Consider the following 142,672-nt stretch of genomic DNA (forward strand, 5'->3'; position numbering starts at 1 on the left):
GAGTTGAAACTTGAAACAAGTTTTTTATATATGTTTTAACAAAAAATAAGTGAGGATCTATGATCTCACTGGATCTCAAGCAAAAAATGAGACTCGGATCTGTGATCCCCATGGATCTCTCGATAAATTACAGAGCTGGATCAGCTATGGTCCCGACGGATCCGAGATCAGTATTCGGGGGATCAGATCCCAGATCCATTTTCTCGGATCCATGCACATGTCTGGCAGCAAATAGGTATCATTATAATTCATTGAAGTGAAGTTACCTGACCTTGCCTAGCAAATCTGAGTAAGCTCAGCCTAATCCAACCTAACCTAACTTAACCAAACTTACCTTGACCAAGCCTGACAACCCAACCCTACACCCACCCAAAACCTAACACCTCACCTACCTTTGCATAAGCCCAGGATGGGTTGGGTCTGATGAGTTAGGGCTGGGTGACCTCCCCTCAATGGATTATCATGATACTCCTTGCACTAATGAGTATCATTCTTGGATTCAGGATATTGAAAAACATCAGATCAGATCAGATTTTTCTCGGGGTGTTGGCTTTGCAACGCCACCCCTTCCGTATTATCTTCGTCTGATATTCTATCGATTCTTGTGATCTTCCTCTTTGGCGTTCATTTGCTATTTCTATATCTCCATAATTGATATAAGTTGTTCTTTTTTTCCTCCATTGACTGGTAGCAGTCATTTTCAAAAATGACTGCCTGGAAAGCTTCATGAAAGAAACATGGAAAGCTTCAAAGCAGCGATATTTACCCTTTGAAAACCATGTGGACATCAGCTTCAGTCATACAAAAATAACCTTAAATTAATCCGCGCCGGGCCGGGGGTTGGGTGTTACCCTCTTGCGGTTTTTCGCAGATATATCGAAAACGGCGGCGCTGCGCCGCCATTTTTGGTACACCTGTTCATGCATCTTTTCCGCACATGTGAAAATTTCAGACCCAGGTAACTCAAGCACCTCAGAAAAGTTAGAATCCTCGTCATATCTGTAACGACCAAACGATCACCTTGAAACTTTCAGCGATTGATAATAGTAACAGTGTATACAAAATGCATATCTCGGAATTTTGATATTGGTGACCTAAGGTCAGGCCAATTTTGCGACCTCTCCATTTCAGGTAAGTTAATGAGAGATAATTGAAAGGCGCCTTTTTTGGACGAACGTCATTCCAAACATTCTCAAACATCGTGTTACCGGTAAACTCGACAAGCTGAACCGAAAAATGGCACCTGTGACCCCTCCTTTTGACCCAGAGGTCATATCAGGTCATATCAGGCCCCCAGGAGTTTTCTCTGACAATAACTTTTGATAGAGACAGCTAGAGCGATGAGAACACCTCAGATGTGTTAAGCTCGACGATACGGATCGACTGATATGCAACATGACCTTTTCCGGTCAGGCCATGACTTTGACCTGAGGTCACATTTTCAAAATGACCTTACAAGGTTAAATTATAATTCTTTCGACGCGTCTCGACGAGGGGAACACGATGCGCTGGCAAATTAAATGTCGTCTTTTCCCTGAGTCAAAAGTTATTGCAGAAAAATGTTTTTCATAAAACCGCCATTTTTGGAGTTCTTGCCCTCTGGAGGCTAAACCGTTGACCTGAGGTCAAATCTGAGGACATTATTGCGAAATCGCGTTAAAAGAGCTATGGAATGCGCTTTTCCGAGGTCAAATCTGGGGACATTATGGCAAAATAGCATTAAAAGAGCTATCGAATGCGCTTTTCCGCGCCGCTGTAGCTCTATCGGTTCCCAAGTTAGCCGCTGGCAGTTTCCAAAATTGTTGAAATGGACAAAATGTTACCTTTGATGGCCTCTGGCGACCTGGGCCCTGTTTCGCCGGTGACGTAATGGTTTCGCGCGAGCTGACGTAATGTGATGAGGTCACACTACTGACGTTTCGTGTAATCCGTGAGCTGCGTTTGGAACAGAGTTGCTGTCTCGTTGAATGCGTTTGATAACATTTGTCTGATCGCACGGCCGTAAAGATGTTAGCAGCAATATTTGATGACATCACACAGATTGACGGCGTCATGGTTTGTTGATGTTTCCATGGAAACCCAATTTGACACGTGTGATAGCAGCGTGCTGCTATCACCGGTGAAACAGGGCCCCGAGCTTTGACCTGATCTAAAAATGACCGAAGTGTTATTTTTGGCGTTCTTTCGAATGCCGCTTACTGCGTCTCGCTACGTGGCCCAGGAGCCGAGTTAGACGGGGGGGAGGGGGGGTTCAGAGTTCAGACCCCCCCCCCTCCCGGCCCGGCGTGGAAGTCGCGGAGCACCGGCCCGGCGCGGGTTAATTGACAGAATATGAAAGCTACCCATGCCGTGCTGCAGCTACTTTGCACCATTAATTGTATTGCTTAGGATAAATGCGTTGGGTATACAGTGGAATCCGACAAAATCGACGGCGCCCGGGCTTCGAGCGAATGGCCGCTGCCTTAAGTGAGTTTGCCTGCCGTGTTCTGCGACCGTGGAAGCTGTCCGAAGTCGCTGTTAGCTGCACTGTCGCATAATCTAACTAGCATTCAACGCACCCACCCGCGCACGAATGTGTGATACCTACCTGGAAGACACACAGGTCAAGTTTTTGGCATGCCTGAATAGCGTGAACCTTAGGTGCGAGGACGAAGGGACTACGATGCCTCACCCGGACGAAGTACGCCTGCATTATACGCTGGTATATTTAATGTTTAACGACCAAACAAACAAACGAAGGAAGGGAATCGTAAACCTAAGTATCAAAGGAACAAGCAAACATTCACGAACAAAAACGCCAAACCCTGAAACAGTGTCAGGCGGTTTTAACTCGCTATTATCGTCGTTGTTCTACGCCACACAAACACCATGACGGCATCCGAAGTCAGATCTGGTTTATTTTTCTCCCCACCGACGGCGGCGGGGCGCCGAAAGGTGGCGCCAGCGGCGATCATGGGGGGGGGGGGGGCGCAGCGCCTGAGCTGCGGCCGGAGAGAGCGGCCCTGAAGCAGTTCCGCCGGTGTCTGGCGTTGGACTTGCCAGGCATACAGGACACAAAACATAGACAAGACATACATACATAGGTACAAGACATACTCCTCACTTGAACTTTGCCAACCACTGATCGTATGTTAGATCAGGGTTGGCAACGGGACAGAAAACCTTGTTTCGGCTTGGGCCGCCCTTCCCCCGTCTGTGCCCCGTGTCCGCCGTCAGAGCGCCTTTGCACTGGCCGCAGGTGTTGGTGGGCTGCCGGCGCGTGTAGGGCCTCTTGGCGGCGGTGTCGTGGCCGGTGTCCTCGGCCGGGCGACGGCGGGTCTGCGCCTGTCCGACCGTGTCGGCAGGCAGGACGAAGTGGTGCGGTGGGCGGCGGCAGTCCACCCGCACCACCTGCACCTGCATCAGCCGCGGCGCCGGTGCTGGCAGGGCGACTGCGGCGATCGGACGGGCTGGCGGCAGCTGCACGCCCTGGAGAAGAGCTCTCCGCTCCGTCTCCTTCTGGTGCTCGTTGAACCTGGCGGCGAACAAAAACAAAAATTGAGGGGTTTACTTTATACTGTTGATTGAAATGTTCGTTGGGGTCCTTGTATTCCAGAGCTCCTCTTTTGACGCTCCGATCTCTCAGGATGTCGACTTGCATCCCACCGCCTCATCCCAACTCGGTTCAGCGCATTTAGGGACAGAGTCTGGATGTATCCCGTCAGCATTGGCGTCCTCAGTAGGAAGACCATGCGGTAGATGCGCGCCGGTTTCCCAGTGCGAACAATTTTAATTTTCTGATACTCAGAAGTATTGTGAAACGTAATTGTTACAACACTGAATGCGTGTATTGTTCTGGCTTTAACACTCGCTGATAAATTTAGCAAAATCAGGTAATGAACGGGTCCGTATTGTTCTGGCTTTAACACTCGCTGATAAATTTAGCAAAATCAGGTAATGAACGTAAGCAGTAAAGCCGCACACGGGCGAATATGATGGTAGTATTTTTATAACATATCTTACACCATTATTGATGAGAGGATGGACACTGGACATTCTATCAAGTCTCTGCATCTGCAGGATCGAGCGAACATATAACTCACCAGGACGTGAGCGTGTGCTGGTTCAGAGCCGCCAGGTTGACTCCAGTCCGCTGGGTGATTGCGGGACATTTGAGGAGAATGTCCCGCAGGCTGGAGTGGTGGGCCAGGATCTGCGCCCAGCGCGACTGGACCGACCCTCCGCTGCGCCTGGGGTTTCGGTACCGCTCGCAGAGCAGGCGGACGACCGTCTCAGCGAGCCGGTTCAAGTCGGGTCGTTGCGCGGGAACCGCTCCTCGCTTGAGTGAGACTCTGTCAAATAGAAATCCATCATTAAGTTCACTTTCACATGTGTTCTACGAAATTCTACGGAGCACACGTTGGACATACCTTCCAAATTGAAGGTCCCTGGCAAGCAGTATGCAAGTTGTGTTTCGTGAAAATCAATAATTAGATTATGTGATGACGTGGACGCGTTTCGTATTTCTTTTTCATCACATCAGCATGTCCAGGTTGTGACTAACATGCGTACAAAATCCTACCAGCATGGACAATATCTCACTTTTATTGCCTTTTAATAAATATGACATAATTTAATAGTTCCAATAATATGCGTGCAAACCCCAATTATTCTGCCCGATGGTGTTTCATTTGAGAACAACGCTTACAATGATAGTCCTATTTTAAAATGCGGGATCCTTACCTCCGTGCGCTGTCCACGCCCGGCACGACACCAGACAGCCGACTGGTCTTCGGCTGTTTAAACCGGCCAGTCGTCAGCCGGTGCTGGTACCGCTGGGAGGCCGCCACCTTGGCTCTGTCGCCGGCGGAGAGCTGGTGCCACAGGTGGACGATGGACTCGGCCTCTTCGTCGGCGACATACCCCCGCGAGCAGTCTAGGCCGACGAGCACCTGCGCCAGGCGGTGGCACTCGGCGTACCCCGGCTGGTGGTCGGGGCCGGTCACGTCCTTAAAACATGCATGGAAAACGAGGGTGTCTGACAAGAGCATGTCACCTTCATGAACACATCAGAACATGCATTTTGTGCACTTACAGTTAAAGCAATTTGATTGTGAGACAAGTTACAACATACCTGGCGAGCCGGGTCGCGGTTCCCGAAACTTGAGGTGGTGGCGGAGCCAGCGACGGTGGGTGGCGCGGTGGCTGTGCCCGGGACGCCGGCAGGGACCGGGCCAGGGGCTCCGGCGGTAGTCGGAGGAGCCGACAGCAGCTGAACGCCGTGCTGAGAACAGACGATTTATCCTTTTATAGCAGACTGGTGTGACCGGGCCGGGGTGCATTTACACTCGTGTCAGCCGAGATACCTAATTTCATAATTAAGAAGAAAAAAAGATCCCGAGTGAAACAGAAAGGTCGAAGCAACTCGAAGCAGCCGCACCTCCGGAAGACCCTCGGCTGCCCAGTCTGGCGTCAGTGGGATGGCGGGCGACTGAGCGGCGGCCACTACTGCACCAGGGCCGGGTGAGCTGCGTCCCTCCAGGTCCGGCTGTGCGTCAGCTGGTGACCAGCTGGCAGCGTCGACGGCAGGAGGAGCCGGTGGAGGCTGGTTACCATGCTGAAAGTAGAACGGGCGAATTTAGCGCTCAGGGTGATTGGCATGATTAATATGTGCTTGCGCCCGGTGTATAGCTAACTGATGGACCATTCATCCGTTTGAGGTGGAACACACGGGACTATGTAAGCGAGCAATTAGCTGTCTGAATTAACGCTGATTTGCATATCGCTACTGGAAGTGTAACTATGGAAACTTTTGAGGTCGCAGGTGATCACTTCCAATCCTGGGGAGCTTAATGGTTTTATTTGATTGGACTCAAAACGGTCTGAATGACTGAGAAGTCCCGTCCTTAGATCAAACGAGGCTGACTACCTACCCGTGAGAGGTTGTGAGCTCTAGCGGCGGCGGGCCACGAGGCTACAGCTGCGGCGGCGGCGGCTGCAGCGGGCCCCGGAGCAGCAGCTGTGGCGGCTGCAGCAGCAGCGGGCCCCGGAGCTGCAGCGGCGGCCGGGCCCGGAGCTCCAGCGACGGTGGCTGCGGCTGCAGCGGCGGCGGAGCCCGGAGCTGCAGCGGCGGCGGGACTCTGAGGTCCGGCGGCGGGATTCTGAGGCCCAGCGTCGGCGGGACTCTGAGGCCCAGCGTCGGCGGAGCTGGGGACTCGGGCGGTAGCGGGGCCCTGAGGTCCGGCGGCGGCGAGGCTGGGGACTCCGACGGGAGCGGCCGGGAGAGGCGTCTGAAGCTGAAACACAAGCGATGTAGTCATGAGCTCAGTATGTTTCGCGATCCTAAGTTACCTGTACACCTATGAAATAAGTTATATGCTTGCTTCATTTGGGATGCAGAAAGTAATAGGGTAAATAACATCCATCAAAGGGTGCAGTATATCGCAAAATTGAAGTAGTTGCATTTAGCTTTAATTTTTAATCGTATTGTTATATTTTGGGTAGTGGGTGTGTCGATAGTCGCAGATTCGCGTTAGACAAAGATAAAAAGTGGCGCGAGCATGCCAAAACACTAGCCCTGCAGTTGGTTTTGCGTAAAAATGCGATTTGACGAGGCTCGGGCAGGTCGAAGTTACAGCGAAAAAGTCGCAGTGGACGGTGCTGCCACCTACATTGCCAATAACGGGCACTATCATATCGTGATAATTGGGGTAGTTTCAAATGAGAAATGACTTCTATTTTTGTTCAAACTGCTTGAGAAGAAATAAAACAATTCGGAAACATACATTTTTCCCAAATATCGCGTTCCATTTTTTCCTGTTGAGTTGTTAGGAAAGTGGTAAATTTCAAGGTTGACGGCTAAAAAACGAAACAGGAGGAACAGAGCAGGAATCACCAAGACGTGTGCCGCGCCGATGTTGTAGCCTGTAGATACGGGGTGAGCAACAGAACCAGCATACCTAACGATTTTGATTAGTGAGAGATTTTTTTTCTCTAAATGAAAGACTATTAGTAACTCAGGCAAGCCTTCTAATATAGGTATCAACAGGGTTGCGGTAAAAGGTACAATCGATGGCACAATACAATTATTCTGAGTTGGGAAACAACACTCTTCAGATACCTACCATCAACAACCTCACTATCTCCTATATGGGAGCTATATCATCTGATTCCAGCGCCCTGAAAACAAACAGGTTATCACCAAAAATCTCTGTATTAGCGCCTACCGACATATGCTGAATGACGCTATCAATACCCGACATTTGTAAAAGGTGATTCGCCACACAGACCGCCGGCGTCTGAGGGGTTGAATCAGTGAGCCAGATTGCCAGCGACTCACCGCTGAACTACCGGGCATAACAAAACGGACGATGCGACATGACTCAGAGATCATCACAGACGCAACGACAAATGTAACCGAAGGCCATCTGATCTCGTGCGGAACCCTCGTTCAGATACGTAATATCGCTATCTGCCACCTCGCGGTTCCCTTGTCAAGCCGAACTCATAGGCGACGGAACGGGGAGGGCACCGCGGCACCGTGCCCCCTTTGATTTTGGCATTTTAACATTAGCCCTATGGGCGTTGCATAGAAAGAATATGGGACCAAAAGTCGGCAGTGCCCCCCTTAATTGAAGGTATTCCGCCGCTACTGGCCGAACTGATGACACGCAATGGCCAGTCAGTCACAGCTCAGCTTCCTGCGGAACAGGAAGACACATTCAGTGAGAGTCGGTGGTCATTCACTGTGTCAATATTATTGACACGGTGACTAAAGAACGGTTATATTGCGCCAATAATGTTGCCAGTAGCAGCACCACCAATCTTTTGAACTAAAATCACTTGCTATCGGTGAAAAGAAACCTTCTAGCTATTTTCAAGCAATACGCGAAATAGAGGGAATTAGAAAACCGAAAACCCAAATATTAGCACTAGATTACATCGATCTTAAATTTTGGCCAACATTTTTAAAGCATACATCAGAGGAGCTGTTGGCGGCTTACCGTCGCGTCTGTGATGATCTCTGGACTCTGAGTCATGTCGCATCGTCCGTTTTGTTATGCCCGGTAGTTCAGCGGTGAGTCGCTGGCAATCTGGCTCACTGATTCAACCCCTCAGACGCCGGCGGTCTGTGTGGCGAATCACCTTTTACAAATGTCGGGTATTGATAGCGTCATTCAGCATATATCGGTAGGCGCTAATACAGAGATATTTGGTGATAACCTGTTTGTTTTCAGGGCGCTGGAATCAGATGATATAGCTCCCATATAGGAGATAGTGAGGTTGTTGATGGTAGGTATCTGAAGAGTGTTGTTTCCCAACTCAGAATAATTGTAATGTGCCATCGATTGTACCTTTTACCGCAACCCTGTCGATACCTATATTAGAGGGCTTGCCTGAGTTACTAATAGTCTTTCATTTAGAGAAAAATATCTATCACTAATCAAAATCGTTAGGTATGCTGGTTCTGTTGCTCACCCCTTATCTACAGGCTACAGCATCGGCGCGGCACACGTCTTCGTGATTCCTGCTCTGTTCCTCCTGTTTCGTTTTTTAGCCGTCAACCTTGAAATTGACCACTTTCCTAACAACTCAACAGGAAAAAATGGAACGCGATATTTGGGAAAAATGTACGTTTCCGAATTGTTTCATTTCTTCTCAAGCAATTTGAACAAAAATAGAAGTCATTTCTCATTTGAAACTACCCCAATTATCACGATATGATAGTGTCCGTTATTGGCAATGTAGGTGGCAGCACCGTCGACTGCGACTTTTTCGCTGTAACTTCGACCCGCACGAGCCTCGTCAAATCGCACTATTACGCAAAACCAACTGCAGGGCTAGTGTTTTGGCATGCTCGCGCCACTTTATATCTTTGTCTAACGCGAATCTGTGAGAAAAACACCTCTGTCGACACACCCTCCGGTACTCTTTAATTAACTTACTGGCATTTCGAGACCATCGTACGCGTCGGTCACGAAGATGTCCTCGACGTCCTCGAATCCCTCGTCGAGGTCATCGCCAACATCGTCATCCTCGCCGTGCTGCGTGTCGGGGTCACCCACCCTGTACTCGTCGAGCCTACCGCGCCGCTGTCCGTACAGGTAGGCGACCCCGACGAGCTCACCTGAATGTAAACAGAAGCATGTGTGAAACATTATGTTTCACGACTTGTGACAACTTGACACGTCTTGGTACGTAAGCAGTGGCGGATCCAGGATTTTCACTGGGGAGGGGCTGCAGGTCATAATTGGGCGCCACGCCCCGGATGGGCGCCATAGTCGCATCGTATTGGCGCTGAAATATTGGCGCCCAGTGGCCCTGACAAGAGGCGCCCAGGATCAGTATGTACAGTGACACCACACGATTGGAAATATCGGTGCGGAGCGTACTGAAACGACGTTATTCGACTGATTTTTGCATCCTAGTCCTAGTATGCCGCACTCCGATGAGTTGCGAATTGAAAATTGGCGCCACTGCGCGGCGCAGTGGCGCCAGTTTTCCTTGGGTGGGGGCTGCCAGCCCCCGCAGCCCCCCCCCTGGATCCGCCACTGTACGTAAGTTCGTTTTATGTATATAGGTATTAGGTAGTAAATAATTTTAGCTGATCGGTTGTCGCGGCAGCGGCAACCTTTTCATAAGTTCAAATTCAATGGAGGCTAGCGGACTTAACTGCATTCGATCATTGGCATTAGTTGGCAGTTTTTGTACTGTATAATTTGTGTGACTGTAGCATGCGACTTTTTACCCGTGTATCGAAGAGGCTCGCTTCTGGTGACTAGGTCCCTCTTGAGCACCCTCTGCGACAGGTCGTTGACGGCTGCCCGTATCCGGCCGTCGTAGCACCCTGTACTCGTCCGTAGCACCGGACCTCGCGGGCGCTGTCCTGTCCGATCGCCGCAAGGTGACGATCCGCGTTCCATCTAACCAGACCCTCGATCAGGAAGGCATGGAAGTGGAGGTCGCTGGCTGTAGTCCCTGGAAAAGAATAGAATTAAGTATTAATGAGATACAGGATAAAGTGCTTAGCTTAACCCTATTCCAGAAGGCTTTCGACCACCCTTCAGGTTTCTATTGTGTCATTGCCAAGCGATATTAGATAACCAGTATAACGCCTTTTGGGGCGACTAACGGAGCGAGCGAGAGGGTGAGCCTTGCACGTGCGAAATTGCGAGGGGGTACCTCCAACTGAGTTGTGCACGGCACCCTACTAACCGGTCTCTAGCGATGTGCCAAATTTGAGCACAATCGGCCCAGCCGCTCTCGAGATCTGGAAGCGGCACCCTGCACGTGCGCACGTGCAAAATGGGTCCCAACTGACTTTTGCACGGCACCCTACTAACCGGTCCCTAACCACGTACCAAATTTGAGCGCCATCGGTCCAGCCGTTCTCGAGATCTGGAATCGACCCCTGCACGTGCGCACGTGCAGCAGCACCCCAACTCTGGCACATGGATATGCATTGCATAGTGGGTGCCTACCTACATGCCAACTTTTAGCGCAATCAGCCGAGTAGTTACCGAGATACCGTAGTTTGTGCAACTTTGGCCACCAAGGGCAACTTTGGCCCATGCCTGGAAAAGGGGTGACCTCTATCCAGACCATGTTGCTTAACATTGTACATAAAAGATGACTTAATTATTGAGGCTCAACGAAAAAAGTGGGCCAAAGTTGCACGAAGCTACGGTATTGCAACTATTACAAAACTGACACCTCTTCTTTTTGCACGTGGCACCTACATAAGGGATCATCCACATGCATCTAATGACCATCTCGATTTTCGTGATTGGTTGTCTGGGATCCATGCCCATGTCTGCTTGGAAGAAGGAATGAAGCTACCCTACAAAAATTACCGCAGGTAAATCGGTCAAGTGGTTGCTGAGATATAAGCCTCGCAAAAGCGTCCGCACGGCCGGCCGGCCGGCCGCTCATACCCAGAAATTTCCGTTAATCTACGAAAGACTCCGCTCGCTTCGCTCGCTCCGTAATCATGTTTTGGCAGCAAAGAACAAGAAATGCCCACACAATGAGGTACTCTAAGAGCAAACAACACAAGTGAACAGCCAGTTTGGGTGGCAATGACATATTATGTTTATAATTACCTGGCCTGCAGCATGCCGCTCAAGCTGCAGATTGGGCTGGATGTTGGGGCGCTGCCTCAGCTCCGCCAGACGGCCGGATTCAACATATTGCCGGATCCGCTGGATCCCAGCCCTGTCATGGGGGTCCTAGAGCATGGGTTGGATGCAGCTCAGCGTACTGAATTCAGCCACCATCATGACCATCATGCTCTAAGTATGCAGCCCAAGCAAAGCATTTGCAAAACCAAGGAAAGAAAAATGTCATGAAAAGCAGTGAGGTTAACAATAAATGGGATAAAACAAACTTGTGAACATAAGTTAACCAGCCACCACACCATTGCACTGTTGTGTTAGCTCGCAAGCACCAGCACTAAGCCTGGGGACCTGTGCAACAACACAGCACACCTTTACAAGTAATAGGTACAACTCTCAGCCCAGGACACCACAGATGTACTCAAAATACTATACTGTGCTATTGTCCAAGCCATCCACCACCCCCCCCCCCCCCCAAAAAAAAACAGCAAAACAGCAAAACAGCAACATGTCCAACACCAAGCAAATAAATTAGTCAGAAATAGTGATTAGAAGCATCAAATAGGACCACCCAGTCACAGCTGACATTCTAGTGAGGATGCAAGAATGGTGCATGATGACTGGGGCTCTGAAAAAGAATGAGACCTAGTTACTCACTGAAAAATGGTGCACTGTTATGGTATGCGTATTGAGCAGGATTCTCTTAAAAAAAATAATTTAATCAAACACATGTGAACATGAGTTCATAAGGGCTTTCTCATACTCTATGGTGTATGTTTGCATCCCTGTACCAAAAAGAAGTCATTTAAAACCACAAGTATATGGGAACTAGGCATCAAGAAGTTCTCCATGAATTGTCTGCTCTTACACTGTGCAGTCCACAGTTACAGCCTCTTTGCAGCGCAGCCACCCCCCGGAAGGTCAGCGGCTGCTGGCTGCCGCACTGCCGTGGGCATCTTTGGACCTGAAACACAAATACAATCATATATTATGTTAATGATAATACATACCAATTACCATAGACCTCTGTATACCACTGACTAAGAAGACTAAGATAAGAGACTAAGAAAATGTAGATTTTTCGGAAAGTTAACAATTGATGGTAGGCGATCTAAGCTCAATATGTCTCCAACTCACCTTGTTATACAGGTCAAGGACAGCTCTTGGCTGTCTCGGACCGGGCCTGCTGCCCATGTCCGGCGTCCAGCATTTTTGTTGTGCGAATTTTTTCAGGCGCTGGGCCCAGATGGCTTGTCCAAAGGCTTTATGACTTTTCCCCATTGTTTTCTGTCAACAGTAGTACGGTGCTTCAGAGGGCCTTCATATAAAATTTCCATGTTTTAGGCGTCTACTGTTTTAAGCTTAAACAGTGTAATTATTTCAAAAATGCTTGCTCTCAATAAAATTAAATCATACTTAATAAACCTATGAACAATGCATTTATTTTGACTAAAATGTAATGTCCTTTTATTTGACATCCTCCATGCAAACCTTATCATTATGACAACTCCGGTGATACCAATCAAATACGTTGGAACCTCTAACAATGTCGATGCAAAACTGAAACAGAAATCGATACTGACAAGGTACCTTCTTCTCTACCCACTTTCAAGACTTTCAACATAAATATATTCAGCATAACACTGCCCATGCATGCCATTAATGTAAAAAAATAATGACCTACACTTGGCGCTGTATGTTCGCCAGACTCACGTGCTTTGTCCAACGTTTGTTTACATTTGCTGGCTCCGGGATGCATTCTACCGATACGACTGAATCTTGCTTCAGTAGAGCATACGCATCTCCGGCATCTCCAGCACCTTTTGCTAAAGCTCATAAGAGGTCCACTGCTCCACCAGACTCGGAACCGGTAGATCATCGATCGGTTCCGCCCTCTGATTGGTCGAGGGAGAGACTGCAACGCCCATTCCCCAGCATAGGAAACTATCATCAAAGACTTCAATTGATACCTCCCGATCACAAGAAAGGAACCATAGCTTTCGCGTGGAATATCTCCCGACGGAATTAAGGGAGGGCGACGATATTGACTCAGTGAGCTCTTGGATGCTCGTAGTTGAGAATGAGTGCCTTACATTGGGCCGAAATGTATTACAAAATCTTTTCTTTCTCCTTCCCTCTTCCCGTTTGGAGTTCCCCCGCTGGCAACACTAATGTTCCCCAGCTTTGGCGCAGCGCCGCGCTGGTTGGCTTTGCCGCGGACTCGGGGCGGTCACGTGATGCCCGGCGGCTGGCTGCCGGCTGGGCCGCCCGGTCGGGGAGCGGAGCCAAATACACGGCAGTGTGCTGAACCGAGGTCAGCGACTTAAGCTGACCTCACCAGAACAAACAGCATACCATTCGACGCGCCGGAGCTAGGCAAACACAAAGATGCTAAAATCGCGGCTCTGCGACCATTTGTTGCGAAGTTATCTATCAAAAACCGGACCCGTAATTTGGGTCACTTGAAATGACCTCAGGGGTCACCAATGAACCCGAGACCTTAAAATGTGGCATCATTCAATGCATCTTGTAACGGCGCACATGCTCGTTTTTTCCGCAGGGTTCTAGCTCCATTAGAGGCGAAACGGCGAGCTGGGGTCGTACCGAGCCCCCGGAAACCCATTTGGTATACATTTAAATGAGGAACTTATAGAAAGAACACCTTTCTAATTTTTTGCATGTCGATTTTAAAGGACCTGAGGTTTATTTTGAAGAAATAAAAATGGCAAAAATTTTGGTCCCAAGGGCCATTATAGACAATTTAAAAAATACTACGACTTTTTTCAATATGTAAAGCTTTTCTTTCCAATTTCAAAAATACTGTATTAATCTTTGATTCATCGTTAGTTCAAAGCTGTTTACCGTTTGTTGCTTGCTTAGCTCGTTTTTGAGTTATAGCTCATCAAACTCACCCTTACAATCTGAAGTTTAGAAAATATTATGCAATGTAACTCAAAAGTTTTCGTCTGAGAAGTCTGATATTTTGGCAGGTGTTTTTGGAGCCTATGATTACCCCTTGTACCAATTTTCATTCAAATCTGAGAGATGAGGGTGACGGGCCTGGCACGATCTATCGTGGAATGCCCCAGGTAGGTAAGCTAATGTAAGCATGAACCTGTAATGAAAAAGGATGGATGGCGGGAAGCATGCCTTCAAGCAAGCACTTGCTACCTTTGAAAGTTGTGATGATTGGAATAGTCTAGGAGTAGGTAAAGGGCTCAGAGATGTTGGGAGGCCTCGACCAAGATTCGGCCTCGACCACTGAGAGATAGGTACCTACTGGACTCAATAGTCAATCGGAATTCGGAGCCCGTTTTCTTTCTATCAACATTCAACATAGGATGCATCTGTTGTGGTTTTGTCCTCGCGAGCATGCAACTCTATTTGTTACTTACAAGTTATAGGTACGGCACCACGATTTTCCATCTACAGCAGCATTGCAATACAACAACGGTCCACGCTGCGCCGTTCCTTGCCTGCAAAACCCTTTCGGACCTTTGCTATATCCTGGAATCAGACTGATACCCCGTGCCGTGCTGGTGGCCTGAGTTTTCCGTGTCGTGCTGGGAGGGGCGTTTTCACGCCCCCCGCCCCCCCCCCCCCGTCTAGCTCGGCTCCTGGGCCACGTAGCGACGCGTGGTAAGCAGCAATCGAAAGAGCGTAAAAAAATGGCGATTATACTTCGGACATTTTTAAGATCAGGTCAAAGCCCTCAAAGGTGAGATTACCAAAGGTCATCAAAGATCAAATTTTGTCTACCTATTTTAACAATTTTTGAAACACCCGACGGCTAACTCGGGAAGCCATGGAGCTACGGCGCCACAGAAACGTGCATTCGATATAGCTCTTTCAAAGGGCTTCTTTCTGAGTAGGTAGGTAGGCTGTTCTCAGACTTGACCTCAGGTCAACGGTTCAACCTCCAGTTCTAAAAATAGCCGTTTTATGAAACATGCTTTTTCGGTAATAGCTTTTGACTCAAGAGAGCCACGACACTTATTTAGCCAGCATCGTGTTTCTCTCGTCGAGACGCGTCGAATGAGCTATTATTTGACCTTGAAAGGTCATTTGGAAAATTTGACCACAGGTCAAGGTCATGACCTGACCGGTAAGGGTCATGTTGTATATCAATTTCGATCCGTATCGTCGAGCTGAACACATCTAACGTGCTTTCACCGCTCTGGCACGTCTCAATCAAAAGTTATAGTAAACAAAAACTGCTGGCGGCCTTTCGTTGATCTGAGACGACCTCAGGGGCACACAAAGGGGTCACAGGTGCAATTTTCCGATTCCAGTGTCATGTTTATCTATGCATCGATGTTTGAGAGGGTTTAGAACGACTGTTGTTGCGGCAACAGCATCGATTTATTGCTTATTTTGGAGTGAGGGATCCCCCGAAAGTTCGAAACACAAGATAAAATCACTCAAATCAGGCTGCAAGAGGTTACTGAGCTTCACGAGATGCATCTTAACCCTCGCCGGCACAGGTTGATGCAACCCCGCCCCCTAAGGTTTTTCATAAATAACTCGCGTAAAAAGCGGCCGATCGCGATGAAACTTGAAGTAGGTACCTTCGCATTGATCAATTTTACACCTACCCTGAAAATTTCATGACCCTGACCCAAATGACCTTTGACCTGTGACCTCTTTTCCGAGACCATGTTTGGCCGGAATCGCGATTCGACGTATGTCGGCTCGAATTAGCCGCGCGTTTGCAAGCTTTTCGTGGTTTCAAACGTTCAACCATGTGATTTGATGTTGCTCCCATGCATTAGGGTGGGTGTCAAGGTCACCTGAAGGTCAGGTCAGGTCATTAACCTTTGGTGACCTCGGGTCACTTTTTTTAGCTTTACATGTTCCTAGGCTATTTTTTTAAGCTGAATTCGAATTTAGCAACCATTTGAACATTTAAGAAGTAGTTTTGGTGCCTTCGTAACATGTTACGAAGCTGTCTGTCAGAGGCGGATGACAGGTACCTACTACGAATACCCGTCACGACCCCTACTGGTTGACCTGACCTGACCTGACCTGACGTGGTCTAAATGCTTAAAGACATCATCTGTGATCAAAACTAACATGATATTCGTGATCAGCACCCCGAAAACCCCCTAGTAGTAGCCACACTTTACGACTTTCTAACAGGTCCCGATATTCCCGATTTTTGGGTCATTGACCTGACCTGGAAGGTCAACCGATGACCTAGGACCTTTAAATTGTGTATCATTGGCTTCCTCTCGTGACGGGCAACACGCTCGTTTTTTTCCGCGAAGCTCTAGCTCCATCAGGGGCCAAACGCGAGGGGGGTCGTACCAACCCTCCCCCCCCCCTTGTGCCGTCGAAGGACTCAAAATGGCCTGTGCCGGCGAGGATTAAAATCAACAAAAATTCAAAATATAAAGAAAGAAAGAAAAACAAGAAGGAGGAAACAAACGAAAATGGCGTAGGCAAACTTCGAAACAATTGAACACGAAACTATGAAATTTAAGTGCGAAAACGATCGAACGATAACAAAACGAAACGAAAACGATCGAAGGAAGCAAAAGAAATTCGAATTAACTGTGACGCCGATTCAAGCGATTGTTTATAGAAAGTAAATTGGCTGATCAGACTTCAGAGGGATTCTATGTATATTTTGTGAGATGATCCGGCCAGTATCAATTTAGAGTTAAAATGTGTTTGGTGTTTGATTCGTATCGAACGCAACGCCATTTAGATCCTGTATGGCAATAACAACGACATTTATCCAAAAGAGGCGCATATAAATTTTCTCCCATTGACTTATAGAGGTCGCAATATTGACCTGACAATTGGTCAGAGATATAAAAATCCGAGATGGGTATACATTTTATATATACTGTTACTCTTATCGCTCCCCAATAGATATTTTCATTGCGATTCCAAATGGGCTAAGCCGCGTTTTCAATAAGCGTACTGCATAAGCACACCCAAAATAAACGAGGCATGTTGGCTGAATAATGTATTATGCCACGATATCAAATGATTTGCATCAATAAAGCGGCTATGGGAAAATGGTGATATCTACAGACTAGGCAAGGTATGTCAAACCAATTTGCACTGTTCATTATTCAATATTCACATTCCTTCCTTGATATGGGTGGTATACCAGTTTGCGATGACCACAAATTTTCCACATGGAATGGTGTGAATGACAAACATTCCCGGTAGGTAAGACATGTTCCTGGGTACACGGGAATGGTGAGCGCGGGCCTCCATTCTTTCCTTCGCCGTTCACAGTCGTCGCGTCGCGGCTGTCATCACTGTGGCCATGTATTTTTCAGTGGTCGATGCTGCCGTCTGCGCCATTAGTTTGCTAATGAAACGGTGACGGCCGGTTGCGGTCCGCGGGGGCCATTCGACGGCGGCTGCATCTGGAGAGGAGCCCACGACTATTAGTGCCATTGAGCGACAGTGGGCCACAGAGCGGACGACAGACGGCCACACGGGCCAATAGAGCCATGGGTGCGGCGCGGGGTATAGGTCGGCATACACACATCGACAGCGCTGCGCGCTGCGAGGGTTCCACGCTGCCGAGACGGCATGGAAAGGGCTAGACAGGTGTCGTGGTTTCTACTGAGTATTGTGGCTGGTTGACGGTTGGGGGATGCCACAAGGAACGAATCACGAGTGATGAATGACCAGCAGCTGCAGAGATATGAGCCTCTCAAAACGTTACAGGCCGTGCCGCTCAATGCCTACTGATATTTTCCGTTGTACTAAAAAGACCCCGTTAGCGCTTCGTGCTCGCTTGTAATAAGCGGTAATACGCAAGGCAGTTGAGAACGCGTTGGCACCCATCGATACGGAATACTTTCGCAAGAGCATATGGACATATCATATTTGTATTTTGTAGGCATTCAGCTGAGATATACTGCGTCTGCAGCGTTCAGCGATCAGCATCACGCAGGCGAAGTCTACCGGCCAGCCCAGCAGGCGCCGGCTCCTGGAACCGTAGACTAGCCCGCAATACTCCGGTGCCTTGCGGAACGCCGCACGTAAGACGAGGAAACCAAGCGCCGAGGCATGCTTGCTTATACCCGCATACCCATTAAATTCGGGAAACTTTTAGCTTTAGATAGATAAAAAATGAATTGTGTATTTTCTCATTCCTTTATGTTGCATGTTGCAAATAAATAAGTATCAATAAACTCCCTACTGAATACTCATTATTCTTGACAGACAGCACCTACTACCTACCTCCATAAATTTTCATGGCGTCCACAATCTCATTTATCTATTCGTTCACCCATAATTTCATAGGTCAACTTCTAGCCACAAACTTCCCGGGTCCATTTATTCTCTGCATGAAACCCGCAGATGAAGTGCTGGAGTTAGTGAGTGGCCATCACGTTAACTCAAATGAAACAATAGCATACGACCGCGTCACCGCGTTTGCATAACCCTGGAAGCAATATGTAATCCGGCTGACACCGAAACAAGGTGCCAGAGACTTCCGTCGCATCATTTAAGTTGCCGCATGTCACGACCATGGCATCGGAGTGGGATGGCTGCCATTCGGTGCACCTGCAGGGTCCGGCCGCTGCCTGCCTGCTCGGGGTAGCATCCACAGAAAACGGCGGTGATTGGGGAGGGTGGTTGGTAGTGGGCCGCGGGCGGCAGGCGGTGGATAGTGGGCGGCGGGCGGTGGAAGTTGCCTGTGGGCGGAGGGCGGAGGGCGGTGGGCGGTGGGTGGTGGATGGTGGGCGGCGGGCGGTGGATGGAGGGCGGAGGGCGGTGGAAGTTACTGGTGGGCGGAGGGCGGTGGGCGGTGGGCGGCGGGCGGTGGATAGTGGGCGGAGGGCGTTCCCCAGACCACCGGCCGGCAGCTGATGCCGCAGAGCCGACGCTCGGTAAGTCTCGACTCGCGTGATGACACCACATTGATTGCTGAGCCCCGCAGCGATCTGGCTCGTTTGGCGGCGGCCCGAGGGGCAGTGGGTGAGTGGGGAACTGGAGACCTAAGGGCGGGCGGCCAGCGCTGTGAAGGAGGAGCGGCCGGCGATGGGTCTGACTGCTGAGGAATGCTAGCGTTTGTGGAAGGCTATAGATCTGAAGGTGTCGATCCGACATTGTATGGCCAACTTGCTGTGCGTTTCGCTCTACATTTTTTAGCCTCACTTGTTTAGATAGCTCAATTCAAAATATGAAAGGCTGTAATAAATTACCAGGTGTACTCGTATGTCAGTTCATTCAGCGCTCGGCTCTCATGCGGCCCAGTCGGTGCTCTGCTTTTCGAACGGACCGTCCCGCTGAGACGGTCCCGCTAAGACGGTCTACCGAGAGACAGTCCCGGTGCCTCGCAGCTGATTGATCGGTCACCGGGTCGGTCTGTACCGTTGTCATATCACACCGGTGGGCGGGGCGCGCAGACAAAGGTCGACAACACGTCATACCAGCGGCGGACCGCGACCCCACCCGACCGCGCCTCGGTTGGACGACTTCATCAGCCAGTCGGAGGCGCAGTGCTGACTGACGCCACCGCGCGCTCTTGCGTGCGCCAGCCGACAAAAGTGATTTATGCAGGTTATCATTAAACGGGACTAATCTGCGATTACCACTGCATATTGCATGACCCACTTAATGGGGTCCTCCTACTGATTGCTGGCCGGAAAACAATTTCGTCGATTGGCGGGCCGGCCTGTCGCCTCCGTTGGGTCACAGGGGCGACCTCCCTGCCCCTCCCCGTCCGTCGGTATCACGGGGGCCCTCTGTGCACCGGTTCTGTATAAACGGCTCGTTCGGTCCGGCTCACTGCCTCCGGTCTAAACAGACGCTGATGTCCGCTGCCCAGAAGTCAGCCCGTTCGGGCCCGGCGGGACAATCAGACAACCAAGTTACGCAGCACGATGGACCTAGCTCTGCACATGAGTCCCCTCGGGTTCGATCAGTGCTCAGTGCTGCGACGCTGCACAACAGTGTCCAACCTATCGGCGCCACCGAACGGCATAAAAAACACACATCCGCCTATGCCGATAAAGGAAATGGTGACCTCCTATTCCTTCCTCCTGACGAAAATAAGGACAACAATTGTAATCACGGTGTTCTGAAGTGAGTCTGTGAGTCCTCGTATATCTGCATATTTCAGGAGCAGTTCAGTATTCTCCAACCAGTATGGGTGAAGCTTAGCTTTTCCAGGAAATTTGGTGGGGTAAAAAGTCGTCAAACCTACAATGTCCAATCGATAAGTTAGATTAAGTGCAACACCTAATCAATGCTTTTCATTACAGGGATAATATTTTGTTTTACACAGACATTTCAAAGCTCCTCAATGCGAATAAGATTGGTTTGCTTAGAAACAAAGTCCTACAAATGAGCTAAACTAGGTGAGCTAAACGCTAATTGGAGGGGCAAAATGGCAAGTTAGTGGGACAGCCGCCCCACTAACTGAATAGGAAGCTCCGTCCCTGCCGGGCGGACTAGATGAGTAGCTTGAGGACCTTGGTAACGTGGATTCAAGAAATAAGGATTGTACGAGCAATTGTAGCAATTGTCCACCGCTCGTATAAACAGCGGTGGACAATTGTGCCAGATGGGAAAGGCACGAGCTTTCCCAATTCCACGCCGGCTTGGCTTTGAAGCCGCAACAGACGACGGAGGTCAAGGTCACCGCTAGGGCGGCGGCGCATTTGCTGCGCCCGTGCAATCCCAACTCAGCACAGCTGTCTACCCCTGTGCATACAATAGTTGAAGGGTAAGGCCCAAGAAATAATGAATATTCTTGTCTGATGAATATTCTATCAGAATGTAAGCAATAACAAATTTCAGGGGTTGGTTAAATCGTAGTGCAGAGGTTGAAGTGATAGTCCTTGTACCCTCGAAACTGCACGGGGAGTCCACCGCCAACATAAAGAGTAAAGACGTTCAACTACTTCTAACTACTTCCCGCTGTTAACACGCCCTTAGTGGGGGCCGGCACTGTCGTTAACAATGCCACACGCTCCTGGCGTGACAAGACTCACTTGAAAGGCGGCTGGGCGGCGCTAACATCAGGGATTAGCCCAGGCTCAGCCCAGATTTGTGACGGAAACCATACGGACGAGTGCCTCTTTGTTTCGGTTCTCTGTCATTTGATAGGAAGGTGGACTATGCCTACCTTCTATGGAAACAGACGGTTGCCTCCACTTTTGGCACGTTCCTACGTATTTATCAATGATCTCTTAATTTTCCGTATTTGCACTAAAGATTTGCCACACATAACCCGACTTGAACCCGACGTCCAAGCCCAAATGCGCGACTGATATGTGAAAGATCGTTTAGATGGGCTTTTCTCCATTTTTTTTTTATTTGTAGGTGCGTTCTTACTCTTGATGTTTTATCTCTCCCTGCCATATTACAAGAAAAATATGAATTTGATAGCAAAAGTCACATCATCCACCGCTGTTGATCTAACCTGGAGCAAATGGCAATTAGCAACTTCAAATCACGAGCTGTCTGTGAAACGTAAGCGGTGAACGCGATTACTGAAAAACATGTAGGGTGACTCGTGAGATCTGCATAATTGCCAGATCGTGAGATTTGCTGGTGAGATTTGCCTGCCGGTTTGCTTGTGACTTGCTCTAATCGTTGGCCTGCTGTCTGCCTGTTACAAGTATGTATTTACCTACACAGTTGTGGCTGTAAGTACTCGAGCACCGGACCGTCCCCTGGTGCCGCGGAGCGCCGCCACCGCGGTCCACGGCAGACGTCCCGCGCAGGCGACTCTGCTCCCGTCAGACCTTGTGCCGCTCCCTGGTGAACCGTTATAGCTGGCCGACCACGGGTCCAGGCCTGTCGGTCAGCTATCGGTGCTACAATAACACAGGGCCCCGGTGCCACCTAACCGTCACTGCCAGAGCCGCCGGGACCCGGGAGCGGCCGCCGCCTCCGCGGGCGCAGCTCCGTCACCGCGCTGCGACAGTAGTTAGTCCTGCGGCCGCCAGAGGCGCTGCAGGTCTGCGGCGCTCGCGGCCCGGCCGTCCGCGCGAGGAGCAGCGCCTGCCAGTGCCGCCGGCGAATCGTGTAGCGCGTGACCGCCGCGGGGCAGAGCCGCCGCAGCCCGAGGGCCGACTGTGAGAGGTGTGAGCTGACGGAGCATGAGCTGTGGCCCTCGCTGAGTGAACCAGGTGAGTCCTCACACGAACCAGCCATAGCACGGGAGCAGTGAAATCGAAAACGTCTCGCGAAATGGAATAAGGCGCTGAAGCGGTACTTGGTGTTTATAGCCGGCAATAATCCCGGTCGTGGTCGAGATGTGATCTGACGATTTTTCAGCCCTTCCCTGACGGTGACATTTTCCGCCCGTCTCTGCCGTAGCTGTCTCCACCGTCGCCGTTTCCGCCGCAGTGCTGTCTCCGCCGTACCCTTTCCGCATTACCCTGGTGAAGTATGATCATGGCCGCGGTCTTATCGCTGTCCTGCCACTGTCACCACCGTATTTCGTCCCGTCCAACTGTCGGCGGAGCGGTGACAGATGAATTATAAATCGCCGACGGCTGGCGGTCAGTGTTTAGTGTCTGCGCGCACGCTGCTCGCAGTTCGTAGTCAGACACCCGGCGGATTCGGACGGCGTTCAGCCTAATAACTACCTCTGTGAACGCTGAACACTGCGTACCGGCAGCAAAACAGACCCTCAGCGGCGCCTGGACCGCAGCCTGGTATAATTTGTTACCGTTTCCACAGCGCTGCCTGCTGACATACCTATTGTGCATGATTCTTCGGTAAACGTAGATTTCTACAACTCATTGGATGTTATTCAAACAATTCTGCTGGATGATTTTAAGTACGAGAAAAGGCATCAATTACTGCTTAAGTGTATTTAGATCATTTTGCTGGGAATGCCTTGATCAGATGCCACTCCCAAGAGATGGAGTAAGAAAGGGAGGTAAGCTTTCTTGCAAGGAAAGAAAATGAGAGAGAAGGGAGAGGAGGGCGCAGAGAAGAGAGGGACCGAGAGCGGAAAAGATAGATAAAGGAATAGAAAAGAATTAAACATTCAATCCTGTTAAAAAATGCATTGGGAACCTGCTTACCAATTCACCTTTCCGAACCGCGCAATAAACGGCTCGATCGGTTCCGATGTCATAATTGACGTCTAACCAACATCTTGGCCGTCAGCACCAGTTAACACTTTCTCAACCAAAACAATGTATCTCTTTGGATAACCTTCAAAAGACACCTGAAACATTGCGGCTTGGAATGTGTGTCGGCGTGATGTCTTACCCTACTTATCGTATCTTTAAATGTGAAATCATTAACTCATTCATTATCATTAAATGTGAAAGCTGGACTGGACATAACGCGTTTAAAAAGGCCTTCACTTAACGTATTTTTCTGCCACTAGGCACTAGGTACAGGTTCGTTACTATATAAAAAGTCAAAGTCAGTATACAGGGCTCACTAAACAGTGAACACAGAGCTTACCGCTGGGTCATCGCAAGTGAGATCTGCATTTCATGTTATCACGCTGAGTAATTGAAAAGGCCCGAGACTGTTATATCTCATGAAACATCCCCGACAAGACCCAGCAGAACTAACAGTCGAAATCTGACGCAATATGCGGCCAAAGCTCGGCGTGGCCGTGCCATGTAAACGAATGGGATGTTCGACTGATAGAAACAAAGTCAGAGATGTATTGATGATTGCCTACTGTCTATGTAGACATCAGACTACCAAATGACTCGAGTCGACCGGTAAATGTGGCTCTATGAGCTAAACGCGAGGCAGCCTTCACTGAATGTCGGGCGGATGTTTTCATGGCTGATCATTATAATTTAAAGCTTAAATGTCTTCACTAATTTCCTCGGACATTAGGCATTTCGCAAAGCTATTAACCTCATGGCGACACCATCAGAAACAATTCAGAAATTTATTGAGTCATGGACGTTTCATGCTAAATTTAAACTGATTGCCCTCTCCCAGCTGTCATCAGCGGTTTATCTATATTACTATTTGAGGAAGGCGTAGTTTCTGTCTATTACGAAGGTCGCGACATGGTGCTACGTAGCGCGGGTTACAGGTCACACCGTTGCACCTACCGCGCTGAAATTTGCGCAAGTTATAGAACAAGGATGGACAACGTGCCTTTGAGCGGTCTCGGCTCGATCGGATCGATAGCGAGCGCGTGGCGCGTGCCCAAAAAGTGCAAATTCGCGTCATAGACTTTACATGTATAAATCGGCTGGCAAAAACGGGCAAAAATGGCTAAATTTGCCCGACACGGGTCCGTTCCCCGTGCAATATCTCGGTAGCCGTGCGCCCGATCGGCACGGGGAAAACAGCATCGTGTAGAGAATCGAACGGGCAATCGAATAGTGTGCGGTGCAGGGGTGGCACGTGCCACGTGCACATGTGAGGGCAATTTCATTTCAAAAAGTGCCGCTTTAAATGGATTTTGGATTCTATTTCATTTTCACGCGACCGCCAGACTGAGAGAGTTGAAACAACTCCTATTGGGAAGAGAAATGTACCGCCTCTAATGGAAAAATTGTGAAAAGCTAACTAATCAAAAACAAGGTGGAACAAATTGCTGGAGAAAATGGTATTTGTCCATAATGTGCCACTAAATAATTACACGGGATTTGCTGCTTAACCTGATACGCTTGACAATTGAAAATGCTATCATTAGAAAGAGCATTCAATTCTCTCCAAGATCCAATCATCACGTTTGCATGACAAGTAACAGTATTCTTAAAAATATAAATGTTTCGAACCTCTGCAAAACGATTTTTAGCGAAAATTATCTACGCCTTTCATTTGTCATAAAACTACGCACCAAAATTATAAAACACATTTGACAGATTCTGAAGTGGAAAGCATGCTTATCAGACACGGGCACCTCGATGCGGTGGATATTTTTTTCCAAACCAAAACGTTTAGCCGTCAAAAGGCAATCGACCGAAATAGATAGATAACCCAACCGACACAAGAACAACTAAACACCCGCCGATCGTAAATACCCCTTTTCGCGTTGCGGAGCACGCGGGCCACCCTAGTAGCTTGGCTATTACAAATCGATGAATTAGCAGGCGTTTCAAATACTCAAAGAACGTGCACCTCTGCATCTTCATTTCCTGTCCCGGTGGTCCAGTCTCATTTGATCTTACGTGTATTTATCTATGCGTGAAAGAAAAATAGTCATGTTCTATTATATACTGCCGCGCCGGCACTATAAAAGACCACCTGCCTGTAGGACCAACTGATGCGTGCTATCAATCACGCTGGCACTCTGTGTTTGACTGTGACCCGCTGTATATTGTTGCAGTCTGCTCTCTGTGCCCTCCACGCGCACACCCAGATTCTGCTCGCTCGGTCCGGTCCCGGTCCCGGTCCCGGTCCAAGGTCCACTCAGCTCGCTGGGGGCCGGAGCGAGGTGGGGGACTGACCGCCGTTCGAACACCCACGCGGCTCGGACGTCCGTTTATGCAGTGAGGCACTATACTGGGGCCCTATGCCACCGACGGAGCGGCCGCCAGTCATGTCACGAATTACGCCAAACCAATTCGGGGTCGTTCCTCTGCAAATAAACTCGAATTTTCCCCAATTCATTGTGTCGACTGAGCTAATCGCTATGTACACGGCCATCGGGACGCGGCGGAGGTTAATAATGTCCCTACCAGCCTCACAATAACGGCCTATTTATCGATCTGTCTCAAACGTTATGCTCCGATGCGCTGCAAGGACGGCAAGTGGTCGATGAGAGCCAAATGAAGGGTGACTCTCGGTGCCTGCGAAGTCACCCGTAGAAATAACCGAGCCGGAGTCGTTAGACTGGTTTTGTTCTTGAGTCGATAGTGCGATGCACAGCCGGTAGTATTGTTAGTGCTGGTTTTTACGAGCGTTTATATGTCCCGGCATAAGATATCGGGGCTGTCCCCGCACATGATTTTCCATAGAACTGGCGGTAGTCGCTGATCCTTCCCTTCCGCTCGAATCCTGTTTGGTATCCTGTCCAGTTCGTGCCTCGCTCACTGCTGGCTGGTCGGGGCTGCCTCCCGTTCCTCCTGCCTGACATCTGTCCTGGTCCCATACCTACTCATGTCCGCTGCACTGTTTGTCCCATGGTCCCACACTCCTGTCCGCTGCTGTCTGAAGCCATGCCCCACTCCTGCCCCCTGCTGTCTGTCATGCCCCCCCCCCCCCGCTCCTGTCCGCTGCTGCCTCTCCCCACCCCTTGTCCGATGACCTCGCACCGGGGTGACAGCCGTTGACAGCCTGGCTCGGCACATGATACGCATGGCTCAGGGGAGACTCTGCGTCATCCAGGTCCACACCGGCCAGCACAGAGCCTTGCCTTGGAGCCGTGGCGCGATAGTTCGCTGTTCATAACTAGTGATCAATTGAAAAATTCCGTTACGTGCTAATGTAGCGACTCATCGCATTTCTAAGTGATACAGAGCTCACCTCACAGAAAAGAAAAAGGTATTTTTAAGTACCTGTCCACCGCTTCTTCTTTACCATATTGTTTAAGAAATTTGTGATAAATTGATATCGCTTCGAATTCTCTTGCAGTCATATTTCATACAAACTCCCCTACCCGCTACCGCGTAGGTATAAATGTCATCAAGTTCCCTTTTGACCAGCATTTCGCCTTCATCGTTCTGAACTGAGACACCCGTCACCACTGCACCGTCCCGTCACATACCGTTACACCGTCACTCTGCACGGACAGCTCCGTCTGCCATCGACTGCCGCGGCCGGCGTCTCTGTCCATCGCATCACGCGGCCGCGGGCTTCATTACCGACCCTCCCTTCCGCCTCCTGCTCCGGTCCTCTCTTCAGTCGCCTGTCGCGTCGCGGCGTCATCACCGCCGGGCCGATGACGTGTGCGGTTGCCGGGCTGACCTCAGGGTGTGGAGGGACGCCTCCCAGCCGCGGCCTGCAGCGCTCCTGGCCCAGATAGGAACGCAGCCCGTCCACTGGCGGTCGCAGCCGCTAGCAAAAGGGGGGGCCAAAGTCACACTCGCGGGACATAACATTTATCCGTCACCGGGAGGGGGGGGGGGTGATCGGCTAATTTTTTACGTCCACGAGGCGCCGCACAGTTGGCATTACTTATGCTTCATCCATCTCATTCTTGCGTGAAATCTTTGAGCTCAATTTAAGGCAAAATCACCAGTTCCATTTACCGTCTCACGGTGTGCCCACCGGTCGGGCCGCTGCACCATGACGACGGATCGGTGTAGCATAGGTATACTGGAAGGTCAGGCACGCGGATTCATGACCTTACCACCATAAAACAATAAGGCCACCAGAGACCGGTGTGAGACCCTCAGACGCCGGTTGGGACCCCTGAGGCCGGTTAGGGGCCCTCATAGGCCAGATGTGGGGCCTCAGAGGTTGATGTAGGCTCTTAGCGGTCAACGTGGGCGCTTGACCGCCACTGAAGTTCCCTCAGAGGTCAGTGTAGGACGCTCAAAGACCGGTGTGGGAGCTATATTAACCCGCGCGGGGCTGGGGGAGGGTAAATTTTACCCCCCCTCGCGAATTTTTGCAATATCTTAAAAACGGCGGCGCGCAGCGCCGCCAAACTTTCAGTACCTTTTCGTACATCAATTTGACACGTTCCCTGAAAATTTGAGCGAAATCCGTCGGAAAATTTTTGAGAAATTGACGTTTTAGTGACGTCATGTTCGCCATTTTCGCCTCAAAAACGGCAAAGCTTCAAACGCCGCTAACATCTTCATTTTTAAGGGAATCAAGACGTAACAAAAAAGGTTATACGTCATTCTACTTTGTCTATCAAATGGCTATCTCGGTTTTTTGAAAATTTTGGATTTTGGCCCAAATTTTTTCAAAAAACTGACTTTTTTGGGAAAATTGTTATAAAATCTAAAATTTTGAGTGTATCGAAAAAACCGGAATATATGTCAGAGAAGTGGTCTATGTGCACCTACATACCAATTTTTAGAAGAATCGGTTCAAAAATGTGGGAGTTATTCAAAATTGTATGACGTCACGACACACAAAAATTTTGAAAAATGATTTTTTTGGAAGTTCTAGACCTGGTACGGAAACAAAAATAGCACCATTCGATTCGCCGTGAAAAACTGCATCAGATAGACACCTTTTTAGGCCTTAAGAACCAACTTCAAAATTTGACCTCACTTGACCTGACCTCGACCTGAAATTCATCCAGAGGTGGTCCATATCACTTATTGAGTGTGCCTATTGAATTCTATGAGTAAAATGACCCATAAAACATGTGTCGCACATGCCCTTTTCTATATTTTGTTTTTGGTGACCTGACCTGACCTGACCTGACCTTGACCTTGACCTCTGAATGACATGGTATGCAACGCATATTGTCTTGGTAGTCTAAGAACACGTTTTGGGCAATCAGTCTCAGTCGATGACTCCATTCTTCGGCAACTACGGTGCAAAACCGATACTGTAGAAACTTGCAATTTGTACCCTTGACCTGACCTTGACCTTGACCTCAAACTTTAAATTAAGTGCATGTTTTTAGTTGTTCGTGATGAGATCTTTCGATTGGCGTTTGAATTTTCCAAATCGGACCATTAGTTCGGGAGATAACAGGGGGGGGGGGTAAAATTTACCCCCCCCCCAGCCCCGCGCGTTCGGCTGGAGACCCCAGCCCCGCGCGGGTTAATAGCTTGGCGTGGCTTTTTTTTAGCCTCGTGACGATCGAATAATTGCCAGGGCCCCATACACCTATATGGGGGCCCATTGGTTGTTTGAGGGGGTTTGAGGGGGGTCAAATGATATGATGATTGATGGCCCCCTTTATTGACCTTTGGGGCATGGCCCTGATGCCCCCCGGCCCCCCGCGACCGCCACTGTGTACACATTACACACATGCCTCTGAGATTACATACTAGCTCATGCAAACTCTATGCAGGCCCCGAAGGTACCACGCTAATCCTTAAGAAACCAAGCCGGCATACGGCATCACCACCGGGCTTCTGAGGTGCACAGCACCAACCCTTGAGGTCTTACTTTAGTGTCTTGGAGCCAATCTCCTTTAGCAGGAGATTGGCCGCCACTGCCGAAGAGGGTCTCATGCCAGCCATTGCTGAATGCTGGGCCTACGAGAGCCTTAACCCGCGCCCTGATGGGGGGGGGGCCATTTTGGCCCCCCCCCTGTGGTTTTTCTTAAATAGCGAGAAAACGGCGGCGCCGCCAAATTTTGGGTACCTTACTGGGCATCAATTTGACACCTTCACACAAAATTTCAAGTCACAGGTCACCTCAGGTCAGGAGTTATTGAGGTCAAACTGAGGTCATGTTCGAGCAAAAATGAGCAAAAAACATGACATCTTGAAACGCTCACCAATTCTACAGTTAACAAGAAATTTTAAAGTTCTTTATGTGGTTGTGTAGAGAAAAAACGGCGCTACAAAACTGCTATCTCGGATTTTCGAAATTTTGGGATTTTGACCCCCAAAAATCAAAAAAATTGATTTTTTTAGAAAAACTAAAAAAATTTCCAAAAAATTTTCGAATTTCGAAAAACCGGAATATATGTGATAGTCCCTGCGCTCTTCGATATACATACCAAATTTTAGATCGATACCTCTTTTTTTGGCCAAGTTATAGGGAAAAAAACTGTTAAAAATTGATGACGTCAAATTTTTGAACTCAATTTTTAGCAGTTCTAGACCTCGTAGCGCAAAACGGAGACCACCATTGAACTCCCCGTGACGAGCTGCATCGAATCGATACCCATTTTATGCAAAAATATCAACTTTGAAATTTGACCTAATTTGACCTGACCTTGACCTGACCTTGACCTGACCTTGACCAAAACGTGACCTAAGCTGGCCCTAAAGTCTGTCTGACCCACATAATCGCATTTGTCATGTAAAATGGACCATAAAACATGTATCACACGACACTTTCATATTGTGACCCCCCCCCCCCCCAGTGACCTGACCTCTGTGACCTGACCTGGTATCAGTGACCTCAAATAGCAAAATATGTGTTTGAAGAACATTTCTCCATCGATGATTTTCAATGAAATGCATTTTACTCGATTTTACAATGCATTTCTTGAAATGCCTGTAAACGGTGAAAATTCGACCTTTGACCTGACCTGTGACGTCATCGGTTTGACCGAGGTCAATGAAATTGGGTCACAAGGTAGTTCCCCGCTGGGGCTATCCAACACCGTTTACCGCTTGTCGCTATGTTGCGTGGTTCTCGAGATCTGAGGGGGGGGCCAAAATGGCCCCCCCCCCCCATCAGACCGCGTTGCTCGGCAGACCCCATCTGGGCGCGGGTTAAGTAAACCCACGCTGATATTCCATATAAGATCCGGCCATACTCGTGAACCGGTGCCAGCGACGCTGACCGCCAAATTGACAGAATGCGAAACTGAGCCCACTCATGAGTGAAATTTACGTCCTTTAATGGCGCAAGAAAGAAAATGAAACATACGAAAAGCTTTTCTAGGACTTTTGTTCGATCTGGAAGGTGGGGCCAAAAGATAGTATGGCCCCACCTTTCAGCACCAAAGGGGGGGCCATGGCCCCCGTGCCCCCCCCCCTGCGACCGCCAGTGAGCCCGTCCGAGGCCTCGCGCCAAACAGTTCGTGTCGCAGATGACAGCTAACCGCCGGAGATGGTCTGGTTGCGGGCCGTAGGCTCAACGAGTTGTCTAAATTTCTAACGTGGTTTCGTGTAATGATCCACCGAGGGATGGGCATTGACTTGAAGCGTTTCAGTTTAGTACCCTCAAGCAATGCCTCTATCGCAGATGTCTCGTCATCCGCTGAAGGGAGGTGCGTGTTGTGACGTAATTTCATCACCGTGCTCATTGCGCTTTATGTTATATCGCTTCGTCAAAGTTTTATGCATCGTATTTTGTAATAAGATGCCAAGTAGCTGAGGCTGCTGGAAGGTGGTTCGCATTTGGCCTCTCGTTCACGTCATAGATTATTTGGGTAATGATGTGAGCCACCTGCCTGCAATCTCTCTTCCCGTTCATTAGGATGAAGCTATCAGCATAGCAATTGCTGGACAGCCTAAAGAGCATTTGCGCAGCAGCTCCATCAGTTTGGCCTCGAGCAAACTGTGAATATGTCAATCCGCGATCAATTTATATTGAATTGAAGCAATCAACTTCATCCGTCGTCTTTACTTGACCTAGATCAGCCAATCTTGACCAGCGTCGTTCACTTCCGTTAGTCCAGTGTCCGCACATTGTGGAGTTGTCTTGCCTCTGCTGCACGTGCTCCCTTCAATTCCTTGTCCATTCAACACCCATCGCCGCCCGTTCATCTGCTGGCGGGGCCACTCGGTTCCTCCCGCACCAGTTTGGAGCGGCCGCGAACAAGCTATCCGCCTCTCCCCAGAGCCGTTTGTTTGGCGACCTGTCGACAGCGGTTGCGTGCGGCAGCATTGGTCACGTGACCGCTTACGGCGCTGATCGGCTGGCGGCGGCGACTGCGGCGCTTCAGAGCCAATTGTGCGGTGGGCCCCGTGCCGGCTGCCGGGAGCCAGAATGGAGATGGACGAGTGGGAAGGGTGGGAAGAAGGAACGTGAGGCGATTGAGTGGGGACGCATTCTTTGAGAAAGATTCCGGTGTGAAATATGGAAATTTGTGCCGTGAAAGTTTGTTTTGAGATCGCTGTCGCTTGTATTCATATCACTGTCTGTGCATTTCTTCGTGTCATCTTTCCTGGCCCTTAGCATCGAGGAGAAGCTAATGGTGCTCTCGGTTACTCCTAACAAGTGTCGCAGCTAGCGTTGGGTGCATTTTCGCCTAGTCCGTCGGTCGACCGAATCGTTAGCACTCGACGTTATCCTCACGGGTAGTTACACACCTACGCGTGGCGCTGGCTCTGAGCCGCACTCGCCGTATTTCTGTGTTGTCGACACCGTTGCCGCGGTGACCGGTCTTCACCGCTCCCGTCTATCATTGTCGGCAGCGGAACCACTGTTTGGTACAGCTGTGCGCCCGGGACCTCGGAGGACGCACCGCGGCGCCACCGCGTCCAACTTGGGCGCCCGTCGGCACAATTAATCCGTCCAAATTGCAGTGTCAACAGCGGCGTGCGACAGTGACGGCGGCGGCGCCGACTCTGTGCCGGCCGTGACAGTACCGTCTCTGTAAACAGCCGGGACGGGTTCTCACGGTGTTCAGCACGGCAGCTGATGGGAAGAGTGCCTTTGATGCCAGCAGTCAACAGAGCGGAGATGTACGCTCTGAAATAGCGCGGAAAATGACTTGGGAAAGTCTCGGTGGGTTGTGGAAACGGTGTCGATGGTATGGGTCGCTATGGTTTAGGGAGACTATATAACACTATTTTTTTCCTAAATGATGCGTCCACATTTACCGGACTTGCCATGGTTTCAGATTAGTAGAGCGAGTGTAGCCATGTACCTACTTCTGCCGGTCACCGCTAGGCCCATGTACTTCTGCCGGTCGCCGCTAGATGCTGTGAACCGCGAGTTACAGTTTTGTTAATAGGTGTCGCTTTTACCAGTCTCTAAATTGCTAAAGCCTTCGATTAAGTTGTGCGTCCCCCTTTTAACGTTCCGTTCGCTTAAACTGCTGTATTGTTTGGACAACTGCATTGGCTATGTGTATATTAAAAACCATATGTATTCGTTTATTACATTCGATGTTCTCGCCAACATGTGTGCAATACTAGATAAGTAAGTTCGTATGTAAAACTATATATGTCTCGATTTTGTGGCGAAATACAGAGATATCTGTATCTTACAGTGTTTCTACTGGCTACACCAGCCAGATTGGTGACCCCGCGTTCTACGCACCATGGGATCGCTATCCCCTCGTGTTCCCTGGCACACCGACACTGGCCTGCACCCTGAGCTATCTCCTCCAGCTCTCTTTGTGTAGGAAGGAAGTGGCGGATGGTGTGTCTCCACGAGGATTCTTCTTTTGTGCTGTGTGGAACTGGATAACGCCGACTACTACTGCTGCACTACGATCCAGCTACTTCATCGGCTCACCTTACCGTCCGGCTACCTCTGCAGCTGCACCGCAGCACCTGCCGATCGCCGTGTCGCCGTCGCCGCCACCGATCTTCCCGACCATTGCTCTCGGCAGCCATGGACCAGAAGACCCAGCCTGCCGGCGCCGGTGCAGCCGCCGGCACCGGTGCAGCCGCCGGCGCCGGTGCAGCCGCCGCCGCCGCCTCGCATGCCGCTGCTGCTGCTGCTGCCGCTGCCGCCCAACCGGACTACCTCCGCGTGGCGACCGCGCCACGCAGCCACGTCGCGCCGCCGCGCTTCTTCGAGGAGGACCCCGTGATCTGGCTCGTCCAGCTCGACCTCTTCTTCTCTCAGGCAGCTGTGGACGATGAGCTCAGCCGCTTCCGGATCGCCGCTACTCTCCTTCCTGGCCACCTCCTGCGCGACTTCACCGACATCCTCCGCAACCCTCCTCTAGACCGACCTTACACCATCCTTTCCGACGCCATCCGTCAGCGGTTCGGCAAATCAGTCGAACAGCGTCTTCGCTGCCTGCTCTCTGGCCAACAACTCGGCGACAGGCGTCCTTCCCAATTCCTCCGGCATCTCCTGGACCTTGCTGAAGCTGAAGGCTCACAAGATTCCCCGCTCATCCGCCAGATCTTCCTCAATGCTCTTCCGCCTCGGACTCAGCCCTTCCTCCAGTGCCTGCCGCTTGGGACGGACCTTGCGACCATCGCTAGCACTGCCGACCGACTCCTGGAGCTTCCGCAGCAGTCGGACGTCGCTGCACCTACCTCAGGCCTTCTCGCCGCGGTATCGACTTCTGCGCCTGCTGCAGCCTCACCTGCTGCTCCTGCAGGACCCTTCCACCTCCAAGACCTGATGAGCCAGCTGCTGACTGGTATCACGGCCCTCACAACATCAGTCGCCACCCTGGTGGACGAGACGCGCCGCCGAGAGAGGTCTGCATCCCGTGCCCCCGGCCGCGCTCGCCACCGTCCACCACGCGACCTGTCTGCTGCTGCCCGGTCACCCAGCCCTGCAACCAACACATCTACCGGCGCTGGTGCTTCCTTCTGCTGGTACCACCACAAGTTCGGTACCAACGCGCGCTCATGTCAGTCACCGTGCTCGTGGTCTGCAACCGCAACTCAGACCTCGGGAAACCAGCAGTAGGACAGGTGACACAGACGTCTGCACCTGCCCTGCTCAACCCTGACGTCCCTCCAGCCAGCGGCCTTCTGAGACTCAAGGACAACAACACTGGTATCACCTTCCTCATCGACACTGGAGCCGAGTACAGTGTTCTTCCAGCGACACCCACCGATCGTGCTCGCGGAACCAACGGTCTGGATCTGCAAGCAGCCAACAACAGCAGCATCCAGACCTATGGTCAGCGCATGCTCACGCTTTCTCTCGGCCTCAGAAGAGATTTCAACTGGATCTTCATCATCGCGGACGTCTCCCATCCTCTCCTAGGAGCCGACTTCCTCTCCTCGTATGATCTCCTCGTCGACACCAAGAGAGGCCGTCTCATCGACCACCTAACTGAGTTGTCCTCACCTGCTTCCCACTCCTCAGTGCCATCCACCGGACTGACAGCCGTCGTCGGAACCGACAACCCAGCATTCCTTAACCTCCTTCGAGAATTCCCCAGCCTCACCCAGCCGTCACATCATCCGGAGCCACAGCACTCAGTCCGACATCACATCGAGACTACCGGCCCTCCAGTCTTCTGCCGCCCACGCCGTCTGGATCCAGCTCGACTCGCCACTGCCAAGGCAGAGTTCCAGCGCCTCCTCAGTCTCGGAGTCATCCGACCCAGCAGCAGTCGGTATGCATCACCGCTGCACATGGTGCCCAAGTCGTCTGGAGATTGGAGACCCTGTGGTGATTACCGTGCACTGAACCGCATCACAGTGCCTGACCGGTACCCACTACCACATCTCCACGACTTCACTGCCTGCCTCGCTGGGACATCGATCTACTCTCGGCTCGACCTCGTCAGGGCCTTCAACCAGATACCGATGGCCCCAGAAGACATCGCCAAGACAGCGATCACAACGCCCTTCGGCGCCTTCGAGTTCCTCCGTATGCCGTACGGTCTCCGGAACTGCGCTCAGACCTTCCAAAGGTTCATGGATCACATCCTCCGTGGCCTGGACTTCGCCTTCGTCTATGTAGACGACATCCTCATCGCCAGCAGCAGCATCTCGGAACACCTGTCACACCTCCGAGAGGTCTTCAGCCGTCTTTCCCGCAACGGTGTGCTCCTCAACCCATCGAAGTGCGCCTTCGGCATGGAGAGCATCTCCTACCTCGGCCACCAGATCTCCAGCGGAGGCATCACTCCTCTCGACGATCGAGTCAGTGCGATCAAGAACTTCGACCGTCCAGAGTCAAAGAAGAGCCTCAAGAAGTTCCTGGGGATGATCAACTTCTATCACCGCTTCATCCCACACGCTGCTGCTCTTCTGGCACCTCTCCACGGCCTGACTGCCTCAGACGACCGAGCTTCTTCAGTCACGTGGACCCCAGAGGCAGACGCCGCCTTCTCTGCAGCCAAAGCCGCCCTCGCTGACGTCACCCAGCTCGCTCATCCCGTCAAAGATGCAGCTCTGAGCCTCAGCACTGACGCCAGCAGCACGGCAGCCGGCGCCGTGCTCCACCAGCGAGTTGGTGGTTCTCTCCAGCCTCTCGCCTTCTTCTCGCGCAAGTTCACGCCCACCCAACGCCGCTACAGCACCTTTGGACGGGAATTGCTCGCGATGTACCTCGCCGTGCGACATTTCCTGCCCTATCTGGAAGGACGCGACTTCGAGATCCTCACGGACCACAAGCCGCTCGTCTTTGCTCTCAAGGCCAACGGCAACGCCAACCATTCTCTCCGTGAACAACGTCACATGGACCTGATTCTGCAGCACACCAGCAAGATCGGACATGTTCCTGGACACCTCAACCCGGTAGCTGACGCCATCTCACGGATCAGCTCAGTGTCTGCGCCAGCTTCTGCCGCAGCTACACCTTCACCCGGCCTTCTGAGCCTGGCCGACATCGCCCTACACCAAGCCAACGATCCTGACCTGCCGAAGCTGCAACAATCCTCATCTCTGGTCATCCGTGACTTCCCAGTCCCTGATCATCCGCATCTACGTCTCTGGTGCGACACCTCAACGGCCACACCTAGACCTGTAGTCCCAGCCAGACTCCGCCCTTCCATCATCAAGAGCTTCCACGACTTGTCTCATCCTGGCATCAACGCTACGCGTCATCTCATCTCATCGAGGTTCATCTGGCCCCACATCAACGCGGACATCCGTGCCTTCGTCCGGAGCTGCCAGCACTGTCAGCGTGCCAAGATCCAGCGCCACACGAAGCCACCCATGGGCAGTTTCCAGCCACCTGACTCTCGCTTCCTGCACATCCACATCGACCTTGTCGGACCACTTCCTCCGTCCCATGGCAACTCCTACCTCCTGACTGTCGTCGACCGCTTCACCCGATGGCCCGAGGCAATTCCTCTGCCCACCATGGACGCCGTCACGGTGGCTCGGCATCTCGTCAGCGGCTGGATCGCCCGCTTCGGAGTACCCGAACTCATCACCACCGACAGAGGATCCCAGTTCGAGTCCCGCCTCTGGACAGAAGTCTCCAAGCTTCTCGGCACCTCTCGGATCCGGACCTGCGCCTACCACCCAGAAGCAAACGGGATGGTAGAGCGCTTCCACCGCCAACTGAAGTCAGCTCTGCGGACCGATGACGACGCCGTCTCCTGGTCGGACCGACTTCCTCTGGTGCTACTCGGAGTGCGCACGACCCTCAAGGAGGATCTCGGATGCACCGCTGCAGACCTAGTCTATGGTTGCAGTCTCCGACTTCCTGGTGACTTCCTCTCCCCCATGTCGTCGGACACTTCTTCTGATCCGGCTTCCCTAGCCTCTCGTCTCCGTGCCGCCATGTCGGAGCTCCGTCCAACTCCTCCTCGTCCTGGTTCCCGCCAAATCTTCATCTCTCAAGACATGCAAACCTGCTCCCACGTCTTCATCCGACGCGATTCGCATCGCTCTCCTTTCCAATACGTCTATGACGGTCCTTATCGTGTCCTATCCCGCGACCAGCACACCGTCACCATCGACCGTCTCGGGCGACGCGACACCGTCACCCTGGCTCGGTGTAAACCGGCCTTCACGGACAACATGCCTGCCGCAACGCCGCCTGCAGCACCGGACGTCCTGGTGAACGACACGCCTACTACAGCGACAGACAGCTCGGTGGACCGCCCGCCTGCTGCATCGCCTGCACCCAGCCGCTCAGGTGCCCCCGGCGGCTCTCGCCCGGCTCGCCGCGTGCCGCCGGGCCCGCCGCCTGCTTCGCCGCCCCCTCTCCGCCGTTCGTCGCGTACTCGCCGCCAAACTTCTTTTTATGGTGTTTAACTAGGGCGGGGGAGTGATGTAGCCATGTACCTACTTCTGCCGGTCACCGCTAGGCCCATGTACTTCTGCCGGTCGCCGCTAGATGCTGTGAACCGCGAGTTACAGTTTTGTTAATAGGTGTCGCTTTTACCAGTCTCTAAATTGCTAAAGCCTTCGATTAAGTTGTGCGTCCCCCTTTTAACGTTCCGTTCGCTTAAACTGCTGTATTGTTTGGACAACTGCATTGGCTATGTGTATATTAAAAACCATATGTATTCGTTTATTACATTCGATGTTCTCGCCAACATGTGTGCAATACTAGATAAGTAAGTTCGTATGTAAAACTATATATGTCTCGATTTTGTGGCGAAATACAGAGATATCTGTATCTTACAGTGTTTCTACTGGCTACACCAGCCAGACGAGTTCCTGAATAACATAGCCGCATCCTTGATCGAGTATAGCTTAATTTATGTTCAATACCAATGCATCTCCTGAACGGTTGACTAGGCATTTAGGCAACCACATGGAATCCCCTTTTACCTAAAAGGTTGTAGACCTCTAGGGATGTAGACCTCGGTAATTTCAGTCTTGCCTGGGGCGTGGTTGTGTTGCTTTCTTGCTTGTTTTTAAACAATTAACACAGCTTCAATTCCACACTGCTTTATGTACCTAAGTCAGTGATTAGGCAGCTCCCACAACCCTAGGTCGGAGGTCCAGCCCAAAATGGCAACGTCTTGATCATACTGATGGATGTCTGATGAAGGGACGCTATCCTCATCATGGCGCTCTCGTATTTTGACGGCAATAATCATTAACACCCATGGACACGACTACATTCCCCCGACAAATGAGCTGGCTGAAAGCTGTTTGTCGAATAAACAGTGAGCGCGTGAGATCGACTGGCGGCGTGAGCGCGAGGTGCGTGCCGTTTCCGCAGCCCCGTCCCAGCTGAACAAGCAGGCCCCTGTGGCGGCCGTCCGGTATGCGAGATCAGCCCAGAGCTCTGTCTTGGTCTTCGCGACTGCGCACAACTCACCGTCAGTGCTCCGATGATGTCAACTGAGCTGATCTGTTAGCTTCGTCAGTGACATGTGCCAGTTTTTATTGCTCTTCTGAGGTTTCGACGGCGACGCGTTGATGATGTAACGTCAGTTGGACCACATTAGTGACTGATTTTGCTGCAAGACTAAGCGGTCTCTGGGGAGGCGAGGGATCATGACAGAGGCTTCAGTATGCATTGGGTACCTAAGCTTTAAACCCATCAACCAGTGAACGAACGAATATTCGGGAGAGCTTCCGGTTGTAATTAATGTGAAACCCCGGACGGTGTCTGCTCAGTCACTCAGTGGCACAAAGAGAGTCGCAGACTGAGGACCAGCTCTGTCGCTCGTTGGGGCAGGGGCAGCACCGTCGCTCGGTCGCTCGGGGACAAGAGCTCTGTGACTTTGTGTACAAAGCCCAACGGGGCAGAGCCCTGCACAAAGCCCCGCCCCATGGGGCGGGGACAGGTCCGTACCTCGTTGGGACACAGGGGACAGCTTGTGGGACAGCTCTCCGGGACAGGGGCATCCCGGTAGCTCTGTGGGATAGCTACGTCCCGAGCTCGGCTGCACAGGGGCAGATTGCTGACTCTCTGGTTTAGGGGCAGCTCGGTAGCTCTGTGGCACAGGGCCGGACCGGTGCGCTGCCGACGCTCGGACCGGGTGACGGTCGGACGGCCCGACCGCTGGACGCGCTATGTAAACATGACGCCACAGTGGCGAGCATGTGTGCCCATCGGCTGCCCTCGGACTGGGTGTTTGCCCGCGCCCGCGGCCACCTCGGTGTGTCGCAGACGGTGTCAATAACCGACACACTCCGACCCGCCCCCTCCCGCACCACTCCTAGGCAGTATCGACAACTGTCAGAGAAGGGGGAGGCAAACCGGTAGGTGCAGTGCCACTGGTACTTACCTAACGGTGCATCAGTTATGCCCAGCGGGATATTGATTATTGATGGTTCTGTATGTAGCGATGTAGTTTGTATGTAATTTGTATGCATTTGTATAAATGTAATTCGCATAGAGATATAACGGTACCGATGCAAACTCAACGAAAGCAAACATGTAATGGTTATCGCATACATTATCGAATATGCGAGATATCGGCGCGGCTTTCATCTTTAGTTCTGTGTAGCATTTACTTATTAGGCAACAAGCTGCTTAAATTTAAATATTTGTTCACAGGAATGTCGTAGGTAACCGTTTGTACCAGTGTATAGGCTAGTTTAGGCAGGAAGCGGTGTATAGAGTAACGTCACATAACGGAACGCTAACTGAGCCCGAGGCCTGTCTGATAATTTTATGTAATTATGATTAGTGAGCTGAAATTGACCTAAAAATTGGGATCACTTGGCAGTAGAAGATGGACGTGAGCATCGGGCATTTATCGGGTGCTTCCAATCAAGATGTTTAACGTCGATAATGGGACAGCTTGATGATAGGCACTTACTTAGAAACATTCAAAGCGCTGTCGTAGAAAACTGTGGTCTTGTTGATAAATGCAGAAATGTTGCGGTCACGGGCTGCCTCTGGATCACCTGGGATCACCGGTATGCCGAGGTCGTGGACCGCCCCCGGATCGTGAACCTCAAAACACCGCCCCCCCCCCCTGACCACCGTGGACCCTAGCGCTGTACTCGTGGACAGCATTAGTTCTCTCCGCCGAGTGCTATAGTCGTCACCGCTGAGCTCCGACGCACCGACCGAGTGGTGACCGAGTGGTCCAATAGACCCCCGAGGGGCGCCGCGTGCTCGAGAGGCCGTCTCACCACTCCCCCGAGCTCCGACACTCCGGTGCGGGGACTCGGCCCTGAGCTGGAGAGGTGTCCGTCCCATTTCACTCGCCGACGTCGAGCACACTTTGTAATGCATTTGATGGCCGTTTATAGCCCGACAATGGACATTGCTGGAGTGGGATGGAATTATCTCTAGTAGCCGAGAGGACTCTATGGTACGTCGGTGGAATTTCTGATGACATACCGTGGTGGAGCGGCTGCAACTGTGACGAGCCACGCGCGATACGAGTCATGAGCTCATGAGTGCTCGGACGGCGGCGACCGCGAGCGTCGACCGGGAGGCCGTACAACTGAGACCGGCGCCATAGGGATTCGGCTGTCCCGCTGAAGGTCGGACAGGTACCACAACAGCTGACTGCACGGTGACCGATGACGTCAGAGACGAGGGACGATGCTGTCGAACTGTGGACATTACGGGCCAAAACGGGACCAATGTCATAATGGTCTGGGTTTGGGGTAGCAATAGGTAAGGCGTGGCTGACATGGAGGCTAATATTTTTTTTTTTGTCTTGCTCTTGCTTAGTTCTTGGCTCTTGCTTGAACTTTTTATCTGCCCTCCTCTTCAAAGGTGCTCTATCTGCAGCGAATAGGTCTGGTGGCGTTTGGGAATTGAATATCACTGTCACAGGCTATCCCGGATCTGACGTCTTGTTATTAAGTCAGTACGTCCGCCCACCCAGATCCCTTCCATGACCTTCGGCTCTCTGAGACCCATATTATAGCTGACTCAGGGAGGTAACCGAACTCGAGAACTCTTAAAAAGCCACTGTTCTGCTTAACCAGTACTGTTTCTGTGTTTAGACTGAAGAGTCCAGTGTCCAGCAAGGTCTTTTTGCAGTCAGGCCGAAGAGATCATGCAACCGTCGCATGACTGCACGTTTGCTGATTTTCGATCGGATTCTGTTTGGTGTGGATTTGCTGCAGGTTTGTTTAGAAAAGATATCGAGCAGCAGATTACGAGGAGCTCTGTGCCACCGATACCCATATACGGCATATTTCGTTACCATGTCTCGATACCTGGTAGCTCTGTCCAGCAGCTGCACAATTCCTTATAAGGTTAGGTGTGCGTTTCATGTTGGAAGAAAATTCCGCAGTCGGCACTTTTGTACCCGCACTCATTACGGGTGTTATGTTCTGGATTGCAATGATAGCTAAGACACATATAACTACTGATGAAGTATAATTCTTGTAAAGAGGAATTAGTTTCACCGGGCTTATTTTAGAATGTCTGCTATGCATCAGCTCTCACAAGTTTTTAGTTGCCATGCCATACTTGTACATTTCGTGGGATAGGGACCCAGACAGAGTGCTTCTCCCAATTACGAGTGCCTGGACTCTCCTTTCACGAAATACCATGACCGGAATGTGTCATCCCGGGTCGTTCTGTTTCATCTCACCCCTGACGAGCCTCAGCCTGCCTATGACTGAACCGTTGACAGGCCTCGGTAAGTCCCAGGCCGCTCCCTCCAGCCCGCGCTGTTCGTCCGTTGGCCCGATCGCCTCCACCCGTACGTCTGATCAGGAGCACCAGATCGGGGGCAGTCCGGTCGGCCGGTCTCGTCGGGGGCAGCCAGCCCCTCCGGTCCACCCCGACAGGATAGCGGCTGGACGCCGGACAGCGCCGTACCAGCTCTGTTTACGACAGGAGGTCGGTTTATTTTCACAGCGGTACATCTCGCCAGCCGCTGTCCGGGAGAGGCTCGAGGTCAGCGCTGGCCACCGCGCTGAAGTGGCCGGGCTAGACGCTCCCGTGGATACAGAAGGTTGCTGAAATTCAACCCGAAGCTGAATGTCCGTGTTCGCATTCATAAGATTCAGTAGGCAAGCTACTAAGCGCATATGGTAATGACCGAACATTGAGGGTTGGTTGTAAATGTATGCATGCGAGTATTTTTCGGGTGGTGTCCGTAACCACAAAATGTGATCGTCGTTTTTGACAGAAAGAAAAAAAAATATCACGCGAACATTCTCAAACGCCCGCATTTTTTAATTCGCATAATTTGCTTATGACTTGAGCAGAGGACGCGGTTAAAGCTAAAAAGCGAAAGCAGAGTCTTACCGTAGAGACTGGTGCACTGCTGCACTCCAGGTCGCGCCGCTGAGTCAGCCACCTATCGGGGCGTCACGCGCCACGTGCAGCTGACCGTGTTGGCGGTCTGGTCTGACGGTGTCAGCCGCCGCCGAGTGATACCGGCCGATTGGGGGTGCGTAACTCGACCCCGCACCAATCGGCAGACGGTTACGCCCACTGCAGCAATGTTTCCAAGTCGCAAATACTCCCGTATACCGGCGTTCCAGAGACGGGTGTTTATATCTCGGCGGCGGTCGGGGTCCCGAGTGGATTGCGCTGTTTGCTGGCATTCCTCCGTTGGAGGTCGGAGCTATCAGCGGGAGGGAAGATAATTATGCATGTGACGATTGCAGAGCTTTTTAACACGGCCGCGGCCCGAGTGAAGAGAGCGCAGCGTACACCTTACACGTTGCCAATTCATGATTCATGATTCATGATTCATGACTCCGATTGCTGCGCCCTCTCTAGCGAGCGATTCAGGCAGACGACTTACGCCTTCGTCATTTCCTGCAGCAGGCATCCACAATCCTATCGACCGACTAGCAAGCACGGTGTCTCGGCTGAAAGATCACTGCATCATGGTACCCGAGGACACGGCGCCATGGCACTCATCCATCCCCATCACGCTCAGGTCACGTCGTCAGGACACCGCGGAGAGGTGCCGTCATACGACAGTCCAACTCCGGTCTGGTTACCCTTGATGGACCGATTAGCCTCCAGTGCACTGGAGACCCAGTTTTGACCGCGGTGGGTGGCCCGAATGCGGTGCTACATCTCCGAGTCGGTGGTCATTTTCGACCCTCCGCAGCGGTCCGAGGAGGGTGGCCTCGACTGACCTGAGGCCGTCTGTCGCTCCGTCCGGTCGACTGCCACTCGCGGTGTCCCGTTTTTGGGGGTAAACAGAGCGGAGCTTGGAGAGGAGCTGCTGCGCCATGACAGCGCCCGGCGCCACCCTCCGTGGTATTGGTCAGCGGAACGAGTCTCCTCTGCCTCCAGTTTCGATGATTTAGAAACGACCATCGGTCTGCGACGCCGCACGACTTTGTCCCTGTTTGCCAGGGAGGCACTGAGTCTTTCGGATATGTGCATGCTGGGCAATTCAGCGGCGGGATAAGGAGCAACTGAATTATTCCGAGGGAAACTTTGTCGCCGAGTTTGCACTGGTCGAATTCACACGGGGTGGCCGAGCGAGCGAGACGCTCTTCCTTGGCTCTTCCCAACCAAATACGAGGTTGAGCGCGGCGCATATCACGTGCCTGGAGCTGACACTGACAGCTAGTATTTGTCATATCTGCTGTCACACTGTCACACTCTTGGTCACACTGGCCAGCGACTGTCAGACGTCGGTCAGCAGTCATTCGTCCCGTGCGTCCAAGATGTCCGCGAGACGAGCAAGTAAAGCAACGCGCGTGCAGCGTACCGGGCCTGCGTTTCGTCTCAGTAACCGCGAGGGACTGGCGATGATACAGACGGATAGGCGTCAGCTGAAGGCAGGCAGAGTGATCCTATTGGATAACCCACCCGGCATTGGGAGTATACCTACAGATCAGCCAGATTGATATCCTTGTTTGCATTTGGATTTCTGTAAAAGTAGTCGCCAATAATTGAAGCACATAAGAGTTTGTTAAAATTGATAATGCGGTAGTCACTTCTAACTTGGTCTGTAACACCCTTCGTTTTTTTTAAGGTTGACTGATGAATGTGACTTGTGACTATAACCCTCGCCCGCACATGCCATTTTCTCATCCTAGAACGCACATGGGGGGGGGGGGTTGCCACCCCCGCGCCATTTCGTTCCTGTTGGAGATAGAGCTTCGCGGTAAAGACCAAAAAGATTCTTTGGGAAGAGACGAATCCAATGATACCCAGTTTTGCCTTCTCAGGTCAGCCATTGACCTTCCAGGTCAGGTCAAACTAAAAAATGTTGCTGTTTTTGGTCACCGTTGGATATCAAGTGCGCTGCTTAGCATATACCGATGACGATGCCGTTTTCTGGTGCCAAGCCAGCTAGAACCTCTTTGCAACACTACCCGACCAGATTTGTGCTGCTGAGGTCATTTCAGGTCAAGTTAGGTCATGGTCAATTATATGTGTTTGTATGTCTGTGTGTGTCTGTGTGTATACTGATGTGTGCACCGAGTGTTTATGTGTCCATATTACATGAAATCATGATCTGAGAAGCTTTTACCAAAAATGCAGTCAAAAAACTTCACAAAAAGTAAATTACGCTTGCCTAAAACGCAATTATTTTAGATGACCTAGGTTGACCTTGACCCTGACCTTGACATCTGTGCATCTTCGAACAACATGTTCCATGATAGGTGGGAGGTAAGACTGGCAAAAAAGGCCGAAATCAAGGTGTCAAAAGCTCACAAGGCCCATAGCCAACGCAAGATGTTGAGAATTGGTCATTTGGGTCATGACATGACCTGAAAAACAAGGTCATACCTCCGAAACCAAAAACCTCAGAAACTTGAAATTTTCAGTGGACATCAAGAAAGGATAGAAGAGCAGCTATACCAACAATCAGGTTTCTAGCTCTAAAAATGTTGAGTGCAGAGCAGAAAGACTACCTGGGGGGGGGGGGGGTGGCAACTACCCCCCCCCCCCATGTGCGGGCGAGGGTTAATGAAGGAAGCTGATTAGAAAATGCTCAGAATAACATTAGTATAAACATTGAACACCTACTTAAACAAAAGTCATTTGTTGCACCGACCGACACCCTTAGATTACCGATTCAACTAGAAAAGTTAATGACATAAAAAGTGGTCGTCCCCAAAATTCCCTGGCGTGCCGTCTCATTACGTCGCCTCGCCCGGCCTTCGGCGTGGGTACCAGATTGAGTCATTCGTTGCCTTTGCGAGTCGCCAATTAAAGTGTCAAACAATTGTCGTACCCCTGGGACACGGCAGCGTGAATTGGGCCCAGCCGATGCGGCGGAGCGGGCGCCTGAACCGGCTGCAGCTCCCCCGCCCCCAGGCATACCGACTCGCCAGTCGGTAATACTGAGCATCGGCTCTGCATTTCCGGTCGAATGTTTGCGAGAATTGGTCAAATACAAGTACGACGCCAAAGTACAGGTCTCCAAGTTCGGGTTTAATTTTGCCTCGGGGTCTACCAGTCGAAAGCCTTATAAATAAGACCAGAAGATTTAAAAACGTAAAGCTCTGATAGAATCCCGAATCTGTTGTGACTTAAATATTCATTCGCAGCCAGATTTCTCGAAACACATCGAAAGCATTTAATATTGATGGCGCGAAATACGAATGTTTTCATTTTATGGCACTAATGCAAAACATGTCTGGATCTCATATATTATGTGTGACGGATAATTATTAATTCATACATGGCAGTCCGCAAATAGATGTGTTGATTTGGAGGGCATAAAACGAACCTTATTTTTGTCGCTGCTGAGCAATGAGCTGCTTAGACTTATGTTGGCTGGAAGGATGTAACTCCTCTTAGCATATTTGTCTATTTCTTTGGATAGCTGTTCCATGTCGGTCCTTTTAGATCACAATAAATCACTGTAAGTCAAGCCACGTGTTAAGAATATTGCACCAGCTTGTTAAAGGAAGACTGCCACCTTCAAAAAGTTTTCTCAGATCGGCCTATGATTTATTTCCTGGACAAAACAAAATTTTATAATTCACCTGACAAAGTATCATCACGTGAATCGCGAAAAAAATTGTCGATTATCATACAATTATCAATCGGTTAATGTCTAGCGACAATGTTTACACATCACTAGACTTCAAGGTCATAAGATTATTACATTTTATTTGAAAAAGTAAGGTATTTTATGATTTACTAATATATGATTTCATAAGAAATTGGCCATGTTTAATTTATTTTGCATTTAAGTTCGTAAAACATTTAAAAATCATGGCTCATTTGGAATGGGTCTGGCCCATGTTAAAGCCCATTTCCCACACTTTTTTGGAAAAAATGAGCTACTGAATATATAAGTTTAACTTTTATTTTGACACTCCAAAATTCTTCTCTGATCTCGAAACAATCAAAGTTTTGACATATATTTACCAAAAGATAAGAAAATTCATGTTTCAAAGTTATCGATAAACAGTAGAGATGTCGGTTTTCTTGGACTAAAAAAATGGCATCAAACTGAACTTTGGTCTCCGATTTCTCGCAAACGGGTTCGAATTTCAGAAAACCGACTTCAGTCTGGGACATAGGTGGCTCAGCTCTAGTGAAAACCGTTTTGTGAAAAAAAGGTGGCAGTCTACCTTTAAGTCTTGTCTTTATTCCCTTAGTTACCCGTTATCCAAGCAAACCCACATCCAGATATTACTGCCACTAGCACACAACCGACTGTACAGCGGCTAATTCGGCGCGTCACGTCCCTTCCGGCGCACTGTCGTCCATCCCGCCGCAGGAGATGCCGCGCCACTTCACGTCTCATAAATCGGCGGCCGCGCCGGCACCGCCGCCGATTCCGCGAGGCCGCGCTGCTGTTTGCCGCGGCGCCTCTCGTAATGAAACCGTTTATCAGGCCGACGCCCGACAGCAAACATGGCGACAATTATTCGCGGCGGACGCCAACTGCCCGATTCGTCAGCTGCTGCAGCACCAAGTACGGTATTAGCGCAACTCGTGCATGTGCTCAGCAAGACTACGGTTTCCTCAGAACTAGCGGACGCTCCTGAAGTCTGAAGATGTGGTTCCGCAAAGTGGCTTTGAACGTAATGCGACGCGACGAGAGATAAGCATCGGAAGGAATGAAGATCAGATTTTGCTATCGTGCGGGAGGGCGACAGATGATTGGTGACTCAGACTGATCGCTGCAGATACCTTAATCACTCTGCGAAGACCTGTTTGTGCTCGTCCGTTGCATTTGCTGCAGACACTGCCAGCGTGGGTTTTCGATCCCGCTTCAATAAACCGAACCTGATAGCGGGACATATTGAAGGAATAAGATTACAACTTCTATTGATTCTAGTTTGTTCACTCCGATAGATTAATTTGCCTTAGGAGTGCATAGTGAGACTAATAAGTGAATAATTTACATACCTATCCTCTCCAACAGCACAAGGTACACGTTTGATGATCTTTGAAGTTTCGAATTACAATACCGAGACTATTCCCCTGTCAGTCAGCCCAAACCACCGGCCTTCCCTCTTGCATGATCACCAGTGCAGTATCCGGGAGACGGCTGTAGACCGATTGGCGCCCGTCACGGTGTCTGTCACGGAGTACGTCACGGCTTCACGGCGACGTCACGGCGACGTCACGGCGTCCGTCACGGCGCCCGTCACGGCGGCGGCTGACGGTTAGCGGGGCTGGGAAAGGTGAAGGTCACCGATCGATGTTCACCGGTGCACAGAACAGGCGGCAGCTCTGAGAGACTGACGAGGACCGACACAATGGGGCTCGACAGAGGATGAGGGCCGGCCTCGACCGCCACCCGGGAGACTGTTCAGCGCAGTGCGCTCAGTGAGCAGCTGTTCTGAGCCGGTTTTTCTGTGGCTGGAGTGATTCAAAGGAGGTGTGGTGGCTGCAACACTGGCTGAAACGTGCTATAATTAAATCCCGCTGCCCTTTGTTGCTGATGTTCCTTTTTCCAGGATTTTAATTGACCGCAGGCTTTATATGACATTTGGTATTGGTTTCAAGATACCTAAATACGGCTAAAATCAAATGTTGTCATTCATCATTAGTCAAAGGTAATTATACCGTCCGCTTGTCATCCTAATGCTTGCGCCCCCCCCCCCCAAAAAAAAAAATTGTCCACTTGTCACTAACCACCACTCTGTCGGCTGATCGGCCTCCACCTTTCCAGTTTCCCATCCCTCTTAGTCAGTCTAGCAGCGTCCACTCGCCCACACTACTCGTATCGGCCGGCCGGAGAGCGCATTCTCTGCTCTAGCATTAGCGGACGCCCTCTCTCCACGGTTTATGAGCGCTCCAAACGGGTGTCCGCTGACGCGCTGTGCGGCCGCCGCGCCGGCCGGCCGGTCTGCGGGCCACCACACGCCGTGGAGGGTGCCCAGTTCCGACAGGCTCCTCCTGTCACCACCGGCCGCCGTGCTGCGCCGTGCGGCTCCGTTCAGCCGGCCCCTGAGCGGCTGATAACACTGTTAGGACTGTGCTGCAAACGCAGTACATTTCTGTGAACGTCGCGCCGCCACGGGAGCTGCCGGCTGACCGCTGTGTCAAATGTGGCGTGCACCGAACGAGAGCGAGATGAGGCGCCTCTGGGGGACTGGTGCCGCTGGGGCCGCTCAGAGGCTGATAGACTGGTGGTGTGAGTTGTGGAGAGCGACTCCAAATCTACTAAATTTGTCATGTTCAACAGACAAATAAATAGTGCAATGTCACGTTTCCATGCCGGTGGGTGGTTGAATGTATTAGGCACGCAATGGTGTAAAGACGTCAGTATGCAGGGGCGTCGCCGACGGGGGGGTCGGGGGGGTCGTGACCCCCCCACTCTTGAAAACTGGGGGTGTCGACCCCCCACTTTTTGCGATGCTGAGTATGCTTTTTTAGCTTTTATGTCAGTGAAGCAGGCGTCAGCAACACCAACAAATACATCAGATTCAGAATCGCTTCAAGAGCTCCCTAAAGCCAATTAGCTAATTACCTAAAGTTCAATTAGCTGTGGGCGGGGAACACCAGCACAACAATATTTTTAAGTAGCCACCATTCTAGTACCTTTTTATCCCTCAAAGGATTGGACGCGCCAAAACTGCCCCGAGCGTTCGTCTGATCGTTTAAAAAAAAAAAATGGTCGCAGTCGATTCGTCGGATCAGTACCTAACTACAACTACAAACTAGCCTCAGCCCCATGGCTATCGTCACAACTAGCTGTACAGTGCACATGTAGGGGAAAGGGAGTCAGATGAAACCGTCTCGGGCTTTCGCAAAGAAGTCGCGCAAAAGGAGCCGATTGCAACGAAACTTCCGGTGCGCTCGTGTTAATCACCTACTTAAAAATAAATTGATATCCCTGATTCAAATAAAGATGACCTTGGTTCACTTTTTCATAACATGCTTTTAATTCAGGTATAGGATAGTTTTTGGAGCTGATTTTGAACTTAGCGCCCATCTGAACATTTAAGAAGTAGTTGTGTTGCTTATACATATGTATAACATGTTAGGAAGCAATCGGTGGTGGTCATCCACTATTAGGTACTGGTCGATCTGACCTGACCTGATCTACCCCAAATGCATGGAGTCATCATCTTCGTTCAAAACTAAGATAACATTCGTAATCAGAACCTCGAAAAACCATCACAACTTACATTCGCAAAGTTCTAGCAGGTCCCGATTTTCCCTACGTATTGGCGATGACCTGAGTCCTGAGATGACCCGAAACCTTGTAAATGGGTATCATCGGCTTTCTCTCGTCACGGGCAGCATGCTCTTTTTTCCGCAAACCTGTAGATCGATCAGGGGTCGAAAGCATACATCAGCGTTACTTTAGTAGGTATACGTTATAAGTTAGCGACTGGGAGCCCACCAATAGAAGGGCTACAGTGAAGCAGAAAACATATTTGATAGCTGGGGCATTCCACGATAGATCGTACCAGGCCCGTCACCCTCATCTCTCAGATTTTAATGAAAATCGGTCCTAGGGGTAATCATAGGCCCCAAAGACGCCTGGCAAAATATCAGACTTCTCAGATCAAAACTTTTTGAGTTATATTGCATTACATTTTTTTAACTTCGGTATGTAACGGTGAGTTTGATGGCCTATAACTCAAAAACGGGTTAAGCAAACAACAAAAAGTAAACAACACTAAGCTTGCGATGAATCAAAAATTAATATTACTATTTAAAAATTCCAAAGAAAAAATTTCATTGTTGAGCAAAAACCTTAATCTTTTTTCATTTGCCTCTAATGACTTTTGGGACCAAAATTTTTCGCATTTTTATTTTTTCAAAATAAGCTTCATGTCATTGCAAATCGACATGCAAAAAATTAGAAAGGTGTTCTTTCTATAAGTTCCTCATTTTCCCGCAAACAAAATGGGTTTCGGAGGGGTTGATACGACCCCAGCACGCCGTTTCGCTTCTAATAGAGCTAGAGCCTCGCGGAAAAAACGAGCGTGTGTGCCGTTACAAGTCGCAGCGATTGGTACCCGATTTTAAGGTCTCAGATTAACCGGTAGCGTCTGAGGTCAGGTCACGTGACTGAAGTTACGGGTTTGGTTTTTAGTAAATAACTTCGCAAAAAATGGCCGCAGAGCCGCGATTTTGGCATCATTGTGTTCGCCTAGCTCAGGTGCATCGAATGGTATACTTTTTGCTAGGGTGAGGTCAACTTAAGTAGTTGACCTCGGGTCAAGGTCAGGTCAGAGCCCCTCAGGTCACGAAGCTGGGCAAAGGGTATCATATGGCATATCATTCGATTCGGAAGGTCTTCCCGAGTCCATTGGTGGCTTTCCCGACTCCCTAGCTCCATTTGATCGGGAGTTATTGACGAAAAACTCGTACGACCCTAGTGACGTCATAAATGACGTCACGCAAGGTTAACAATGCAAAAGTAAAGCATTGGACTTTGCGAGGAGTGCATGAAATCACGATACCATGTACGTGGAATAGTTTTAGATCATTCTCGGCACCAAAATAACAGTTTATATATTTCCCCATTGATTTATAACAGTGATGTCACGTGACCGACCTGAACTCATGTAACCTTGAAAAATTCCCAGATATACGAGTTGTGAGCCCTCTGGAGGACACAATGTATGCGTCCTGTAACTTTCATCTCGGACAGCTATGGTCATTGGCGTCCAAAACAATGTCAGAACCAAACAGCCTTTTTCACCCTCGTGCTTATAGGAAAGAGGGTTGGATGAACCCTCTTTTCACTTTTTTCAGATGACTCAGACTTAAATTGAAATTACAGTAACCGGTGATGTCACTAGGCAGCTTTACCACGCCATTTGTAAGCTCCCCTCCCGAAATCACTATTCGAAACCGTTATCGTGACGTAAAATAAATACATTTATAGAAAGAACACCTTCCTAATTTTTTGCATACTTCTTAACAATGAGCCAAATATTTTTTAAAGAAATAAAAATTCAAAAAAAAATTTGGTCCCAAAGTCCAAAAAATACAAATGATAGAAAACTCGATATGTCATATATCAAAAATAGCGTATTTTTCGAAATTTCAAAAATACATATTAATCTCTGTTTCATTGCAAGTTCAATGTTATATAACATTTGGCATTTGAATAATCCGTCTTAGAGTTACAGCCCGCCAAACTTAGCGCTGCAAAGCAAGATCCAAAAAATGTTATATACCATAACTCAAAAAATACTTATCTGATAAGCCTGAAATTATTACAGATGGATTCAGAGCCCCTGATTACCCCTGAGGCCATTTCTCGTCAAATTCCGAGAGATGAGGGTGTCAAATTGGAAAAAAGTGGTACGATCTATCGTGGAATGCCCCAGCTCTTTCAACGCTCTTTCGCTAGCTTCGGGTCAGATTTCATCCCAGGTCTATGTTTTGCCCATAGAAGGCAAACAGCTATCTGGACAGATTCTGCCGAAACATTTGCTTTGCAATAACTTTAGATTCCGTGAGTTTGTATGGTATTTACATATGTTGTCTTGTCACCACTGTGTTTATCTCTTTGAGACGCGTCACATGAGTTAAAATTTGACCATTCAGAATTAACGTTAAAACGACCTCAGGTCAACGTTATGTCCAGATCGAAAAAGGACCTCCTGCTGCATATGAATGGATCCGTGTTGTTGAGCTGAACTATGAACACCTTCCAGGTGCTGTCATCGCTCTACCGCGTCTTCGTCAAAAGTTGTAGGAAAAAAATGCTGGTGGCCATCGATGGACATTTCCACTAATGACCTTTCGAGTCATCACTCGCCATAAGTTGCACCCTGTCCCTGGCAATGATGAGCTGATTTGTCATGGCTCCAAAGATATTTTGCGTTTCTGACGAACTTTTTCAAAGCAGGAGGCATTCGTGCTTTTTATAATTTCTCATTATTTTCTAATGATGAGGTCACGTATTTGACCTGCCTCCAGATCATAGATGTAAATCCTCAGAATCATGAATTGCTGACACGTATGTATAACCCCATACATTAGGTATACAGTGTACCAAATTTCGAAGTTATGGGAGAATAGCTACAAGAATGGCGAGAGGGGAAAGTTTGATAGAGGTATACCGTATAACTGAACTTGACATAGCGACCTGACCTTAAGTGACCAGTGATAATTTTTACGCAAGTGATGTAGGTAGGTATACCTACCTAATAGGTTATACCAAATTTCGCGGCGCTGCACGCCGCTTTGTTACACGCGCACACATGCACATACGCACGCACAAAACTGGCAAGCGTGGCAAAAAAAAAACACCCCTACCCATCGGGTGAAGACTAGAAACCCGACCCCCCCCCCCCCCCACTCAAAAATCCGTGGCGACGCCCCTGTCAGTATGCTACTGGAGGCTAGTTGACCTCACTGTCTATACCTGCGTCCGGCGTCGGTGATGACTCGGTGACCTAACCGATTCGCCATTTTCGCGAGGCTTCTCATTTTATACACGTGAGCGCAGATAGCAAGGCTAAATGCCGAAATGTCGCGTCCCAAACTACCACCTCATGACATGACATTAGCCTTCCTCTTTGTGATGGTGCATTTTCGCTCGGGCGGCGGCTAATTATCCAGTAATATCGAGTTTATGTATTGTAATGCATGTAATGCATGTAATGCATGCATGACCATTGACCATCGAAATATGATAGTGATACATATCTAACACATAACATAAGATATTTACGTGGCGTTTATTCTACGAGATATTTAGGTGTTGCTTATCCGACAAACATTGAAATGGTGCATCCAACAGCGACATCATCACCGGGTTCACCATGGGGAGACGGCGATCCGACCGACGACGGCCGTTCTTTTCGCGGTGAGGATACCTGAGTGGCATATCCGCCAAGCCCCGTTCCATTTCCGTCGCTGTGTTGTCATGTTTACTGCTCGCTGTTTGTCGTCCTCGCGCGGTCCTACTATTGTCTTTGCTCCTCCTCCTCCTCCTCCCACATCCGGATCAGTGGGTGCGGCACCCTACCTCCTCCTTCGGCGACCCTTCTCCCCGGCGCACCTGCAACAACACGCTCGGGCTGACATTTGGCCCGCCCCACCCCCTCCTCGCCCCCCCTCCTGTGACGGAGACGACAGACGTGTGACGGATACGGCCGCCAGCTCTGACCCGCCACCTCCTCGTTTCAGCCGCCGCCGCCGCCATGCCGCCCCAGCCACCCGTCCGGCTCGCCGGCCTGCTGCTGGTGACGTCACTGGTCCCCGGTGAGTGATGACGTCAGTGGGTACAGCGGCGTTAGCTGTTTGTTGTCGGAGCCGCCTCGGAGCGGTCCTCGGCGCCGCAGAGGATGGACCTGTCAGCACGGCACGGAGCCGTGCAAACGGCACCGGCGCCGCCGGGATCGGCCGCCACTCGGTGTGTCTGTCAGACCGGTCCGACATGTCCGCCAGCTCCTGTATAGTGGTGACAAACTGTGGAGCGGAGCGCTCCCGCAGCAGCCCTCCTCTCGCCCCCCCCCCCCCTCACTCCCGGTAGACCTCACCTGTGCTGAGTATGTATGCCGGCACCGTCTAAACCCCAGGGGCACGTTTCTACGATCGATGTTCCGCTCATTAAAACAGACGTAAGTTACGCGCGACCCGAGCCCCTCGGCGGACCACCAGTGGATCGGAGGTGTGCAGCATTTCCATTGCAAGTTCGAGAGGCTCGCCTGGCACGTGAATGCTATGTTAGATGTTATCAATCTAATCAATCTATACCGGAATGTTTTGCATCGATTGTGTTTGATCTGATGATTTGGAAGGATCGCTCGCAAATAGGAGCATTGTTTTATTACTGAATTAGATAGTTCTTGCCTGTTACTGAAGTTGCCACTGACTTGTTCGGTAGAACTCGGCCAAAGTATTATTCTCGAAGTTTGAAAACTAGCATTTCGCAAGCCTAGCACAGGAGTACGATCCAGTTTTTCTTTCATCTCACCGGTCCCACTGTGTCGCTGTCACGTGTCCGCAAGCACCAGTCAGCTGATGGCCGTTTTGTGACGTCACGCCCCACGGGGACCGGGCCACGTGGTCCTGCGGTCTCCCCCCCCCCCCCCAGCTCTCCGTCGCCATTTGTCCGTGACCCCCCCCCCCCCCCCCCGCCGCATGGCTCGCCGCTGCCGACACGCCGACAGCGGCGGCGGCAGCGACTGCAGTGCGCCACAAGTCGAATGCCCTGCCATCGTCGCCCGGTCGACCGCTCCGGCGCCATCGCCCACCCCCCTCCTCTCTCCTCCCCCTCCGCAGAGCACCGCCGGGGGTGCCGCTGTCTGCCCACCACACGTCAAAGGTATTAATTGGGCGCCATTACGTGCTGGCCGTCCCGGGGCGCCGTGACGCGCCCCAGTGAGCCCCGGGCGCCCCGCCGAGCGCCGCGGGCGCCGACTGATGGGTCGGATGACACAGCGCTTCCTAGAGACAGAATCTCTGCACTAGCTCGTCTGTGGAGGTTGGCAGATGGAGAAGGGTGCGCTGTGGTACCTAGGACGTGGTAGTATGACGGGGTTTTCCAGTGAGGCCACTCAAGGCTTCCACTGACGTTTTTCAGTCGATATCGATGCGTGCACGTCATCGGTCGAAAGTCATAGGCCAGAAGACTCGAAATGAGGCTGAAAAGTGGAGCTGTGACTAAGACAGAGATAAAGACTGAGACTGAGAATGACTGAAAACTGAAACCAAGATGAAGACTACAAAACTGAGACTGAGGTGGAAACGGATACTGCCTTCTGAGCTTTGAGCGGCCTTCCTCAGAGTCCGCAGCGAACAGCACCCATTAGTCACCAATCATTCGTTTCCGGCTTACGTCTGGAGAGCGATATCCGTGTCACAACACACGGTCGTCAAGTGCAGTGCAGACTGAGAGTGCACCAAAGATCAGCGCGAGGCAGTTATCGCTGACGGCACCACCCGTCACGCGGAGGCGGTATAAGACAGGTCCGATTGATGTCTGCCCACGCTGTGTGATTTATTTTCTGTAAATACCACCTCGGGTGAGTTGTATCGCGTGGCGCCCTCGCAGCGCTGATTCAGTTTCCTTCCGGGGTCAGCTGAGTTGTGGTAGGGTTAATTAGGTCGCTCTCGCTGCCGGCTAAATTAGCCGCCGAATTACGGGTGTGGAGAGCTCGGCCGTATGTGTTCCTTTCATTACGGAGAGTCATTGCGATGACCTGTCGCAGAGAGGGGTGATAACGCTGCCAACAGCGCCACCGAGGAGCAGAGCGCGAGTAAAATTAGACGGGATTGGTGGTGCTGAGCTTTTCAGCTACTTGCGAATCAATTTATTTTGCATTTACCAGACCAAACGTCTGCTGAGTTCCCTCCCTGACGTCTTTATTTCTGTCATACTGAAAATGCATCAGTTACCACATTCTTTTGGTTACCGTCATTTCATGGATGCACTGTTCTTCAATGAGACACACTGAACTCAAATCTATTTATGTTCATTAAATCAAGGCTGCCTAATGCAACTACGCAGGTGGCTACATTCGTCGTAATAGGACATTACATGTATTCATGAGTTAGTATATTATCATTGGCGAATGACAGATACTGTTTCAGCCAGGCATGCGTGAGTTTATCTGTTAAATGCACGATCGGTGTGAATTTCTTTGTTGGCTCCAGTGATTAGTACTTATGTCAAGACAACACTAGCCAGAGCCCGCATAAAGCGTCATGTTTCTGAGCTATGTTTATGGTCATATGGTCTAATCAATGAAATCACTTCAGTCATGTTACAGTGAACCAATTAGGTACATACAAACCCTTACTAGCACATTGACATGGTGCGGCAACAACATCATTTATGACGCAAAATGTCTGGAAATGATCTTAGAAAATGATCTGCAGATCACTCGCACATATCAACAAACGATAACTCACTTTAACACAAAGCATCCGGTTATAATCACATTGCATTTTCCTTTATTTGTGTTTCCCTCGGCACCGTTATAACTAAAAAAGAACATTTTCCTCAATATGGCTCATTTAATTTCGATGGAGACCACTTCAAGGAAGCAGGAGGCGCGGACAATGGCCGGACAGCTGGCCGTGTTTAACGTCAGTCACCATTACGTGAACAAACGACCGCCAACTGCCTGCAAATTCGTTCCTGCAACCGCGCTTCCTCAAGCCTCAGTGGCTGGCAAGCGCATCGTGCTGCACCACTGCTGCTTTGTGACCTCCGGCTCGCCGCTCTGAAATTAATGGCCGCGATCCATTGGCGCTGTTTTTCCTGTAAATATGCCACTCCTCTGGCCTCTTTTCCGACTTGAGATCTCCAGAAAAACCGGCCGGCGTCATATCACGGGCTCGTTTTACGTGTCGCGTCCCTCGCGACACGGGCGAGCGGAGTCGAGCGGCATTGTCCCCGTGTCGCTCTCCCCCCCCCCCGCTCCCTCCGTGGGGACAGGCAACAGACGGCGGTGGGGAGTGAGAACCCCACCCCTCTGTTCCACGCGTGCGTGTGTGACACTGTAGACCGCCGCTCTGTGCCGGCGTCACTACCTCTCACCACGCGCAGTTAGACTCCCAGGGCAGCCGCAATGCCGCCAGACCGGTCACGTGACCGCACAGTCACCCTCCCGGGGAGCCGCTGGTCCGGGTCACGTGACCACCTGACGCCACGCAGACGGCCACTGACGAAGATTCATCGCTGGAAAACAGAGTCGTCTGTGCGGGGCTGGCAGTGACGCTGAGCCCCGGGGACGGCCCGGCTCGGCCACCCTGTGGGGAGGAGGCCTGTGGGCGGGTGAACGAATGGCCGGCTGATGTCACCGTCAAAGGCTGTCAATGAAAACGGGAGCTCTGTCGCGTGCCCGTGCAGATTGCGAAACCGGTTGCGACATGGTGGTGGACTGGGCGTTCTGGGAGACGTGGCTTCATCCATCTGCGAGCGGCGGCGTCATTAGGCAGGCCTGCTGACTGTGGATACACACGCTCCTGGGAACCCTGGCCGCGGTCTGCGACCTCGGTGGTTGACTGGTGCTTCACAGAATAGGAGTATTTGTGAGCTCACCATTGAACTTTTTCCGCGTAATGTGCAGCTTAGATTTCGATTTTCACTCAAAGGTATAACGTCGTAATTGAAAGTAATTATGCCTAACTTGTTAACCGAAGTGTGACTTGAACATTGAACACAGCTATGTTCCGAATAAATAAGTCAAGATGAAGCCGCATTTTCTGCTGCAAGAACATAAAGAAAGGGCCCGAGTGTCTGCCGCACCGACTGCGCAGGCTGTGTGGAACAGTATCCTCTAAGCGCAGACAGCGGCCGCCGGTCCGTCTCTCCGTCTCAGAGCAGCCGGCCAGCCCGCCCGCGCGGCGGTCCGGCCGGCTCAGGTGCCGCTGCCGCCTGCCGTCCATCCGATGCTGTGCCGCAAAACAACACTGTGCTGCGGCACAGCCTACCCACTGCGCGGCTGCCCAGAATGAACGGCAGAAGAGGACGCGACATAGAATGATGAGCAGGGATAATTGTGATTTGATCGGATCCGATGAGTTTGGTATTTTTTTTTTGCGTTCGGAAGTTCAAAAAGGTTATCTTCCAGATGGAATCATAACAAAATATAATTTATTTCGTTACATTGTGGATTACTTCACGAGAAACTGCTGCTGCAGAAGGACGCCAGAGTTCAAATTGAAACCACAGCGTCTGGGCGGGGTTTATTGAAACCACAGCGTCTGGGCGTCGTATGCTCGCGGTCGGACGCACATTCTGCTGGCTCGTCTCTGCGCCTGAGGCGGCGCGAGGTTTGTTTATCTAAGCGCGGAGGCTGCCACGCATGTAGTGGTGCTTCACTCCCGCCTGAGGACGCACTACGCGGGTACCACTGTTTAACTGTAGGCGACTACGTGCAACACCCAACTGAATTACTATTTTTTCTGAATGAAAAATATAACTTAATTGTCAGAGAGAATAAATAAAATAAGCAGAAGCTAACTGCTCAAAGAAATGAAGAAATGTGATAAATGTTGATGATGCATGGCGCCGTCATTTCACATGGTGAGGCAGCAGAGCCGAAAGGTACCTAATAAACTCCAATGAGGTTTTCACGTCACCTTTATTCCAGCGATGTTTTTTTTTCCAATTTCGATTCGCCGCGTTGATTGTGGAATTGGTGGGTAGTGGATGTGACAGTGAAATATTCGTTTACATATCAACTTTCGCGCCCCTCAATGCACTCCTGACGCCACAGCCCTTCACAGCCGTCCTGTGCCCCCCCCCCTCCGATCAGTCACGTGACCGGCTGTCAGCGTCGGTCGCCGTCCGTCGTGGGCGTCGTGCCGTCGAGCCACCGATGACAGGTGCCAGATGGTGAGCACCGGCCGAGCAATAAGGCCGTAAATCGCACCACTCAGTACCCAAACATAACTCTTCGTGTCCGCCGGCGCACAGTGCGCGCCCCGCCGTGTTTTATGCTTCCTGCCGGCCGGCGAAATATATGAGTAGTGCTCAGTCGTATGAAGAGCTCCGGATGGACGGTTCGACCCTGCCCGACCCACCCGACCCGGCCGGCTGCCTGGCCTCGTCCCTGTTTACTGGTGTTCTTCGACGAAGTTCGCCGGAGTGTGTCTGCTGTAGGGTGTCTGGAACGTTCCCAGTGTTGACCTTACTCATATGTTTATTTCGGAGAGGCGCTGGGGCTATCGGCGCTGCTGGCCAGTCCAGAGCGGTAAACAGTTCACTGGACTGGACTGGACTGGTGTTACAGGACTGAACGGGACTGGACGGGATGGGACGGAGGGACGGAGGGAGACTGAAGGGTCTAGATGGATGGGTGTGGACCGGACAGGCCACAGAAGACCCCGGACAAGACGGAACGATACTGGATGGGCTGGACGGGTGGACGCTGGACTGATACTACCTGCCAGTGATGTCAGAGTCGGACTGGTTGGTCAGTAGTGACTTGGCAGGCATCAAGGCTTCCTTGGTCTCACGAGCCAAATCATAAAGACCGGAGACCAGAGCTGTGGTTTGCGCATTTTCTTCGTTTTCCCGCACTATTTCAATCAATCGTAAGACGTAAAACGTGTTTTCGAAAATTGTAGCACATAGGTGGCAAATCATCGAATTATATCATTGAACCATTGCAGCCTGGCTGTGGCGTCTCGCAATCCGTTTCATTTCGTCTATCGCATCGTCGACACGCTCTCAATCGCCAGTATTCAGTCGGGCGCTGGGCACTGCCGTCCGCGGCGCCCCCCCCCCCCCCCCCGACATCCTCTGTTTATTCAGAGCCTAATTTTGTGAACCCTCGGCGAACCGCGGCTGCAGCGCTGTCGTCGGACAGAAGGCATGTCTGGAGCCCTAATGATTCCACTGGGAGGCGGCGTTTAACGATTATTAAAAATATGCTTCAAGCTCGACCGGTGGGCATCGCAGCGGAAGCTTGAACATTCGACTGATATTGCGTGCGACGGCCGCGCGGGGTCTGTTTCTTAATTGGCCCTGAGTTGATGTGTGACGTCACACTAACAATTGGTGACGTCAGATTGCGGTTGGCGTCCGCTCTATTGTGCCGAAATCGCCGACTTTTTGCGGGGTTGGCAACAGTAACTTGTCAGTGAAAACGGCTGCCCTGAAATATCACCCGGCCGCACCTGACGACAGTTAGCGGCTTCCCGAAACTGGCTGTTCAACAGACCATTGGTCGGCGGCTGCACGAGTATTATCGAATATATGGGCTGTACTGGCGTGTTTCGCCGCCATCTTCACCCGTCTACGATATGTCGGCTTCTGAGCCTCAGATTCCCAGCCGAAATTCTTGAATTTTAGATTGGCATATTTGGACACAGTTTGATATCTGAAAACCCAGCGGCTGCGCTTCTTTATACTAATTTAATTCAATCATTACACTAATTATAACGCAATAGATATTGGATTGCATCTAAAACTTTTTATGTAAAAAAAAACGCAAAAAAATACTGAACGCTCCTTAGAAAGAAGCTATGAAGACTCAATGCTGTCTTGAGTTGGTAAGGAATAAGTTTCGCGTCGATGGCTCGGGGGCGCCCCTCAGGCGTCGCCGTCAGAGTCACGTGCTCACCGGTCTCACCCAGGTCAGAGCGGGCCCCGGGGTGCGCCGGCGGCGCCCGGTCGCTGCCAGAGAGTGCCGGTGTAGAGTGCCGGTGTCTGGAGAGTCGCAGGCCGCCTCCGTGGCGTGCCCGGCCCCGTTAATGAGGCTCCGCGGCTGCACGGCGGACCACGGGGCGCGGCCGAGCGTCACTGACGAGAGCTGACGGCACGGTGCCGCTGGCACGAACCGCAGTGCCGCCGGCAGCAGACGACAAAATAAAACCGGCCGCGCCACCGGCCCTAGGTAAACAGGGAACGGAAACGAGCTGGTGAAATACCGACCTGACTCAGAGCCATGATTTTCCGGAATAAAATACTTTCTAGCTCCTTTTAACGCACTTCTGTGAATTGCAATGATTTAGGGATAACCAAATGAATCACTTATCTGGAAAGTGTGTGATATTTGTAAAAGTAGCGTGCCTCCTGCTAAAATCGATCATACCAAAGCCCACGATTCGTGGGCCACGAATCACGATACCTGCTACCCGATCTCGTTGGCGTTCTGGTAGTAATCTCTGAAATGCTGGAATCGTCGGCGGCCCGTGCTCACCCCTCCTGAATTACACCCCAGTCGGTCTGGGCTCCGTCAGAGACCACCGCCGTGTATCTGGAGAGACTTGAACTGACGGCCGTCACTCGGCACCGCGGCCATTTTTGTTCGCTCCGATCCCCGAGTGGGCAGGTCGACGGGGCGTTTTTACGCCAGCAGCGTCTACCCCCTCGACCGGCCTGTGTGTCTGTGCGCCGTTTTTGTCACGAGGTGGGACAGACATGAGCGGAGTGGGGCATGGGTGAACAGGGGTGAATGCGCAGTGAACAGTGATGAACAGAAACGCGCAGGGGTGAGCAATGAGCATGCAGAAGAACAGGAACGAACAAAAATGGATAACTATGTTTGGTGAAATCAAACTCATCTGACGCAAGCGGTCATATTTGATATCTGATGAAACAGCCCTCTTGTCATTAATCCCGCGGCAAACCGCAAAATCTTGCGCAGTGTTTCCTCCTACCGAATGGGACTAGCTGAGGTCAGCCGAACTGAGCCGCTCGCCCCGCTCGTGCCGTTCAGATCTCACCCGGCAGTTTTTTACGGCTGTCCGGCAGCCCCTCCGGCGCGGGATCACCCAGGGACCATCACCGGCCGGGTCAGGTCAACACGGCCGTTCGGGTCGACCGTCTGCGTGTGGGAGTGTGAGTGGGACAGACTGGAGCGGCTGTGTCAGCACGTCTGTCGCCTCGGGCGCACCGGAGAGAGATGGATCGGGGGTGGCGCCGACAGGAGGGTAGGGAGGTGGAGAGGGGTAGCGCGTCCCGCAGAGGATAGTAGGCCGGTGGGTGCCACTGTCATGCCAAAAGGACAGAGGGGTAAGTGTGTGGTGACCTTTTTAGCAGGCCGGTTGCCAATCACGTGTCACGCTGTATCAGAGAGATTCATTTGGATGTGATGCAGCTGGTGATATTTTGTGAGAAGGTTAGAACAGCTGGGCAGCAGCCGCGGTTGTGCAATCTCTGGCTTACGTCTATATCTCCAGTCAAAGCCGCAATCAATCATCGAAGATTTAACTAAGGCATCGAGGAGGTGAAATGTTTTGACTTGGTCTGCTCGTTCGGGCGACCACGATTAGAAGCATGTGCATTAGCGATGACTAGCCACATGTCTTCCCACTTCTCAAACTCCCATCCCCTGCCGCATTCAGCCCGATCTGCGTGCCTCACTCGGCACGTGGAGCGCTCCGACTTGGCGAGCTTCGAGCGTCTCGCTCGCCGCCACAGCAGTGACAACTAACAAGCACTGATTGTGAATCACAAGCACTCATTGCGTTATAACCGGAAATGGTGGTCTGCGCCCGGCGCCTGGTTGTTCGAACTCACTGTCCCTCGCTTGCTGGAGCATTGGTTGTATGTAAGGCAGGTATATGTAAGGCATAGGAAAGGCATAATGTATATTTAAGGCATAGGCATATGTAAGGTATAGGCAAAGTATATTTTGTCAAACTACTCACTGTTCCTCCGCATAGGCGGCAGAACGGGGTGGGGTTCCGCTTGATTTGATTTTGCCATTTTAAAGGAAGACTGCCACCTTCAAAAAGTTTTCTCAGATCGGCCTATGATTTATTCCCTGGATAAAACAAAATTTTAGAATTCACCTGACAAAGTATCATCACGTGAATCGCGAAAAAATATCGATTATCATACAATTATCAATCGGTTAATGTCTAGCGACAATGTTTACACATCACTAGACTTCAAGGTCATAAGATTATTACATTTTATTTGAAAAAGTAAGGTATTTTATGATTTACTAATATATGATTTCATAAGAAATTGGCCATGTTTACTTTATTTTGCATTTAACTTCGTAAAACATTTAAAAATCATGGCTCATTTGGAATGGGTCTGGCCCATGTTAAACCCCATTTCCCACACTTTTTTAGAAAAAATGAACTACTGAATATATAAGTTTAACTTTTATTTTGACACTCCAAAATTCTTCTCTGATCTCGAAACAATCAAAGTTTTGACATATATTTGCCAAAAGATAAGAAAATTCATGTTTCAAAGTTATCGATAAACAGTAGAGATGTCGGTTTTCTTGGACTAAAAAAATGGCATCAAACTGAACTTTGGTCTCCGATTTCTCGCAAACGGGTTCGAATTTCGGAAAACCGACTTCAGTCTGGGACATAGGTGGCTCAGCTCATAGTGAAAACCGTTTTGTGAAAAAAAGGTGGCAGTCTACCTTTAAGATTAGCCCTATGGGCGTTGCATGGAAGGAATGGGACCAAAAGTCGGCAGTATCCCCCCCCCTCCCCCTTTATTGAAGGAGTTCCGCCGTTACTGTTTCTCCATTGTTGTAGGAGAGGGTATCTCCACGTCATCTGATGCCATCACAGTGAAGCAAGATATGTTAGTTCCAGCTTGACGCTGCACTACCTGTGTGCCATAGAGCAGGCGTTCTCCATGGTGCTCCCACTCCTCTGGCAGTGGGTGCACGAGTTGGCCTTCCGGTCCTGTGCACAGCTCTTGGTACTTACAGCACCGCGAGCGCCCAGCCCGTTCTGTGAACTCTCCGGACCTGACTCAGACAGCGTGGCCATCCCATCCCTCCCCTGACCAGTGCGTGGCATCATGGGACTCGTTACGAGCTGACCAGACCCCGTCAGCGCAGTGTCCCCGGCAGTAAAAACGGCCCATCGCGACGGCACTAACTGTGCCGGTTACTGCAGAGGAAAACACCGGCCGTGTGTACTCTGTCATGTAACGGCCAGTCGTCGCCCCGTCTTCTGAGGTCATCGCCTCACAGGGCAGACGCAGAGCCGCGACGCAGTCGTCCGCGCGGGTCTCATTGAGCAATGTGCTGACCTCATCAAAATTCCAGGTCTCGTCATCGCCGCGATTTAGCATCGACGGATATCCGTTCCTTATATTTGGGTGTCATTTATTTCCAGCTAATCTGACTTCCATATGGCATGCGAGGTGACATGTATAGCGTATACCTAATTGATACGGCGGAACCTAAATTAGGTATCTTTAACACAGAAATGACAGGCACATTGACATGCTTAGAATACTTAACATGTCAGTTTAGGATGTGGGTATAACCAATATAGTTCCTAGATGTGTGTGTGTGTGTGTGTGTGTGTGTGTGTGCGGCGATGACGAGACCTATCTGTGTGTGTTTTAATGACGTCACTCTGTGTCTGTTGCAGCCTGCGTGGCGCTGGTGATGAATGACGTCATCGTTCCGCCGTACGTCGTGCGAGGTCACACGGGCCACCTGCGCTGTGACTACAGCGCCCAGGACGAGCAGATCTACTCGGTCAAATGGTACAAAAACTCGCGCGAGTTTTACCGATACAAGCCGGGCTCGCTGCAGCCAATCATCACATTCCCCGTGGACGGATTCGTCGTCAATGTGAGTTCGAACTGATTTTTTTGTCTATATAGGTATGGTAGTCTTTTGAACCATATATGCAGTTCATTGAACTGATGTCGCTCAACTCACGTGGCGCGCAATTAGTCGCCTGGCGCAAATTTCGCCACGATGAGGTCATACCGATCGACCGTCACCCCATCGCCTGTCACGACAGCACGCCAGTGCGCAGCAGCCTCCGTACGCATGGCGTACACGTCTGTCAGCTCGGCGCATACGTCTGTCAGCTGAGGTGGCCGCAGAGGTGGCGACTTCAACTCAGCGCTGCCACGGCCAGCGCTGATGGGTGCCCGCACACACAGAAATATTGAGCGGAAAAAACGGTGTAATTGAAAGTACCAAAAGGAACATTTTTTTGGTGTAAAATTACTCTGTTTTCTGGGTAAAAGAACACTTATATGTGTGTTTTGCTAGCTTCAGAGTGCTTCACTGTTGTGTAGGAGAACCGCTTTCAGTGTAACTTTACCGCGGATCTCGCGTTACATTTACGCACAAATATGTGTTTTTGGTAAAAAGTACCAAAAGGAACACTCGCGTGGTAATCGTACACAAATTCATGACGGTAAATTTACACAAATATGACGGTTATTATAACGATTTTTTCTGGTAAAGCTAATGTTGGGCCCGCAAAATTTGTAACGCAAGCGACACGCGGCGGGACGTTGTCGCCAGCCGCGAGCCTAGCTAAATGCAACGAAACATTGTGATGCTCAATGCCTACCCCATGCTGCAAACACGTTTGTTTGTTTGTCGTTTATTGTTAAGAATCGACATCACATCTGACGGAAATAAAAGTTAGATTAGCGTATATACCTTATCATGTATATAAGCTGATATTTCACAACGCATGGGCGCCGCTACAGGTCGCAGCCACCGCCCGTCTCCCGTCAACTGCCCGTAATTAATTAATAAATAAAACATATATCATCTGTACGCACTACTTCACTGTGCCAAAATTATCGTTCATTTAATTAGCCATCGGCTCTCTGTTGCCTATCTGGCAAAATATTAGCATACCTATACCTAATTAACCCTAGAAAAGCATGAAAGTGCATCCATTATTTTCATAACACGACAGCAGCTCAGTTGAAAAATTACAAGCCCACCTTAGCACTCCGACAAAGCTGGATAATTTCCAGCAGCTCCTCCAATGTCGCTCCGCTTCAGATTTCAGACTCGGTCTTGATTGCAGTTATCGGACGATGACCACAATGCAGTATTTCACTTATTATTCACTTAGTCACTCATTACTCAGCTTATTATCGAACTAGATAAACACCACAGCACTGTTTTATCTCACTGATCGCACAAGAATGGGCAAACCCACTCTGCGCACTGCAGCCACAACACTCCCCCGCCGGCCCCCGCGGTCCCCGGCGCACAACTGACGGATTGCGAAAATGGCGCCGCCGCCGTCAGCATGTAGCTCAAAATTTCGCTAAATTTACACTGGTTGGCGTAAACGAACGGTGCTCTGGATGTGTACCGTAATTACCAGTGCGACACAACACTCATTCGCGTATGGATACACTTGCTTTGCATGGAAACATATCAGTTAGGTATTTGAACATCTGTTATGCTGTTACATTATTCTGTTTTGCGTAAAGATGCTTGTGTGGTGTAATAAAACTGCCGATGTTTGTTAGATAACCAATAAACGTCGTATAAAAACAAACTTATTCTTGATGCCTTTACTTATTATGGCGTTGTGCGACGGATACCTTGCTTATTTATCACGAAAATACTTAAACTAAAGATATTTTACTAAGTGAAGCAGAACTTTGAAGCTAATTGAACTATTTACGAGTATATTGAACTTGACATCGCTCAATATTTCTGTGTGTGCGCGGGGATGGAGGCTGAAGGGGGGGGGGGGCGGATGGTTCATGTCAGTTTCCGAGGTCGGCAGACGGGGAGGGGTGGGTGGAGGAGGAGGTGATGTCATTCTAGGCCTCCTGAGGTGCTGAAGGCCCATGGTAGCTCATGAACTGTCTTCTTTTGTAGTTCGCAGAATGATGGGTGGTATTCTGCATATTGAATGTTCGAAATTGATTTATTTCGCATCACGATCACACGGGTAGTGTGAGATACATTTAACCATAAAACAGGTTTGTCAATAGACCAAATGAAGAGGAATTTTCGGACGACTAATGTCAATGAGGGCGTTAGATGCGGATCTATTCATGTTTGATCTTACTTACCTCGAGTTGTAGCTCAAAGCTAATTACGGCATACTTGGGTGCTACTTGGATAGGTACTAGGATGAAGATCTATCATACTTGGACGGCATACTTGGATGAAGATCTATTTATTTACTTTCCGTATTTACTGCGATTGTTACGTTGCATGACCGTTGATTGGTAATTCTGATCCTTCCCTATATATTGAAATTGGAACTACTTATTTGCGGCTTTATCCATCTGTAAGAATGCAACTGTTCACTGAGTCTTGTGGCTGCGTTAGCGGTCACTGCGACACGAACAGATGCATTCTGTAAGCTCTGCGCCGGATCCGCCGCAGCTGATGATGACTGCGGCGAAACTGGCGCGGCTAATGAGGGATCAGAGCTGTAATGGACCTTGTTACCGACAGGTAATCTGGCATCGTTAGCTCCACACGTAGCTCTTACGTGCTCAGGTGTTGGCTGTCGGAAAGAGCGGCAAAAACGGCGGTCTCTGAGGATCGGTTACCATGGCTACTTATCGGGACGCGTCCAATTGGCCATTAGTTGGTAGTTATTGTAATAATTGCTCGTAAGAGCTGAGACATCGGACATCGGATATGGGACAGTTTTTGCGAGTCGACAATTTTTCCATGGTAATGATTGAAAATAATCAAAATAGCCCTCTCCACCAGCACAGCATCTTTTCAAAGGCATATAAATTCTTTATTTTGTCCAAAAATATATTGCCTCACTTTTGTCATCGCTAGCATGCTGTTTTATGTTACCACCTCCAGACTGAAAGGGTCTGACACCTTCCTCTTCTGCACCCGCTTTCAAAGAGAGAGAAAAAGAGAGACGCCTTCCTCTTTTGGTCCCTTCTCTCTTTCTCCCTCTCCCCCACTCACTCTTGTCTCGTGTCCCCGGCAGACGGCGCAGTCCAACGAGCACGACCTCTACCTGAACCAGGTGGACCTGGACGCGGCCGGATCGTACCGCTGCGAGGTCACCTCCGGTGCGCCCTTCTTCTGGACCGTGCAGAAGGCCAAGGACGTGCAGGTGGTCGGTAAGTGACACATATGAGTTTCCTCTGCGCTATATTGCTTTGGTTGGTCAGTGGATGTCTGCCGAAGTTGGAAAAAAAATCATTAAACGTTTCTTACCTTGATCTCTTTTGATGTAAGTAAACACATTACTTTTTTGTCTGAACCATTGTGACCTAATCTGTCCTATGCAGTTTGAGAAAAGGAGCAGACCAGTTTCCAATAAACCTTATCTCATATTTAAATGTGCCAGTAGTCCAAAAGAGCGGCTTGTTTTGTATGGTATTTCGACTCCAACAGCGATATTAAATGTTTCGTCTTGCTTGGTGGGACCTTTGGAATAGCTGAGCACTGATGAGCCCGCTCCCAAGTGCAGCTCTTCTTTGTGGTGACCGACGTGAGCAGGTGTTATATTCCACTCCATAAGAATTCCCCGGTGCTGTTTTATTTCAAAGTCAGCCGCGGCAGCAGCGCATGACAGGACTGCCTTCAAGTAATGTGAGTCGTCAGGTATGAGAAATGAACACGGAGCTAACACCTCCGCCGGGAGTGTTCAGCGAACTGCGGCGCGGCCGGCGCATGCAGACGGGGGCGGGCCGGCCGGCCAGACGGATGGCCCGCTCTGAGCCGGCCCAGCAGCTGTGTCCCGGTCCGCAGGCCCCGGTGGATGCGGCGCTAACCGCACTCGCGGGAGGCGCCCGTTCGCGGAAGGCTCTCCACTGCGCCGCGGCCCGTGCGGCTCGGTCGCGGTCGGCCGGCCGCCGCCCTCGGCCGTGACCGGCTGAGTTACGTGTCCCGTCCACTTCAAAGGAGTGGCGTGCGTCTCTGCCGGCCGCACGTGTGTGGCCGGACGGCCGCTATTTTTGCTCTTGATGTTGCTCGTGCCGTGCGCTATATTTATACCTGAGTTGAGACTGAAGGAACGACGACGCCTCGTTGACGATTTAGCCTCCGTTTTCTGAGGGTCGGCTCGCTGCCGGCGATTTCTTTTCAGTGAGCCGATGTGTCGCCTGTCGTGATCGCCTCCCCTCCTCCGCTCAGCGCACGTACGTCCACCCATCTGGTGATACCATCTGGTGCCGGACGACGGTCGACGGCAGCCCGCATTAGTCGCCACACAAAGCCGGGCGCAGTTTAGGAGCGCCGTCGGACGTCGGCCCGTCGGCCCGTCCCGCCGTCTCTCCGTCGGCGGCGACGAGAGACGGCGATCGGCGGCGGCGCGTTATTGCGGATTAGCGATTTGTGACGGTTGTGGCGCACCGCCGCCGAGTGGACGATCAGTGGCGCGCCTTTGACTCAGAAGTGATCGGCGCCGGCGGGCGGCCGTCTGATGTCGTCTTATGAGCCGGCCGCGGCGGGGCTGCTACTGGCTGTTACACGACCCTCTCCACGGAGGAGGGTGCTGACCGCCGCTGATTCTCAGAAGGCTGAGGGGATGGAGCCCTATCTATCGCTGGTTCTTGTCAGCCCGAACGACGGGTTGTGAAGAAAGGGCTGATTTGCAGATCTGCAGAGTTGTCATCAACAAAGGCGTGACTATAAACGCCTCACAGACGCTCAAAGTGTGCGATAATGAGTCAGTTGTCTTCCCAGTTTCAGCTGACGAATATGCTTGATGACGGCATAAGATTCATCTACGTTAGTCATAATTTTGCGAATGAGACTTGTTTTCTGCTCTGCGCTGATGAAGCTGCATAATCTATCTCACACTGACGAATCATTTTCCCGACATTGCAACTTCACTCCCGATCTACGACAGCTATCGCCCCCAACCCATTTGACCCTCACACGGTGACTGACTATTGACCTCTGACCCTTGATAAAAACTAACCTCCCCTCTGTTTCACGTCACAGACCTGCCGGACGCGGTGCCGTCGATCCGCGGCCACCTGCCCAGCTACCGTGTGGGCGAGGTGATGAAGCTCAACTGCTCCTCGTACCGGTCGTACCCGCCGGTCAAGCTGCACTGGTACGTCAACGAGGAGCCCGTAAGTAGGGTACGTGACGCGACACGCACGGTTTCGTTCCGCTCTGGTTTGGTTCGCGTTGTGAGACGCCTCCAAGATCAGGCGAACGACTCCGGCTACCGGGACAGCTTGAAGTTACGGGAGCAGGGGATTAACTGGATTGTAATATTTCAGTAGTGGGAGGCTAACGATGTAACTGCTGAATGGATTTATATTTACCAACTAATAGAGGCACTAAACCTACTAAATGGATTTATATTTACCAACTAATAAAGGCACTAAACCTACTAACTCTTCTAATTGGTGTTATTCTAAGAATCTTGCGGCTCTTTATTGCATTGAAGTTTTTGAACTTTCCATTGAATCTTCGAACGAAAAACGCTTGAGCGCAGATTTATAAATGCCTATCTACCTGTCGATAGAAATGATGATAGGATAACAACGATAAATCCAATGCTATCCGAAAACGTTCAATAAAAGTGAGTAATAATATGTCAGGTAACTGTGCAGAATACAACCATATGGGTACAACCCTTGGTGGTCAAATTCGACGCAATCCTGAAGGGTCTCACAACGCTTTTAGCATGCCGAATGTTGGTCATAATGTTGAGGTATCATGCATTCTCGTGACGTACAAGATGTTTCAAGTTTATGTTTGTGTTTTGAATTGGTTTCAGGGCCTTTACCCGTTTTATTTTTCGTCTCATAGATCATGCACGTTTCGTTCGATTGTCATGGTGTGTTTCCATCGCTCACAAACGTTCAGATGAAGATAAACTAGAACGTGGCTAACAATCCTAAAACAGGGTAGGTTGGTAACATAATAATCAACATTTAATCAGATTGCGTTTACCTTTGTATCTAGTTCAGAATGTACTGACTTATTAACTTCCAGTATAGTTTCCGATAATTATGGGAATTCAGTCTGAAAAGGTAAGTCAACGACCGCCCTTAGCTCCTAAACCAGCGCTTCAGCGGGCTTCGGGGAATGTTGACAGTTAACCCTCGCACGACCAGGCCATTTCTCATAACACGAACGACCAGGGGGGGGGGGGTTGTTACGACCCCCCCTGGCGTTTCGAAACGGAAGGTCGTAGAGCTTAGCGGAAAAAAACAACGGATTGCTCTCAACGAGATCTCGCGATTGGTGGTATATTTTTTGGTCCTATGTCAACATTTGACCTACTTATGACCGGTCAAAGGTCAAATTTTCCGAAAAAATCAAACTTTTTCAACTTTCCGCGGCGATTGCGGCAAAACGGTGGGAGATATCGACTTGAAACCCTCACTATCGTGTTCCTTGATTAATTCTCTATCGTTTGGTATGTATTTCGTTTCCCTAGCTCTAAAAATGGCGCGTTGTGAGCGCCGGAAGTCGGCAAGGTCACAGTCGGCGGCAGAAATTCGAAAAATCAAAATTTAAATTTTTGAAATCTGATTGTATTTTTGGATTTGGGAGGTCCATTTGCTCCCTATAGAAGCTAATATTGCTGCATATTCCCATTGAGGTGACAAGAATTAGCAAAATAGTGGTTCGGGCGCTTTTCAAAAATAGTACCGGACGCTGTTCCTCTTGTGACGTCATAGCTCCGTGACCTGACCTGACTTGGTCAATTTTCTTGCACCACACGATAGCCAATGCTTGCCCCAACATGCATGGGAAGTTTCATCATGATCCATCAAACAATGTGGGTATCACCGGTAGAAAACCTAGGGATTCGACGCACACGTTTGGTAACTGTCGGCCGGAGGCTGTACCTCTTATGACGTCATAACTCCGTGACCTGACATGACCCGATCAATTTTTTTCGGCAAAAGATGCGCAAAGGTTGCCCCAGAGGGTATTGAAAATTTCAGCCCGCTACGACAAGCCGTTTAGCGTGCACTTCGAAAAAACCTCAGGGGGGGTTGATACAACCCCCCCCCCCCCTAGGCGTTCTAGGGTTAAATTACGCACACCAAAGAAGACAGATGCAGAGATATGCTATAAAGTCATGTAGGCTTACGCCTACAAATATCACAAACATTGCACTACAAACTGAGTATGTGTGGGACAAAGGAGCAGCCTTTACAGGAAAGCAAACTTGAACAGAGAAGGAAAATAAGAACGGAGATAAACAAAAGAACGCCTCTGATGTAAATATGTATGCAATGTCATGACTCATGTGCCTTGTGCACTGTGTAGTGGCCCTAGTGGCTAAATTGTTTCGTGTTGACATCACTTTGACTTAACTTTCTTATGCTTGAAGCGTTCATATCTTTTGATAGATGCCACTTAACTGTTTGAAACGCAAATGGCTGCTGTTTTCCATCTTTAGATCGAATAAAAAGCAAACCTTTTACAATTTGCAGAAAGGTATGCAACGTGAATTTTGTAGACCGATAATCTTTCAGGCGTTCATTAGGTGCATAAAACTGTTCATCGCTGTCGACATAAAATTGTGGGCTCCAGTCGACAGAGAATGTCAATGCATAACATGTTTTCGTCCCGGAAATGTAACATTTAGCCCACCACAGTATCTATTCCAAAGCTAGCAAAGCTCAACATTTATGTGATGATAAAATGAAACAAAATGATAATACCGTAGAGGAACTTGCATTTTCATGATACCTTAAATTGCTAAAAATACATGTACCTACAATACAGGAAAGCACATATGCTGCTAGATAAACACGAATGCAAAAGTGCGGAGTGTTGAGTGCATCAGGGTTTTCTAAGCAGAGAGTCTTTCGCCTTTCTGATACTTCTGCAGCAGTGGGAGTGAACGGTCGTGGTATACAGGGATGGACAGTGGACACTGGTCAGCAGTGTCAGGCAGCCCGCGGCACGGACCGCTGCCAGTCCCACCGCTCGGGTCGCGTCTGTCGGCGGGCAGCCGATGGCCTGAGGTCACCGTGTTTGACAGTGTGGGGTCGCCGGAGCCCTCGCCGCCGGCCATCAATTCACTGGCAGAGACGCTCCGGAGCTGCATTTTTACAAATGGTAATGATGGCCCCCTGCCGCCAGAGACGAGCGGCCGTTTATACATATGTGGTCGCCCGGCTGAGTGAGGGTGCCGGGACGCGAGCCGCGCTCTGTTAGAACACCCCTGGTCTAGTGAATGGACTATTTAGCTCCTGACGGGGCTCATTCGTCAGCTCGATTGAATACACGTTCAGTGCCACCCGCAACGGCTAGATCTTGCCCTTCTGGTGGCATTTAAAATGTGTGAATGATCCCTTTGTGTTCGTGTCGCTGCTCTTTGCGAATCCCTACGCAATTCACATGCATTTAGTAAAATATCATATAAGCGTACATTTAATTTATCTTACCCAAAGCTTGTCTTGGTGTCTAGTCCAACCGTGCTGTAACAATTCCCGGTGCTCGGTTTCTCGCTGCCCTGATTGCGCCCCAAATCGGGCCGCTGGGGCGCTACCCGGGCCGACTCTCCTCCGGGGCCAAATTATGATAGCGGCCGTGTGCGTCGCGTCGCGCTGTGATATTCCCCAAACAGTAAACACAGCGGCCGGGCGCCAGCAAAACACGGTGCAAGGCTGCAGCGCGAGCCGACAGACGGAGCTCCGCCGCCAGCCAATCACGGACGCCAAATGCCGCTGTCTCGTCCCAGTTGGTTTTTGTCGTTAGCCTGTGCATACAAATCCGAGTCGATGTTTGCTTACAACGCCCCGGGCGGCTCGAAAATGTGAACGGAAGCGAAGTTGTGCGCTCAAATGAAGTTTGATTTGGTGGAGAATGATTATGTAAACGTTGGAAAACCAAGAAAGAACTATTCGGTTGATAGAAACATCGACGTTTAAGGAATAATCCGATTGGAAAATAAATGTCAAATGGTTTTACATCATTCTCAGATGTGGAGGAGGACTAAAATAGAAGCAGGCGCCATTCGTATCCACTTTATGCCATTACTTTCCTATCACGCTAAGCTGTTCAATTTCCCATAAACGACTCTTTGCGTCTGTCTGCCTGTTGAGGTTGTATCTGCGCCGGTTGAGGAGTGGCGCTATGGAGGCCTTCAGCCACTGGCCCTGGTCTCTGACTGGTTAGCTTCTGACCGTCAGCCCGCGGGTGGACGGCCAGTTTCTGACCGTCAGCCGGCAGGTGGACGGCCAGTTTCTGACCGTCAGCCGGCGGGTGTACGGCCAGTTTCTGACCGGCCGGTTTCTGACCGGCTGGTTTCTGACCATCAGCCGGCGGGTGGAGGGCAGCAACGCGATGGCCGCGGCCTCGGTCGGCCAGTCTGTTTACACGGGCAGAAGCGTGCTGGCGACCGCGCCGCGTCTAACGGCGCCCTCTGAACGCTGCAGGCTCCTGCAGGCCGGCCCATGTCCACTGTATGGCCGGCGGGAGAGGGGAAGGGTGGGCGACCAGCCCCGCTCTGAACACATCACCAAGAGTCTGTTCCGAACACCGGTCCGGACCGGGCGCCGAGCCAGGAGAGCAGTCAGCCCTACGGAGAAGCAAACAACATGACGCACATATGCTAACATTAGCCCATTAATATTGAATATAATGTATTGATCATCCAGCCAATGTGATTCAATTCGCTAAAGTCATCACCTTATTGACAAATTGCCATCTTGGTAGTGATTCTCTGTATCATGTCAATTCACTCGGAAATCGCGTATCGCTTACCAAATAATCGAATACCAGCTTATAACCCACCACGGCCCCGGCCCCATGTTCAAAATACGAGCCACCTGCGGCGTCCCATCCCGACCCTCACCGGCACGTTCTGCCCCTCTAGGTGTCGTGGACGTCAGTGGAAAGCTGGACGAACCCGGAGCCGTTCAGCATGACGACCACCTTCTCCCGAATGACGCACACCGTGTCACCGGAGGACTTCAACGACGGCGTCATGAGAGTCCGGTGGGTGGATGGGAGGGGGAGAAGGAAAGAAGGGAGGAAGGGAGAGAGGGAGGAAGGGAGAGAGAGAGAGGGAAGGGAGAGAGAGAGAGAGAGAGAGAGAGAGAGAGAGAGAGAGATAGAGAGAGAGAGAGAGAGAGAGAGAGAGAGAGAGAGAGAGAGAGAGAGAGAGAGAGAGAGAGAGAGAGAGAGAGAGAGAGAGAGAGAGAGAGAGAGAGAGAGAGAGAGACGTGAATAGAGTCCAGTGGGTGGACGGGGTGAGAAACGGCAGGAGAGATGGTACCTACGTGGTGAGATGAAAGTTCGGTTTGAGCGTGGTGAGACTGATTGGGAAGAATTCGGCTATCTGATCGTCTGGTCAGAGGTGACATAAAAAACAATATCGTACCAGTTTTAACGTGAAACTTCCAGCACTGCTAATCGCTGCTAAATCACCTGAAGATGATGAAACAGGTGCCAACACCACTAACCAACCCTTCCCTACGCTAGCGGTCACATCCAACCGCCCCGTTGGCCGTCCGAGCGGCCTCCGCCTCCGTCCTGGGTCCGCGGGGCTCGCCAGCGGGTAACGACGTACCGACACCGCGTCGGTGGCCGTCTCATCAATGCGCCACCGTTCGTCACACGGTGCGCCACCGCTCGTCACACGGTGCGCCACCGCTCGTCACACGGTGCGCCACCGCTCGTCACACCCGGTACCGCTCGTTTTCTGCGGCGTTTTCCGACAGAACCCCGTGCCGATGTGAATGGCGCCATGTATTGATTGGCATTGTGCGTGGCGCCGGCGGTATAAGGGGCCAGGTAGCAGGGCCGAGCTGACGAGCCCATTGCAGATAACGGCCACTGTTGACCGCCGTTAATACCAGCTGGATCGGGGACTGAATTCGGACTGATCACCGCCCTCCGTGCGGAGAGACCGCCGGACAGTGTTGTTTCCCCGGCAGGGCACCGGTGTCCCGTGTCGGTACCTGATGATTCAGCTGGGGCTGTTGTGTGCCAGATATCTACTTACCAGTAAAACGCCTTTTGGGCGAAGAACGAGCGAGCGAGATAGTGAGCCCTGCACGTGCAGAAGGGCGAGAGGGTACTTCCAACGGGCTTGTGCAAAGCACCCTTCTAACCGGTCGTTAGCGGTGTACCAAATTTGAACGCAATCGGCCCAGCCGTTCCTGAGATCTGGAAGCGGCATTCTGCACGTGCGTACGTGCAAACGGGGTCCAAAATGACTTTTGCACGGCACCCTACTAACCGGTCCCCAACCGTGTACCAAATTTGAGCGCAATCGGCCCAGCCGTTCTCGAGATCTGGAAACGCCCCCTGCACGTGCGCACGTGCAGTAGCACCCTAACTGCAACACATGGGAATGCATTGCCTGGTGGGTGCCTACCTGTATGCCAAGTTTCAGCGAAATCGCCCCAGTAATTACCGAGTTACTGAAATGGGAACAAATTTGGCACCTCTTATTGTTGTATTTTGCACGTGCAGTGGGGGTCACTCACATAGATGAAGAGTATCCGACCTTTGGTAGAAGGGATGCAGCTACCCTATAAAAATGACCGCAAGACAATCGCTCAAGCCGCTGCTGAGATATGGGCCTCTAAAAATCATTACTTTTGCAAAACTGCTTGAACACCCTTGACTTTTCACGTGGCACGTGCCACGGCGGTCACTGAGATGTATCAAAAGTAGTCAATTACGGGGTAGAAGGGATGGGGCTACCCAGCAAAAAAGACCGCAGGCCATTCGGTCCAGCGGTTGCTGAGATATACGCCTCTCAAAAGCGTTACAGGCCGGGCCGGGCCGGGCCGGGCCGGGCCGCTCATACTGAGATTTTTCCGTTATATTGAAAAGACTTCGCTTCGCTCGCTGCGCTCGCTCGCTCGTAATCATTTAGGATAGGCCCGGGCAGCGCTTGTCGAACAGCACTGCGGATCCGAAGGTTGGGACTTTAATTGTGAAAAACCGCCCGCCCGCCGCCAAACGCAAACACCGCAAAACGCGCAAAACGCACGCCTAAAACGCCAACGCAAACTTCGCAAAAAAAAAAAAAACAATCGCCCGCCCGCCGAAAACCGCAGAAAAAAACGCACAAAATGCCGCAAAAAACGCGCTTCCGCCGCAAAACACAAACACCGCAAAAAATGCAAACACCGCCGCCGCAAAAAAAACGCCCGCATCGCCCGCCGCCATCCGCAAAACGCCCCAAAAAAACGGCCGCACGCGGTGTGATTTGTATAGGTCCTGTTTGTTTCTTGCAGCAGAATAGTTTTTGACAATGTTACGGCGCAATGACAAGTGGTCACAAAGTTTATAATGTAAGAACAAATTATAATTTAGTGCACGTAATAGTGCAACTTATGCAGCAGCAGCCCGCACGAGGGATGTTCCTTATCATGAGGTAGGTTAAGGTATCTACTACCGACAGTAATGTCGCCAAATTATCATCACTAAGACTGAACCAGCACAAAGAGCTCAGTGTGTCCTGCGGCGATGAATTCTGTTCTCTGTCCCCGGTGACGTGTTGAACTATCCTATTGTGCTCGGCGACGGCTCAGTGGCTGTCAGCCAGGCGTGCCGCGACTGTCGCTCTGCCTCCAGTGACGTCACAATGACGTCACCAGTGTGTGTGTTCACAGGTGTACGGCTAGTATGAACGGCACCGACTACTGGGAGTCACAGGAGATCTCCGCCAGTCGCATCGGCAACGTGCTGCCCAAGAGCGAGCGCAGCCAGATCTCCAACGCCTCGGCGAGAACGCGTAAGGCCTGAGTGATGGCAGTGACGTCAGTGTTATCACTGTGATGCGCACTGACAGTGTATATCGCACGACATAACACGTCACAGTGCAGCCAGAACATCACGAAACGCGACAGCACAGTGCACTGGACACGGACGGCGGGCGACAGCACACTGCACTAGACAAACAAAGACAGTGGGAGGGAGGACGCATATTTTCATTTAATTATTATAGCATTTGTACATCGGACACCTACAGGTTTACGGCCTGCAAAATGATGTCCAATTACCCAGGTTTATAACATACAAACAACAGAGTGCAGTTGAAATAAGCCTACAGCCATCAATAATAAAATTAAATAAAGGTATGAAAGCACGCTTTACCAACATGTGTCATTATCATTACCGTGGTTATTGTATTATGCGACTTTTCAAATCAGGGACACCGATTTCTGAGTGTTTCACTTTCGAAAGGTTTCAAATTTCTTCGAAAGGTTGAAGCTGCGCTGAATAATCCTGGTCCTGACCCGCACCGCCGCCTGTCCAATTCCGACAGGTTCATAAAGACAACTCTCGGGCTGCAGCAACCAGCCAGCATTGAGCTATTTTGCCCGGCCGACTGCGACAGCGCAGTCGGACTACAATTATTCCATCGATTCGAGTTTAATTTTGCTGATTGGATTGGCGAGTCAAGTCGGCGCCAATGCCTTGTAACAGTCATAATTGATTGTGACACGCGTTCCGCCGCGGCATCTGTTGTGAGCGGCAGGCGGGGGCGGGGGCGGGGGCGGCTCGTCCGTCCCAAAACACGGACACATCATAACTTACACCATCGGCGCCGCGCCTCGCCTAATTCCGATCTACTTAGCGGGCTTATTCTCGGGCCACGCTAACGTACGATCGGCCGGCAGGGAAATATTCTACATTTTCAATGAGCCCGTGTGCCACCGGCCCCTTTTCGTTATGCAAAACGCGACACTTTGAATTTATGAGATGGGCCCAGGTGGTATTAGAGCGCTCATAGGCTGGCAAGCGCGGTGCCCGTTATCATGACATTAAACGACAACGTGAAAGTTGCAGGCCGAATGGCGGATGTCTACTCCGCGGCTGGCCGATTATGTTGGACGTTATTCTCCGCGGGCTGCCGTCGGTCGGCCTTGGCCGGCGGCGGCGGGCCCTTCGATGGGCACCGTCCACCGGGCCCGGGCCATTACCCAATGTGGCGGCCCGCCCCCCAGCCCAATCACGCCCGATCGGTGGCCGACAACTTGACAGCTGACACCCGAGGCCAGGTGATTTATCATTGTCCAATGTGGAGAAATAAGGTACCGCGCAATCAACATTTTGAAAAGGCGACTCGAGTATGTATGCAGTTAGAGCGAGAAATGTTAATTTTATGGCGGCCTCTTGTGCATCCAGTATACTTATTCTGCAGTAAACCATCGCCATGGAGCGTGCAATGTGTCACTTTATTTCCGACGACGACAGTTTGAAGATCAGTGGCGGAATGTCTGTGAAAGTGCACTGCAGTAAACTCTGTGAACGCTGCAACACGGTTTGATGGCTAACGCCTGTAATTGCTGTGTGCACGAGCATTTCTGCTATAGAAAAATCGCGTAAAATCATACTAAGAATTACATTGTATGAAAAGCTGTCTTACTTATTTAGGTATTGGGGTCATTCGCGATACATTACCTATGCATATCTTTTACGATCAGTATTTAAAACAGCAGCCCAAACGGGTAAAACTTTAGACGTTGTAACAAAACAGATCAATTTTCAACAGTTATTGTTTCCTTGGTATGGGGAGGACCGACAGACGAGGGGTGGAACAAAGGCGACTTTTACTCCCCTATGACATTTCCTGAACCCCTGTCGATCCTCTGACCACCTGAACAACCAACCTCCAAATATAAACCCCTTCTGAACCGTGGCTGCTAGGACGATCACCGACTTCTGTTCCTTTATCCTTTGCTGACCCAGAGGGGGAGCGACTGACCACTGACGCATATTTCTGGTTGACCGAGTGAAAGGGGGACCGATCGATGTTAGCGAAATCTACTGCGGACGTCCCGACAGTGGTGCGGGGTGACGCCGCGGCGTTTCGGCGAACAGAGAAGGACCGTCCAGTCATCCGCGCCATAAGCGTTTAGTGTGTCCTGATGAGGGCCGGTGATATGGGACGGCCGATAGTAAAGACGGACGGATGGGCGCCGATTGTCGCCAGCCGAGTCCGGCGCCGGCTGGGAGCGCCGGAGAATGGCGGTGGACGGGAAGGGTCTCACGGTCGGCTGGACGGGAGTTAAGGATCGCTGGAGTGAGATTTTAGTTTGGACTGTGAAGGAGACGTGTTCGGGCGATGTGGTTCACTGCCATGCACTTCTTGTCAATTATTATTGCTTTAGCGTTTATTTAATTACCTTATTGGCTGAAAGAAACAAGGGTCATGATACATGTTCGGATGCCATGCATATTGCATAAGAACGATTATTTAGAAAGGAACCCAAAATTGTTTGCACATATGAGTAGGTACACGAAAAGGCAACAGCCTCACAAGCACACTACACGACTTTCACAATCACTCGCTTTGAGAGGAAATGACACTCCAACAAAACACGAACACGACCTCAGCAGTCAGCGTCTTGCACCCTCCGGACTGCTTTCATATCAAACTAAATGTGTTTGACGCCAGCCCGGTCGCCCAGTAACGGTTGGTGTTTATGGCTTATGTCAAGCCGAAGGCATGCTGCAGCCGCCGATGCGGTGTTGGGCCCGGTTACATCTCAGTTTACTTTCCAGCCGGCGGCCGTGTCAGCGGTGCTGCCGCAGGCGCCGTACTTGCGCCCCTCCCCTTCTACTCCTGACCGGGCCATCAGCCGTGTCGTTGTGCTACCGGAACAAACGGGAGCCGCCGTCACCACCCCCTCCCCCTCAGTGGTACAGCGGCTCGTTAACACGGCTTACAAATCACCAGCTCTGGACAATCGCTGCCAGCACCTCTGATTGCTGCAGGCTGATTCACGAGGGGACTATCAACACCCTACTGTGCAGCCTATAGCAGTAGCTCCTACCCGCTCAATTGAACGGCTGTCTCCCTTGTACCCCCCCCCCCCTCGTGCCGGTGTGACCCGACCCGTGACGTCATCTTCCCCTCTGTGTCGCCAGGACCCCGGCTGTCGCTGCTGCAGACGCTACAGATCATGTTCGCCGTGCTGGCGATGTTGCTAGCATGACGCTAGAGGGGCTGCAGTCAGTCACCCGCGGCGCGCCTGTTCGCTTCACTGTGTCTCGCACTAGGCACCACTTTCAGCGGCAGACAGTCGTGAGGCGAAGGTCACAGGGCGGGCCTTGACCAGAGCCTCTGAGGGTGCTCTAGCCACTGACGACAGAGGTGCAGACCCCGAGGGACGTTTAAGGCACAGATCCCACCGATTGTGACCTCGCCGACAATAATCGAGGCGCTGGCTGCTGATGGTCCGAACTGGGAACTCTTATAGTGGTACCTGACGAAGGTCTGTCATAGACGGGAGGGCGAATCACAGCGGAGAACGATTGTGCGCGCGCTAAGAAGCTGCCCCCGGGTGTCGTAAAGGTCTACTGGTCGTCTGTCGGACTCTTACCGAGCCGTGTGACTGTTTCGTTGTGACTGAATGATGGAGAATTACCACGAGGGTGTTCGAACGGGCGCGTTAGGTGGTCATCTGTTATACTTCCCGGCGGAACTGCCACGGCCGTCTACTGTCGCGCTGAGCAACGAGAGACCGACAGCGCCGGGACCGCCAGCGGAAAATTGGAGCTGCCGCCCGGCCGCCAGCCGCTACCGGTCTGTGGCGACAAAAAGTGGTGGCGCCACGCCACCGCCTTGTGGCACTCCTTCCGATGTGCGTGTGAGCGTGACGGCGCCGGAAGTGACTGCTTCCGGTGGCGAGATGAGAGCGCGCCGCCGGCCCCGACCGGCGACGTCGCGTGCCGGGATGACCGGGCTGAGGGACTGAGCTCCGTGCGGGAGAGCGGAGCGCGTTCGGTGACCGCGATCAGCGCTCACTGTCAGCTCTCAGTGCCACACCTGCTCGAATGGTGGTTTGATGGTAGCTCGACCGCGGACGGTGGGCCTATCGGCCGGGCCGCGGTACGTGCTCTGTTGTAGCGCTCGATAAGTGTATAACATGTGTGTAGTACTGAGTTGGTGAGAGAGCTGCCGAAACTAAAGGGTATGGTAGGGAAACTCGGTTTGAGGCTCAGATGCATTTATGAACCTTAAATGCTTATGAATGATGATTTTTGTTGTCAGTCATGCGTTCACAACAATATAGTAAATAAGCCTTTTTCTGGATCTGATGAAAATGTACGTTTGCAAAATAATGTCTTCAACAAGGCCTCTCATTTATCCATTTTGTTTCCTATTTTTGTACACACAAAACAAACTATGCGGGAGCCATACTTCAAGGCATTTGTCGCGTACCGTATTGCATAACGAACACATGCGCGACTATGCTACTCGTGAGCTGTCGCGCTGAGCAACGAGAGACCGACAGCGCCGAAACAGCCTTTGTCTGTTCCAACAGACACAGCTGAGACGGCGAGAGGGTCACAATGACGCTCAGCCGATGACGTAGCGGGCCAGTACAGCGAGTGACGTCACGGGTGCCGCGAATGACGTCACGGCCGCTGTGTGATGTGACGTCACGGGTGCGCGAGTGAAGCGTTAGTCGCTGTTATCCTGTATGTGTTTGTCGGCTCGGAGCCGCGCCGTCTGTTGTGTGACGATGTTTTTATCCAGTGATGAGGGACGACTGTTGTGCAGTTGGTTGCCATTCGGGCACTTAATGAGAACATATTGACGTTATAATACATCATTTCCACATCCGTTGCTTGTTGGATGATTGTTTAGGCTGATCTTAGCTGCTGCTGCTCTACATCGAATTATTGTCCTGTGGTCTGAACTCTTGGTCAGTCAGCGTCCCTGAGAAAGATTGATAATGTAGGTAACCAACATTTGCTCAGTTCGCCATTTACTCATTGTTGGACAAAATTAATAACCAGAAAGATAAACATTTTCTATGTGTTTAAGGTGCTTTTTAAAATAGGTAGCTGGAACCTATAATACTTATTTGCTTTTTATTTCAGGCAGATCAGGAACCCTACGAAATAGTCGCATTACTTAGGTAGGTGAACGAGCTAGCTTCTTCACTGCAGTACAATGAAAAAGATAAAAATCTATGAAAACCCTTTTGTAAAGTTCCGCGGAGGGGAACAGAATCACACACATACATTCATAGAATCGGTAGCCATATGAGTAGACCGGCAGACCGAGCAGCCGATCTTGGAACGGCCGGGCTGAGAATGCCTTTGATGTAGGCTGTCCCGCAATATACTGATGCGCTGCGGTGCAGCATTTTCTCGCGTCCAGGACTGGCAGGTGAAACTGAACAAACTAACAGCAGAGAGAAAGACTCGAATCGACTGAACCATACTGCAGGACTGTGAATTGAGCTTGACAGTCGCTCAGCCAGGATCGTGAAGTGAGCTGACTGAAACTCACAGCTGGTTAGTGGCCAGTAAGAGGCTGAAGACTTGAGCTGGCCACTGGGTTCCCCAGTTGAGCTGAGTCCCTGCTGAGCTCCTGATTTGAGATCCCCACTGAGCCTCTAATTTGAGCTGGCAGCTGAGATCCTGAGCTGAACTGAGCCCTTGCTCCTATGGAAGGTTGTAGTACTAGTAGCCATTATAAGCTCCATAACAACGGCAGGTAAAAGAAGTGTGCTGACTTATCGGCATTATATAACGCTAAGATAAATTGAAGAAAGCGTCCCGACATGACCCTAAACAGTATGCAAATGTATACCATTCAAATAGATGACAGCTAGTAGAAGTGTTCATCCAATCCATTTTGAACGGTTTTGTGGCCCACTAAATGGCTGTCGATAAAACGTTCCGAGAATCCATTACTCACTCTTTCACAGGTCACGTTCAGTTGACATTCCCCTATCCTCTGGCCATTTCGCTGTCTGCCATGATATATGCACAAACTTGGCACCTGTGCTTACTTTCCGAATTGCCTAAATCCTTTTAACCATGAGTTTTAGAGTGAAAATTGCTCCGATAAGGCTTCGATAGAATCACTCAGCTGCAAATCACGACGGTCGGATGGCCCAACTTGGCTAATCGTTTACCGGTCTCCCCGGTGACAGGCCGGTGGATCCACTCCCATCTGCCAACTCGCCAAGTCGTCTGTCTACTGGGAGGCCCCAGTCTGGAGTTCCCGGTGCCCGCGCGCCGGTCTCTGCCCTCCGTCTCTCTCCGGCCGCCTCTCGCGGTCATGACTCTCCTCCGCGGCGACCCCGGCGCGGGCCGTCCGGCTAATGCAGCGATTGGAATAAATCCGCGCCGCGCCCCGGGCTCGTTAGTGACGCTCGGGGTACGTTCGAACGACGCCCGTCTGTCGCCGAATGTGACGCGTCAGAGCCGAGACACAGGCCGGCGAGGCCCGTAAACGACTAACGGCCGTCGGTTACGACAGGTGTAAAAATGGCGGATCGTCGCGTCAAGTGGCCGACGCGAGGTTTATGGCCTGCTGACAGGGCACTGCTCTTCGCAGTGGAGGGCATCCGACCGTGAGAAATGCTTTATATCGTGTGTGGGGGAGGGTGCCACAAGGTAAGCCATGTCCCAAGCATAGTGTGAGCTGGGCTGAACTTGGTGTGGAAGCTTGTAAAATGGGGGCTTTGAAGAGGCTCGAGAGTCACGAACTGTTTAAAGCATCCCTTGAGATTTAAAAGATTTTATAGAAAAATTATCCTAACTAAATGAGATTGATAGACACGGAAGTAGCCTTCCGGCTACTTCCGATCACGCTCAGCACCCTACATGCCATCATCAGCTCCATGAGCAACTCCCGCGGATCTGACGGACTTTGCATTCGAACCATCAAGCTATCCTTCAACGCCATCAGTCACGTCCTCCTCCATATCGTCAACCTCTCCCTCATCTCCAATATCTTCCCGGAATCCTGGAAGCATTCCCTCGTCCATCCCATCCACAAGTCCGGTGATCCTGCCGATCCTTCCAACTACCGTCCTATTTCTATCATCCCAGTCCTTGCCAAAAAAGTGGAGCGGGCAGTTCAGCGCCAACTCTACTACTACCTTTCCTCCAACCATCTCCTCTCCCCAACCCAACATGGCTTCCGTCCGCAGCACTCTACCGAGACCGCCCTCACGTGCGTCACCGACAGCATCCTTGCTGCTACAGATTCTGGGCTTCCCTCCATTCTTTGTCTCATTGACCTTAGCAAGTGTTTCGATGTTATCAGTCATGCTAAATTGCTCGAAAAACTCCAGCTGCTGGGCGTCGACACATCCTGGTTTCAAAATTATCCCTCCGGTCATTCGCAGAGTGTAAGCCTCACTTCCTCTGATGGCCGCGTCAAAATCTCACCTCCTCTACCCATCAACCAGGGCGTTTTTCAAGGTTCTAGCCTCGGCCCTGTCCTCTTCTACGCGTTTGCCAACGACCTGAGCTTGTACGTCTCCGATGGACTGGTTATCCAGTACGCCGACGACACCCAGGTCTTGGTTTCCGGCCCTAAATCTGCTCTTCCAGCGCTTGCATCGCTTATGGAAAGCACCCTTTCCTCTCTTGGCAACTACTTCCTTGCGAACGGCTTAAAGGTTAACGTAAACAAATTCGAACTCATCACTTTTGGTTCTAGAAAAAATTTCCGCAACCTCCCGACGATCAAAATCAGATACCAGGACACGTGCCTGACGCCCAGCACTGAGGTCAAAAATCTGGGTGTGGTCTTCGACCAGCACCTGTCATGGGACGCGCACGTGAGGGCTGTCTCGCGTAGATGCTGCGGTATCCTCGCAACACTATCCCACCTCCGCCACTTCCTTCCTCCTGACACCCTTCCCGAGATAGTCACCGCCCTGGCCGTCTCGCACATCCGCTATTGCCTCTCTGTCTACGGCAGCGGCAGCGCTGGCAACCTCGCAACCATCCAGAAGCTGCTCAACTTTGCGGCTCGCGTGATCGCGGGAAAACGAAAGTTTGACCGCGTGTCAGCTGTGCGAGACAGGCTGGGGTGGCTCGACTCGTCTCAACTCTTCCAATACCAATCCCTCTGCCTCCTTGACAAAGTCCTCTCCTCTAGCCAGCCCGAATGCATTGCCCGTCAGGTCTGCCTCAACCGGGACCATCATGGCCATGTCCGGCACACCAGACAGGACGATCTCCTGCACGTGCCACCCATCCGTTCGGAGGCGGGCCGGCGACGGTTTGTATACCGCTCTCCCCACCTCATGAACGATCTGCCCATGTCGGTGCGGAACCAGCGAGGTCCGCGGTTCAGGCGAGCCCTGAAGGCCCACCTACTCTCGAGACGAGACACGTGATGAACGCGTTTTTTTATCATGATGCCGTGCAGGTGGTGTTTTTTTTTATCCTGAGCTATATGTATATTTTAGGTTGTGTAACATCGTAAGTGTGTATTTTACCCTGCATGTTATGATCCGATTTTATTGACGTGAAGGCCAAAATAGCCACTTGTCTTGTGGATGGCTCTTTAATAAACTACTACTACTACTACTGAAGATCGGCTTTCTCTCTCTCTCTCTCTCCCTCTCTGTCTATTGCCTCCCGGCTGTCAGCCGTTGCTGTTGCTTGTTTGCTCTTACAGCGGAACAAAATGGCGAGACAGACACGTTGATTTGTTTTTGCTTTCTCGTTTTGAGTGAACAACATATTCACAAAGAAAAGAAGAATTTAAAAGAAAATAGCAAAAGAACACACCACTGAAAGAGAGGGCAATGTATCAACATTACCATATTAAAATGTCTCGCTTGACTGCCAGTCTCGTGCACCAGCTGCGTCCAACGGAGAGGCCGAGTCCTGGCGGGGGCACTGGGACCGCCTGTCTTCTCCAAGAACACCTCGGGGGGGGGGGGGGGGGGCGGTGCCGGCCGCTCACCTGTGGCTCCAGGCATGAGTTATGTCGTCTGCCGGCCGGACGGCTCGCCACGTCCCCGGCGGCGCGCTGCGCAAATTTCGCCGCATCCTCCAGGGCGCAGTTAGCCAGGATGAAACAGTAGCGCGCGCCGCGCCGCTGGCACCTCCAGTCCATCTAGCGCTCTTTATTACGATACAACTGCGGCGCGGCGGCGCGGCGCAATTGGCGTCGCCACCGGCCACCTCTCTGTTTAGTACTCCCGGGCCTGTCGTCGCGTCTTGTCAAAAATTCAATGCATTTGTGTTAGTGTGCTCACAGGTATGAGTCGCACGAGTTACGGACACTGCAGGTAGCCGGAGAATTGGGCTGGCGCGCTGCTGGCTAGCGTCTCTCCGTTGTCTCCTGGAGGCGGCAGAGCGAACAGAGCGGGGACAACATTCCGGATATGACAGAACAAAGGAACAATCGCCGCCGGAGAGAAGACCGGACACCGGCAATTCCGTGGCGCGAGAACGAGAACAAGGGATGTGTGACACCTTTTTATTTGTGCTTTTTTGTTAAAGTCATGAAATTTTGTCCACCTAAAACGAAATATTCTTGAACTGTATCGATCATGTGTCCTTGGCATTCACTTTACTGCCGCCCATCATGTGCCGGTACACTACGGCGAAGTGCCGGTTAATGTAGTAGCGGCGGAAATAGTTCACTTTCACGAAATTAGTATTTTTACAATGGATTTATGATCTTTTTATGCTCAAAATGATCGACAAAGAAAATAAACACTTTTATAAAAAAGATTATTTCCTATATTTTGATATAGGACGAATTCTTCAGTTTTAAGAATGCAAAAGAGGGAAATGACTCCTGCAAGGCACACATTCCTCAGCAAGGCACTTTTTCGGGACGAGAAATGCAATTTCTTTGCTAAGGCAGGGGTCGGCAACCTACGGCCCGCGGGTCGGATCCTGCCCGCGACCATCTGACGTTCGGCCCGCGGCTGGTATCAGCGACTTACATCGTGTTCCAGCCCGCGGTTCCTTCAGAAATCGACTTCAATATAAAAGTGACTTAACCCTCGCCGGACCTATTGGTTTTCTACATATAACGCGCCGGCCGAGGGGGGGGGGGCGCGTACGACCCCCCTCGCCGTTTCGCCCCTGGTGGAGCTAGCGCGTCGCAGAAAAAACGAGCGTGTGCGCCGTTACGAGACGCAGAGATTGGTACCCGATTTTAAGGTCCTAGGTCAACCGTTGACCTCTGAGGTCAGGTCAAGTGCCCCAAGGTACGGTTCAGTTTTTGGTGAATAACTTCGCAAAAAACGGCCGCAGAGCCGCGATTTTGGCAGCATCGTGTTCGCCTCGCTCAGGCGCGTCGAATGATATACTTTTTGTCCGGGTCAGGTTAACTTGGGGTGTTGACCTCAGGTCAAGGTCAGGTCAGCACCCCCAGGTCACGAAGTTGGTCAAAAGAGGTCATGTCGCATATCATTCGATTCGGCAGGTCTTCCTGAGTCCATTGGTGGCTTTCCCGACTCGCTAGCTCAATTTGATCAAGAGTTATTGACGAAAAACTAATATGACCTTGATGACGTCATTAATGACGTCACGCAAGGTCAACATTGCAAAAGTGACGCATCTAACCTTGCAAGGAGTGCACCAAATCACGATCGATTCTATGTGCTTGAGATAGTTGCAGATCGTTCCCGGCGCCAGAATAGCAGTTTTCATTTTTCCCCATTGACTTATAATGGTGAGGTCACGAAAATGACCTGACCTCATATGACCTTTAGGAAAAATCCGAGATATACAAGTTGTGAGACTCATAATGGATACTAGATCCCCCAAGTTTCATTTCCCTGTGACATCTCCTCTGGCAGTGAGGGCGTTGCGAAGTTGCGACATCTGAAGACCGTGCAGAGGTTCACTTATGACGTCATAGGTCAGTGATCTGACCTGACCCAAAAATGCAGTTGGTGTCAAAAGATGCGGCTTGAATCAAAGGTCAGGTATGCCAAGTTTCAGCTCTCTATCCCCAGCGTGTTCGGAGCTATTGCGAAAAAACCCTATGGGGGCGGCGGCATCCCCCCCCCCCCTCGGCCGGCGAGGGTTAAATGTGCGTTGGCACAATAGTTCTTCCTTCACACATTTCATGTGTTTATAAGCACCATTTGCAGATGTTTTTGTCTAATTCTACTTCTAGACAAAACTTGCAACGGTAAGATTTGGTCAGCAGCTTTCGCAGCGCAGCAGCAACGACTGCTGGCTGCGTGCAGTTTGCAGTCTCACGCGGTCTACTCGTTTAGGTAATTTATATCTCCGGGATAACTCGCCTCTCTCAACTGCTGCAGGACTATCCCGCCGGGCAAAGCATGTGGGCTGTCACAGCTAAAAATATATTAATAACGCTGTCATATTTGCCAAACATTGCTTGTGATTGTAGCAAATTGTAACCTTACTACATCTATGCTCCGGCCCGCCGAGTGCTTCCAAATCTCCTTCCGGCCCGCACCCAAAAATCATGCTCCTCGCAGCAGCTCTGAACGATATACGAAACCCCATGTTAAAAGTGAACTATTTCCTTTATGGGCACTGCCGACTTTTGGTCCCATTCTTTCTATGCAACGCTCTATAGGGCTCATGTTAAAATGGCAAAATCAAGGGGGCACGGTGCCCCGGTGCCCACCCCACCCCACCCCCGTTCCGCCGCCTATGGGTAAAAGGTACACGATTATGAATTATTGAGGCATAAAATGCCCAAAATTAGCTCAGCATCGATTTTACGTTCTTTCTAAAATGTTTTGACGCTCTAACTATAACCCAGGGTATATTGAATTAGGGGGTAGGACCAAGTTTAGTAGGCATGATCTCAGCAATTATCTTGTTTTATATGGCGCTTTTCATTATCACAATATTATTTTTGATATTATGAAGTTTGTGTATCTCGGTTTTACGAAAAATAGTAGGGCAACAAAGATAAATTTCGCGAAAAAATAATTTTAGTTGGAAACATCCATTCTGGTATGCAAAATTCAGTATGAAGCCCAGTATGGTGACCGTCTACAGATCGTTTTACCTTTTTTTATCGTTTTTCACCTTTATCGTTTTTTTTCACCTTTATCGTTTTTCACCTTTTTAGCCGCGATTTAAAACAGTTGAACTCCATTTTAAAAAAGCTGATCTGTGATTTAAAACTTTTGAACTTGGGTTTAAAACACATGACTTCCGTTTTAAAAGAACGGAATACGATTTTAAAACAACTGACGACGATTTTAAAACAGTTGAATTTATTTTTAAAAGAACTGAACTGCATTTTAAAGTGTGCTAAATGTAGCATTATCTCATTCATTATTATTGCATTTTGTTGTCATGCAACCTTATCTAATACCTTGCCTTTTCTGTTGAAAGTGTAACTAATTTTTGTTTGCCGATGTGTTATGATTATTGCTTTTTGCAATGTTTTTAAAGATAAAAAATCCCACTGCATTTATTGCAAGGCTATTCAGATAACATTGACAGTGGTTTCACTGCTTAACAGTCGTTAGCTGACATCGAAATTATTCGAAACTATGTACACATGTAAATTTGCATAGAAAATCGTCATGCTTTTGTGACGCATCTATCTTTGCACATCTTCGGGCATTCTACATGCAGCCGGTACACAGCATACCTTATACACCCAGCATAGCTTATGCAGCCGCCTGAGCTATTTCTTCTCTTACAGCAGTGACAGTTTTTTCATCATCGGTGACTATCAAGTCACCGATACTGGGTGATGACGTTGTCTAAAGTAGATACTTTCCTTGAAGTAAATGCGAATATAATATGCCTTTTATAAAGTGAATGCAATACCTACTATGTAGAATCTATGTATATGTATGTACAGTCGCTCGAATGTTGAGCCCAGTGACAAGTGACCCAAGTGATCTATATGTTGCAGGCACTTTAGAAAATCAGTCATTTTGTAAAATGCCTAGGCATTTTACAAAAAGACGGCTGTTTGAAAAATGACTGAACGCAACCAGGCTTTTTTCAAAATGGCTAGCCATTTTATAAAATGACTAGGAATTTTGCAAAATGCCTGACCAGCATGGAACGTAGATCCCACTACAGATACTATGGCCAACAGTTTTTGGACGTCTTCCTATACCCTATAGGTACGTGTTCAGCCTGTAGCTGATCGATTTGAACTTTGAAGCTCTGTGATGACGACAATGCTGAGTAACGACCAGGTTGAGTTGCAGACTCGGCTATAGCATAAAGCATTGTTTAGTTAACGCTGTAAAAACTCCCAAGTACATCAACGACGTTCATGTTCTGCCTGAAACTAGACCTAACAAAACCAGCCGGAGACCGGCCCTAGTCAATAGGCAGGCCCGGTTGATGTACAATTACATGTAAACGAATGAGTGTAGTCTTTGTTCGATTGTGTCTTTGTTTGACAGCTTTGAGTACCTACTTGTATGGTCCCAGTTAAAAATATCAAGCTCCACATCGGGAGAATCATCAGGTCGCTTGGCGTAGGACGAGAGCGTTGGTTTCAGAAGACACTAACGCCTAAGTGTGTGGGATCGAATCCTCGCGACCTCTAATGGTTTTACAGATACAGGCCGGCATAGGGCCAGTCGTTTGTTGACGCTCCAGATCGATCATTTTAAATCCAGCAGCGTCGCTGACGTGGGGGTTGGAAATGTCGCGGGCCTGCACTTCTCAAAATAGAGAGAGAGGTAGGTATGGACTTCCCACTGCTGGACTCCTCTGGTCATAATGCTGGACTCCTCGGTCCACCTACACGCTACCAAAACGTATATAATTAGGTACTCGTATCTACAACACGCTGCTCAGGCATTTTGTAAAATGGCTAGGTATTTTGTAAAATGCCTAGGCATTTTGCAAAATGACTGGAGAGTCAGTCATTTTGTAAAATGCCTAGGCTTTTTGCAAAAAGCCTGGAAAATCAGGCATTTTGCAAAATGCCTAGGCATTTTACAAAATGACTGATTTTCTAAAGTGCCTGCAACATATATATGGCCTGGTGCGCTGGGAGTGGCAGTCTTGCATATATACTGAACAGAAAAAGTGGGAAAATGGAAAGTCATGAGAACAACATTTTACATTTTGTATTTATGTACTCGAACTCTTCCGGTTTGAAGAAGCAGCGCTTCATTCAATTCTAGCAGACGACGCAAAACGGGGGAGCATATAGCTACCAGTAAAACGCCTTTTGGGGCGACTAACGGAGCGAGCGAGAGGGTGAGCCTTGCACGTGCGAAATTTCGAGGGGGTACCTCCAACTGACTTGTGCACGGCACCCTACTAACCGGTCCCTAACCGTGTACCAAATTTGAGCGCCATCGGTCCAGCCGTTCTCGAGATCTGGAAGCGATACCCTGCACGTGCGCACGTGCAAAATGGGTCCCGACTGACTTTTGCACGGCACCCTCCTAACCGGTCCCTAACTGTACCAAATTTGAGCGCAATCGGTCGAGCCGTTCTCGAGATCTGGAAACGACCCCTGCACGTGCGCACGTGCAGCAGCACCCCAACTCTGGCACATGGATATGCATTGCCTAGTGGGTGCCTACCTACATGCCAACTTTCAGCGCAATCGACCCAGTAGTTACCGAGATATTGCAACAATTAGAAAACTGACACCTCTTCGTTTTGCACGTGGCACGCGCATAAGGGGTCACCCACATGCATCGGGAATAGTCCAATGCTTGGTAGAAGGAATGAAGCTACCCTACAAAAATTACCGCATGTAAATCGGTCAAGTGGTTGCTGAGATATACAGGGGTGTGCGCTAGAATCCGGAAAAAAAACTATAAGGGAAAGAACTGAAGGGTTTATTTGGTATCGCAAGGTTTCATTTCCAAATTTTTACTTTTATAGCGAAGACTGATCCCTTCTCCGTACGATCACTCGACCCAACCCCCTCCAGCTCCAATCGCAGCCTCCACAGGACGCCGGAACCTGCCGCAGGCGTTGGTGACCTGCTCCCGGGTTAAGTTGGTCACGGCCTGGATGATGGCGATCTTCGGGGAGTCGAAAGTGTTGTAAGTTCCTTTGTTGGACTCTCTCTCAATGACGCCCCAGAGATAGTGGTCGCACGGACACAGAAAATCTTCTCGTAGGGAAAGAAGCGGATCCGGCCGGCAGCTCTGTGCTTCAAAGAAGTGATGCGCAGCTCACATCTCCGAGTCTCCTGGTCTTTATGACTTCTGAGAGCATCTGCCTCACCTCGAGAACGTAGCTCATGATATCGGAGATCCTCGTGAATGGCACGAAGAACTGTTGCCCTGCGTAGATTGAGCCTCGAAGTCACTTTCTGCATGGGCAGGCTCGGACCTTCTCCAATAATGGCCTGTTGTTGTTGTTTGACCCCCCGGCTACCGCCGGAGCGGTAGCGTAGCCGACCGGCTCTTGTGGGCCATGTATCCGGCGGCCAAGGCCGCCACCACGTCGTCGCGCCGGACATCGTGGGCCGCGCCGATGATGTTGCCCAGCGCACGGAGCCGGGGGCCGTACAGGCACGGGCATTCCAGCAACACGTGCGCCGGGGTGTCCGCTGCTTCAGAGCAGACTAGGCAGCGGCCCGCAGGGCATTCCTTGTCGTCGCATTGAGCGCACTCAGGTGTAGGTCTTCGACCAATCCGGTGGAGGTACTGCTCCGATCGGGCCCAGTGGCCAGACCGGAGCTGGTGGATGTCGACGGCCTCCTCCCTGGTGGCGGTCCGGACCGGGGCGGGGGCGCGGTCCCCCATGACGGTGCGGTACCAACCGGCCGGCCAGTCCGCCTGCCACTTCCTCTTGGAGTGCCGCGCGACAGCCCGCGTAAGAGTACGGACATCCACCGGCGTTGACTGCTGAGGAAGAGCGGCCGCCTCCTTGGCCAGGGCGTCCGCTCTTTCATTACCGGCGAGCCCACAGTGGGCCGGGACCCATTGCAGCGTGACCGTGCTGCCGTCGGCCGTCATGCGCCGGAGCTGGGCCCACAGCCTGGCGCCCAGTGTCGAGGCCTGGGCCGCAGCGCCTCCAGCCAGGAGCAGCAGAGCCGCCTTCGAGTCCAGGCAGGCGACTACAGGCACTCCTCTGCAGCCCGGCAGCTCGGCGGCCGCCTCCAGAGCTGCCAGCAGCGCGGTGAGCTCCGCGCGGGTGCTGGAACAGAAGCGGCCCGCCGGCACCCGTACCTCCAGGTCGTCTCCGTTTGGTGGGCGGAGCAGCGCGCCGCCGCCACCGTTCTCCACGCCGCCCTCCGCCGAGCCGTCCGACCAAACCCATACGGCCTCGGGCGGGAGCTCTCGGATGCGCTCCTCCGCCGCGGCTCGGCGGGTCTCTGCAGATGTCGCGCGGCTGGCTCGCGGACCGAGGTCCAGATGGAATTGGACGGCAGTACTGTCGGTCCACGGCGGCAGGGAGTGGTGTAGTCGGGTCTCCACTGGGATGTCTCAATAATGGCCTCGGGCTGCTCGAAGAAGTCCTTATTCCGCTTCCGAACCTCGAATCGGCCCTGTTCCTTCCTCTTCCGGAGTCAGAGACTCACTCATCGTATCTTCAGACTCTTTGAGCAACTTCGCAAAGTCGTACACAGTCAATTTCGGGAACTGAAAGAAGTCCAAAATTTCCTTGGGCGCGCGGCCGCAACGGAGGGCCACAAAAATCGCGGAGCGGTGCTGTAACTCAGAAGACAATTCTACTAATTTTGTTTCCGATCGAAGGCGACTCAAGTCATAAACCTATGAGGAAAAGAAGAGTGATATATTTAAAAAAGTTTATATCTATATTACTATTTGAGGAGGGTGCGTCTGTCCGTTACCGAGGTCCCGACTTGGTGCTGCTTTGCGTGGACTACAGGACAGACCGTTGCACCTAGCACGCTGAAATTTGCACAACTTATAGATCAAGGATGCGCGATGTGCCTTTGAGGGGTCTCAGCTCGATCGGATTGATAAGGAGCGCGTGGCGCGTGCTCAAAAAGTGCAAATTCGCGTCATAGACTTTACATGTATAAATCGGCGTGCGAAACCGGGCGAAAACGGCTAATTTTGGCCGACACGGGTCCGGTCCCGGCGCAATATCTTGGTGACCAGGGGTCCGATCGGCACGGGGAAAACAGCATCGTGTACAGAATTGAACGGGCTATTGAATGGTGTGCAATGCAGAGGATAGCACGCGCCACGTGCACCGGAGAGGGCACTTTTATTTGAAAAATTGCAGTTTTTGAGGGATTTTGGAATTAATTTTATTTTTAGGTGACCGTTAAATGGAGCGAGTTGAATCAACGCCTATTTGCAAGAAAAAGGTACCGCCTCTCATATAAAAATTGTGAAAAGCTGATTGATCCAAATCAAGGTGGTGCAAATCACAGGAGAAAATGGTGTTTGTCAATTTTGTGCCACTTTATTAATCACACGGGGTTTGCTGCATAACCTGATACCTTTGGCAATTGAATATGGTACCATTGGATAGAGCATTCAATTCTGTCCAATATTCACTCTTCATTTTTGCATGATTAGCAACAGTATCCTTAAAAATGTAAATGTTCCAAACCATTACATTGTCATTTTTAGCGAAATTCATCGATGGCCCTCAAAAGACTTCACGCCAATTTTCGAATCATTCTAAAGTAGAACGCATGATAATACGACACGGGCACCTCGATGCGATGCATCTTTTTTGTTTTATTACAAAATGCTTGGCCGTCAAAAAGCAATCGAACGAAATGGATGCCAACCAAATCGACACAGACCACCCCAATACCCACGAGTCAAAAATAACCCTTCTTCGCGTTGCGGAGCACGCGGGTAACCCTAGTGATATACTAAGTTTAAGTTTTTCCGGATTCTAGTGCACACCCCTGTAAGCCTCGCAAAAGCGTGACCACGGCCGGCCGGCCGGCCGGCCGGCCGCTCATACTCAGAAATTTCCGTTAAAGGGACCCTCCCACCTTAACATTAGATTTGAGTTGAGATAGCCAAAATGGGGTCCCTGGCTCACAATTACCGGTTTCGGCACTCACAACATCGAGAAATGCCTTAAATCGGAAATATTGAATTTCAAAATTGCAGCATTTTGATTCAGAGGGGCTAATGCTTAGGAATACCCCTCTGAATGTGTGACGTCAGCGCAAATATCTAACGATTTTTAAATGTTTGATTAAAACGTTTTGTAGCACGCGGTGGTATATGCTATTTGCGCGCAACATCTGCCGCAAACGCCGCACTTCTAAAATAAAGTCGCTAGAAACAGCGGAGATCCCAAAAAGTAAACAAAAGTAAAAGTCTAATATCTTGAAAACCGGTGAATATTTTTCGGTGAAATTTGGTAGATATTCATTTTCGCTCTTTCTGAACCGAGCGACATCACTTTCATGCCAATTCATAAACTTTTTTGAAGGTGGGAGGGTCCCTTTAATCTAAGGAAAGACTACGCTCGCTTCGCTCGCTCCGTAATTATCATTATTAGTGTAGCTGAAGTGTTTCTGGCCCTATCATGCTTTTTAAGGTGCAGTTCAGTTATTTTAAAAATAAATTCAACTGTTTTAAAAATGTCGTCAGTTGTTTTAAAATCGTATTCAATTCTTTTAAAACGGAAGTCATGTGTTTTAAAACCCCGTTCAACAGTTTTAAATCACAGATCAGCTTTTTTAAAATGGAGTTCAACTGTTTTAAATCGCGGCTAAAAAGGTGTAGTGTGCTTCCAAGGCTGAGTACCTGATATCAAAAGGAGTTGTTTACTAATTGGTAATATTACTAAGTGCTCGAGCGAGGAACATATTGAATATAATTAGATAAATAAAAGAAGTTGACCTTTTCCTCGACATCAAAAATGTAAAAAGCCGAATAATATATTTTAAAAAACGGTGAGCTTTCGGCCACTGGCCTTTATCAAACCAACGTGATAACAAACGTTGTTATCACGTTGGTTTGATAAAGGCCAGTGGCCGAAAGCTCACCGTTTTTTAAAATATATTATTCGGCTTTTTACATTTTTGATGTCGAGGAAAAGGTCAACTTCTTTTATTTATCTAATTATAATGAGTTGTTTACTATTTTGCCTTACGTTGCTAGGTGGTTGCTAGGGAGCTAAGGATACTCTCTTGCGTGATCATTTGCACTTATTTTTCCTCATTATATCCATAGATTATATCGACATGTTGCTGTTTCTGAGACCTAACTCATGCTAAGAAAAAAAGGAGTTTTCTTAAAATGTGTATTTAAGTGCCGTAGTATTAACACAGCTCTGCAATTCTGCTTAAATATCTGCAAAATCCTGACTTCCCGGAAAATTGTTGGTGGTGATGGGGATCGAGCCCGTCGACGAAAAGTAAGTCAATATTCAAAGGCTTCAAAACGTTATTTCTTGTTGTTCTGTGAAATAGCAATGCAAAGACCGATGACAGTGCCAGTGTTGAGCTTTCCAATGAAGCCATGCAATTAGTAGTAAGGTTATTATCACCTAAGATATCTTCCATCAAATATTAGAATTCTGCCATTGTCTTGCTGTAGAACAGGGTTACTTTCAGTCTCTTGGGAACACGATTTGCCGGTCTCAGATCGAAAAACACTTCAAAAAGCGGTAATAGACAATGAAATTTCCCACCTGATAGCACCTCGGGTTTCTTTATATCCTGTCTAGAATTTTCATAAATCAGACGTAAAAATGGCCAATTTCGTCAGATTCCAAATTTTTGCCATTGGGTCTAATGTAAAGCATGGCTACTTTCAGTCTCTTGGGAACACGATTTCTGTACCTCAGATTGAAAAACACTTCAAAAGTCGCAGATAGCAGACGATTTAATCTACAAGATAGCATCTCGCTTTGTTCTGTATCTGGTCATGTATCTTCATAAAACCCTCTCAAATATAGTCAATTTAGCATTAAAGTCTATGGATTTAGAAGAATTTTCATATCCGACTAGATTTGGGCTACCATGTTTGTTGACCGGGGGCCGCTATAACCATACTTTCTATCGGGCACGTGCCTGTCAACATCAGACAACCGCAACTCATACATGGTTAGTTTATTTCCCATTAGGTACTGACTAGAGATGTCAATCGGATACCAACTTTTTGGTATACTGATACACTGGCGGATCCAGACTTGCGTTTTGGGGGGGCCAACTCGTGCAAGGAGCCAAACCTAGGGTACCCCCAAATCCTGTTTTCTCATCGGATTTAGGCCACTTATTTTTCGTCACAGCCCTGAAACGATAATTTTTTTAAACTAAAAAAAAAAATAGAGAGAGAAATGGTAGCCCACTCAACCCGTGCCTTAATATTACTTTGAAAACACTTCAAATTGCTTTTGTCGACCACCGCTCCGGGTCGGTGCTTGGCGCAGCCTTCGCGGGCTGGGAGGTGTCGGTTGAAGCTCTCTGCCGTTCGGCCCCTGATCAAGCTAGAGCTCGCGGAAAAAACGAGTGTGTTGCCTGTGAGTGACGAGAGGAAGCCGATGATACCCGATTTTAAGGTCCTTGGTCATTGGTTGACCTTCCAGGGCGGTGTTTCACGGTCGCGCTGCCAGCCGCTGCCAGCGCATTCCGCGAGCTAAGGTCAACCTTCGGTAGTGTTGTAGGTATAGGCTAGTTGATGTCTCCATGGAAACCAAAAGTGCCAACAGCGCTGGTAGCGTGCCGTGAAACACCGCCCAGGTCAGGTCACAGACCCAAAAGACGGGAAAATCAGGGCCTGTCAGAACCTCCTAAAGTAAGGCTGTAATATATTTTTTTGTGCTGATCACGAATTTCATGTTAGTTTGGATCATAGATGATGTCTTCATGCCTTTAGGCCATGTCGGGGCAGGCCAGGTCAGGTCAACCAGGTCAACCAGTACTTATGGGCGTCCGTGTAGCAGGTGTCCGACTACCACTGGCAGCTACGTAACATGATACGAAGGCATCAAAACTACTTCGTAAATGTTCAAATGGTTGCTAAATGCTAAATTCAAAATCAGCTAAACGAAACTATCCTAGAAACATGTTAAACTCGGAAAAGTGCACCGAGGTCATCAAAGGTCAATGACCTGACTTGACCCTAAGGTGACATTGACACCTACCACAATGGTTGGGACCAACATCATTTCACATGTTTGAGCGTTTTAAACCACGAAAAGACTGTAAACGAGCGGATAATGTGAGCCGACATACGCGGAATCGCGATTCCGGCCAAACATGGCCTCAAACATGGCCAAACATATGGTGCGTTCGGAGAGGCACATTCCACGTGGAATCCGTGGAATACTCCATGCGCGCGGAACATTCCCGGAGATTGGCCGTTCAGAGAGATACGCCTCCGAACGCGGCACGGGGAATATTCCAGGGGACGGTGAATATTCAATGCTCTCCGAACGCACGGATAGTCTCGAGAAATAGGCCACAGGTCAAAGGTCACTTGGGTCAGGGTCATGAAATTTTCAGACTTTGCCAACATGAGGGTGCTAAAGTTTCGTCGCGATCGGATTCATGATAACTTACACGATAACTTCACGCGTCGATCGAGAGGTAAAGTAGGTATGCAATAAGAACTTCTTGGGTGAAGACGAGACCAACACTCAAGCTCACATATTTTTAATGATACGGTAGTTTCTACCTACTACGCTACTTTCTCACATTCATATTTCTTAAGTGTTTTTGGGGGCCAAAATACATGTTGCCCCCTTTCAGGTTTGGGGGCATGACCCCGTGGCCCCCCTGGATCCGCTAGGCCGAAACTAACTAGGCCGTTTTCAAACGGTCTGATATTTCAGGTCATGGTTTGCAAACGGCCGGTGTTTTCAGGCTGTTTCATATGCCCTGACTGGGCCAGGCCGTTTGCAAACGGACAATTTTCATACGGCCTGTAACATATATTCATATTTCACCATCTGTCGCAGCATCAAATGCTGATGTGGTGCACTCAAAAGCCGGAATTGGTCCTTGGATGCCGTAAGGACCCTTTTAAGAAATAAGTGACCCGACTGACCCCTTAGAGATTGGCCTGAGCTCTGACCGAAATAAGTCTTTTACCGTTTCACGGGAAGGGACAAAAAGGTCCCTGATATGCTTCTTGTACAATTACCAAACAAAACAAGCTTTTCAACGCCAACTCAGTGAGTGTTCCTAAAAAAATTATTGCGCATATTCCGTGAATGAAAAATTGCCGGGTCATGTCAGGTCAGGCTGCCAGAGCAAGTTTGTTAACTTGACAGTTCAATCGATATGTATGCAAAAGACCTTCTCGGGTGACCACAAGACATGACGACACTTTATGAAGGAAGCTAGTAAACCAGGTAGTTTCTCCATAGGCGCGGGAACCGGGGCAGTGGGGACAGCTTGCCCACCCCCCAACTATGGGGCCGTGGGGGCGGTGCCCCCACAACTTTCAGACGGAATACCCCATTTTTTGCAAATGTTTTCTTTTTTTTGTTGAAAAAAGCCAAGGGATGAAAAATAAGTGGCCCAAAACCGGTGAGAAAACTAGATTCGGGGGGACCCTAGGTTGATCTCTGTTATGGTGTGCCCTCCCCCCCCCCCCCCAGTCTGAAAGTAGTTCCCGCACCCCTGAGTTTCTCTACGCTATTGAATCACGCCGGTGATTCTAACTTTTAGGTATCTACTACGCAACCTTCTCACATAATTTTTCTTCAAGCGTTTTGGGAGGGGGGCCAAAAGATATGTTGGCCCCCCTTTCAGGCTTTTGGGGGGCCATGGCCCCGGTGGCCCCCTCCCTGAATCCACCAGTGGGGGGCGGTGCCACCACAACTTTCAGACGGAATACCGCCCTTTTTGCAAATGTTTTCTTTTTTTGTTGAAAAAGCCAAGAGATGAAAAATAAGTGGCCTAAAACCGGTGAGAAACTAGATTTGGGGGGACCCTAGGTTGATCTCTATTATGGTGTGCCCCCCCCCCCCCAGTCTGAAAGTAGTTCCCGCACCCCTGACTTTCTCTACGCTATTGAATCACGCTGCTGATTCTAGTAGGTATCTACTACGCAACCATCTCACATTAATTTTTCTTCAAGCGTTTTGGGGGGGGCCAAAAGATATGTTGGCCCCCCCTTTCAGGCTTTTGGGGGGGGCCATGGCCCCGGTGGCCCCCCCCCCTGGATCCGCCAGTGTACTGATACCAAAACGATACCGACTTGGTATTTGGTAGTTCAATCCTAATGTGTTTGGCATTTTGTTGGTGTCATAGATCCTTGCTTATGTATAAGGGGCTGTGAATTTAGTAAAAGGTTGGTATTTTCATCATATTTCCTAGTTGGTTTGGTTTCGGTATTTTCCTACGTATTTGGCTGGTATTTGGTTTGGTATCGGTATTCAGATTTTCTGTAACTGACATCACTTATAGTACTGACGCTAGGCGCTCTGCTGCTGCCGTCTGGCAAGAAGACGCAGTCATCCTGTGTAAGGCGATTTATGAGAGTCTGAAAATTTCTGGAATGTCACCCTCCGACGGGTTATCAAAATACGGTGCCGACATCAGAGGGTGGTCGCAGTTTAGCGAACACGGCGCGATTCATCATAGTGAGTTATTTTGAGTGACAAATGCAAATCACGTCATTAAAATAAACTGTTTGTTTAACCCGCACCCTAGTGGGGTCTGTTTATAACGCGACCTGGGGGGGGGGCTATTTTTTGCCCCCCCCCCCCTCATAGCTCCGAAACTACTGGACGGATCCACAAAATTCAAACGGCCTTCGAAAGCCTTGTCAAATTTGTCAAGGGAATTAAATTTCATTGCCCTCGGGGTCACCGATGACGTCACAGGTCAGGTCAAAGATGAAATGTTTCACCGTTTACGGGTCTTCTAGGGATTGCGCTATAACACCGAGGAAAACGCATTTTGTCGAGAATCAGCGATAGGGCGTCAGTTGCCGAGTACATAGGTATGTTGCTATTAGAGGTCACTGACAATACCAGGTCAGGTCACCAAGGGTCAGCACATGAATCCAACTTTACTAAGGTTGTGCGATGCATGTTTTATGGCAAATTTTTCGTTTCTAAATCAATGGTGTTGGTTATAAGACCATCAGGTACGGCTTAGTTCACTTTCTGGTGAAGGTCAGGTCAAGGTCAGGTCAAAAAAGGTCAAATTTTAAAGTTCATAGTTTTGCATAAAATGGGTATTGATTCGATGCAGCTCGTCACGGGGAGTCTAATTGTGGTCTTTGCTTTGCGCTACGGGGTCTAGAATTGCTAAAAATTGTGTTTGAAAATTTGACGTCATCAATTTTGAACAGTTTTTTTCGCTATTACTTGGCCAAACAAAGAGGTATCGATCTCAAATTTGGTATGTGGATAGAAGGCGGTAAGGACTATAACATATGTTCCGGTTTTTTCGAAATTTAAGAAATTTTTTGGATTTTTCGGCTATAAAAGGTATTCAAAAAATATGTTTTTAATTTTTGGGGGTCAAAATCCAAAAATTTCAAAAATCCGAGATAGCAGTTTTATAGCTTTGTCAATTCTACAGCTTTCATGTCTTTATCATTTGTCTGTATTTGCAAAGCTATAGGCCTAACAGCTCTTCCCGCGAAACCCTTTTTTGGGTCGAAAACGGCAGAGCATGACGTCACTCTGACGTCATTTCCGGCCAACCAATCATAGCCTTTGGAAAAGTTTTGGTCACAATGTGTAAAATTGATGTCCGGGAGGGTACTGAAAGTTTGGTGACGTATTTATGAAAGTTTGTGGTATTACAAGCGAAAATCCTTGTTGTTGACTTTTGTCGTTTAATGCAATTATTTAACGAGCTAAAGTAAGTCATTTGTTTTCGTTTATAAAATTGTGGCTCATTTAGTGACCTGAAGCCTAATCAAAGATCCCAATTAGGTATCCGTTAACGATTGCATTGCCCGATAACCTGACCGGTCACAAGTAAAGATATTCCATCCATTCCCAGAGAGGTGCAGTGACCTATATGTACACCGTTGACTGACCCGCCTCCAAAAGATGAACGGAAGAGGGAGCGACGCAGATCATTTCTCTTGTACATATCGCAAATGGCCATCGTTCGGTAGCTTCCGTCGAAAACCCTCCTTACAGACTGGCCACCAATTATTGAAAGACCACTTTTATAACATTATACGATAACATTGAACGCCTCGATGTCTTGACATAGCCCTAAATGCGTCCATGCCTTAACGCATTTCGTGTGGGCGCAATTCGGAATGTGTCATATGGCGGCAAGATACTGATAATGCTGCACAATAGGCATGCACCATCTTGTTTTTTTGGCTCTTCATACCCGGCACATATACCATAATACGACTAAAATCACTTTTTAACCACCTTTCCTCACGAACAACAGTAACAGTTCAATAAGTAAGCAGGCTCAGGTGATAAGAAAAGACTAGGGGAAGTTGGGGGAACGCCGAATACTTTTTTTTCTGACGCCCGTAGCACGCGAGGTAGACAACATAAGCTATTCTTGTTGGTGTCATTCGAGAGGCCAGTCTTTTGCCTTTCAAACATACCAGGCGCATTTGATGAATTCGCATACCGTTAAGCGCACAAACTAAAAATATCAAAGAAGTGACTTTTTCGGCGTTGCCCCGGACTGCGGGGAAAGCCGAAAATGGGAGAAATGATCTACGGGGAATGCCGACATTGATGTTTTGCCACTTCATCTCAAACTTTATCCAGAATTTATCAAAGCTGACACGCGTTTTAAGAGCTTGAGGACGCTTGGTGCACACTGGAAGTTATAATTGTGTGATATAATAAGAAAATGCCAGGTAAATAATTCCTTATAGGTAACAGGCCGTTGTGTCGGTTGAAAGTGTAATTTGTGTGACTAAAAATTCGCGTTGCTATTCTACAGCAGTAAAGTCCACGTAGCGTGCTTTAACGTGCGTAATTGCACGTTTTCGGCATTACCCCAGCCAGCCATACTTTCATTTGCAGGCCCATAACTTCTCAACGTGCCGTACAAATTTCAAATAGGCAGCACACTTATGCAAAGACATGCTGAAGATTACTTGACCGAATTGGCCAGACAAACGGTAGCATAATGAGTAAGAAATGCAGCTTCAAAGGCGCATGTAGTACAAGGAACGCGTACCTTGAAAACGCTCTTGGCACCCTCACAGCCGAAGTATTCCGAATGACGACTCGTAACAAACATGCGATAATTGTAGTCACTTAAGCTTCAGAGCATCACTGACAGGTGGCATCCATGTCTTACGGTTTTCGAAATATCTCGAATTTCGGCTTTGCCCCAACCCCGGCATTGCCCCAACTTTCCCTACATTTTACAAAACCACTCCAAGTAAACGGCTTACAACCTTAACCCTCGCCGGCCGAGGGGGGGCGGGTGCCGCCCCCCCCCATAGGGTTTTTTTCGCGATAGCTCCAAACACGCTGGCGATAGAGAGCTGAAACTTGGCATACCTGACCTTTGATCCAAGCCGCATCTTTTGACACCAATCGCATTTTTGGGTCAGGTCAGGTCACTGACCTATGACGTCATAAGTGAACCTCTGCACGGTCTTCAGATCAGGGTTGTATACGACTCAAATTTTTGGTGAGTCGATTCAGAAGAGAGTTTCCTAAAACTGAATCGACTCGACTCATGATTCCAAAAACTTTAATTGAAATGATTCGATTCAACTCTTGACTCAAACATGACAAGAAATATATGAATCAATTCGACTCATGATTCAAGCATATTTTCAGTTTAACGATTCGATTCAACTCATGACTCAAGGGTTCTGTTAAATAATTTGAATCGACTCATGACTCAATTCTGACTCAACTCATTGGACAGACTCATCAAATTATTCAACATAAAATGTTTGTGCAAACCCAAGAAATACAGGTAGTCGTAAAGCAGGCGTCACACTTATTTCTGCAACCATGGAGAGGCGCTGTACCCAGAGATGCTTTCTAATCAACCCAAACCAAACCAAACCTAATCAAACCTGGCATAACCTAACACAACCTACAACCTACCACCTAAAACCTAAAACCTAACCTACAGAGCCTCTCCTTTGTTGCAAAAAGAAGTGTGACGCTTGCTTTACTAAGTAGTGAAATACATTCATGGGTGCATACTGCATATGTAATTCCTGACAACTAGTGAACTATATACATGTAGATATTTTAAAAAAGCTAACATTAACCATTTTATTTATGTATGAAATAAAAATAAAGAAAAACATGTTGCTATTATTATTGAAACCACATAACACACTTTGCCTACCTATAATGTAAATAAAAATGTCAGCAGCAAATCAATATGTGCCTAACTACGTGCCAGCTGCAAGCCAGCACAGTATTGATTTCTGAATAATAATGCAAATATGAAGCCTTTAATATATGACAAATATGAAGCCAAATGTAAGGCTAATTAGAATCTCAAAATGCAAAGAAAAAACATTTTGTTCATGCCCTGTTGCCGGGCCTTGGTAACAACTGGATTTCCATTACGTCATGGGTGATGATGTCACACCACGGGTGACGTTTCATTGCTGCTGCTGCTGTCCACGGAGGGCAGCGTTTGTGAGTGGAAAACAGTAGCAACATTGTAAATGAAGGCAGTATTGGCGCTTATGCTACATATGAAATTTATAACAACATATTGATATTAGTGAATGTTTATTTTTGTTGCTTTTCATAAACCCTCCATTTCAGGGTCTGCATGCTAAATTTCTGTTATTTTAGAGTCAAGCTATTGTACTAAGGGATTTATTTTGGCAATTTAGTCATTTGTTAGGTTATAAGGCTGCAGAAACTTTTAGTTGAGGTTGGTATCCACTATCCAGTTGCAGCTATAATTGTGTCATATTTTGTATCATTTTCTGAACATCAACATGTAAACACCTACCTATATGAATTCAAATTTTGTGATTGTAGAAAAGCAGTTACCCTCACATTGCAGCGGGGATTAGAACAATTAACCACACTTGTTATACAAAAAGCCTGTTTGCCATCAATTTTGGGAATCCAAATTGGGTATTGGTAAGGTAGATGTAGCACAAGCTGCCCGATGCACGAGAATGGGTCTTTCTAACCAAACCTTACCTGACCTGACCTACAACATACAGCCTTAAACCTAAAATTTACAACCTACGACCTAGTCCTACGGTATGACATATCACAACAGCTTGTGCTACGTCTGCTACCATGACCCAACTTTGTGCCAATTCATACCAACTTGGGATGACAGTCACTGCAGATGTGTGCTGACCATGCAGGTCTTTGTTACAATTGCAATTCTATCACTGGCGGATCCAGGGGGGGCCACGGGGGCCATGGCCCCCCCCCAAAGGCCTAAAGTGGCCTGTTTGGCCCCCCCAAAAACGTAAGAAAAATTGCTAAGAAAATATACCTTGATGGAGGTTTTTAGCCACTTGGTGAAGTAAAGCTTTCCACAGCAGTATATGGAAGCAATATGGTAGCAGTGAGGGTCAGTCAAAAGTTGCGCGAGTGGAGTCGACCTTCAAAAAAGACTTGTTGGCACGTGTTTAAGGCGTGGTAGCTGGGAGTTGGCGGTGTTTCGCGTGGTGTGGCATCACTGGCGGATCCGGGGGGGGGGGGGGGCACGGGAGCCTGAGGTGCCCCTGACAGACCCGTGGTGCCCTTGGTAGGTCTGTGGTGCCCCTGGACCCTGGCAGGCCTGTGGTACCTCTGGCGGGCCTAGGGTGCCCCTGCTAGGCTGCTGATGCCCCTGGGACCTGGCAGGACTGTGGTGCCCCTGACAAGCCTAAAGTGCCCCCAACAGGCCCGTGATGCCCCCGACAGGCCCAAGGTGCCCCTGCGTGATGCCGTGATACCTGCGAGGCCGGTGGTACCCCTGCGAGGTCGGTGGGCCCCTGACAGGCCCATGGTGCCCCTGCGAGGCCGGTGGTGCCCCTGCTAGACCGGTGGTGCCCCTGGCAGGCCTGTGGTGCCCCTGCTAGGCCGCTGGTGCCCCTGGGCCCTGACAGGACTGTGGTGCCCCTGACAGGCCCATGGTGCCCCTGCGAGGCCGGCGGCGCCCCTGGCAGGTCTCTGGTGTCCCTGACAGACCTGGAGTGCCCCTGACAAGCCTGTGGGGCCCCTCACAGGCCCGTGGTGCCCTTGTTAGGCCTGTGGTGCCCCTGGCGGGCTGGTGGTGCCCCTGCTAGGCCGGTGGTGCCCCTGACAGGCCTGTGGTGCCCCCGGGCACCAAGGGGGGTCATGACCCATGTGGCCCCCCTTGGATCTGCCACTGGTACATATTATATTGATTTGTAATGGCGTTATGGCTTATGCAATATGCAATTGCAGGCACTTGGTATCCCTCACTTATCCCTCATTGGGGGCTCTGGCGGGCTTCTGAGGGCCCACGTCTATCTCCGGGAGCCCTAGACAGGCTCCTTTGGGTCCTTTCAGTCCACTATAGCATAAGAGATCTCCATGCGAGTCCTATACATCTGAGGACGTACCCTGACGTCTGAGGTACTCAACTGCAGCTCCAATGGTCTCTTACACTGGCGGCTCCAGGGAGGGGGCATTTAGGGCCATGCCCCCTTCCCAGAGGCCTAAAGTGGCCCGTTTGCCCCCTCCCCCAAGCGATAATGAAGCACAGTTCAATCAGTGCCTGGCCCAGGAGCCGAGTTAGACCACCTCCCGTTTTACCACCTCCCGGCCCGCAAAGGGACCCAAGCACTGACTCGAAGCGGGTTAACTGGTCGACAAAAGCAATGGTAAGTGTTTACAAAGTAATATAAAGGCATGGGTCGGGTGGGCTACCATTTATATATTTTTATTTTTAGTTTAAAAAAAAATATTCATAGTGTCAGGGCTGTGACGAAAAATAAGTGGCCTAAATCCGATGAGAAAACAGGATTTGGGGGTACCCTAGGTTTGGCTCCTGCATGAGTTGGCCCCCCCCAAAACGCAAGTCTGGATCCGCCAGTGAATTCTATTGTGTTACAGGTTCGGCGTTCTACAGCTGCGACCCGCCATGGCTGGGCCACCGCGGCGGCATCACCTTCAGGGTGGACCTGCCCGTGGCCACCTGCCGGTCGGACCCGCCTGCAGTCCGCAGGGAAGCTGCCCTGCGAGCCATTGCAGAGCTCCCGCACCCGGACGTCACTATCTGGTCGGACGGCTCGGCTCGCGGCGGACGGAACAGGGCGGCGCAGGCGCTGATCCAGTTCCACCACCTCAACAGAGAAGGGACCGTGCGCGCTCCTGCAGGGGCGGTCTGCTCCAGCCTAAGAGCAGAACTGACCGCCATGCGCGAGGCGTTCGCGGCTGTGGCCGGCCTGGGGGACGGGGAGTTGGCATCGACCAAGTCGGTCCGCCTCCTCACCGACTCAAGGTCTGGGCTCCAACTACTCGGCCGCGGCCCAGCTAACCAGACCATGGCCCTGGCCGCCGAGGTGTGGAGGCTGCTGAGTGCTGAGCACCCTCGCCGAGAACGGCACCGAGACGGTGCTCCAGTGGGTGCCAGGCCATGCCGGGCTGGACGGCAACGAAACCGCCGACCGCCTGGCTGGCGAGGCCACGGCGGGCGACCAAGACAGCGCACCGATCGACCTGTCGAGTGCGCGGGCCGCCGTCACGCGCCATGTCCGAGAGCTGTCGCGACAGAGGGCAACTGCTGCCCACCCGCACCCGGACCCCACGCCTGGCCACGACTCCCTGGCGCGCTGGGGTCGGTGACGCTGTCCCAGCTGAGGACCGGCACATCACCGCTGACCCGTGACACGCTCCACAAGATTGGCCCGGAAGCCGACGACGAATGCCCCGCGTGCGGGGAGCCCGACAGCGCGGCGCACCTACTGACCGATTGTCCGGCCTATGAGGCGGCCCGCCGCCGCCGCTGGGGTGTCGACCCTCGCCTGGTCGACGTCCTCGGCGGCCCGGCGACGAAGGTCGTCACCTTCATCGAGGATGTTGGGCGGACCGAGCCGCCGCTCGACCCGCCTGCGCCGCCGCCCCCCTGAGCGAGTTGGCGATGGGATGCAGAAGAAGAAGAAGAAGCAACTGCCAGCGCGCCACGGCGGCGAAGCCGAGTTCCGCCGCTGGACCGCCCGCGCAATGGCCAGCACAGACAAGAGACAACCGAATCACAACACCTACAATTACGTTATTGTTATGGTATTGACATTGTTACAATTAACCCTGCTCTTTCGAGCGTGGATGCACGCTGAAATTGTCGCATAATTCCATGCAGCTTCCACCCTTCTGCAATACAAAGTTTGAATACAATGTAGTCTTACAATAGGTTTAGAACTTATGTGCAGATTGTCGATGCTGGTTGACTTGATGATTGGAATTGTGTTTATCTGTTTCATCTGTTTTGACTTAAATATATGGCCATGGACTATGGCCTACCTTGGGAAGTGTCTCTGATTTCAACAAAACATTTTTCATCAGGATACGCTACAGGGTACATAGTACATGCGTAGTGAAAATTTTGAGCATGTATGGGTGCGCATGTGGAGATGTAGACTGCGAATGAGACGGACTACGACGGTTTTTGAACCAATTAAATCTGATTGACAACGTAATGTAGGACTAAAAACTGACTGTCAGAAGAATATTCACAGAATATTCACTTCACCCGTTACAACGAAAAGGGAAAGTCAGGGAACAGAGGCAGGGTACATCTCGAAGATCAATCAAATTGCAGGTGCCGATTGGTTATGGATCATCGTAGCTCAATGTACTGCCTTGTGCTGCTTTATTGATTGAAATTGCTTCCAGCTTGTATTAAAAGAAGTCATTATGTAAGATTTTAAAAAGGTTCTTGAAAAATTTAAATACTTTGAATTGATATTTCTGCAGAATAATACACCCGTATCATTCTTTACATGTCAATATTTGTATATTATCTAGCAGGTAAGAAAATAGTGGCCTCAAGTTTCTAGAAAATATCTGATTTTGCTCTCTGGGCCACTGCAGATCCCTAAAAAGTTAGGAGCCGTCTTCATTATTTAATGTATAAAACCAAATAAATTATCACTGCTCAAAAGTGGAAGAAATGACAAATGAAAAAAAAGTTTTCCTACAGCGTTGCAATCCAGATTTCAAGATAGTGATGGGCGCACTAGAAAGCAAGTAAAAGTACTCCACAAGGTAAAAGTAAGGAACAAGAATATCCTTATACTGTTTCAGAATTCGGTAACAAACATTTTTTGTGTGTTTTAAATACCCGAACGAATCGATTCCAGAATCAGTCTTGATGATACTATTTGGTTTTTGTATGGTGTTGGTGGTACTTGAATGACCAAAGTCAGTACATGTCCATCACCTTTCGATATTTCCGTGGTGCTCGCTCCCATTTCATAGCTGCTCACGGTGTTTTCTGCTGACGTCATATGGTGCTGCTCCACTAGCGCCACCATACGGCGTCAGCTGGCGAATTATCCAGTTAATACCAGAGCCCCTGTTGCCTTGCGGCCTTGAGAATTTACCAGGACAAGGTTTAGGGCATAATCCAATAATGTAGTGTGGTTTACTTTTTAAAGGTATAAACACATGACGTCAATTATCTTAACCTTAGCTTTAGCTTGTCATAACTAATTAAACTCAAAATAAACAAACCAATTTTTATTAAATTTAGCAGAAAAATACAACACCAAGCCTAAAAATGGACGTTTGCGATAATTATAAATAACAAAGTAAAATAAAACGTCACTTTCCAGTTGATTTGCGTTATGGTAGCGTTTTTTTTTTAGCTATGGTAGCGCCGCTACGATTTTTTGCTTTTCCTTTACGTTTGGGATATGGCAGCAAATATGATTGTCGACAGAAATTGCTAATAACTTACAAATATTACTCTTATCTATGCAAGCTCGAGAAACATTTGTAAAATTTTAATTTAAAACCAAATCATGTTATATTTTTTCTTAACTTTTATCATTTTATAATTTTCTGGCTAAAAAGATCAAGTTCTCATATCGTTTTAAATCTGTTCAAATTCATTTATCAGCTTGAATTAAATAAAAACTTCATTTTTCATCTTGTTTACGAATAGTTATTTGCGACGTCATGCGCGACCACGAATTAGCAATTGTGAACCATCGGAAAAGAAAAATGTGAGGGTTATTGATGGTCTTTCTAGACAACTTTGATAGACAATTATTTAAGGTTTTATTTCAATTGTTAACTGGTATCTATCTCATACTTGTTAGTGTCCATTACTAGCACTCACAAAGCCAACCCAATGTGACTTGTGAGTATTTCAGTAACAGTCCACAGATGTAGTGATTGCATATAGGTATAGTTAAATACAGGCTGAGGCAATTGCAATGCTGACTTGCCAAAGTTGAATATAATCATAATAGGTAGCTGATGCCAGCCAAAACATAAAAGGTGCTCACTACTTCACAAGCAGTTTCATGACTTTAAAAATAAGTTTATCTTACCTGGTGGCTGGAGCAGACTGTGACAAGTTCCTTGAATCGATTCAAAATGTGACTCGCGTTACCTTGAATCGACTCAAACTCTGACTCAAGTGGCCTATGCATATGTGAATCGACTCGACTCATGATTCATTAAGCTTTCAAATTATTTGATTCGACTCAACTCATGACTCGAAGAAAAACGACTGATTCTTGAGTCGATTCATGATTCAACTCTGAGTCGTATACAACCCTGCTTCAGATGTCGCAACTTCGCAACGCCCTCACTACCAGAGGAGATGTCACAGGGAAATGAAACTTGCAGGATCTATGTAGTATCCATTATGAGTCTAACAACTTGTATATCTCGGATTTTCCCTAAAGGTCATATGAGGTCAGGTCATTTTCGTGACCTCGCCATTACCTATAACTCAATGGGGAAAAATGAAAACTGCTATTCTGGCACCGGGAACGATCTCCAACTATCTCAAGCACACAGAATAGTGATTTGATGCACTCCTTGCAAGGTTAGATGCGTCACTTTTGCAATGTTGACCTTCCGTGACGTCATTTATAACGTCATCAAGGTCATATTAGTTTTTCGTCAATAACTCCCGATCAAATTGAGCTAGCGAGTCGAGAAAGCCACCAATGGACTCAGGAAGACCTGCCGAATCGAATGATATGCGACATGACCTCTTTCGACCAACTTCGTGACCTGGGGGTGCTGACCTGACCTTGACCTGAGGTCAACACCCTAAGTTGACCTTACCCGAACAAAAAGTATATCATTCGACGCGCCTGAGCGAGGCGAACACGATGCTGCCAAAATCGCGGCTCTGCGGCCGTTTTTTGCGAAGTTATTCACCAAAAACTGAACCGTACCCTGGGGCACTTGACCTGACCTCAGAGGTCACCGGTTGAACTAGGACCTTAAAATCGGGTACCAATCTCTGCGTCTCGTAACGGCGCACACGCTCGTTTTTTCCGCGACGCGCTAGCTCCACCAGGGGCGAAACGGCGAGGGGGGGGTCGTACCCGCCCCCCCCCCCTCGGCCGGCGCGTATGTAGAAAACCAATAGGTCCGGCGAGGGTTAACACGCGCCGGGCCGGTGCTCTGAGATTCCGCGCCGGGCTGGGGGGGGGTGTCTGATCTGAACACCCCCTTCTAACTCGGCTCCTGGGCCACGTAGCGACACGCGTTAACCCTATTCCTGGCGGGCTCCGCCGGGACAAGAAACTGGCGGGGGGCCGATTCGGCCCCCCTTCAGATCTCAAAAACTACACATCGCAGCGACAAACGGTAAACGGCATCGGATACGCACGGTCAAGATCTACAATTTTTACTAAGGTCATTTTCAGGTCAGGTCAAAGATGACGTCACAGGGGTCGAAAAAGTCAAAATGGCGGCGCTAGACATGGAGAGAGTTTTTCTCGAATAACTTTCGAATTAGTCAAGATAGGAACAAACTAAGGGCATCATCGTGATCCTCTCGTCAATCCGCATCCGAATGATATATATGTTGACCTCGAAAGGTCAAGGTCAAAGGTTGACCTCAGGTCACGTGACCTCGAGGTCATCATGTATATCATTCGATGCGTCTTGACGAGCTGAACACAATGAGACCATCCACGCGTCTGTATCTTGTTCCTGTACGGAGTTATTGGCCAAAAACCTTTGGTGACCTTTGATGACGTCACATGACCTCACAGCTGCCCAACAGCAAAACAGACCTCAAGGTAGTGAAGGTTGATCGTATATGAAGTCATGTATGGTATATGGGGCCATTCCGACTCGTTTTAGTGGTAAAAACAGGGAGTTGATTTTCCCCCCATTGACTTATAATGGGGAGGTCGCGAAACTGACCTGACCTTAGGTCACCGATATCAAAATTCCGAGATATACAAATTGCACATACTGGTACCCTAACTAAAGCCTGAAGAGAAGAAATTGATCGGTCAAAAACTCTAGCTCTGGCGTGATTGCAAACTTTTCTGAGGTAGGGTCACCAAACCGCCTCTGGTGACCTGACCTGAGGTCAGATCAACTCAAAATTTTCAGACATGTTGCGTAGAAGCCTTTTAGGAAAAGTCAGAAAATTTGAGCTTCCTAGCTCAACGCGTTTGGGAGAAATAACCAAAAAACCTCAGGGGGGCTCCTGAGGCCCCCCCCGCCAGGAATAGGGTTAAGCGATAATCGAAAGAACGTTCAAAATAAGGACTAAAACACTCCGGTCAGTTTTTGGTTCAGGTCAAAGGTCAGGTCACCAGAAGTCACCAAAGGTAGAATGTTGACTATTTCAACATTTTGGAAACTGCCGACGGCTATCTCGGGAACTGATAGAGCTACAGCGCCGCAGAAAAGCGCATTCGATAGCCCTTTTACAGACCTTTCTGAGTGATGTTCTCAGATTTGACCTCAGGTCAACGGTTTAGCCTCCAGAGGGCAAAAACTTCAAAAATAGCCGTTTTTACGAAAAGTGTTTTTTCGGCAATAACTTTTGACTCAAAAGAGCCATGACATTACTTTTGCCAGCATCGTGTTCCTCTCGTCGAAGACGCGTCGAATGAACTATAATTTGACCTCAGGCCAAGGTCATGACCTGACCGGAAAAGGTCATGCTGCATATCAGTCGATCGGCAACGTCGAGCCGAACACATCTAAGGCGTTTTCAGCGCTCTAGCACGCCTCTATCAGAAGTTATAAGCGAAAAACTGTTAGATTCTGTTCGTGACCTGAGATGACCTCGGGGACATAACGAGGGGTCACAGTTGCCATTTTCCGGTTCAGTTTGTCAAGTTTACCTACATCTCGATGTTTGAGAGTGTCTAGAATAGCGTTCGTGCAAAACACTTAACAGACGCTTTTCAATTTTCTCCCATTGACTTATAATGGAGAGGAGAGGCCGCAAAATTGACCTGACCTTATGACACCGACATCAAAATTCCGAGTTAACATTTTATAGATAATGTTGCTCTTATCAATCGCTGAAAGTTTCAAGGCAATCGATCAATCGATGTAGCTATGACAAGCAATCTTATTTTTTCTGAGGTGAGGTCACTTGGCGTCACCTGGTGACCTGACCTAAGGCAACGTGGGTCTGAAATTTTCACAACATGTGCGGAAAAGATGCACGAACAGGTGTGCCGGCGGCGCTCCGCGCCGCCGTTTTTGAGATATCTGCGAAAAACCGCAGGGGGTGTTCAAACACCCCCCCCCCCGGCCCGGCGCGGGTTAAGCTGGTGGTGGTAGGTCGAAAAATATTGTTTTGCTGATTGTAATTAATAAATTGTTCTCTAAACACCAATCGACCTATTGGGTTCACAGAAAATGACGTGGGCGCAATTAGGAGACCGGGCGCAGATTGGGCACTCTCCCCTTCTCTAAAAATTTCATGACGACCCAACTCAAATGACCTTCGACCCGTTTACTGTTTTCCGAGGTCATGGCAGGCCGAAACCAAGATTCTTTCAGGTCGAAACAGCGATTCGGCGTTGTCAGCGCACATTACCCGTGTGTTTCCAGTCTTGTGGCTGGCACCACGGTTAAAGGGACCCTCCCACCTTAACATTAGTTTTGAGTTGAGATAGCCAAGTTTGCGGCCAGGCTCAGAAACCACCATTTATCCTGGTCGCAACCCCAGCAGCTTTATGGTGTTCAAGAAATTTCTTCCCTTTACTTGCAGGGTGGGACCAGCGTGGTCCCTATCTCTTAACCATTACGGAAATCTGATGACGTCATCAGGCTTTCGAACGTCCGTTAAATGTTTGACTAAAACGTTTTGCAGCACGCGGTGGTATATGCTGCTTTGCGCGCAACAAATGCCGCACTTTCAAATAAAGTCGCTAGGAACAGCGGAGATCCCAAAAAGTAAACAAAAGTAAAAGTCTAATATCTTGAAAACCGGTGAATATTTTTCGATGAAATTTGGTAGATATTCGTTTTTGCTCTTTCTGAACCGAGCGACATCACTTTCATGCCAATTCATTGACTTTTTTGAAGGTGGGAGGGTCCCTTTAAACCTAAGTAGGGGCGCTTCAACACATGAAATGATGTTTGTTCCATGTACCTACTTTTTGGTGGATGTCAAGATCAACGGCAAGCAACGGAACCAGCGTGTCTAGATCAATCGGTTTGTATAATTTGGTGACGTTTGAACTCTAAGCTGAAAACGAATACGAATACGCTAACTTGATGGACATAGGTCAAGTGAAGTTCAGGTGAATTTCGTGAGTCAGGCCCAAATATGTCAACAATTTTGTAAAACTCCTCAGTTATATTTGGGTAGAGTCTGTTGTATAGCCAATTTAATTCAACTAGCCGTAGCCACAAGGTAACATTTACCATTTAGCTATATGGTATCCAGCGTAAAATAATTTGTATGCGCTGACCATTCTCTATTGACTGCAATATCAGAAGAACAGTTTGATTTCTTACGGGTTTTTATCAAAGTTAATATGAAAATATGCAGTGACAACTGGAATTAATTTGTTTCATACAACATCTAATGAAATTCACAAATCAATGAAATATGACAGCACAATGTTGTTTACACACACTCTTGTTACCAGGCAATATCAAGGCCATCTATAGAAGGTACAGTCACTCCCCCGCCGACCAATCAGAGACAGATCCTGAGTGACGTCATCCCTGATGCTCGCAAGGGGTACTCCATTCCTTTGCAACGTAAAAATGACTAACTTCATTTGACTATTATTGATGGCACTCTGCACATACCGCTCAGCCGTTGATGTCAATGGAAAGCCCAACTAATTTTCCAGCGACAAAAAAGGGCAGCCATATGCTAAGAAATGGCCGGTTTTGAAGATATAGACGATTTAAAAACTCTCTGCAACAGCAGGAAAGCAACGTAAAAACGCATCGAGCTTATATTTTTACTATGGATAAATCATTTTTCAGTAAGTTTTTAGATATGGTATATATGTAAGTTACAACTTTATTACAATATTTTCATTACTTGAAACTTTATTTCAAAATAATATTTTCAAAAATGGCAGCTGTTGGCCAGTAGCTTGGGAGCGATTGTGGCGCGCCGCGCCATTAATTGTCCTGTGGCCCCCTTATGATGTCATCAAAAGTGGAGTGACATGGGCCGGGGCAATATGCTGGTGCTGTTCGTCATACATACTTTTGAACACAGCTATCGTCTACTTTTCATCGTTCTCGTCGCTCTCTGCATTTTTCTCGTGTAGAGGCGGCCGTCGCATTTCAATTTGTTGAAATAGTTCATTCATTTTAAATATATTTAGTATTCAGTAATAGTGATAGGAAGTAATGGACAACCGCTACATTGACTACTTTTTGATCTTGGTGTCCTGCTTTTTGCTTTTCTTTTACATCCCAATGGAATTTGGCAGCAAAAATCACGAAGGAAAGTTTCTAAGTTATATTGAAAAGTATAATAAATCCTATGAAAAAGGGAGTGATCTTTACACCAAGAAGCTGGCTGTATTTAAAGTGAGTAAGACGAATAAAGTAGCACCTATCCGTGCTTCTATCCTCAGGATACTGAATTCCATCTCCTCCACGCCACAACCACCTTCCGGGTTGGACAGGCAACTTTATCTCATGCGGGCTGCTCCCTTGGAGCGGCACCGCTGCTCCCGAGGGAGCGCACCCCGTAGCCGGGTGCAGTGAGTGCCTTGGGGCTGGGTGGCCTGTCCTCTGGATGGGTTCAGCCCCGGCGACTCACTAGGGTCATGGATTAGAGATTCCTGGATCGGCAACTCTCCGTCGGCGCCTTTGATGTAAGCGACCACGGCTGGCCACCTAGCGGCGGAGTGGTGAAGCTTGGTGAGATAGGACGGCGGAGGGTTGGGCGCTAAACCCTATGGTAAACTGCGGGCCAAGCTCAATCGAATTTAGGGATTGAACGGCTGGGTGCGGTGTGTTAAAACGAAGTTATGGTGTCGGAAACGTCCAGTAAGTCCATATTTGTCCTCAACGAAGTAATCGGAGCATTGGGGTAAGACATTTTGCCTCGGTAGAGGACATGCGTGTGCAGTCGCCAGGCTCTTATGCCGGTGTAAAATGCACGCATCGCCATCTTTTGAAAACACACTGTTCCATCTTTTCCATCCTCAGGATAGTCAAATCCTATTCCTCCACGCCTCAACCCCCTGATCCAGGCTGGACGGGCAACTTAATCCCATGCGGGCAGCCGTCTACTGGAGCACACCCGTAGCCGGATGTAGTGAGTAGTCAGTAGTGGGGGGGGGGGGGCTGGTCGACCCGTCCATTCGGACGGGCTCAGCCCCGGCGACTCACTAGAGTGCCTGCCAAGACCAATGTCCCAATGTAAGGTCAAATCGGGTGTTGACATCAGGTCAAGGTCAGATCAAAGTCACTTGGATCAGGAAGTTCGTTGAAGGAGGCTGTGTTGCATACCTTTTATTCGATTCAATAGGTCTTCCTGAGTCCAATCCATTGATGACTTTCGCGACTCGCTAAGCTAACTCGATTTGATAGGGAGTAATTGACGAAGAACTTTGATTACCTTGTTGACGTCACGCAAGGTTAAATAGATAGTGCAAAAGTTAAAACATCGTACCTCGCACGGAGCGTACAGTTACGATTTCATGCGATTCGCATGCGAGATACCTAGTCTTAGATCATTTTCGGCGCCAAAATAACAGTTTCCATAGTTCCCCGCATTGACTTAGAGGCTTATAATGGTGAGGTCCTGTAAGCGACCTGACCTCAGGTGCCCTTTAAGAAAAATCAAATATATACAAGTGAAGAGGTCTAGGGAGCAGGGCTGCGGAGTCGGAGTCGGTCGAAGTCGACAGTCCTGACCGGAGCCGGAGTCGGAGTCGATTTTGCGAACCGGGGTCTAGCCGCCGAAAATCCAGAGACTCCGCAGACCTGGCAAGGCTGCAGAGTCGGAGTCGAAGTTGAAGTCGGTCGGAGTCGACAGATCTGCCCGGAGTGGGAGTAGAAGTCGGAGTCGGAGTCATCGAAAATCCATCGACTCTGCAGCCCTGCTAAGTTTCATCTTCAAGTGAAAATCGTCTGGCACTGAGGGCGTTGCGAAGTTGCAGCATTGAACTATTTTAGGACCGTGCAGAACGGCAGAGGTTTACGTATGACGTCATAGGTCAGTGACCTGACCTGACCTGAAAATGTGGTTGATGTCACAAGGTCCGGCTTGAATCAAAGGCCTGGTGTTCCAAGTTTCAGTTCTTTATCACCAGCGCAATCCGACCAATCGCGAAAAAACCGTCAGGGTGGGGCGACGCCTGAATGACCCGCCCCCCTCCCCGTCGGCCGGAGAGGGTTAAGATGTTGAAGCTAAATGCTTCTCAACACATAAAGATCATGAAAAACAGTCCCGTTATCCTTTATGAGTTGAACTTCGAAGATAAACTGCTCAAAAACCACCCAACCAACCCGTCCCATCATTGGAACGCATAGCCGCCAAACACCGGCGTCCTATCTGGAGTTGGCGCATGCGCACTGCGATATTTGGTCGCGAATCGAGGGAGAGTTGCCAATCCAGTAAATACTTCATCCATGCTAGGGTGCCTGCCCAGACCAATGTCTCCCCCTAGATCCTATCATCCTTCCGGCTCTGCAATGGTCTTGTCGACCGAAAGGGCCTAACCCAACAAAACAAACAAACAAATAAAGTAGCATGGATGCATTTGAATCCTGCAGCTGATTTCATCAGGGCTAAGTAGTGCCAAGGCACCTTGATGGCCCACCCCCAGTCAGTTGTAATTTGCATGATTGAAAAATGAACAGGACCTGGAGGACTGTTTTTTAAGTTTGGATGATTCTAATTCCCTTTGCAATTAAGTTAATGAAATTTTGGTATCAGTAGAGCAGACATCACAAAGGTTTTCCATCCGAGGAGAGGCGCTATACCCGGAGGTGCTTCTTTCTAACAAAACTTAAACAAACCCTACCTAACTTTACCTAACCTAACCTACAACCTACAAACTTCAACCTAAAAACATTCAAACATACCCTACAGCCTACAAACCTCTAGCACGTCTCCTTGGTTGGAAAACCTTAGTGACTAGTGTGAGGTACCTGTGCTCTACTTATGCCGAAATTGTTGCTTTGATGACTGTTAATTTGTCAGTTTTAAATCAAATTAGTAAAGCTTGTCTGAGCTAGTGAATCCTTTCCCCCATTTAATTTTGATGCATTGATAAAAAATATCAATGGCTGAATATTCATAACAACCTGTAACATACCTAACTCTAGAGTAGGATGATTAGTATTTGAAATTTAAAATGAAACCTCTGGTCTCAAAAAAGCCTTGCAAGCTGGTTTAAGCTACACTGATATTAGTTGTCGAACTTTCATCCCCGTCTTGAGTTGAGATGTTAGTTGAGATAAGTGATACTAACACCTCGTCTCAAGCACCCTGAAGAATAATGGTGTAAGCTTGTATTATCAGTATTTTTCCAATTATTTTAATGCTTTGCATAAATTGTGATAGCTGTAACATTCAATTTTTAAGTGTTTGTAATTTTTATAACTCCTGATTCAATGTAAATTAACTTAGGTCTCAGCTTAGATCATTTTGTCTAGCTAACTGTCTAGTCTAGCTAATGTCTAGCTAATTAGATAGGCATGCGCGCCATTTCGATATTCTGTATTCGGAATTCAGTGAATGTTGGACATATCTAGTCCTGCGGACGAGACAGAAACAATGTTACAGAGGGAAGGCACTGCATACATGTCTATCTCCCCCCAGTCTTTGCCGGCCGGGAACAAAGACTTACATAGATTGGCATAGATTGAAGGGTGCCGTAACGAAACGACGCCGAAAGGCCAAACGACGGGTCGCATTCACGGGAGCGCGAACAAACAAATAGCCCAGGGGGCAACAAAACACAGCTTCTAGGCAACCAGAACGAGTGGACCGGCTGGAAAACGAGCCGGGACAACGATCAAACACTAAACGCGGAACATATCCGAACATCGCAAACAACTGCCGAGTTTGACAATGATAGGGAGTCAGTGGCACAGTCAGCGCGTGAAATTGGGGTCGCGATAGCGGATCGGCATTTGGCGCGGGCGATCACTGCGACGGGGACGGTCGGGTTCAGTATCTCTCAGCGGCTGCGAGCCTGGCGCGGCAGGGGGCGGCATGGCCGGCGGCGACGGCGTGGCATGACCGGGCGACAACGCATGCGGGGACACGCGATGTGGTGGTGAAGTCGACATGGACGGTGACGGCGTCACACACTGTGGGGACACAAGGGGCGGCGACGCATCTCGCTCGCGCGGGGATAACACCACAGGCGGCGATGGCGCGGGTGGACGCGGTGTCGGGGGCCTGCCACGGGGCGCCCGCGGCGGCGTCGCCGGCATCTGGCCGACCACTGGAGTCGGAGAGCCGGGGGGTTGCGCCGCAGGTGGAGAAGTGGGTGGCGTCAGTCCAGAGTTCGCGTGCGACTGTGACACGCGTGTTGGATGTCGGCGGAAGTCGTCGAGCAGTTCGTCCATTCGGGTGTGCTGACGACGAGCCGGAACAACCGGAGTGTATTTGCGCAGGAACTGCCTGTTGCGCAATGTCATTCGGCCGCTGCCGTCGACCCGGACCATGTACTGGTTATGTTGTCGCACCTCCACGACGCGGCCAGTTTTGTCCCACTTCCTGGGATATCTTCCGATTTGGTTTTGGAGGCGGACGGCATCACCGACGGTCAGTGGAGGTAGTCGCCTCGTATGTGCGGACCAGCGTTCGTGGTCCCGCATGTGGCGGTTCCGGAGTGCCTCCTCACGAGCACTCAGGGTTTCGCGCCACGTGGGATGAGGACGGTACTGACGGGGGGGTATCGGGATGAAGTCTCGCACCGGACGACCGAACACGCATTGGGCCGGCGACAGCCCTGTCGTGGGGTCGGGAGTGTTGCGGTAGTTCAGCATGGCGCGCTGGAAGCGTCGCACGTTCAGTTCCCCGTTGTCACCTGTGTTGCCTTCGATCATGCGTTTGACGGTTTTGACGCCAACCTCAGCGCGACAGTTCGCGTGTGGGAATGCCACAGAGGAGCGGCGGTGACGAACACCGTAGTCGGCCAGAAACGCCTGTGTCTCGTGGGCAGTGAACTCCGGCCCGCCATCGCTCGTCAGCTCCTCAGCGATGCCAAATGTGCTGAAGACGCGGTAGAGACAGTCTCGGAGGCCTGCGCTGCCATCTTGTGCTCTCTCAACGATTGGCCAGTTAGAATAACGATCAACGATGACGAGGTACGTACGGCCGCAGTGTGTAAAGTAGTCCGCGCATAGTTGCTGGAACGGGTACTCTGGGTAACTGATGTCCTCAGGTGGGGCCCATGGCTGCGATGGGGCGTTCCGGTTGCACGTGTGGCATCGTTCACGGGCGCGCCGAATAGCTGACGTGATGCCGGGCCAGTACACGCTTACGGCCGCGCGCGCGAGCATCATGCCGATCCCTTGGTGCGCACCGTGGAGACTCTGGAGCACCTCCTCGCGGAGGCTGGGTGGGATGACGATTCGCTGATCATACAGGATGATGCCGTCGCTGGTGTATAGGCCATCACGGAGCGAATGATACTCTCGGAGCTCCTCAGGCATCTCGTGGCGGTGGGCTGGTAGCCCTCCCTCGATCAGTTCGAGAAGTCGCATCATCGACGGATCGCCTGCCGTTGCGTCCCTCACGCGGTCCCAGGTGACAGACCGGATCGTGGTGATGGCGGCTGCCGCTACCTCGCCAGCATCGTCGACGGTGACGTCGTCGGAGAGGCTTATGCCGATGGGAGCGCCGGTTGGGTACCGGGACGCGATGTCGGGAACGCGGTTCTTGACTCCGGGGAGATAGCTGATGTCGAATCTGAACCGGAGGGTCTTTTCCTTGAGATTACGGAGACGGGCGTTGGGCAGGTCGACCAGTGATCGGTCCCCGAAAATCTTCACGAGGGGTTTGTGGTCAACAACGACCGTGAGGTCGCTGCAGCCGAGCACGAAGAAGCGCGTTTTCTCGAGGGCGTCGGCCACTGCCAGCGCCTCGCCCTCGACCGGGGCGTACCGAGATTCAGCGCCGGATGTAAAGCGGCTTCCCACCAGCGTGGTCTTCCAGCCCTCAGCGCAGCAGAGTGGTGACCGACCGGCGCATGTGCAGTATTTCTGGAGTAACCAGAAACCGATACCAGTACGGGACCAGTCGGTGGCCAGGACGGTTGGGCGATCTGTCTCGAAGATCTGGACACCCTTCGTGACCTCCTCGACGATGGTCCGTTTCGACATGTCGAACAGTGCCTGGAGTTCATCCGTCCACGTGAACTTGCCGGGCTTCAGGAGTTCCCGGAACGGCAGCATGGCATCCGCCATGGCGAATGCGTAGGCGACGTGATTGACGACCCCGAACCACGCGCGGACGTCTGTCAGGTTCCTGGGAGTGGGGAACTCGGTGATGCTCTGAAGGAAGGCATGAGACGGGCGGACTGTGTCAGGCGTGATTTCAAACCCAGCGAATTCCGCTGTCTTCTGGGCGAAGACAAACTTCTCGCTGTTCAGCGTGATGCCGGAACGGCCACACATGTCCAGCCATTCCACAGTGCGCCAGAACACCTCCTCGATGCTGTCTCCCCAGAGAAGGGTGTCGTCGATGCATTTCGTGTTACAGGTTTGCCGCCATCACGATCTCGTCATAGCGGCGCGTGTACCCGTCACCGCTGGAGATGTAGCCCTGGGGTGCCGCGCAGTAACGGTATCGGCCCCAAGGGGTCAGGAAAGTGGTGAGGTGTCGATCTTCCTCGTGTAGGGGCACCGAATGGTAGCCATTCCAGGCGTCCAGTATCGTCTTGTAGGTCGACCTCGGCACAGACCGGGCTTGGTGGAAGGGACTTGGGGTATGATGCGTCTCTCTTGCGGCGCAGCGGTTCAGGGGCTGAAGGTCGACGCAACGGCGAGGGCTTTTGATGTCTTGTCTCGCCACCAATCACAGACGGCGTCGTCAGGACTAGATATGTCCAACATAGATAGGCATGCGCGCCATTTCGATATTCTGTATTCGGAATTCAGTGAATGTTGGACATATCTAGTCCTGCGGACGAGACAGAAACAATGTTACAGAGGGAAGGCACTGCATACATGTCTACTAATGATTTGCTAGTTAGTGGAGCTATGCTTCAGGAATGGAATAAGTATCTAGAATTTGCTTGTTACCTGTTGCATACCAATATATTCCAACTTGAGGCCTGTGGTTGAAAATTGGCTTGTGATCATTGTAAACATGTAGACCGTACTTCATGCCAACTAGATGTATGATTGCAGTTCCAGCCATTCGAATGCCTATTTGTTTGTGCCAGGGCAGGCCTGCTTAAGTTGTGTCCCACTCCTAACTACAGGTCAGCAGAATCTGGTACAGTGTGGCTTTAGCAGCTTAAGCACTAGAAACACATTGGCAAATTATATATGCCATTTGTCAGAAGGAATGAAGGTGAAGGTAATTTTTTTTTTTTTTAATGTTTTTGCGATAAGTATGAGCTAAAGAAAATGATTTCTTGATAAATTCTTGACTTAAACTTATTTGCAGAAAAATAGCATAACAATTTTCTTCTGCACTGTACAGCCCATCTTATATTATCTTTCATCCCATTCCATGATATTTTAGTGATACTGTAATGTCCTGCTGTTTAATGTCATTCTGCTGTCCAAAATCGGCGCTCCGGTGATATTGTTGTGACGTCCGTCGCCTGACTGCTCCCAGGAGTCGCTGGACCGGGCCGAGCGGCTGAACGCGGCCGGCGCCGCAGACGCCGAGTACGGCGTCAGCCCGTTCTCGGACCTCACGCCGGAGGAGTTCCGCCGCAAACACCTGTCGGGCCGCTTTCTGGGCGGCTCGCGCGCCGGCCGGCGGCCGCTGCTGGCGGCCGCTGCCCGGCCGCGCCGCCCGGGCCCGCTGCGTCTGCCGGCAGGCCTGCCCGCCCGCGTGGACTGGTCAGTGACGGGTGCGGCTCCCGCGGCCTCCGCGACCATGGAAAATGGCCGGACAGAGAGACGGCGGTCGGGGGACGGATGTTTATATATCCGACATGTGTCTGTTTATTTTAACGTGCGGGAGGTCGGTGGGCCTGCGTGGGCATGTGCGGCGCATTCGTTGGATTTATCAGATTGATGAACGGATGGCCAGTTAATTCAACGGTAACAAAACGGCGTGCCATACAGCTCTCGTCACTTGCCATGTTTGAGCTTAATTTTCTATTTTAGGATTTTTGTAACGGATGCACTGTTAATCAATTTATTTGTTTATCGATTAGTTTAGTTTTGTATCACCACTATTGAACTTCCCCAGCATTTACTTTTTCCGAACTATCGTATTGCTGAGTTAAAAGCAGCTCCATCGAACGGAACTGTATGTTTGCCGTTTCCGTCACAAAGACGGAGGAAAACTTAGCTTGTTGCCATTTTTCTACACACTGCTGCATACATTTTTCCCATGTACTTATTAGAGTAGTAGGCCTACGGTATGTATCATATGTTGTAATTTGGAGGTTGTGTCGAGTCACGTTTCGAGTCCTGACGGTCTTGTTTCTATGCCCAGTCGCGAAGTTGTGTCTCAGTAGGTGACACTATTGACTGTATGATTGACCTCCATAATCTGCGGCAGGCGAGAGCGCGGTGTGGTGACCTCGGTGAGAAATCAGGCCGATTGCGGCGCCTGCTGGGCCTTCAGCACCGTGGAGGTGCTCGAGTCAATGAACGCGCTGCGCACCGGCAACCTGACCCGGCTCAGCGTCCAGCAGGCGAGTCCAGCACGGGAAAATTTCGATCCGAGCTTCCATGGCATACTCCTGTTGCTGGCATGTCAATTGGTGAATGATATTACTCGTGGCAATGACTAAACAAATTGTAAATGACACAACATATTTGTATATTTACTGTTTGCTTTTAATGCTCGGGCACTTATTTTATTTATTTCGTATCTGTTCATCTTGCCCCAATTTGCAATTAGTCCCTGAGACGGTCTCGCTGATGGCTTAGCTGACGCCGGCTCGCCTTCCCTCCTCGCCAGCTGATCGACTGTTCGACCAACAACCTGGGCTGCACGGGCGGCGACGTGTGCTGGGCGCTCGAGTGGATGGCGGAAAACGGCGTGGTGCCCGACAAACAGTACCCGCTGAAACTGAAGGACCAGGCCTGCGTGCTGAGGAGGTGAGCGTGCGTGCTGGGCGTGGGTCACTTGCTCCACACTTCTACGAATGAACTGGTAGCTCTTGGATCAATAGCTGGACTATTTTCCATGCATTTCTCGTGTGTTTGATAATGCTATGCTTGGCGGTTTGAGTTACGTTTTGGGTGTTTGGTTAATTCAGTTTAACTGGGAATAGGGCTTCAGTATGCTTTGGACACCCCTTTGACTCGTGTCAGTAGGCTGCATGTGTTACGACTGAATGTCACTACAGTCAGTGGGCCTTCAGTGCTGGTTCTTCCTTTAGTTCCTGATCCCGTTCGTTCCGACTCTGTTTTCAGCGCACCACCTGTATCTTCTCTCCGTAACATCTCCCCTCACACTTTCCCACGAGTCCCCTCAGCCCCTACCCTCCCCTGCTGACGTCGCTGTGCGTTTCGGCAGCACGGCGGGCGGTGTGCGTCTCAAGTCGTACCGGTGCGCGGCCATGGTGGGCGACGAGGAGGGCATCCTGCGCCTGCTCGCCATACAGGGACCGGTGGCCGTCGGAGCCGACGCTACCAGCTGGCAGGACTACGTCGGTAGGTACCGGGTGGGATGCCACCAGGACTACGTTGGTAGGTACCGGGTGGGACGCCACCGGGACTACGTTGGTAGGTACCGGGTGGGACGCCACCGGGACTACGTCGGTAGGTACCGGGTTGGACGCCACCGGGACTACGTTGGCAGGTACCGGGTGGGACGCCACCGGGACTACGTCGGTAGGTACCGGGTGGGACGCCACCGGGACTACGTTGGTAGGTACCGGGTGGGACGCCACCGGGACTACGTTGGTAGGTACCGGGTTGGACGCCACCGGGACTACGTCGGTAGGTACCGGGTGGGACGCCACCGGGACTACGTTGGTAGGTACCGGGTGGGACGCCACCGGGACTACGTTGGTAGGTACCGGGTTGGATGCCACCGGGACTACGTCGGTAGGTACCGGGTGGGACGCCACCGGGACTACGTCGGTAGGTACCGGGTGGGACGCCACCGGGACTACGTCGGTAGGTACCGGGTGGGACGCCACCGGGACTACGTTGGTAGGTACCGGGTGGGACGCCACCGGGACTACGTTGGTAGGTACCGGGTTGGACGCCACCGGGACTACGTCGGTAGGTACCGGGTGGGACGCCACCGGGACTACGTCGGTAGGTACCGGGTGGGGTGCCACTTCTTAGCTGAGCGACTACTTCAGTTTTGGCTGAAGAGGTTGTCAAGTATCTGGAAAATTGTGCCCGAAGGTGGCATTTTTTATCTCTACTTTAGCATCAAGTAGAATATGTTGTATTTCTTTCGTACTCTCGCTGCTATCAGATGGCATGCACTTAGGCATTTGCCAGTCTGTGTCACTCCGTCTATATCCGTTCAGGTGGAATTATCCGGTTCAACTGCGAGCGCGAGCTGAACCACGCCGTGCAGATTGTCGGCTACGACATGACGGGCGCGGTGCCGTACTACATCGTCCGCAACTCGTGGGGCACAGAGTTCGGCCTGGACGGCTATCTGCACGTGGCTGTCGGCAGCGACCTCTGCGGTAAGTGCCGGGCTGACGACACCTCAGTGCCAGTGGTCGCTGTCTGTCGGCACGCACTGGACTAAGGTGGTGGGACAAAGGCATAAGCGTCTCGTGTGAAATGCTAGATAGAAAGGGGCTTCATCATTTTTTTTATATAAAATCTTTTAACGATTTTATTATAAGCTTTCTATGTCTCCTAAGGACAATTTAAAGGGATTCAAGTAGTCGTCTGTTTCACTATTCTTAGTCAAATGCTTCTCTGCGGCATCGTTGCTGCTCCCAGTGGCCGCCATCGTTAGGGCCACGGTATCGGGCCACCCTCTCCCCCCTGACCTACCCAGAGGGACACGGCCAGTGACCGGCCCGTGCCGCGCCCAGGTCTGTCGGAGGAGGTGGGCTCGATCCTGGTCTGAGGCCCGCGCCGTCAGACAGACTGTCTCAGCCCTCGCCGCGCCGGGCGGATGAAGCCGACGCTGTACTGCAGGGCTACCGGCGCGGTGCAGCTCCTGCCACAGCGCAGTAGCGTCAGACGAAGAGGAAGCAGCAGCCTAGGGTGATATGTAGTCTTCCAGTTGCTGTGGCGGAGCGGTATTTTATCGGGAGGAGGGCGACATTACTTGCTGCAGTTGCAATACTTATCATCACAGCTGATATTGTGCCAATTATAGGGCAGAGTACCTAGCCTCAATCTTACAGAACTAAATAGGGTGTTTATTATGGTTGTGTAATGTGTATGCATTCCCTCTGTTAAAACTTTCAATGGCATTGTTTTTCGCTAGCAGTTATTTTAGGGACAAATACTGAGGTCTTTGGGCTTTCATGGTATTCCCAGTTGAGAACTGTACTCAGTGCTGTCACATTTTCTGTGTACTTATACTTATCACAACTCATCAGCAATAACAGGTACCTAATACTGAATATGACAGGGTCTGGGCATGTACACCTAGCGTGCAATTGAGCTACCTAGCCATTCAGAACATAGTGGTGCATAATGTAAGCCATTTGCAACTATTGTATGTTTGTAATGTGTTGAGTGGGGCATGATCAGTCTTCACTTCATCTGCGGTAATCCTTTTTGTATACACAGTCGTAGCTACCTGGTATCTGCAGCAATACTTAATCATGGGTACTGTGTCAATTATCGTCATTATGGAAGCAGTGCGATAGACGTGCAATCCTTACCGTTAACTAAGCAGTGTGTTTTGTGGCAGGGTACAAAAGCGTACACCGATTTTCACATCTACTCACCACAACTTCCTTAAGAATTGTGAAGCCATATGCTCGTAATACTTCATGTATGTAGGTACTCTTATATGAAAGAAGCAATGATATGCTATACTTCAATTATGTCACCGATTCATTCGTTACGGGAGTTTACAGTTGTATGGCACTTAAACGGTTTGAATAACTACCGAGTTATTGAGAATGTGATCAGGTAAAGCGCTTGGCCAGAAAACGGTATGATTTGGTTGTTTTGTGTTTGGCATACAATGCACATTAGAAGGTGCGTTTCGTATTTGGCGGCATGGATTTGGAACATCATTGTTTTTTAGGGTGCGCTGTTTAGCAGGAAGTCTTTTGTTACGGATAATTTCTCACTTCTCAGCTATGTCCGGTGACTTAGTTGCGCTTTCCTTCACGGTGGATGATTGACAATGTAGTGCCTTTGTCATGAAAATCAAATGCTCATTTCCTCTTCTAAAACCGCCAGCCAGGACACGAAACATCGATTTATTGAACGCATGTACTTTCATCGACATTGTATCATTTCGCTGCTGTTTAGGGTGTCGTGTTTATCGCGTTCCATACCGTGTAGTTTGTCGCTCTTGTCACCTAGCTGTCTCTCTGTGCCTGCCCGGCTATCGTATGCGGCCCGTCAATAGTTGAGGCTGTGAACGCTATTTGGGACCAATGCGAGCTTGCGATATAACACTACCGTAACTAGGGAGGAATCTTTATTAATAACATCGGTAGTCAAAGGACGCGAGTCCACCGGCATGGCGATCGTATCGGGGGTGATTGACATGCCGTATAATTAAGGCAAAACCCATTATGTTTGGGTGACCTCTGACCCTTAGGTCAGAGGTCACCCAAATGGCCTCTGACCCAACATAGTGGTTTTTGCCTTTGCACGGCAATTTGCTTGTCGAGTTCTTTTCGCGAGTGGTGCGTTCTGGGGCTGTATGTTGTATTTCATATGAACTCGTGGGCGGGCCATGACTGGTAGCTGTCAAATGTAATGCGATGTTAGGACTTAGGTGACATTCACATAGTCATAGGGTTGAGGACGGTCTTCCTTTTTATACTGGTATGTTACGCGTTCCTAATTTTGGTGGGATACGTCGTGTGTTGTCTTCTATCGGGAACGGGGTTTACCAATAAACCTCTCTTTTGTCAGCATCTTTGTGATGCTCGTGCCTTTCCATAACCTTGTCTCATACGTATCATGTATCGCAATACATATCAGCAATCCCTTCGCCATGCTCTTTGTGCGTGCTTAGCCGAGTTGATTGGATGTGCTCAGAATTATTTCGTGGTACGTCCGGCTTGGTATCACCGTTCAGTGCTACTCCTTGCATTTGCGATTTTTACAGGGATAGAATAAAGTACAAACTGAGCCATACTTACATATACATTGTATATCATTATCAGGACGGCTAGGCTGAGGTTACCGACTTGGCTCCTCTCCCGATCAGTGATGATATGATAGCAACATTTGAAAGTTGGTGGCCCCAAGGTTTGTTTACGTCTTGGTGGCCCCAGCCGGGACTGAAGTTTAGAGAAAACCGCCAAAAGTGGAGGGGTCACCACGATTTTCGGGGGGAGGGGTCATTCCCAATTCCATGCACTGCCATATATTTAATTTTTGAAATGGGATATGTTTCGGAGATGGGCGGGACGGGCGGGACTTCTCTTGTGGGCCTCAGCGAAATTTTTTGGTCTCGGGCGCCGTTTTTACGGATATGGCACTGGCAGCGACTCAGATGTTTCCATATTACAAATTTGTCTACGTTTATGGCGCAGAAGTTTCGAAAGTGGAGGCAGAGTTTTTGGCTTTCCACAAAAAAAACGACATTGTGCTTTGCCTTTTGATTGTCCCCTTGATTGAGTATTTACTTTTTAGGGCCTTGATTTATTGGATAATATTTCAATTTTTACTTTGAAGGTTGGCGATTACTAGCGGAATTTATGGCTCTAGCGTCCTAGCACTGGAAAGGTGATATTTTCCTCCCACCTTTGACAGAAAAGGTGAGTTATTGGTCTAACAGTCGGGGAAACTACGAGGCGAAGATCCAAAAATGGATCAGTCAGTAAATAGACCTTTGATGACCATATATGGACATAATTGCAGCTGTCGCTACTAGGGGTGGAAACGGTATAACAAGCCGCCAGCCGGTACCTACTTGCGGTATCACATCCACTTATCCCAGAGAAAAAGCTTCCATTTTCCACTAGGCATAGGCGCGGGAGCCGGGGGGGCAGTGGGGGCAGCTTGCCCCCCAACTCTGGGGCCGTGGGGGCGGTGCCCCCACAGCTTTGAGACGGAATACTACACTTTTTTTTGCAAATGTTTTCTTTTTTTGTTGAAAAAGCCGAGGGGTGAAAAATAAGTGGCCTAAAACCGATGAGAAAACTAGATTTGGGGGTACCCTAGGTTAATCTCTATTATGGTGTGCCCCCCCAGTCGGAAAGTAGTTCCCGCGCCCCTGCCACTAGGAATCAACACGATTTGATCAAATTCAGCGAATTCATTCAATAATGGTGATAGAAAAATGGCTTTTCTGCAGGTTCCGAGCATCACAATCAGCTGGCCATTCCATAAATTGATCGGTATTTTGAAAGAAAATTGCTAAAAAGAAATAAAGATATTTAAATTTAAAAAATTATTTAACCACAATTGGAAAAACCATACCTATACAAAATAATAGAAATAATGACATTTTAAAACAATGGTGCTGCTTACATTTTTTGGCGCGTCTGTTTCAATCCGCCATATTTGCCGATCACTGTTTGACCTTGTATGGTAACTGCGATTTAGAGCCACCAGTGCTTCGTTAACTGAGTGGGTGTAGGCCTTGTGTGGTTAAAAAACATTCTTATGCCTTATTTTTTCTTTTCAATGCTAGGATGCACGGAAAAGATGAAGTTTCCTGATTTTATGACTGTATATGGTCATCTCCCCGCCCACTCCAGCTATTGATTGGCTGATCCGATTTTAGTTCGGCGCCTGGTAGTTTCCCCAACTGATAGTGGCGGAAGAGACTAGGGTTAAAGAAGGCCTCCAGACGAACGACGGTGAAAACAGGGCGCCTGGGGCGATTTGATCAAGGCTCTTGAAATTCAATCGCATAAACCACGTGACACTCAGCATGTAGCAGTAGAAGGCAATGAGAGGGGGAGAAACTCATAATAGCCACGTGACTCAATATGCCCTCCGGTGCCCTGTTTTCACCGGCGTCCCACCGGCGTGGAATAATGCCTTATGTAGGAAATCGGCTTAGATTATAAGCATGCTGTAATTGGTGCCTGTTTGAAAGTAAGTCAATTGTAAACCATGTCACACAATCATTAGTAAGTCCTTGAATTAGTTAGTCGACTTTGTCATGTGCATGCAAATTTCTGAAATGTTCGGAAATAGTTTATTTCTCATTGATTATCAATTTCTGTCCTTCACTTTTCAGCTGAAAATGGCCGGACAGCCGCCGCCGTCGGGAAATTTCCCGCTTCCATCGGGGATTCCTCTGCCGCCATTCTCCATGCCGCCGCCGGGCATGCCCCCACGGGGGTTCCCTCCGTTCATGCGGCCGCCGCCTGTGCTGCCCGCGGGAGGTGTCGCGGCGACCGCGTCCCCCGGCGGAGCTGCCACCCCGCCCGCCGCACCTCCCCCGACCGGCGCTTCCGGACCGGCGCTACCGGCCAAGGCGGACGCGCCCAAGACGTCTTGGACTGAACACCGGGCGCCCGACGGTCGCACCTACTACTACAACTCTGTCACCAAGCAGAGCGCCTGGGAAAAGCCGGAGGAGATGAAGACGCCGACCGAGCTGCTGCTGGCCAAGTGTCCCTGGCGGGAGTACACATCGGACAGCGGGAAGCCCTACTACAGTAACGTGGTCACCAAGGAGTCGCGCTGGACAATCCCTCCGGAGCTGGAGGAGCTGAAGGCGCGCATCGCCGCTCAGGAGGCGGCGGCCTCGAGTGCGTCTGACGCTGCTGCTCCTGCTGGCGGCGGTGGCGACACCAAGAAGTCGGCTCTGGAGGCGGCGATGGCGGCCACGCTGGCAGCCATGGACATCCCGACCCCTCCAGCAGCTGCGGCTGAGACCAGCGAGTCGCCCGCAGAGGCCGCCTCGCGAAGCACAAGCGGCACTCCTGAGCCGCGCCGCGTGTTCAAAGACAAGCGGGAGGCGATCGAAGCGTTCAAGGATCTTTTGCGGGAGAAGGGTGTACCCAGCACAGCCTCCTGGGACCAGGCGCTGAAGCTTATTCAGGGTGATAGCCGATACGAGACCCTGCAGCGACTGAACGAGAAGAAGCAGGCGTTCAACGCGTACAAGACACAGCGCGGCAAGGAGGAGAAGGAGGAGCAGCGGCTGCGCGCCAAGAAGGCCAAGGAGGACCTGGAGGAGTTCCTCCTCAGCGGCGACCGTATCACCTCCATGACCAAGTACTACAAGTGCGAGGAGATGTTCGTCGACATGGACATCTGGAAAAACGTGCCGGACCACGAGCGGAGGGACATCTACGAGGATGTCGTCTTCACGCTGGCCAAGCGTGAGAAGGAAGAAATGAAACAGATGCGTAAGCGGAACATGAAGGTGCTGTCGGAGATCCTCGACTCGATGGCGGACATCACACACCTGACGACGTGGCAGGAGGCGCAGCAGATGCTGCTGGACAACCCGCGTTTCGCCGAGGACACGGACCTGCTGGGCATGGACAAGGAGGACGCGCTGATTGTGTACGAGGACCACGTGCGCCAGCTGGAGGCCGACGAGCAGGAGGAAAAGGAGGCCGAGAAACGGCGCAAGTCGCGCCTGGAGCGCAAGAATCGTGACGCGTTCGCCGCCCTGCTGGACGAGCTGCACGACCAGGGCAAGCTGACGTCCATGTCGCTGTGGGTGGAGCTGTACCCGGTCATCAGCTCCGACGTGCGGTTCTCCGCCATGCTGGGACAGTCGGGATCCACGCCACTCGACCTCTTCAAGTTCTATGTGGAGGATCTCAAATCGCGCTTCCACGATGAAAAGAAGATCATTAAAGAGATTCTGAAAGAAAAGGACTTCGAAGTTCAGGTAAGTTTGTAATTATTCAATTAGTTTTTTATGTTATATGAACACAAACACAGGCAGTCAAGATGGTAACTGGATTTCTCTTTGCATTGAGAAGGTTTGAAATTGAGAATTAGTGACTCAACATTATGTAGTGCTTACAATTTTGCTGCCATTATTTATATGCCTAATTCATCAGTATTATGACGCTTGTTTTATCTTACTGCTCAACCTAAGCTCACCGTTATTGTTAACCAGGGTCTTTCCATAGAAAGCATTTTTGCAAGAAATATTAACATCCACGTGTCCGTCAGGTGACGACCACATTCGAGGAGTTCGCCACGGTGGTCTGCGAGGACAAGCGATCGGGAACGCTGGACGCAGGCAACGTCAAACTCACATACAACTCGCTGCTCGAGAAGGCGGAGGCTCGCGAGCGGGAGAAAATCAAAGAAGAGAACCGTAAACTGAAGCGGCTTGAGTCGGCGTTCAAGGGCATGTTGCGCTCCCTGGAGGTGGAGCACGGCGCGGTATGGGACGAGGTGCGCCCCAAACTGGAGAACGAGCCCGCGTTCAACGCTGTCGAGCTTGAGTCCGAGCGCGTCCGCATCTTCAAAGATTACCAACAGACACTCGAGGATGCCTGCGGTCACCACCACTCAAAGTCCAAGAAGAAGAAGAACAAGAAGAAGCGCTCGCGGTCGCGCTCGCGCTCTCGGTCCGACTCGGAGGACGAGCGCCGCTCGCGGCGAAGGCGTCGGCGTCGCTCGCGCTCGGCGTCTCGCTCGCGCAGCGGCAGCTCGAGCGACGGCGGCCGGCGGCACGCCAAGAAGAAGTCGAGGCGGCGGCGGCGCAGCCGGTCGAGCAGCGAGAGTGGCGCGTCCGAGTCGGACGGCGGGCGCGGCGACCGGCGGCGGGACCGGCGCAGCCGCGACGGACCCGAGGAGGGCGAGCTGAGCGAGGACGAGCTGGAGAAGAAGCGGATGGACCTGCTGGAGCAGCTGCGGGAGGAGTGAGCGGTGAGTCGCACACCCGGCCGGTCTATGGGAAACCCAACGTATAATTAGCATGATGACCTAAACAGCTTATAGTGTGTGCATTGTACGATGGTAGTGAAATAGCTGTGATTAGTTAATTTGGGATAACCACAGGTTGTTTGAAAATTGACAAACTCTATTCGTTAGGATTGTGTTTTTCAATTGAAAAACAACCGGAGCAGTTTATACAGTGTAAGGGAGTATTAAATGTTGTGTTTGGAATTCAGCTTTATTGTGTGCTCAAACTGCTAATTTATATTCGCTGATAGCTTAATGCTACCAGAGATGACTGCTAAATCAGACACTTGGCTGTCAAGTAGCGATAATGACTAGCGGTTACTTATCTGAGGCACTGTTCTGTTCTTTTTCAGGCACCGATATAATTTCATTGTACAAACGTCGGGCTCCAGACATCAGAATCACGCCGGCTGTGTGATTCATCTCAGAATTACCCAGCACGTGAGTTATATGGAAATTAATTTTCCATCACCTATAGCTGGCCATTTTTCGTCATATGTATCATATTCGGTTGTGTAATAAACTCCACTTCAACGCCTTGTTTGCGAGCGGTGGTTGTCGAATATCGAGCACTCATTCTTCCTATACCTACTTCTTATAGGTACTGTTGAAAAGAAGTGTCCAGAAGTAGTTGATGATACGATTGCTTTGATTCCGGTCCATTTTCAGGTAAACACGCCTTTTTACATTTCAGCTGCAATCAACTCGAAAGTCTGCTGATCTCAGAACTACTTACCGATTGCTTACCGGTTTCCAACGATGTACAAAATTGTTGCGGTTTACTGAAAGACTCGCTTCGTGTTTTACGTACGGCTCCCGTGTACAAATGTGTATGTAGTGCGCAGATGTGTAGTACTCCCATGCACTCTTCCATCTGCGTGCTAAGTGCTTCTTTCGTCAAAGATAACTCAATTTCATTTCCCGTAATGTATTGCAATCGTCTTCTAAGCGATGCGAACAACAACTTGTATCTGCGCTTTCTACATCTATCCGCTAAACGGAGATCATCTGTCTGTATGAGCTGACGAAGCTCGGTCAGCGCTGCCCAGCACATGTAAGTAAAACATGGTATTTGCAGAGGGCTTACACGACAACTGGAAACTCGCCTATCGTGCGGGGAATGGCAAACGGCACGCCGCAGCGCGGCAGCTGCTGCAGTCGTGGCAGCACATCCAGGAACTCGATCCAGTGTGGCAGCGAGAAACTCGCACGGCTGTGAGACTCCATCACACAGAAACGCTGCACGTGTATCAGAAAGTCCTCCATCTCCTGCTCCCTGTTGGTCTGACTATGAGAGTCGCCACTGCTCTCTTGGTTGTTGTTGCTGGTGAGAATGTCCGTGGTGTTCATGCTGTCGGCGGTTCCGATGACGATATTGACGAAGGCCTGCCAGGCTGTCAGCAGCTGCTGTCCGCTGACCGAGTAGCAGCGGGCGGTGCTGGCCGTGATGAGGTCGGCGGCGGACGCCAGCCGCGCCGGGTCGCCCGCGCGCCGCGGCGCCAGCGGCCGCAGCGCCGGTACCAGCGCGCCGACCATCGCCGCAGCCAGCTCGGCCACCGGCGGCGGCGACCGCGGCTCGGCGCCGCAGCAGGGCAGCACGAGCTGCAGTCCGGCCTGGCGGAGCCGCTGGCCGCCGAGCCGACGAGCCGCTCCCTCCCCGAGCAGACGGACGAGACGGCGCCGCGCCAGGGGCTCGGCGGCGTCCACGGCGGCGCACTGCGGCCCGTACTGGAGGCAGCGCAGGTCGGACGGTAGTGCTGCGCTGTCCGGCGCCGGCGTCGGCGGGCCGGCCGCGACCGCTGCCGCCAGCGTCCACAGCACGCAGACCACCGCGCGGCGGCCCATGGCGATCACCACTGACACATCACTGACTGGCCACTGACACGGCTCGCTGTCGGCTGTGTGGCCGTTTGACGTCACCGGCCGACCTGTGACGTGACGTGTGACAGACGGAGCCCCCACCCGGACGAGGGGCCGTCCCGTACCCGGCATCGAGTTGAGCCGCATCGCCCACTACTGTTGGCTGTCATGACTAGCTTCCTTTGATGATTGTTCTCATCCATCTTACCTTACCTTACCTTACCTTACGGGTTGCGGGAGGCCAAAATGGCCTTGGCAAGATTGATGAAAGGAGCTTGCATTTCATAGGCGGCGGAACGGGGAGGGCACGGGGGCACCGTGCTTTCCTTTGATTTTGGCATTTTAACATTAGCCCTATGGGCTTTGCATGGAAAGAATGGGACCAAAGGTTGGCGGTGCCCCTTGAAGGTGTTCCGCCGCTACTGTTGCATTTTGATGTTCAGTTTGTGAGTTCTGATAACTGCTGTTACTACCACGGATTCCTAGATACCTACGTGCTTGCCTACGTGTGACGACGGTGGAGGCGCTTATATAAATTATGTATAGTGTATACCTAGGTGAAGGAGCTTCGAAGTGATTGCAGCGCTTTTTCCACATTTTACTGCAGTTATTTAGTGGGCTGAAATAACTTGAAAATAACCCCAACCTTGAACGTACGTTACGTTTATTTTTCTACGGTTTGTTGTATGCTTGGTTTATGTTGTATTGGTTTGGTTGTGTATGTTGTATGGATCACTGAGAATATTCGAACTTTCGTTTATGTGAGGGACTTGGTCGCACAGTTGGAAAAATGCAAGAAAATGCACATTTTTATCACTCTGACCCTGGTGGCTACCGATACCGTGAAACCTGGGTGAAACAGCCAGTGCAGCGTTGAAATATGGAAGGTTTCAATTCATTTTCTATGCCAATGGTCCTAAAATCAAATTGAATTTTTTCGTCCACTTAAGTTTCATTTGTTTGCTATGAAGTTTTGTCAGAATGGGTCATTTTACTGCGTTTTAATGTTCTCGTGGATAAGCAGCTTTCAAGGTACCAGCCCGGGTCTGCAGTTTCCTTGAACTGGGTTACTTTTGTCGTGCATTACGTGCCATTTTTTGCGTGGTATTTTCACCGAGGAATTTCTCACCAAAACCATAACTGGCCTTACTTAAGTTGTACACATACTATAGAGAACTGTTTATGCCTGTTGGACTGGATCTTTACTCTAAATACTAGCTCTTTCACAGTTCAAGGCCAAAGGGTACTGGTTGTCATAAACAGAGAAGCGGACGGCTTCCCAGTGGATGCTCAGTTGTGATTTAAAGGTGTTGAAAGCAGTTTAGACTTTGGGCATTGTGAAACACGAGGCATTATGTGGTACCTATCTCACAAAACAGGCATGTGAAACTCCAGGAATCCTGTCCCGTAGGATCCTGTGAAAGGCACATTGGCATAAAGCGAGTTGTCACCCATTCCAATTCATCAATTCTTGAGAAATATGCTTCATGGCCTCCTATAAAAACACCAAATGATGAGTGTATGAAATAACTGTTGCTTATTCTTACCAAATTAATTATCAAAATATGCCATATAGAGAACTTCCAACTAGTGCTGCAGTAGGTTACCTAATACCTACCTTCATCCATTCTTGCTGAATTCTTAAAAAGTGATCCTACCTACACTGGTACACTCCTACGTGTTAGTGTCATGATGATGTGTCCTTTTTACAGGTGTTCTGTGCAACTAAGTCATGACTGAGGTTCATATCACTGGAAATGCAATCATGGAGGTGTGTCTGGTCTGTAAACATGGATTGGTCAATGCCAAAGACATTCATGAATCTCGCACATCATTTTCGAAGACTCTGCTTGCTGTAAAGCTTGGTGAGTAGGTATCCTAATTGGCATACTTCTACTACAGTATTTTTGTTAATGAAATGAAAAATGCATGAATGGCCATTCTTATATGAAAGAATATGATTGCCTTTTGATAAGATAGGTAGGTACCTGATGCTTCTTGTGGATATAGTGTAGGGTTCATAACAAAATGTGCAGATATTTTTGTCTGAGAAAACAGCAGGTTACATTGGCAAAAGTCCTTTCTATAAACTTATAAAGTCATTGTTCATGGGATGACCTTCAGCTGAATTCTGTAGATAGGTATATGATAGTGTATGAAGATGGAAAGCTTTTTTCTGGTTTCAAGGGTCCATTCATGACATTTAACATTATTTTTCACATCCTCATGTCATCTTATGTAAGCCCTTTTGAGGGTGCTGAGGGATGAGCTCTTCGGCACAGTCTGGTTGAAGTGATGTTAGAACACGATAAGGTGCTTCACCAATTCTACTGACTGATATAGTCAAAGGGCTTAAACAAGGCATAGGACTTAAATGAAAGTTCTCTACAGCAGGAAATCAAGCTCAAAGCACACTTTTCCCATTTTCAGGCAAAATAATCCAGTCACCATTCCGCAAAGAGGAAGATCATGTGTACCGAATCTGCAATGCCTGCACGGAGCTGGTGAACGAGATAGATCAGTGCGAGATAAAACTTATGGCACTGGAAAATGAGGTAAGGGATCAGCTGAAAATGGCGAGGTTGTACGGGTCCACGGTGCATATTCTGAATAATATGCATTAGATTATATGGATGATGTTCGGTTCTTTACATGTTCGACGAAACTGTACTGGCCTGCTGATATCCGGCTGTAATAATGTAGGTAACGCGATGCGATGATGCTCCCTTGTGCTACCCTGCCCCTGCAAATGCTCTCGTTCACGCCCGTGCCCCGCTCCGCCGCCGGCCAGGTGAAGCTCAAGTACAAGATGCCGTTCCCGATCGAGGTGCACAGTCGGTCCAGCCAGCAACAGGACGCCGTGGCGGAGGAGGCGGCCGCCGTCGGCACGGTCCCGGAGCCGGCCGACGAGCCGGCGGCCGGGTCTGGGCCGAGCGCGGCCGGCGCCGCGCCCCACCAGGAGGTGACCGTCACCGGCGGCCAGCTGCAGCCCGCTCAGATCTGCCAGGTGCTCGACGCCGCCGGCGTGGACACCGGCGAGACGTACAGCATCGAAGTCGGTACGGGACACGCGCCCCAGCGCACACTGCCGCGGGCCGCCAGTTCTGTGTGGCGTCATCGGTCTCTCATTTGCTTATTTTCAATGATTTGCCTGGTGTCTTAACTTACAGTGGTGTCATTTTCTTAAGGTAATAATGATAATATTATATTTTGTGAAGTTGTTTATGATAGTTGGTTTTGTTTCTGTTGTCGTTTACGGACTTACCGCCGTCCGTGTCTTGCGGTCCGCCCAATGCGGTTTATACGGACAAGTAATCAATGTTCCGCCTCTCTCCCCCGTTCACATTCCACTAACTCGTACATTGTCTGTGACCTGTGCAGTGGACTCGACGGAATCGCTGTCGAAGGGAGATCACGTGGCCTTCAGCGATTCGCTGGGCGAGAGCATTATTCTCTACGAGCAGGAGGACGGCTACACGGAGCAGCAGCTGGTGGAGCTGGACCACGTGCCCTACAGCGTCCAGCTCAGCGACGACATCGAGGTCAGTCAGACTCGCCCCACCTGCTGCAGATCAGCAGCGGCGGGCGGGCTGTCCGTCGGACGTGGCTAGATTCTACCATGGAAGAGGAGGGAAAATGACAGATGTGGACTATATGATATGAGTTATGGTGTAGACTATTGCAATGAATTTATCTAAAGCTGTCCATTATAACAATGTTCTCCTGGACTTAAATCTTGTTTTTTTAAGAAATTGTGTCATCAACATAAACTCCTGCTTCCTCACTCTGATAGCAATGTCAAAGCGAGGATTTCCTTCAATCTATCTCAATACCTTGATGCCGTTGAGTAGTTTCTATTATGTGCTGTGCCATTGGTTGATGAATTATGATACCTTTATACAGATAGTTGAGGATGTCTCTGTTTTCTGTGCCGCTGGAACCCTTGGCTATAGAGGAAAACCTGTAAATAAACCGATGTTTTTTATTGATGTGAGACGTCTAACCTGTTTAAAATGATCGAAGAAGAGCCCATAAAGTAAAAATTGTTACTAACGAATCCGTATGCAAAAGTTGAGCAGCATAATGACGTTGCGCTCATCCGGAAAAGATGAACTTTTTTTTCAATTGCCTCCGATTTTGATGGAGTCTCACCTGTGGTAAATTCCCAAACAGCGGCACTGAGTTCATCGAGATTTGTAGAACGCTACCACTCTGACTGGGTCCTCCCGTTTGTCGCGCGCAGACTTCTGACATGACCACCATCATCGAACGGAAGCCGCGCCGGCGTCTGAAGCGGCGCCGCTGGGGCAACGAGAGCGGCTACTTCTGTGACGTGTGTGACGCCACGTTCAGCTCCTTCCCCGAGCTGCAGGGTGAGCAACTGCGCATCCTCGCGGCTACCGTGCAATGTGCAAACTTTGTCCTGGTAGCACTGCTACTTATCATGGTAGGTAGTTAGTGTTAATGTCGTCTCTTTCCACGTGTTCTGTTTCTATGTTCTCTGCCTAAGACCAGCCCCTCGCCTTTTCAGTTCACCGTCAGACACACGCCTCGGCTGAGACTTTCAACTGCCGCTACTGCAAACACATCGCCCGGACCAAGATCAAGCTGCATCGGCACATGCAGGAGAATCACAAGGACCGCATGATACCGTGCCCTTACTGTGAGAAACGCTTCCCCGAAAAGTGTAATCTCACGCGGCACATAGCTATCCATCAGGACCCGAAGTTCATCTGCGAGGTAAGCTAGATCGGAGCCGAACATAATTGTGATTTTATCGATGTATTGTGAGGGTGTGTGGTTGCCGCTGACATGCCACATTTCGGCGCAGTCTGTCAGTTTTATAATGCGGAATGATTCAATAACAACCAAGTGTCAATTCGGGTTCGTTCGGCCCCGACCCTCACTTCAGCCCAACTTGATTATTTTTTTTTTTCACATAGCAACTTTGGGCCTGGATAAAAAGGGATTTCAGACACATGGGATGATGGGATGGGCGGAGACACTGGACACGGACCGCCCCGCCGTAGTGAGCGCACCGTGCCGGTCGCAGTCAGACGGTAGTGTCCCGTTGGGACGGCTTTCCCTTTCACTCAAACGGTCGCTCCGGGGAGGTGTACTCCAAACAAGGACTTGCCCTGGCCACAGGTCTTCTGGTGGCGCTGGCCGTTAGACCCCAGACCGTGGCAACTGGCGGAGGGAGGAAGGTTGTAGATGGGTTGGTCCAGAGGAAAGCTAGAACGAATTCGAGTTTTTTTTTTTTTTTTTTTGTCTGGAGAGACGCTTTTTTGTGTTATGAGACCGTTGAGAGCCCAAGGGATGATAGGAATTGCAGGAGACATTGCTCTGGGCACCCTGGTGCGCCACCGAGGCTGAGCCCGTCGCGACGGACCGGCAGCCACCCCATCGAGCGTGAACATGCTAAGTACTGAAACGTGTGTGAACGTGATCATCCAGCCCGTAACAGGAAATTTGAGACGTGAAGGAGAAATATTTGTGCGTCCTGGGGGAAGAGCTGAGAAACCGGCGGACGAATTCTACCCTGATGCCTTTCAAAATCTGTCCATCGCTGCCTGTATCGCTCCTATGGTGTCAGAAAGCAAATTGGTCTGACTGTTTTTTCCCTTTCTAGATCTGCTCGCGGCCATTCCACTCCAAGGGAGACTTGGGCAAGCACATGGTGTTCCGACACACCACCGAGAAGAACTTCCCGTGCCCGGACTGCGACTCCAGCTTCAAGACCAGCTGGATGATGAAGCGCCACCTGTCGCGGGTGCACGCCAGGCTCTGAGCAGCGCCGGCTGGCGGCCGTCACCCCAGCGGCGGGCCCACTACAGCTACTGGAGGGCACGGGACCGTACCGGGCGACTGTTGACACGTGGACCAAAGACGCGCTCGGTGTGCGTGCCTCCATGGCGATCGTGGAGCGACAGAGCCAGTGTCAGTGCACGGTGCGCGAGCTGAGGGACGCGGGGGCGTCTCCACCCCGCCGAGATCGGTCGGTATGCAGCTGTGAGCGCCGCTGAACGACCCTCGGTGAGGTGCGACACCCCATGGGACGTGGGACGCTCCGCTGAGCACAGAGTGTCGGGTCAGCCTGAGATGGCTGACGTTTCCTTTGTCGTGGCTGATGTGTGGCCCTCTGACCACGGCCAGACCAAAAAGCCACGTCTGTTGCGGACGGTTAGTGGAAAGCTATTGTCAGAACCATGCTTACAGTTCCTGGAATTCGGTTGGAGTTGAGGTGAGAGATAAAAGATAACGAAAAATTTGGGGGCATGTAACGCTTTCTTGGGGTAGCAATTGCTTCTTACAAACGTGCATATTGTTTGTAACATTCACATCAAAACGTTATTTTGAGAAAAATGTCATTTATTTAATGGTTTCCTTAGGGTAGGTACCTACCTAATTAATGAACAGATTGGCATGATCAAGCGTTTTCAAGATTTTGAATACATGGCGTTGAAGAGGAAGCGTTACAGGGCCAGTTTCAATTGATAACATTACTGATCAATAATCTTTTGAACTTGAAACGTTTGTGAAGCTTTCTGGAAAAACTTATAGGACTTTTTCATTAGAAACTTGTGCATAGCATGATTGTGTATGCTTCGGGCCAGCGCCATCCGAATCCTGGGATCACTAGCCACTGGCTGTCCCAAATGTGTCAGATATCATCGCGGCGACAGATGTTCATCTCACAGCACGTACGAACGTGGTACACGCGAATCCGAGCGCCTTTGTGTAAAGTTCATCAGCGGTTTTGGTGTGTATGCGTTTTTGTATGAGAGAGTAATTATGATTGCGTTCAATATTGTCTGCTTGTACTTCATCTTGGCATGAGAGAATTTGAACATTCGTAAGAAGTTCAACCTAGAGGTTCTGTTCGATTGTATGCTTCCGAAATACACTTTTGGTTAAATGATAATTTTTGTTGTATAGAGAAGAGAACTCTACTCGGAATAGCTTGAGCGGTGATTTCGGCTAGACTCTATGCAGGGGCGGCGCCACGGATTTTCGATAGGGGGGGACGGGGACGGGGGCTTGCCATGACCGAAAATCCCAAGAGTAGATACTGATCGTGCATGAAAAAAAACGAGGCACGTAACGCCGCGAAACTTGGCAAAGCCCGCAAAGCCCAAAACACATCGAATGGTGCATCCCGTTTCCAAACTTATCCTAGGACACCTAAGATCGATCACCTTTTCAAGCATCCTTGCCTCTAAATCAAAATTTGTAGTCTTGCCAACTCAAAGCTGGTTTCCTACAAGCTGCGAATTGCTTAGGTATGAGTAGCAGTGCCAACTATTCTTACGTTTCGTACTTTCAAATTTTCGATCTTACGTCTGGTCAGCTTCATGGCTTCACCATCAT

The 142,672-nt window shown here is 50.1% G+C and overlaps 5 protein-coding genes and 1 long non-coding RNA gene across 19 annotated transcripts; 5 read left to right on the plus strand and 1 right to left on the minus strand.

The window, feature by feature from the left end:
- Positions 1–2,877: 2,877 nt before the first annotated feature.
- Positions 2,878–13,243, minus strand: LOC122383757 (translation initiation factor IF-2-like). 2 transcript variants are annotated; one of them, XM_043370508.1, is made up of 12 exons: positions 12,807–13,243; positions 12,231–12,380; positions 11,962–12,057; positions 11,082–11,207; positions 9,728–9,957; positions 8,925–9,106; positions 5,913–6,275; positions 5,420–5,596; positions 5,114–5,263; positions 4,723–4,988; positions 4,083–4,331; positions 2,878–3,514 (listed from the first exon to the last, which is right to left on the minus strand). In XM_043370508.1, the coding sequence occupies exons 5-12, from the start codon at positions 9,900–9,902 to the stop codon at positions 3,100–3,102; spliced, it is 1,977 nt and encodes a 658-aa protein (XP_043226443.1). In that variant the 5' UTR covers positions 9,903–9,957; positions 11,082–11,207; positions 11,962–12,057; positions 12,231–12,380; positions 12,807–13,243; the 3' UTR covers positions 2,878–3,099. The 2 variants fall into 2 exon arrangements, with proteins under 2 accessions (XP_043226443.1, XP_043226442.1); XM_043370507.1 differs by having other exon boundaries at positions 11,082–11,721.
- An 8,576-nt stretch (positions 13,244–21,819) lies between these two features.
- Positions 21,820–82,039, plus strand: LOC122383742. 2 transcript variants are annotated; one of them, XM_043370475.1, is made up of 8 exons: positions 21,820–22,210; positions 53,544–53,618; positions 64,179–64,384; positions 67,494–67,629; positions 69,461–69,603; positions 74,319–74,440; positions 77,074–77,195; positions 80,339–82,039. In XM_043370475.1, the coding sequence occupies exons 2-8, from the start codon at positions 53,558–53,560 to the stop codon at positions 80,404–80,406; spliced, it is 858 nt and encodes a 285-aa protein (XP_043226410.1). In that variant the 5' UTR covers positions 21,820–22,210; positions 53,544–53,557; the 3' UTR covers positions 80,407–82,039. The 2 variants fall into 2 exon arrangements, with proteins under 2 accessions (XP_043226410.1, XP_043226411.1); XM_043370476.1 differs by having other exon boundaries at positions 21,903–22,210; positions 69,461–69,594.
- Positions 82,040–104,599: 22,560 nt separating this feature from the next.
- Positions 104,600–108,417, plus strand: LOC122383745. Its single transcript, XR_006256883.1, has 2 exons — positions 104,600–104,846; positions 107,003–108,417. It is a non-coding gene; the product is annotated as an uncharacterized LOC122383745 (long non-coding RNA).
- Positions 108,418–115,563: 7,146 nt separating this feature from the next.
- On the plus strand, positions 115,564–128,591 carry LOC122383744 (cathepsin O-like). Of its 2 annotated transcripts, none has more exons than XM_043370478.1 (7): positions 115,564–115,900; positions 123,132–123,361; positions 124,032–124,167; positions 124,437–124,576; positions 124,998–125,134; positions 125,968–126,132; positions 126,493–128,591. In XM_043370478.1, exons 1-7 carry the CDS (start codon positions 115,718–115,720, stop codon positions 126,525–126,527), a joined length of 1,026 nt encoding a protein of 341 aa, XP_043226413.1. In that variant the 5' UTR covers positions 115,564–115,717; the 3' UTR covers positions 126,528–128,591. The 2 variants fall into 2 exon arrangements, with proteins under 2 accessions (XP_043226413.1, XP_043226412.1); XM_043370477.1 differs by lacking the exon at positions 115,564–115,900 and adding an exon at positions 122,629–122,867.
- A 488-nt stretch (positions 128,592–129,079) lies between these two features.
- LOC122383746 (pre-mRNA-processing factor 40 homolog A-like) lies at positions 129,080–133,975 on the plus strand. Its single transcript, XM_043370480.1, has 4 exons — positions 129,080–129,363; positions 130,797–132,410; positions 132,701–133,405; positions 133,795–133,975. The coding sequence occupies exons 2-3, from the start codon at positions 130,803–130,805 to the stop codon at positions 133,400–133,402; spliced, it is 2,310 nt and encodes a 769-aa protein (XP_043226415.1). The 5' UTR covers positions 129,080–129,363; positions 130,797–130,802; the 3' UTR covers positions 133,403–133,405; positions 133,795–133,975.
- Positions 133,976–134,476: 501 nt separating this feature from the next.
- LOC122383747 (transcription factor E4F1-like) lies at positions 134,477–142,226 on the plus strand. Of its 11 annotated transcripts, none has more exons than XM_043370483.1 (8): positions 134,477–134,495; positions 137,014–137,166; positions 137,732–137,856; positions 138,093–138,360; positions 138,683–138,843; positions 139,545–139,674; positions 139,833–140,041; positions 140,934–142,226. In XM_043370483.1, exons 2-8 carry the CDS (start codon positions 137,034–137,036, stop codon positions 141,090–141,092), a joined length of 1,185 nt encoding a protein of 394 aa, XP_043226418.1. In that variant the 5' UTR covers positions 134,477–134,495; positions 137,014–137,033; the 3' UTR covers positions 141,093–142,226. The 11 variants fall into 11 exon arrangements, with proteins under 11 accessions (XP_043226418.1, XP_043226419.1, XP_043226422.1 ...); XM_043370484.1 differs by lacking the exon at positions 134,477–134,495 and adding an exon at positions 135,836–135,954; XM_043370487.1 differs by lacking the exon at positions 134,477–134,495 and adding an exon at positions 135,945–135,978.
- Positions 142,227–142,672: the final 446 nt, after the last annotated feature.

This window comes from Amphibalanus amphitrite, unplaced genomic scaffold, assembly GCF_019059575.1.
Source record: "Amphibalanus amphitrite isolate SeventyFive unplaced genomic scaffold, NRLGWU_Aamphi_draft 000172F_arrow, whole genome shotgun sequence".
Classification (NCBI taxonomy): Eukaryota; Metazoa; Arthropoda; class Thecostraca; order Balanomorpha; family Balanidae; genus Amphibalanus; species Amphibalanus amphitrite.

Excerpts from the sequence above, each read along its gene's own strand:
- LOC122383757 (XM_043370508.1), bottom strand. The coding sequence starts at position 9,902 with ATGGAACGCGGATCGTCACCTTGCGGCGATCGGACAGGACAGCGCCCG. Across the intron at positions 6,276-8,924 it reads ACGATGGTCTCGAAATGCCA|CTTCAGACGCCTCTCCCGGC; the intron begins GTAAGTTAATTA and ends CTTGTGTTTCAG. Across the intron at positions 5,597-5,912 it reads GAGCTCACAACCTCTCACGG|CATGGTAACCAGCCTCCACC; the intron begins GTAGGTAGTCAG and ends TTCTACTTTCAG.
- LOC122383742 (XM_043370475.1), top strand. The coding sequence starts at position 53,558 with ATGCCGCCCCAGCCACCCGTCCGGCTCGCCGGCCTGCTGCTGGTGACG. Across the intron at positions 53,619-64,178 it reads GGTGACGTCACTGGTCCCCG|CCTGCGTGGCGCTGGTGATG; the intron begins GTGAGTGATGAC and ends TGTCTGTTGCAG. Across the intron at positions 69,604-74,318 it reads ACGAGGAGCCCGTAAGTAGG|GTGTCGTGGACGTCAGTGGA; the intron begins GTACGTGACGCG and ends CTGCCCCTCTAG.
- LOC122383744 (XM_043370477.1), top strand. The coding sequence starts at position 122,682 with ATGTATGATTGCAGTTCCAGCCATTCGAATGCCTATTTGTTTGTGCCA. Across the intron at positions 123,362-124,031 it reads CTGCCCGCCCGCGTGGACTG|GCGAGAGCGCGGTGTGGTGA; the intron begins GTCAGTGACGGG and ends AATCTGCGGCAG. Across the intron at positions 126,133-126,492 it reads TGTCGGCAGCGACCTCTGCG|GTCTGTCGGAGGAGGTGGGC; the intron begins GTAAGTGCCGGG and ends TGCCGCGCCCAG.
- LOC122383746 (XM_043370480.1), top strand. The coding sequence starts at position 130,803 with ATGGCCGGACAGCCGCCGCCGTCGGGAAATTTCCCGCTTCCATCGGGG. Across the intron at positions 132,411-132,700 it reads AAAAGGACTTCGAAGTTCAG|GTGACGACCACATTCGAGGA; the intron begins GTAAGTTTGTAA and ends CGTGTCCGTCAG.
- LOC122383747 (XM_043370483.1), top strand. The coding sequence starts at position 137,034 with ATGACTGAGGTTCATATCACTGGAAATGCAATCATGGAGGTGTGTCTG. Across the intron at positions 137,167-137,731 it reads TCTGCTTGCTGTAAAGCTTG|GCAAAATAATCCAGTCACCA; the intron begins GTGAGTAGGTAT and ends TCCCATTTTCAG. Across the intron at positions 138,361-138,682 it reads GACGTACAGCATCGAAGTCG|TGGACTCGACGGAATCGCTG; the intron begins GTACGGGACACG and ends TGACCTGTGCAG.